This window comes from Salvelinus alpinus, chromosome 24 (assembly GCF_045679555.1).
Source record: "Salvelinus alpinus chromosome 24, SLU_Salpinus.1, whole genome shotgun sequence".
NCBI classification, from domain to species: Eukaryota; Metazoa; Chordata; class Actinopteri; order Salmoniformes; family Salmonidae; genus Salvelinus; species Salvelinus alpinus.
In genome coordinates this window covers 4,423,437-4,534,259 of record NC_092109.1, presented here as the reverse complement: position 1 = coordinate 4,534,259, position 110,823 = coordinate 4,423,437, and the positions used below count along the sequence as shown (strand labels likewise).

The 110,823-nt window shown below is 44.4% G+C and overlaps 3 protein-coding genes and 2 long non-coding RNA genes across 19 annotated transcripts; 2 read left to right on the top strand and 3 right to left on the bottom strand.

Moving 5' to 3' along the window:
- Window positions 1–3,852: 3,852 nt before the first annotated feature.
- Window positions 3,853–4,470, bottom strand: LOC139551746 (uncharacterized). The gene is made up of 2 exons (XR_011670314.1): window positions 4,342–4,470; window positions 3,853–3,997 (listed from the first exon to the last, which is right to left on the bottom strand). It is a non-coding gene; the product is annotated as an uncharacterized lncRNA (long non-coding RNA).
- On the top strand, window positions 4,371–22,951 carry LOC139551726 (zinc finger MIZ domain-containing protein 2-like). 14 transcript variants are annotated; one of them, XM_071363021.1, is made up of 20 exons: window positions 4,371–4,457; window positions 5,276–5,390; window positions 5,763–5,953; window positions 9,634–9,805; window positions 10,402–10,650; window positions 10,765–10,950; window positions 11,627–11,716; window positions 12,187–12,373; window positions 12,809–12,950; window positions 13,132–13,228; window positions 14,085–14,237; window positions 14,452–14,557; window positions 14,691–14,848; window positions 14,987–15,054; window positions 15,152–15,220; window positions 15,477–15,715; window positions 15,794–15,909; window positions 19,967–20,200; window positions 20,666–20,702; window positions 21,048–22,951. In XM_071363021.1, exons 1-20 carry the CDS (start codon window positions 4,408–4,410, stop codon window positions 21,056–21,058), a joined length of 2,670 nt encoding a protein of 889 aa, XP_071219122.1. In that variant the 5' UTR covers window positions 4,371–4,407; the 3' UTR covers window positions 21,059–22,951. The 14 variants fall into 14 exon arrangements, with proteins under 14 accessions (XP_071219122.1, XP_071219118.1, XP_071219114.1 ...); XM_071363017.1 differs by having other exon boundaries at window positions 20,666–20,735; XM_071363022.1 differs by having other exon boundaries at window positions 4,377–4,457; window positions 15,797–15,909; window positions 20,666–20,735.
- A 994-nt stretch (window positions 22,952–23,945) lies between these two features.
- LOC139551737 (peptidyl-prolyl cis-trans isomerase A-like) lies at window positions 23,946–31,069 on the top strand. Its single transcript, XM_071363045.1, has 5 exons — window positions 23,946–24,265; window positions 27,152–27,182; window positions 27,865–27,953; window positions 28,469–28,641; window positions 30,590–31,069. Exons 1-5 carry the CDS (start codon window positions 24,197–24,199, stop codon window positions 30,720–30,722), a joined length of 495 nt encoding a protein of 164 aa, XP_071219146.1. The 5' UTR covers window positions 23,946–24,196; the 3' UTR covers window positions 30,723–31,069.
- Window positions 31,070–36,265: 5,196 nt separating this feature from the next.
- Window positions 36,266–52,118, bottom strand: LOC139551738 (RING finger protein 122-like). Of its 2 annotated transcripts, none has more exons than XM_071363046.1 (6): window positions 51,776–52,118; window positions 50,365–50,550; window positions 42,161–42,206; window positions 41,708–41,749; window positions 41,496–41,578; window positions 36,266–41,344 (listed from the first exon to the last, which is right to left on the bottom strand). In XM_071363046.1, the coding sequence occupies exons 2-6, from the start codon at window positions 50,472–50,474 to the stop codon at window positions 41,230–41,232; spliced, it is 396 nt and encodes a 131-aa protein (XP_071219147.1). In that variant the 5' UTR covers window positions 50,475–50,550; window positions 51,776–52,118; the 3' UTR covers window positions 36,266–41,229. The 2 variants fall into 2 exon arrangements, with proteins under 2 accessions (XP_071219147.1, XP_071219148.1); XM_071363047.1 differs by having other exon boundaries at window positions 41,496–41,575.
- Window positions 52,119–93,422: 41,304 nt separating this feature from the next.
- LOC139551745 (uncharacterized) lies at window positions 93,423–96,243 on the bottom strand. The gene is made up of 3 exons (XR_011670313.1): window positions 96,113–96,243; window positions 95,650–95,705; window positions 93,423–93,732 (listed from the first exon to the last, which is right to left on the bottom strand). It is a non-coding gene; the product is annotated as an uncharacterized lncRNA (long non-coding RNA).
- Between the last annotated feature and the right edge of the window lie 14,580 nt (window positions 96,244–110,823).

Below are 110,823 nucleotides of genomic sequence, written 5' to 3'. Positions count from 1 at the left end.
GGGGGACAAAAATGCTAAATCAGAATGTGGTGGGGGGAGTTATTAGTCTTTTACAGTTCTCATTGTTGTAGTGGACACATTGTTTGCAGAGCGCACAACCTAGGCTACACTTGTGAGAAACAAGTTTTGGTTTATTTCATTCCATTTACAAGTTGTCAATTTATTCGTTGTGTTTTTGTTTTGAGCGCTCCTGTCGATGTTGAGTAAGGAGGACGCACATCTGATTACGCATAGAAGTAAGGCTACCTGGCCTGCGCGCAAATGTAGGCTTATAAATGTGCCCATTTGATGGGGATCTGATAGTATTGTATTTCTGATTTTCTTAACTCGCCACCGAAAATTAGCCGTGGAGTTTCTCAAGTCATTTTTTCTTCACCTCAAATAGCAAGTAAATTAACTCTGTTTTTACATCCATTGAATGACAATAGTTCCTCAATGTAGCCTATTGGAAATATATTTTAGAGCTCTCTCCCTTTCGATAACCACTCCCTTTGAAAGGGGAAAAAAATGTCATGCTCTGATCAGGTGGAAATGTCATAAAATAGGCCTACTTGAATACTTCTCATCCCTTGCTCAAATACAGCTGTGTCTGTCTGGAGCACTGTGGTGCAGAAAACTGAGGGTCCAGAATATTTTCTACAATGTTGCAAGTTTGTTAGCATAAGCTGGCTGGACCAAATTGATAGTTTCATGTTCTTTGCAGACAGGCCATGCGTAGCCAATGTGATTTGTTTTATCAGGATATTGTCTACCTGCAGGCTTCAATGTCTTTATTTGTTTGTAAGTCGCTCTGGATAAGAGCGTCTGCTAAATGACTTAAATGTAAATGTAAATGTAAATGTTTGCTTTGTAGGCTATTTGACATAGTTGGCAATAGCAATAGAAGTTACTTTTAGATTTGTATAATTTTAATTCCGATATATTTAGTATTAATTACATGACAATGATTTTGAGATACGAAGACTATTTTAAAATAAATGAATGTGCATATGAAAATCATAAATGGCACGCAGATTGGTAGATAAAGAAAATTGGCACTCCAAATGGAAAAGGTTGCCGACCCCAGGTGTAGTCTATTACCGTCAACTTCTGGAGCGTAAGAGACAATTTATGCTTGATCTGAAAATGTGGTCAGAGGCACCATATGGATGGTGTGACGAAATAGCGGAGCCTCTGACGGCAGGCAGAGGCCAAATTGAGCTCCGTACCGCATCATCATGTGCCTCTCAAATTTTGTAACAATGCAGAGGGCTCTGAATAGCTCCGCATTGACATGATTGGTGGGCGGGAGGTCTTGTATAAACACAAACTCACTTCCTTGACAACTTCCTTTACAACGGCTCTGTTTTTCTCTGCGAAATGTAAAAAGTATGTATACCCTGACTTCTGTAGAGGCCATATCACCATAAATGCTGCATGGCCAATGCAGACATTGGATGGACCACGCAGAACCTTTAATGTCAGTATCTGTGAAGACACATAGGGTGTGTCTATATATGGAAAAAATACGTTTTAAAATTTCGATTCGTCGATAGAACAGACTACTCTTGGTCGACCAATATTTTATTTTTTTGTCCGCGACAACCCTAGTATAGTTAAGTACATTCTGGTGTACTCAACTATACATTACTTTACTCTGTGCTGTACTGTACTAAACTATACTTTTCTTTACTGTCCAAACTTGTGAACTTAACTGTAGTTTTACTATGATTTCCAGTAGTAGCGATTTTTAAATTGCACAAATTCGGTTACCATGTCGTTCAGTTTAGGTCCGTAGGCAGCTTCCTCATTTGCTGTTCTCTTAAATTCTCTTAGCTTTCAATTTGTCACCAAATTTAACATGCTCCTATGAACTTCATGTTGGGTCCTTCACGGAAATGGCCAGGGAACTAATATCGATATAGAAGGTGTCTGTTTGGTAACTCACTCTACATAGGGCGGCAGGTAGCCTAGTGGTTAGAGCGTTGGGCCAGTAACCGAAAGATTGCTAGATCGAATTCCCGAGTTGACAAGGTAAAAATCTGTTGTTCTGCCCCTGAAAAATGCAGTCAACCCACTGTTCCTAGGCCGTCATTGTAAATAAGAATTTGTTCTTAACGGACTTGCTTAGTTCAATAAAGGTTAATTAAAAATAATACCCCCCCCCCCACACAATCAAATATGATTTGTCACATGCATCGTATACAACAGGTTTGGAATTTACAGTGAAATGCTTACTTACAAGCCCTTAACCAACAATGCAGTTTAAAGAAAATACCTAAAAAAACGTTACATAATTAAAGCGCAACAGTAAAATAACAATAGTGAGGCTAATATACACACACTGCTCCATCTGCGGGGTGTCTGACCCAATTCTGTGAGGAGAGTAACACTGACGTTGGCAACAAATTGGGGAAAGGGGATATCTAGTCTGCATAACTGAATGCATTCAACCGAAATGTGTCTTCCGCATTTAACCCAGCCCCGCTGAATCAGAGGTGCGGGGGTGCTGCCTTAATCCACATCCACGTTACTGTCCCAATGCTCTAACTGCTAGGCTACCTGCCGCCACTTTAGCCTGTCAATTAGCGGAGTGTCGTGGAAATTCACAACTATGGATTTTTCCCTCACAGGAGTTTACTCTGAGATTAAGCGTAATTTACTGCGGAAGAGAGAGATCGGGATGGAGAGGGTGATTAAGGGGAAATTGTATTGAAAGCCTGCTCTCTCGGCAGTTAACGAGCTTGTATGTGTTTCAGGGTTTCTATGAGTAAAATGTTGCGCATTTAACGAGTTCTGTTGCGCAATTTTAGAGATTAGAATATCTTTCCACGTTTACTTTTCCTCAGCCAACAAGAGTAAGGAACAGCAAAATCACTAGCCGATGTCAATGTAGGCCTACCATCCCCCATAGGTGAAACGTGGATATATTCTATTGGTTAGCTTGCTGTTCTGTGCGAGGAAGAAATGACCCATTCAAACAAACTGGACAGTTGTGGGACGATAGAGCCCATATTCATACAACCAGTGAGCTAAGTAAAACAAAAACAAACGTAAGAAGCAATGAGGCTCATGCAACAGATCAGAACATTTAGCTTAAAATGTTGATAAACTATTATTTATTCACATTATAAGCGCAGCAGTGTGCACAAGTGTTGGCACAAGGCAGTAAATTGGCTACGCATAAATGTTAGTTCCATAATGCAATTAGCCGGGAAACATTGTCAAAAGCGCACCGCACCATGCGAGCGGTTTCATGAGACTGAGATTAAAATATCTGTTTAGAAATTTGGATAAAGGGGAGCTCTAAAGGTGCGACAACTAGCATGGGTTTCTAATATTACTAGGATTGCGCCTTTGGCTACTGGACAATGGAAGTTTGATTTTGAAAACCAATAGAACATGAGCGAAATAGGCTTTACTGGTTCCAATGGCATTCTCCAGCCTATAAAATAATTGCCTGTACGTTTGGTTGTATTTTGTCTAGGCTACTTTGTGAAGCGAGGTAAGCCATGCCTCATAATATGTAGTAAAACGTTCAGGTTTCAAACAAGTATGCTTTGAAAATGCATACTTCCTCCAGTTCCTCCAGCTCATTGCAAAGTGTTGTGTGATGAGCTGAAGCCTGCCTGCCTACCTTTGCCTAAGTACTTGAATGGCAAATGGGAAGCGAGCTTCAATTACCAGTTGAGAAATAAAACTAGTAGCTCTTTTCAATCATGGCCATCAGTGTTTTTAACACGCGATTGGATTTAGAATTGTTGCGCAATGATGGGGCTAATAAAAGCACGTTTCACGACAGCAGCAACAAACTGTAGCAGTAGCTCTCGCGCTACATCGACTGGTATTTGAATCAATTAATAGGCAAAAATCTATTTTCGCAATGGGATTTATTTTCTTCTCCCTGGCAATTGGCGGTGGCAATTTTATTTATCAGCTCTTCATATATTTTTTTGGCCCAAAAGCCGGCTATTAGGGTGTGTAAGGCTGCCTCTTCATTTGCTGTTCTCTTGAATTCCTGTAGAAATCAAAGAGCTAAATTTAGACCCTGCTGCCTGCCCCTCCCTTCTATGAGAACCATTATGCCAGGCAGTAATAGGCTAACTCTTTCGCTCTCTCTCACACAGACCAACAGACAGACCGAGATACACACAGAGCAGAAGCTAAAGGGGAGAGGAAGGTAAGCGTGTGTGTGTGTGTGGCTATGAAAGGTGGTGAAGTTACTGCTTCAGTTCAATGCGATGAGTCGATTCGATCAGCTTTATTTACATGATATTGTTGATAACAAGAACACGATAATACATGGCATAATGAATAATTACACGATTGAAAAGAACAAGAACACAACAACACATAACATACCGTTTCAATACTTCTCTCTCTCTTAGGCTGCCTGTCAGGGTCTCATTGATCCCCCCCGTTCCTCCGATGAACCCCCTCAACTCCATGAAACCCGGTCTGCCTCCCACTCCGCACAGGTACACACACACACACACTCTGAATGTCTCAGAGAGGAAGTGCTGAGTGCATTGTCCTCAGACAAACCGTTAGTTGTCTTCTGGTTGGCTTTCACCGCTCCCGCTATTGGCTGGGCTCTGAGACTCATTGGCTGCTGCTGGCGCTGGAGCGCTGGTTTCCTGTACCAGCGAGATCACGTCCTGTGATTTCAGTTGAGGGAGTGGAGGGTAACCTCAGCCCCACACACACACACACACACACACACTCAGGGGCCTCTTGTCAGCATTGCTACCCTTACCAGTTTCTACGTGACTGCTTTGTTGTTGTTATGGAAATTTTGTTTAAGTGCCTCTTGAGTATGTGCTGTGGCACAAGTTATTCAACTCTTACAAAGACTCCCACTAGTTTTCCTCTTCAACAAACAAATAGTCTAATGCAGGGGTTCCTAAAGTTTTTCATAACTTTCAATCTGGAAATCTAAGTTCGTTCTATCTGCACTAATCTGAAAAGAACTGTATAGGTGAGAGTACTATGGTATGTATACTTCCACCTACCAGGTATTTGCTTCCCCCTGTCCAGTGTCTGTATGTATCGAGCATCTCAGAGTATGAGTGCCGATCTAGGATCAGTCCCCCCCCATCTTATTCATTTTGATTTAAAACACAAAACTGATCCTAAATCAGCACCCGGATTCTGACATGCTTGATGCACAAGGCCCAGGTCTTTCACGATCTCAGTGCAGATGGAGAGGAAGCCACATTCACTATTGAGATCCACCCTACTGCTGTACATGAATCCATCCCATAATGCCTTTGCTTCCTGGCTCTATCTTCCTTAGTGACGGTAACTTCCTGTATGACTCTGCCTCCTGGCAACAAGGCACCAATCAACAGCCAGGAGCACTCTCCGTGGTAACTACCGTCTGGGGCGTGACCAATCCCTCGCACAGCCAGGTAACAACCAGCCAATCATGGCTCTCCTTCCTTTCTCTCACCCATCCTTCTTAACTGTCTCTAATCCATCATTCTATCATCCCCTCCTTTCAACCAGTCAATCTATTTATTTAAACTTAATTTATCAAGGAGAGCAAATATATTTTGCCACGTTCCAGGTTGCCTACATAGCAGCTGTGCACCAAAACTCACAAGGCCTGAATGGAGTGTATAACTATCAGAATCCGCATCAATGGTATTGCAATATATGACATGACAGTCATTAATTGTTTAATATGTAAAGCAGACAGTCTGGGATGTCACATGGCCTTTTTCTTCTTCTCTAACACTTTACTGTTTCCACTACCTCACTTCCTGTGTTTCCCCGTCTAGGTGTTTGGAGCGCCCATGGGTCCGGGCGGGAACTCTGGAGGTCACATGATGCAGAGCAGCAGTGGAGGTGGGGGGATGAGTCCCGGTATGAGCCACCAGTACCAGAGCTATGGTGATAAGGGCTACGGACAACCAGGCCTTTACGGCCGCCCCAACACCGCCTATAACCAAGCACCGCCATATGGACAGAGGTAAACATCTTTTGACTTGTTTTTATGGTATATGTTCACCAGGGTCTTGTTTATTGGGCACCAAACAGAGTGAAATGTAGACGTACTACCTGGGAAGTGTTCACTAGGCATGAAATGGAAGTAAATAGACTGAAAGCGGGTATGACTACTTGAACATACAGTTGAAGTCGGAAGTTTACATACACCTTAGCCAAATACATTTAAACTCAGTTTTTCACAATTCCTGACATTTAATCAGAGTAACAATTCCCTGTCTTAGGTCATTTATGATCACCACTTTTATTTTAAGAATGTGAAATGTCAGAATAATAGTAGTGATTTATTTCAGCTTTTATTTCTTTCATCACATTCCCAGTGGGTCAGAAGTTACACTCAATTAGTGTTTGGTAGCATTGCCTTAAACAATTTAAACTTTGGTCAAATGTTACGGGTAGCCTTCCACAAGCTTCCCACAATAAGTTGGGTGAATTTTGGCCCATTCCTCCTGACCGAGCTGGTATAACTGAGTCAAGTTTGTAGGCCTCCTTGTTCGCAAACGCTTTTTCAGTTCTGCCCACAAATGTTCTATAGGATTGAGGTCAGGGCTTTGTGATGGCCACTCCAATATAGAGGTCGACCGATTTATGATTTTTCAATACCGATTATTGGAGGACTAAAAAAAGCCGATGCCGTTTATTTATTTTTATTTATTTATTACAATTTATTTGTAATAATGACAATTACAACAATACTGAATGAACACTTATTTTAACTTAATATAATACATAAATAAAATAAATTTAGCCTGAAATAAATAATGAAACATGTTCAATTTGGTTTTTAAATAATGCAAAAACAAAGTGTTGGAGAAGAAAGTAAAAGTGCAATATGTGCCATGTAAGAAAGCTAACGTTTAAGTTCCTTGCTCAGAACATGAGAACATATGAAAGCTGGTGGTTCCTTTTAACATGAGTCTTCAATATTCCCAGGTAAGAAGTTTTAGGTTGTAGTTATTATAGGAATTATAGGACTATTTCTCTCTATACCATTTGTATTTCATTAACCTTTGACTATTGGATGTTCTTACAGGACTTTAGTATTGCCAGTGTAACAGTATAGCTTCCATCCCTCTCCTCGCTCCTACCTGCGCTCGAACCAGGAACACAACAACAACAGCCACCCTCGAAGCAGCGTTACCCATGCAGAGCAAGGGGAATTTGACGTTTGAAACACTATTAGCGCGCATCCCGCTAACTAGCTAGCCATTTCACATCGGTTACACCAGCCTAATCTCGGGAGTTGATAGGCTTGAAGCACAGCGAAGAGCTTCTGGCAAAACGCAGGAAATTGCTGTTTGATTGAATGCTTACGAGCCTGCTGCTGCCTACCACCGCTCAGTCAGACTGCTCTATCAAATCATAGACTTAGTTGTAACATAATAACACACAGAAATACGAGCCTTAGGTTGTATCAGAAAGTATCATCTCGAAAACAAGACGTTTATTCTATCAGTGAAATACGGAACCGTTCCGTATTTTATCTAACGGGTGGCATCCATAAGTCTAAATATTCCTGTTACATTGCACAACCTTCAATGTTATGTCATAATTACGTAAAATTCTGGCAAATTAGGCGGCCCAAACTGTTGCATATACACTGACTCTGCGTGCAATGAACGCAAGAAGTGACACAATTTCACCTGGTTAATATTGCCTGCTAACCTGGATTTCTTTTAACTAAATATGCAGGTTTAAAAATATATACTTCTGTGTATTGATTTTAAGAAAGGCATTGATGTTTATGGTTAGGTACACATTGGTGCAACGATACGCACCGCATCGATTATATGCAACGCAGGACACGCTAGATAAACTAGTAATATCATCAATCATGTGTAGTTAACTAGTGATTTATGATTGATTGATAGTTTTTTATAAGATAAGTTTAATGCTAGCTAGCAACTTACCTTGGCTTCTACTGCATTCACGTAACAGGCAGGCTCCTAGGGGAGTGCAATGTAATCAGGTGGTTAGAGCGTTGGACTAGTTAACTGTAAGGTTGCAAGATTGAAGGCCGTCATTGAAAATAAGAATGTATTCTTAATTGACTTGCCTAGTTAAATAAATATTAAATAAAGGTGTAAAAAAATATCGGCCAAATCGGTCTCCAAAAATACCGATTTCCGATTGTTATGAAAACTTGAAATCGGCCCTAATTAATCGGCCATTCCGATTAATCGGTCGACCTCTACTCCAATACCTTGACTTTGTTGTCCTTAAGCCATTTTGCCACAACTTTGGAAGTATTCTTGGGGTCATTGTCCATTTGGAAGACCCATTTGCAAGCAAGCTTTAACTTCCTGACTGATGTCTTGAGATGTTGCTTCAATATATCCACATAAATTTCCTACCTCATGATGCCATTTATTTTGTGAAGTGTACCAGTCCCTCCTGCAGCAAAGCACCCCCACAACATGATGCTGCCACCCACGTGCTTTACGGTTGGGATGGTGTTCTTCGGCTTGCAAGCCTCCCCCCTTTTCCTCCAAACATAACGATGGTCGTTATGGCCAAACAGTTTTAAAAAAAAATTCATCAGACCAGCGGATATTTCTCCAAAAAGTACGATCTTTGTCCCCATGTGCAGTTGCAAACTGTAGTCTGGCTCTTTTTATGACAGTTTTGGAGCAGTGGCTTGCTCCTTGCTGAAAGGCCTTTCAGGTTATGTCGATATAGGACTCATTTTACTGTGGATATAGTGCACTTTTCGCACCAAAGTACGTTCATCTCTAGGAGACAGAACGCGTCTCCTTCCTGAGTGCTATGACATCTGCGTGGTCCCATGGTGTTTATACTTGCATACTATTGTTGGTACATATGAACGTGGTACCTTCAGGCATTTGGAGATTGCTCCCAAGGATGAACAAGACTTGTGGAGGTCTACAATTTTTTTTTCTGGGGACTTGGCTGTTTTCTTTTGTTTTTCCCATGATATCAAGCAAAGAGGCACTGAGTTTGAAGGTAGGCCTTGAACTACATCCACAGATACACCTCCAATTGACGCAAATTATGTCAATTAGCCTATCAGAAGCTTCTAAAGCCATGACATAATTTTCTGGAATTTTCCAAGCTGTTTAAAGGCACAGTCAACTTAGTGTATGTAAACTTCTGACCCACTGGAATTGTGATACAGTGAAATAATCTGTCTGTAAACAATTGTTGGAAAAATGACTTGTGTCATGCACAAAGTAGATGTCCTAATCGATTTGCCAAAACTATAGTTTGTTGACAAGAAATTTGTGGAGTGGTTGAAAAACGAGTTTTAATGACTCCAACCTAAGTGTATATACACTTCTGACTTCAACTGTATATAAGAAACACTCATTTTCGTTTGCAAACTATTTTGCGAAAGTTGTTAATTTTCATTGCCCGAATGAAAACAACCCAGGGCTCCATTCAGTCGGTCAAACACGTGGGGATAATGTCAATAGCGTTTCATTAAGTCCTTACGTTTTCTCAATTTGCCTCCTTTTCCAAAACCAGTCGTTGAGAAGCTCAGAGGTCTTTCCCCTCTGACCTTCTCATCCAATGGGTTTGGAGGAGGCGGCGAGGAGAGAGGAATCAAGGAAATGCCATTGTTTATAGTGCTTGACCTTGGGAGTGAGTTCCAAATAATTCTATCTCTCTGTCTGTGTTTCTTAGTTACTCTAATAATGGTGGTGGCGGAGCGGGTATGGGCCAACGCCCTCCCTCTGACTTCACCCAGGCTGCTGCCGCCGCGGTTGCCGCTGCTGCTGCCACGGCGACCGCCACTGCTACGGCTACTGTTGCTGCCATCCAGGAGAAGCAGAATCAGGAACTGAACTATGGCCAGGTATGCGGCTAAGCCTCCTCGTGTGTGCGCACGCGTGTTATAGTTGGGACGATAAACCCCAAATTATCGACACGACGACAACGTGGACATTTTGCTGATATCATTCACTAGCTCTGCCACACACACACACACACACACACACACACACACACACACACACTTACTCCAGACTCCAGAGACATGGCTTTGATTAGAGAGAGAACATAAGTCTTTTCTAGCAGACTGTTTACACGTCTACACTCTGTCTCTAGGGAGAAACCACACTGTAAATCCTACAGGGAGTCTTCCATCTTTTCCTCTCTGTCTTCTGCCACAGTATTGTGTATCAGGGTTGGTGTCAAATCGAATTGAAGTCACACATGATTTTCATTTAAAAATGCTAATACATTTCAAATAAATAGTTTCTCCTTTTCAGTTTGAGAATTCATTGAAAATATATGCCCTTTTTTCTATATTTTAATTGGAATGTCTGTTTACTTCCTGAATTAACTGACTTCAATTCGAACCCCAATTCTGCCACTAGGTGTGTGTGCTCTGCGTTTTTATAGCATCTAGCCTCCCTCCCCTCTTGTTCTCCTCCTCTTCTCTCTCTTTAGATGGGTGGAGGCCCCTCCTACAGTACCCAGTTCCTGTCCCACCAGGGCCCCCAGCAGGGTGGCCCCCGTGGCCCCCCGGGCATGAGCCCCAGTGGGATGGTCCAGTCCCGGCCCGGGCAGCACCCCTCCATGGGGGGCATGGTGTACTCCTCGCACCCCTCCCAGGGTCAGGGCCAGAGGATGCCCCAGCAACACCCAGGCTACCCAGGAGTCCAACAACAAGGGCTCAAACGCCCCTACCAATCAGAGGTACAAAGCTGGAAAACACATGGGTGCTTGCAGACACACTAACACACTTCACATAAATTGTTTACTAGTTGCCACACACTCATACCTTCCATCTCTCCTCCGCCCCTCCCCCAGGGTTTCCCAGGGCAGCAGCAGTATGGTTCAGGGGGGATGTCTCCGTACCACGGTGGCCAGCCCCTCCAGTATCCCCCTGGCCCCCAGCAGCACCAGCCCCAGTCCCCCTCCTACCACCCCAGCCAGCGTATGCCCCCAATGGGGCAGTACCAGCAAGGTCCACCCAATCCTGCACAGTACTACAAGGTAAGCAGTGAGACCACACACACAAACACTAGTTAAAGGAGCAATCAACAGTTGCTACATTTTTTTTTTTTTTTTAATTTTTTAATTTTTTTTTTTTTTATTTAACCTTTATTTAACCAGGTAGGCAAATTGAGAACACGTTCTCATTTACAATTGCGACCTGCTATTTACACATTTGATTCTTGGAAGAACATGACTTTTAAATGCCCCACGGTCTTAGTTCAACTGTTGTACCCCCTGAAAACTCAAAATATAAACTTGTTTTACTCCAATGTCTATAAACAAAGTAAATGTAAACAAACACTAATATAGCTTCAAAACTGGGTTAAAACTATAATTTTGATGTCATGGATGGTCAGTCCTTGCATCTATAGCGCTGTCTGTGAATTTGAGTGGTTACATTTCTCCAGCCCTCAGCTTTTAACAAAACGGGCAGGGAAAAGTGCTTTGTTATTTTGTTTCTACTGCTGATTGCCGCGTTAAGCTATGAATGTGTATTTCAAAGGATTCGAGCCTTTTTAACCTGGCCCCGAAGAGACTTTTCCTTGACATGTTTGTAGTGTAGAGACAGGATCTAGCATCAAATCTGACCAGGGCCTGCATTCACAAAGCGTCTCAGAATAGGAGAGCTGATCTAGAATCAGTTTTGCCTGTTAATGTGTGTGTGTGTTTTCAGCAGGAGCAGCAGTATAACGGGCAGCAGGGTAACATGCCACCAGGAGCATCAGGAGGCTACAATGCCTTCACACAGGCTGCTGTCACCGCGGTAAGCCAACCTTGGTGTGTGTGTGTGTGCCTTGGCAGTGTGGAGGAGATGGTGCTTTTTGTTTCCATGACATTGTCCAGGCTTCCGTATGACCTTTGTAATTTTTTGGGTCCTTTGCAAATGTAATGTGATTTGTGGACCCAAATTAAGTACATTTATTAATTATGCTATGGCCACACCGGGTTTTTGTGTCCGCAAATTACGGATTGATACAAATGTTTTTCAATGCGAGTCATCCGTTGACAAATAATGGACGGAGATGATTGTCCGTCAAACAAACAATATGTCTGCCCTCGTGCCGTATGTAACACGTCCGAAAATGGTTAACTGGAGTTTAACTTTTGACGGACAAAAACCGACAATTGATTAATTCGTGTCCAATTTGATGTGTCCGTACGTCTTTGTGGCTCTAGCCTTATATAGGATGATGTTTTTCTATGTTTCAAATTCTCTCTCCCTCCCTCTTTCAGCAGGGTAGCCGGGTGATGCCGGGGTACCCCAGTTCTCCTCTGGGTGGTAACCCCACCCCTCCCATGACTCCGGGCAGCATGCCCCCCTACCTCTCCCCCGGTGGGCCAGGACCAGACACCAAGCCCCCCTACCTCCCCCAAGGCCCCGACGTCAAGCCCAACATCAACTCCCTTCAGCCGCCCACTGGTGAGACCCACTTACTTCAACACTCCTTTATTAAGGGCTCTATTCAATCTGTATCGCTGAAGCGTTACAGGTTGCGCTGGAGAATTGTAAAGGTCATCCCCCCCCCCCCCCCCCCCGCTTGAGATGACATATGCAGCGTTTACCGTGAATGCGGTATCTACTAACGCTGGAACATTGTATTTAAATTTCAATGGCGCTGTAACGCTGAACTTCCGCAATACAGATTGAATAGAGCCCTAACTCATTGGATTGATGGAAATGTATATAGAGATCAGACCTGAGTCGTGTTCATTAGCCAGCAAATGGAAGAAAAAAGGACTGAAACGGGATGGGACTTGTCCAATAAGAAAAACATTTTGTTGTCGCATTCCCTAATGTAGAGGACCCTGGGCCGAATGCGTACTTTAAATACTCTAATCTCCCCTCCCCCTCCAGGTAACCCTAGCGACGACCTGCGGCTGACCTTCCCGGTGCGCGACGGCGTGGTGCTTGAGCCGTTCCGATTGGAGCACAACCTGGCGGTCAGCAACCACGCCTTCCAGCTGCGAGACTCCGTCTACAAGACCCTCATGATGAGGTCCGAGCCCACCGCCTCTCAGCAAATCAAAGCAGCAGTTACTGTGACGTGATCCAGTGTTTTAATACCATAGTTTGGATTTTTTCCCACATTTATTAATTGATGATTTTGGTGTGTTTGTGTGTGTGTGTGTTCATGTGTCTGCCTGTGTGGATCTGTTGACTGCATGTGTGTCCTCTAGGCCTGACCTGGAGCTGCAGTTTAAGTGTTATCACCATGAGGACAGACAGATGAACACTAACTGGCCCGCCTCCGTACAGGTACAATCACACTTACAGGTACCCACTCACACACACACACACACACACACACACACACACACACACACACACACACACACACACATGTAAATGCGACATCAAACAAAACACAATATTACAGACCTTTCCCAAGATAAGTGTTTTGTGTGTTTTAGATATTTTTTTGACATACAACCTGATCTTTGTGCATTAACACACACCCCTATCACAATGGGTTAGGCTGGGTTTACACTCCCCCAAGTGCTCCCACTGCTCTCTTGCGTAAAGTCACAAATTCTACCATGCACTGACATCTCTGTGTGGAGCCCTCCATACAGGTGGTGAAGTCATGAAGCCTTTACGGGAAAACTGGTGGAGTGGAGATCCAGCCTTATATCTGGGTTAGCAAGGTGATGACTATGAACTTGATTGGCTAGCCAGTTGAGTACTTCATTGGCTAGACAGGGTTGCGTTCAGGAGGGTGCAACATACTGAACGTTTTAGGTAGAAATCAAATTTAATCATACAGCCCTTCTTACATCAGCTGATATATCAAAGTGCTGTACAGAGGATCAATACCATCGATAGAACTGATGATTCCTTACTCTACATCTCTATTCTGCATGTCTTTTCTACACAACGTATTTCTACACAACGTATTGCTATCTGAACATTCCACAATATTGCACCCTATACTAAAGGTGGCCCAGGGCCTGTATTCATAAAGCGTCTCAAGTAGAAGTGCTGATCTAGGATTAATTGTGCCTTTTGAATCATAAATACGATTATATGGACGGGGGGGGCTGATCCTAGGTCAGAACTCCTACTCTGAGCCCAGTGTGACGACTGTGACTAGCGTGTTAGCCGATCCTCCATTCACCTGTCTGTCATGTAGGTGTCTGGTCCTTGCTTACAGGTGAGTGTGAACGCCACACCGCTCACCATCGAGAGGGGCGACAACAAGACGTCCCACAAGCCCCTCTACCTCAAGCAGGTGTGTCAGCCGGGACGCAACACCATCCAGATCACTGTCACCGCCTGCTGCTGCGTAAGTTGTACCGTACAGGCAAAAATGCTTTATGAAGTCCGGTTTCGTGCTGGTTGTATAAGGATGTTTTGTTAAGTCTTCATCTGGTTCTGATCTTTGATGGCAACCAAAATATGACCTCTTTCCCATATCTTTATCTTGTCATGAAAAGGACATATCTACTTGTTTGTAATCCAATTTCTCTCTCTCTCTCTCTCTCACTCTCTCTCTCTAGTCCCACCTGTTTGTGTTGCAGCTGGTCCACAGGCCGTCAGTACGCTCGGTTCTTCAGGGATTAATGAAGAAGAGACTACTGCCCGCAGAGCACTGTGTCACTAAGAGTGAGTGGAACACACACACACACACGCCTGACTGGCTGGTTGGTTCTCAGAAAGACATAGACTTCTTCTCACTGCAATTCTCACCTGTTCTCTTCCCTGTTCTCTTCCTCTCCCTCTCTCTTCTTCTCCTCAGTTAAGAGGAACTTCAGTAGTGGGACCATCCCCGGGACCCCAGGGCTGAACGGAGAGGACGGTGTGGAACAGACGGCAATCAAAGTCTCCCTGAAATGTCCTATCACCTTCAGGCGCATCCAGCTGCCTGCACGCGGACACGACTGTAGACACATACAGGTGAGCGACTAGGCACACGCACAAATACAGGTGAAAGCACGTACTCGCATACACACGCGCATATCATCACTCTTAACATATTGTGAGAGACAAACGTGCGCACACACCCTAAACCTCTTTCTGTCTCTCTCTCGGCAGTGTTTTGACCTGGAGTCGTACCTGCAGTTGAACTGTGAGAGAGGGACCTGGAGATGCCCTGTGTGCAAGTATGTGAACGCAACAATTTGCATGCCTTATCTTTCCCATAGACAAAGACCTGTTGTTTTTCTAGTCATCCGGACCATGTGTATCTCTCCACCACAGTAAGACGGCGCTACTGGAGGGCCTAGAAGTGGACCAGTACATGCTGGGCATTCTAATATACATACAGAAGTAAGTGTCTGTCTGCAAATCCCCTACTACATGGGTATTTAAATCTGAGCCTGGAGGTCCGGAGTACTGCTCGCTGGTTTTCTGTTCTACCTGATAATTCATTGAACCCACCTGCTGTCCATTTAGAGGGGAAGAATGAAAATCAACAGAATTTGCCTGCCCTACTACGTTCATATTTAGTTTTTCTTTAGCTTAACCATAATTAGGTCTACAGCTTGCCTTATCTTGCTCTTCCTTGTCTAACCTCTTCCCTCAGTTCGGACTATGAGGAGATCACCATTGACCCAGTGTGTGGCTGGAGGCCGGTGCCAGTCAAACCAGATATCCACATAAAGGAGGAAGCAGACGGGCCGGTGTTAAAACGCTGCCGGACGGTCAGCCCCAGTCACATGATGATGCCCAGCGTCATGGAGATGATCGCTGCCCTGGGACCAGCCTCACCCTACCAGGGTCAACCACCAGGGGGCAGGAACACACCTGACTACAACAGCCAAGGTAGGGAGGAGACGGACAGACGCACACACACACACACACGCACACAAAAGTGTCCTTATATTTGTGGTGTTCATCCAGCAGGCACAGGATACTCTAGCCAGTCAGGCTTCTCTGACTTCCCCAACACCCCTGGAACTCCCACCCTGAGAGACTTCACCTCCCCCGGACCCCCTAACATCTATCAACAGGACCAGGTAACACACCCACAGATGGGCACACACTAATGCACAGACACACAGGAAAACACTCACAGCGATAAACAGGCAGTAGTGCTGAGCGATTAGTACTTTTTGAGGTCGGTTCGATTATTTAAAAAACTTGCACTTTTTTTTCTCCCCCCTAATGTGGATTGAATGCTGTTACAACACAGAATAAAACAATGAATACAAGTCCCAAGATGGTAGTGACTGCCCATTACTGCTTATTAACCATCATTTATTCACATTACTTTAATAAAATATTTCAGTTACATTTGAGCTGACTCCTGACAATCACTTCAATGTAAGGCCCACGTTATGACTGCTGAATACCAACTATCAATCACTTAGATCGTGTATTTTCAGGTAGAGATGCCTCCCGAATCAACTGATCTCTATCTGCTGTATATCCAACAATCTTCTCTCTTTTACGTAGCAGGCGTAAAAGAAACACAGACGGGACAAGTAGGCGGGCAATGGATTATGGTCATTATATATACACTGAACAAAAATATAAATGCAACAATTTCAAAGATTTTACTGTAAATAAGAATTTGTTCTTAACTGACTTGCCTAGTTAAATAAAATAACAATAAATTACACAGGTGCACCTTGTGCTGGGGACAATAAACCAGTCAATTTAAATAAATTCATTAGGCCCTAATTGACTTCTTTATTTTGATTTTTTAGAAGGGGCGTGGATCAGAAAACCAGTCAGTATCTGGTGTGACCACCATTTGCCTCATGCAGCATGACATCTCCTTCGCATAGAATTGATCAGGCTTTTGATTGTTGCCTGTGGAATGTTGTCCCACTCCTCTTCAATGGCTGTGCGAAGTTGCAGGATATTGGCGGGAACTGGAACACGCTGTCGTACACATTGATCCAGAGCGTACCAAACATGCTTAATGGGTGACTTTGCAGGCCATGGAAGAATTGGGACATTTTCAGCTTCAGGAATTGTGTACAGATCCTTGTGACATGGGCCTATGCATTACTATGCTGAAACATGAGTTGATGGCGGTGGATGAATGGCATGACAATAGTCCTCAGGATCTCGTCACGGTATCTCTGGGCATTCAAATTGCCATCGATAAACTGCAATTGTGTTCGTTGTTCGTAGCTTATGCCTGCCCATACCCTAACCCCACCGCCACCATGTGGCACTCTGTTCACAACGTTGAAAACCGCATTTATCCATGAGCACACTTCTCTAGCGTGCCAGTGGCCATCAATGGTGAGCATTTGCCCACTGAAGTCAGTTATGACGCTGAACTGCAGGTCAAGACCCTGGTGAGGACTACGAGCATGTAGATGAGCTTCCCTGAGATGGTTTCTGACAGATGGTGCAGAGATTCTTCGGTTGTGCAAACCCACAGTTTAATCAGCTGTCCCGGTGGCTGGTCTCAGACGATCCCGCAGGTGAAGAAGCTGGTTGTGGAGGTCCTGGCCTGGCGTGGTTACACGTGGTCTGAGGTTGTGAAGCCGGTTGGATGTACTGTCAAATTCTCTATGTTGCTTATGGTAGAGAAATTAACATTCAATTCTCTGGCAACAACTCTGGTGGACCATCCTGCAGTCGACCTTGCCAATTTGAGCACTCCCTTAACTTGAGACATCTGTGGCATTGTGTTGTGACAACGTAATATTTTAGTGGCCTTTTACTGTCCCCAGTACAAGGTTCACCTGTGTAATTTATTTTATTTAACTAGCTATGTCAGTTAAGAACAAATTCTTATTTACAATGACGGCCTACCAAAAGGCAAAAGGCCTCCTGCGGGACGGGGGCTGGGATTAAAAATTTATTAAATATAAATTTAGGACAAAACACATATCACGACAAGAGACAATACTACATAAAGAGAGACCAAAGACGACAACATAGCATGGCAGCAAACATGACAACACAGCATGGTAGCAACAACATGGTAGCAGCACAAAACAGGGTACAAACATTAGTGGGCACAGACATCAGCACAAAGGGCAAGAAGGTAGAGACAACAATATGTCATGCAAAGCAGCCACAACTGTCAGGAAGAGTGTCCATGATTGTCTTTGAATGATCATGCTGCCTAATCAGCTTCTTGATATGCCACACCTGTCAGGTGGATAGATTATTTTGGCAAAGTAGAAATGCTCACTAACAAGGATGTGCACAAAATTTGAGAAATTCGCTTTTTGTGCGTATGGAACATTTCTGGTGTCTTTTTTTTATATTTCAGCTCATGAAACATGGAACCAAGACTTTACATGTTGCATTAATATGTTTGTTCAGTGTAGTTAATTACCACCCTTTCTGCGCTATGCTATGTAGAATACAACTCCCTATTACATTGCAAAGTTGGGGCTTGATCTGATTTATGACTAGAGAAACTGCAGTTTTAGCTCACATAAAAAAATCTAGATGGAATTCAAATAATTGAACAGACATTGGTCAATTAGTTGTTCAAAAAACAAGAAATAACTGAAATGTAGTTTATCAGCTCACCACTAACACATACAGGGATACAGTGACTAGGTTCGGGGGTCAATTCCATTTCTAGTCAGTCAGGGTCAGAGAAAGGGAGGGAAAGTACAGGGCCAAAGTACACACCTGGTGTTCTTACATCAGGCTTCTCTCGTCTCTATAAAGAGATCTATCACAGGCTCCACGTAGGTCACTTAATGGTGAACATGCATGTGCAAATGGACTCTGGAGTACTCGGAAAGCATTGGCTACATTTTCATCCTCTTATTTATTTTCCATCGTGATCTGCTCAGGTAATGGAATTAGTTAATTTTATTTGATACATTTCAAATGCAAATAAAGTTATTTCAGTACAGATAAGTAAAACATACACATTTGTTCCTGTGTTGGGACTGTGAACCACAATATTTTGGGTACCTCAGCTTAATTTTACGGTACTATTTTTATTCTTTACCTGGTATTTTAAATCATGTGCATAATAAACCCTAGTGATACATTCACTTAACCGAAGCATATAGATATACAGACGCATGAAAGAATATATTTGCATGGATACCGGCACACTACCGAAAACTTCATTGGAATGTTCCCTTATCAGATGCACACTTGTTAGGGCTTAGGAATCCTCTATACTTTATATTTGCATCGTACACCTTTTAAATATGAACATATTGGGCATCTTGAAGTTCCTAACAGTCAATGAGTAAAAGTGGCACTTCACATAGGGTAGACACACACTAGTATAGTAATGGAGTTACTCCTAGGAATGTGTCCCATATCAGATTACCGTCTCGTGCTTCCAATTACGCACATTGTTTATGTCCCAAATGGCACCCTATTCCCTATAGTACACTACTTTTGACCAGAGGTCTATGGCCCTGGTCAAAAGTAGTGCACTATATAGGGAAAAGGGTGCCATTTGGGATACAGATATTGACTGTCCTTGACACTGTAGAGTAGTCAGAGACATTTTGTCTTACTTTGGTTCAAGTGGCACAGTTGGTTAGAGCAACACCAGTTGGGTGGATTTCTGAGTAGGGCGAAGATTGTGTGTCTGTGTTCACCATAAGTGACTTTGAATGAAAGCATCAGCTGATTGACCATGTCATTACATTCGTTTTTCCTGAAGCCACTTACTGTGGTGTTTTATATAAAGTGCTGTATTCATCTATGTTAGTTATGTAAGAGTGACTGTCATGCCCTTGCTCGTATGTACAGTGAAGAGCCTTTTGACTGGGCCTGGAGGAGACAGGATTTACACTCATACACACACAGGCGCTCAGTTGTCCAAGAAAGATTTTTAGAGGAACACAAAATGTCCACCATTCCCTTTCTTCACTTCTCTCACACACACACACACACACACACACACACACACACACTGTGGAGTCGAACAGGATCGCACTTTGTTGGACCATTTTGAACGCGTTCACAACTGTTCAGCGATCGTGAACCTCTACCTCCATGTAGCGTCATACAATGTGAAACTCGATATCGTCTCTTTTTCTATCCTTTATTTTTCCCTCTTCCTATCACTCTCGTCTCTCTCCCTCTTTCTCTCTCATTCATTCTTTCTCTCACCATCAGATGTCCCATTCTGGCCGTATGGACCCTTCCCATAATGCCCTGCAGCAACAACAGCAGCACCAGCAGGGTCTCCACGGTAACCAGAGTCTCGGAAGCGGCGTTGGCGGACAGATGCAGCAGCGGAACTCCAATACCCAGAATGCCCGGCTACAGGCGGAGGGCTCGTTCGGCCAGGGGGGTCCAGGAGGAACGGGGGTAGCGGGAGGAGGAGAGGGAGCGGATCACGCCTTGGATGTAAGTCACCACCTCAGCCCTGTCTAGACAGACCCATATGGAAATGCGCTCCGATACTGATATGTTCTTGACCATGGTAGCTAATACAGATATGGCAAAACCACGTTTTTTCCCTTGTGATATTCGGGCAACAGCCGCGATAGCAAACAGTCACTTTTGCAAATTTACACAAACAGTTTGAAGATTCAACACCAATGACGAAGTGGTGATAATTCATGCAGGTGTGAGTTAAGAGTGTACATATGATGCATGCGATGCCATTATGATTTTTAGCCGTGGGCTCCGTTCCAATATCCACTCTAGCAATATCACTTAGACTGAAGTCCTATATTGGGCATGCTGCGCATGCATCCTAAGTGATATTACTAGTGTGGATATTGGACCGTGGCCCTGGGCCCATGTGGGTGGTCTTATACTAACCCCCACCCTCCCTCTTTTACTGGGGACGGGGCGAACCGGGTGCAGGGGAGGAACTTCCACAGATCAATCTACTACGACAACCGTAAGACAACCATAAGACAACCGTTAGACAACTGTAAGGCAACCACACAGAGCCAGCTAGCTGCTCGTTCAGCGATAATGTGGATTGAGTGATATTGGGCATGTGGAACTGAAGCTATCTGAAGCTACCTTCACTCTTGGAAAGAGCTTGTTTTTTGCCACATCCATGTGCCACAAACAAACCTTCCTCTCTTGTTTCCCCTCTCTACCCCTTTCTCTCTGCTTTTCTAAAATGAATTCATTTAAATTCTAGAGGCTTTATTGGCATGAAAAGCGAAGGAACATGTCAAAGCAAACAATGACAACAATAACACTTTCTCTCCCTCTTCTCTTTCCCCATTTCCAGCTTCTCCCTGAGCTGACCAATCCAGATGAGCTGTTGTCCTACCTAGGTCCTCCAGATCTACCTAGCAACAACAACGATGACCTGCTCTCTCTGTTCGAGAACAACTGAAGACTCCCTTCTCGTTAAGGGACAACTTCATCCTTCTAGAGGGGGAAGGGCAGAGGAGAGGGGGGCAAAAAGAAGAGAGCGGGTACAGACCGAGGGATCCATGTTTGTATACTCTCTGTGGACCAGACCAACAGGCTTTCCCAAGGGAAGGTGCAGAGGTTAGGTAGTGAGAGAGACATGACTGTTTCTGTCTGGGAACTCTGTCAAGACTATAGTGTTTTTAGACTTAATGTAAAGCGTCCCATTGCACTCTGGATCCATCAAGTACATTTAAAAAAAAATCTGAGAAAGAGAATGACTCTGTCCAAGACTGACTGACACTTGGGACTGCCTGCACAGGCCAGCCGCTATAATTGTAATTCAATGTTCTCAAAAAATCACAAGCCGAAGGATTTAACTTTTTTAAGGATATTTTTAAAATCGAGAAAAAGAAAGTGTTATGTTGACTTTCCATTGTGTATTTATGATTGTGGAACTTGTCAATACATGTGGAATAGGCATAGTGGATCTCTGTTGACATGACTTAGTGTCATAAAGAAAGTAAGAGTGGTGTTCATCCTAAAGGGGAGTTGTGAATGCTGAAATCAGGATATGCAGCCTCACACCTGGGCAATACATACAGTACTCACCTTACTGTATCTATACTTAGATCATACAAAACCAGCACACAAAAGGAGATGTGAGGGAATTTTCTCACGTACACTGATCTAGACTTGTAGAGCAAGAGAGAGAGGTGTTATTTTTGTACTGGGTAGGGCACAAAGAGAGGGTAAGGGGGGGTGGGAGGAGAAGAGGGTTAGTCGGATGAGTTCGAAGCCAGCTGGGGAACTCTCACCTCCATTCACACCCTGTCTCTGGTAATCCTCCCTTCTCTCTTGCTCTCCCTCCTTCAAGATAACAACTATACTGCTGAGACATTTAAACATGCACAATTGTACACACATACACTTTCAAGAAGGGATCCCCAGTAAAGTCCTGTGCATTGATGGAGAGGGGGAGAAGTTGTTTCCCTTATGTCAGGGAGTGAATGTGTGTTCTCTCTCTTCCTCCTCTCCAGCCCATCTCTTTCCAGCCCGTAACACACATTTAAAACAATACCAAGGTTTAAACAGCCTTTCTGCTTCCTCTCTCTTGGTCTTTAGCCTGAGGGGACTATCTACCTGTCCCCACTCCTTTCCGAGGTTGTCATTGGTTTGTAAAGTGTTTGTATGATAGGCCTTACTGTTCATGGCACCAGAAGTTGGATGTGCAATGTTTTTTTTGTTGAAAAAATCTGTATGATATAAATTGTTTTATAATCATGACCATATTGCTATTAGAGTAATTCCAGAGTTGGTGAAGCTGTGCACATCTGTCCTATATTTGTTTAAACTAGCAGAGGTCATGAGTTCAGAAATATGTCAAATTCATGATGTCAGTAGACTTACGGGGGCCTGCATTCACAAAATGTCTCAAGGTCCTGATCTAGTATCAGTTTTCCTTTTCAGACTATAATTAATACAATTATATGGGTGGGGGGGGCTAGGTCCTAGATCAGCACTCCTATTCTGATATGCTTTGTGAATATGGGCCCTGGTTACTATATATGAGTGACTGTACAAAGTATTTCAGAGACAACACCAGCATCTGCTAGGTAACCATTTTTCATGTTTTATTGTCTAGATGATGATGCTTAAGAGGCCCATGTCAGTGAATACAATTAATACACTGTTAAATTGTCCTATTAACTGCACACCAGTTTTTCTAAAAATGTTAAATATTTCCATTGTTTTATAAGTAAAAAATGTCACTTCTGATCATGTTTCCCTAGTTCTTTACTGTATTTGGTCCCCCTAGCTAGCAGGTGTAGGCTACAGGAAAGAACACCCTGACTTATCCCATGTGCCGCAGGAACCAGAGAGCAGAAACCAGGTTGTCTAGATAGGATGCAGCAGTGACAGTTCGTAGCAGGTTATGAGAATTAGGTTAGGAAAAGGTTTAGGGTTTGCTAAAATTGACTGACGCGACTCGAACCTTTGACATTAGCAGCATCCCTTTTTTTATATTACAATACAAAACATCACTACAAATATTTTCTTATGAAGCATAAAATAAATTAAACAAAAAAATACAAATTCCTACACATGAATTGCCAGCGACATCCGTTTCACAAAAGTAAAAAACAAACAAAAAACCTTCTAGGCAATATGACGGTCATGGCTAGAAAGGATCCAGCTTTTGTCATAATTTAATTTCCACTGCAGGTTTAGAATTTACGCGGCATATTAAGGTTAACTAAAATGCAAATACGTTTAAAAAAATCTACCTTGGACGTAAATGTGATAAACTGCATCCCATCTAGATATTACCAACCATAACCCAGGCTCGAGTTAGCAACACGCTACAACCGCAACATTTTAGGCGTGCACCCCGCCCCTCGCACCGTAGTTTACCCAGGCACACATACAACACTTGCTAATCCGGCATACATACAAGATAGCGGTGTATTTTATTAGGCCTACAATAATTCGTGATCATGCCGCATACATTCCACGAGCGCTTTGTCCAGTGGTGAAAGACAAGCACTTGCCAATTCGTATCCGTTGCGCCATACAATTGCCATTGGTAACTCAGTTTTATATTTGAGCCATAATGGCGATTTTATTCAGTGGGAGACGCCCTGTACAATCCAGCCAGCGACAGTACACGCCTAGACTTTCCCTGGCAGAACATTGGGCAGTATGTGTTATCGTCATTTGTATGCACCATAATGAGCCAATCACGAGTACGTCCCCCAAACCTCGCTGATCAAACCGGCGTGCAGGGTAGTGACCATTGTTCTAATGTATTCCCCCCAAGACATCTAATTGGTTTAAACTCGTGTCACTCAATGGTCCCAGTCTTCTAATTGGTTTGCATTGGCTCCATAGGCTTCCCTGGGGTGCGCATATATATTTTGTGTACACAGCAGTGTTTCTGTTCCGAGTCAGCTGCGGAACGATCCAGTAAACTTGGCCTGTACTCGTGTGTTTTCACGAAAATAAAAACCTTTAATCCCAATCATGCCTAACCCCAGAGTTTTCTTCGACATCACTATCGGTGATTCCGCCGCCGGCAGGATTGAAATTGAGGTAAGGAGCAGAGCAAATCGTTATGTTTGGGAATAAATGTGCTTTTTAACTTTAAAAGGATTGTTTTATTCTCGTTAGGGTCTGCTTTAACTAGCTGCCCGGTAGTTGCATGCAACCGGGATGCTGTCAGACTCGGGTCCACGTGCTTTCATCTTTGACATGTTGATTAACTAGTTAATGTTAGCTAGTTATTGTATTTCGTTTCATTGAAAGCTCCCCAATTTTGCTCCAACCTCAGTTGATCTGCATAATTTTTCCACAATGATTGAGATTGTTTTTTTTGCTGTTCTTACGTTTACTTTGGCATTGTTTTTCTTATCGGTATCTAAATCGTAATGTAAAACGGTCTTGTCCATAGTTTTTGTAGTAGCATTCAATAATTACTGCGATCTTGGAACTCCAAAATGGGCGCGTAAATGGTCAGTTGCGTTGTTTTAACATAGCTAGATAACGTTAGTTTCTGTTTCACTTACGTTTTACGGACATGCAATTTTTAACCAGTCGCCATTTTCAGCATATTTTTTTCATAGCGCCAGATGCCATTTTGAGAAAGAAGGGATGTGGGGTTGGAAGGCCGCGAACGCAATGTACCTAAAAGCACATTGCACCAAATCAAAGTATTGGCTGCGATCAATGAATTGATTAATCTGGTAATTTACCCATCCCCATTAGCATTCTAAGGCACCAAGGAGAATGTGGACCATGGTCCCTCTGCAATCCAATGTACTGCGGTGTAACGTTATGCTAACTGTTTATTGTTATGAAATATGCTGTAAAGGTCATAGATTTTCAGCTACCTGGCCTTTCTCTCTATGCGGTAAAATCTTGCTGCTGTTAGCTGCTGCAATCATGTTTTCCATTCAAACAGCACGTGGCACTAGAGAGCCTGGATGCCCATTCCCTCCTAAATAATGAGGATATTGTGATTAGTATTACTTTTCAGATTTTGTTGACTAGGTGCAGTGGTGCACACAAATTATTTAAGGCCAGAGATCCGCGCGAAATCCAGGAGGATAAGACGCTAACCTGCCTTTCCCCTTTTTAAGATTAAACATTACACAGTAGCTTCCAAATGGCAAAATGGACTAGTACTTGGTGATTATTGTAGCATATCCTTTTTGACAATTTGATCTTCAAACCTTTTGTCATCACGTGGGAGGGAGCACGTGACCGTGCAGTTGATTCCATTGTTTATGAACCATAGGTCATGATGCCAGTAGCTCTGGTGCTGCTTGCTAAGCTAAACATTGTAGCCTATCCAGCCTAGTGTAGTACAGAGGTTGGTCAAAATCACAGATCCAGGAGAAGTCTATGCTCCCTGAATCTTTACCTTCCACATTAGGGCACGTGCGACTCAAAACTGACCTCAGACCAGCCTCTACAGCGTTGGCCCAATGACAGCAGTGGTGACTTCCTTTTTCCTGAACTTGTTACTCATCTAAGGAGTGGAAAAGTACTGGGGTGTGTCTGGGGCTGGAGGAGGGAGGGAAGTGAGAGGAGTGGCTGGAACCCGGTGGAGGGAAAGGCATGTTGTAAAGGGCCTAAACATTCACATTTCACAGGTTGTTGACACTTGGCAGGAGTAGAATATAGCCCAATTGGCTCTAGACATTGATCTACCATAATCCCATCCCTCCTAATGCATTTAAAAGGATTTTGTGTGAACTGATCATTGCCTTAAGGGAAGAGTAATTTACTGTTATACCAGTGGTTAGCTGGTAGTGTAATGTGAGATTGTACACACTACAGTTGACATGTGTCATGCTGTGGAATTCAGTGAAGTCATTACCTGTCGCTAGTGTTCTAGGTGACTAGTTGGTTGCCCCTGACTGTCACGTGATGGGTTGGAAATGATGTCTGTAGAGATGCACCTCTGTCTCACACAATCAGTAGCTGTTTCCATTAACTTGTCCAGTGAGATTTTGCTCTTTTGGGGGGGGTTGACATTTAAATAGATCACATGAATTTTTGTAGATGAAACAATTGCCTGCTAGGTTATGTTTCCATTTAACTGTCTTGTGTCAATTTTAAAAACTTTTGTAAGTAATGGCATGACGCCAACAAAGCGTCTGCTAAAATGTAGTGGTTGAAGTGTTTCCTTTACCCATTTAGGCAAATTGTGCCATAATAAATTGGTGGTAGCCTGTATGCCCTGCCACCTATGTTTCATACCTCTGGTAGCCTGAGAAAGCCAGCATAGAATGCAATAATCTACTAATATTTGTGGCAACATATCAAGGTCTGTGCTATGGGTGAAACTTGTAGATCTGAAATAATTGGTTTAAACTTGCCAGCTTACCAGGAAAGTAAGCAATTCAGTCATTCGTGAAAGGCAGCGCAATCCTCGTCCTGCAAATAACTTTTTATAGTTGGATTTTTCAAATTTTACAAGCAGTAGGCATTTAGAATAAAATGTGGAGTAGAGCTTCTAGTTAGTTACGTGATGGCAATCATCGTTTATTGGAGCCACACTTTCATTTGTCAGAATTATGTTGGTCAAAAGATCCATCCCTTTTGAACAGATAGAAATTGTCGCTCTTTAGAATTTCTATCTGCTGTTTCCATTACACACGTCACAATTTGTTGTGTTTGTCTAATAAACCTTAGGCAATGGAAACCTGCCTACTGTCTCGTGTTTCTCACATGGGAGTTCTAGATTGGAACAGAACAAGTCTAGAAGCAACACCTAGAACCGAAGAGGCTTAGACGCCGTCTGCTTTGGGTCCTGTGGTCAATGCTTTAGCGGTAGTCTTTTATTACCCTGATTTATAATTATCACGTTATTCATTAGTGACAACTTGAGCTCTACCTCCATTGATCTGTGTGCTGTTTCCCCTTCATTGATTTGAGTATACTAATGAAAAGCCCTCTCTCCTCGTCTTACAGCTTTTTGCTGATGTGGTCCCCAAGACTGCAGGTAAGATGGCTTCAATGATTGACAATTCCTGAATTATTAACAAAAACACACTCTGCAAGTGATTCTCACGATAGTCTTCCAAGCCTTGTGGTTGGAATGACACCTAATGGCAACAACTGATGCTGTCCAACCTTCCCCACACTCCTCACCCCCTTCAATGGCACCTTTTCTGTCATCGGTGAGCCCTGGTCCCCAAAGGCCAGCAGCATGCATTTAGATCCATCTACGCTACATGACAAAAATGCGTCGCTGCATGATCAGATATCATATACAATGCAACAGCTGATGCAAGGCTGCTTCCTGTTTGTAATTAAGTAGCATTGAGCAGCCCTGGTCTACCTTGTCAGTCTTCATAGATTTCAGTGATCAGGAGCAGAACCACTATTTTGACTTCATGTAGCCTTTAAAGGGATACTTTGCCAAAATCTCAATGAGGCCCTTAAACTTACTTCCCCAGAGTCGGCTGAACTTGTGGATACCAGTTTTGTCTCTGTTCAGCATTAGTCATTGTGCTAATGCTAGTCATAGTGGACACTGAGATATACTTTTTTTAAATCCAATTTCATCTGACTCTGGGGAAGTTGCTAAAGGGCCTCAATGGCAACATTTGGAAATATCTCTTTAAGCAGCTAAGCACACATCGCTGATAATAACAGGATGCCTGTGTCCCCCCCCCCCCCAGAAAACTTCCGTGTCCTGTGCACCGGGGACAAGGGGTTCGGCTACAAGGGCTCCAGCTTCCATCGCATCATCCCCGGTTTCATGTGCCAGGTGAGTTGGGTGGTTGGCAGCAGAATCTGGGTTGCTGTTTCCAGACTAAACTCAATAGTCCCGAAGGCTGTTTCTCCTCCTCAATCTTCACTGATATTCATACGGTCTCAGACAAGGAGTGCTGATCTAGGATCAGTTGTTTCCTTTTAGATCATAATGAATTATATGGGGGGGGGACTTGAACCTAGATTGGTACTTATCCTCTGAGACTCTCTGAATATGGGCCCTGATCTGATTTACATCTGACTGGTGCAACCAGGCCCAATGCTGGGCCCCTACCAGCCATATTATTAATTTACACGCATTCACTACAAGTGACCTTTTTTCTCACAATGTTTTTCTGAGCCTTGTGGTTGTGATGACACTGCCTAATGGCAACCACACTGATGCAGTCCCCAACATGCCTCAAAGTTGGGGGTTCTTGTAGAATACAGGAGCCTTGTCAGTGGCCTTGTTAGAGAAAGGGGAAAGCGATACAAAATAAATGATGTCCCTTATGCTTTGCCTTCCCCTAGGGCGGTGACTTCACCAACCACAATGGAACCGGTGGCAAGTCCATCTACGGCAACAAGTTTCCCGACGAGAACTTTACCCTGAAGCACACAGGCATGGGCTGTATGTCCATGGCCAACGCTGGTCCCAACACCAATGGATCCCAGTTCTTCATCTGCACTGCTAACACCGACTGGTGAGGGGCGACCACACACACACACGCACACACATAGTTTACACTAATTGGTGAGACTGGTTCATTTGAAATGTAGTGAATAATTTACATGCATACTCTGCAAGTGATGTTTATCTCACGACGGTCTTCCTAACATGCTGACCAGACCGGACACGTCGCGGGCGTCGCAAAATAAATTTAGAAATCCAAGTTATTCAATTATTGCACCCAACACTGCTCGTGCGCGCCAACGAGCGTCTGCGATGCGAAGGGTTAAAATAGAACTCCTTTTTATTTCTGATGCAGATTGTGCTGAAAGTCCTGCCTCTCCCATCTCCTCATTGGTTATACCCACGTGGGTGATTGAAAGAAACTGTTTTGCCGGTTGTCATGGTAATACTATGAAAGTTTAGATGCCAATCACCATATAAGTTCAAAGATGGAAAAAGCCTGGAAGGAGGAGAGATGACTAGAAACGATTCGGTTGGCTGCTTTATGTGTGGATTACTTGTCGGAGTAGAGGAGCTTGTGCATTTCAGGTAAAATATCAACTCAATGTTTATATCCCTGGACAAATTATCTAGCAACAGCAAGCTAGCTAAATAGGACATATTAGCTAACTAGCTAATTTGCCATACATGTTTAATGCATTTCAACCTGTCCCCAAATTAATGTCATTGGTTCGCTATTTTAACCTCCGTGTCGTGATCGCGGACAAAAATACATCTATGCACGATGGCGCACGCGCAGCCGGTTTGGGTTCCGTGTAACCTTGTGGTTGTGACGACACTGCCTAATGGTAACAACTAATGCTGTCCACCTTTCCCAACACGCCTCAGACCCTTCAATGGTTCCTCTCTAATACATGCGCACACAAACTGCAGAAACTAAGACGCATCCTCACTAGTGATGTGGCCAACAACTGTAAAGTAGTGTCCTTCAGGGCAGTGCACCACTGGTCTGTGAATATGTTCTTACCAGTGGTGGGGCTGGTACAGTAATTGTGTAGCTGATCATGGATGAAGACCGTTAAGAAAATAAAATAACTATCATCTCTTTAAGTAGATATACACTGAACAAAAAAATATAAAAGCAACATGTAAAATGTTGGTTTCATGCGCTGAAATAAAATGTCCCAGAAATTCAATATGCACAAAAAGCTTCTCCAAATTTATCAAAATTACATCCTTGTTAGTGAGCATTTCTCCTTTGCAGGTTAATCCATCCACCTGACGGGTGTGGCATATCAAGAAGCGGATTTAAACAGTATGATCATTACACAGGTGCACCTTGTGCTGGGGGCAAAAGGCCACTATAAAATGTGAAGTTTTGTCAACACAATGCCTCAGAGGTCTCAAGTTGAGGGAGCATGTAATTTGCATGCTGACTGCAGTAATGTCCTCCAGAGCTGTTGCCAGATAATTGAATGCCCCGATCAAAGCCCCGATCAACTCGATGCGAAGGAGATGTCGTGCTGCATGAGGCAAATGGTCACACCGTCTACTGACTGCTTTTCTGATCCTCACCTACTTAACTATTCTTTTTTTTTTTTTTTATCTGTCCAACCGATGCAGCTCTGTATTCCTAGTCATGTGAAATAGATTAATTTAGGCCCTAATCTATGGATTTCAATTGAATGATTTCCTTATGAACTATAACTCAGTAATATCTTTGAAATGGTTGCATGCTGCTTTATAAAATATTTTTGTTCAGTATACTTTACCTAATGGCCCTGCTGCAGTGCCTACTGCTAGTGCCAGGCAGAAGGACAGGAGAAAGTGTATTTTGAACGGTTAAAGCGATGCCGGTCATTTGACTGACAAATAATCCTTACCCATAAATCCATGATTGTCACAGCCTGTGACTACAAACATATTTGTGTGTTCCTGGTTGCCATAAGCCTCAGGATTACTTCTCTCTGTTAGGAACTACTTCTTAGAGGCGCTGATCTTGCTCTCTCCCTTTGTAGGCTGAACGACAAGCACGTTGTGTTCGGCAAGGTGGTGGAGGGGCTCAGCATTGTGACTAACATGGAGAAGAAGGGTTCCAGCAGTGGCAAATGCTCCGCCAAGGTCGTCATCACTGACTGTGGAGAGCTCTGAGCACCCTGTCTCTCGCTCTTTCCGCTTTCATCCCTCCTTCCCACCCTGCCTCCTTTCACCCAGCGTTGAGCTTTTCATCCCTCGGTCCCTCCCTCCACACAGCTCTAAGCATCAACCTCTCCTCCCTTCTATCCCTCCCTTAAGCTCTCCCCTCCCCCATAATCGGAAACATTCCCTTTAAGTGAGATTTGTTTTTTGTTATTAACCATTCCTCTCCCTTACCGAAAGGTTTGTCCTGTCTGAACTAGTTTCATTTGGCTTGCTTTTTTTATTTAATTTTTTGGATTGTTCCATCAGGACCACATTTGTTTAGCAAATTCTGAATAAAGTGGCAAATGATTCCTTAACTGTGTGTGTCATTGAGTAAGAGTGGATGAAATGTGTATGTTTGTAAAAATAAATAAAGTTATTTTTCTCCAGTATAGACCAGTGAGCTGAGGTCACAAATGATGCACACACTTCAATGGGGCAGAAGGCTGTGTTGTGACTCTGGATGGCTCTCAACAATGAAGGTGCCATGTGGGGAATTTTAGGTGGCTAGTTTAATCTTCTTGATACCAGGTTTTGGTTGGAGTACATCCACGTTGACAGGGTAGCAGTGGAGTGGGTCGAGAGCTTTTAAGTTCCTGTGTCCAAATCACTGTGGACTCAATGGTCCACACGCAAACAGTCGTGAAGAAGGTGCAACAGTGCCTCTTCCCACTCAGAATGTTAAAGATTTGGCATGGGCCCTCAAATCCTCAGTTCTACAGCTGAACCATTGAGCGCTGCTTGACTGACTGCCTCACTGCTTGGTATGTCAACTGCACCACCCTCAATCGCTTGGCGCTACAGAGGGTGGTGCGGACAGCCTAGTACATCACTTGGGCTGGGCTCGCTGCCATCCAGGACCTCTTATCAGGCGGTGTGAATGGAAGGCCTGGAGTTGTTGGTCTCCAGCCACCCAAGCCGTAGACTGTTTTTCACATGGGAAACGCTACCGGAGCATGTTTGACACTAACAGGCTCCTGAACAGCTGCTATCCCTAACCCATAAGACTGCTAAATAGCTAACAAAATGGCTTCAGGCTATATTCCTTGACCTTGTCTTTTTGCACTTACTATGCACACTACACACACACTTAATTTGTGCATACATACTCATGCTGACTACACACACGCAGATGCCATCATATATGCTGTTGATACTCTTTATCATATACCCTGATGCCTAGTCACCATATCCCTATACATAACTACCATACCAGTATACCTCCACATTTGTAAAGATGGTATTGGCACTGACCCTGTATATATATTTTTGGGGGGTTTAGTACTACTGCTATTGATTACAGCATTGTTGGGAAAGGGCAAGCAAGAAAGGCATTTCACGGCACGTGAACTTAACTTAAACAACCCGTCTATATGGCACTGCATACAAATGGTCACTGCTGGGGCCGTGGGTTTTGTTCTGGTCATATGAACCAAGTTATTCAACAACCCAAATGAGGTCTAAACAAAATCATGTTACTGTTGCATGCTTCCCTGGTTGGAGTATATCACACAACTGGTGCTCTACCCAGTGAACTTTTCCTAAATATTTGTAAGTGGTTCCACCAAATAGAAAATGTGTATGGTATTATTGATTTGACCCTCCCATTTACCAAGAGGTTTGCCTCTAACCATAAATTCAAGAGCTTTATCTGATGGTACATTGGCTGACTATGGTAACCTCTGGGTTTTTTGGGTGATCAGATGTTAAAGATTTCACTTCTCAGTAACTGATGCACAGCAAGACTGCAATAAAGACTACTTCTTACTACCTCATGGTCTGCACATGTTTAGGTGACCTGCATCTACTGGACTGGGCCACAGCAATTAAAATCACTGCAATGCCTAACAAATAGATGCAGTCAGTTTTAGAATGGGTGGTAAGTAAGAAGCTATTTCTAAATATTTAAAAAATGAAACACATTTGTATTGGGGGCAAACCGTTTACTAACCTAAATCTTGTAATGTGGAACTTGAGCAAGTTGAGTCTAAACTGCTTGGTATAACCCTGGATTGTAAGCTGTCATGGTCAACATATTGCTATGATGGGGAGAGATTTGTCCCTAATAAAGCACTGCTCTGCTTTCTTGACATTGCTATCAACAAAACCAGTCCTTAGTTTTGTCGCACCTGGACTACTGTCCAGTCATTTCTTAGCGACAGAACCTAGGCCATCTTCATAGATGGAGTTAAATCAGAATTTCTTGAGATTCAAAAAGGTGTTCCTCAGGGTACGATTTTGGGTCCATTATTGTTCACTTTGTATATTAAGAACATAGGAAACACTGTTAAATCTTGTAGCATTCTTCTCTATGCAGATGACACAGTTTTGTATTCCTGTGCCACCTCAGTGTAGCAGGCCATTTGTGTACTTCAGCATGACTTTGATTCAATTCAGAAATCACATACAGATCTTAAATTAGTGTTAAATACAAGTAAAACCAAGCTCATGCTGTTCCCTAGGTCACAGAATGTTGACCCTGAGGACCTGCATATTTACACTACAAATGGAGCCCAAATTGAGCTTGTTTCTCAGTATAAGTACCTGGGTGTCTGGATTGATGACATGTTATCCTTCGTAACGCATATAAAAAAATCTGACTAAGATAAAAAAAAATTATAGCGAAATAAATTATGCCTTAGTATTAAAAATAGGAGAAAGATTGTTAGAGCAACGCTTCTCCCTGTATTGGATTTTGGTGATATTGTTTACATGCATGCGGCAACCTCCGTTTTCAAACCCTTGGACGCAGTCTACCATTCCGAAATACGTTTTATCACAGGGGACAATTTTAGGACTCATCGTAGTCTGTAAAAAATGTGGGAAGGATCTTTCTGTAAGAAGAGAGCTGCATTCTCTTATTTATTTACCAAGCAATCTTACAGGAACTCCCTCCGTATGAAACTTCATTAATTAAGATAAGAATAATAAGTTACCAAACCCGTTCACAGGAATGGATAACACTAGAGATCCCTTCAGTCTCCACAGATTTAGGAAAATCTGCGTTTAGTTTCTTTGCCCTAAATTTGTGGAACAATATGCAGAGTTCACTGCAGTTAGATGTACTGCTGCCACTCAGGCAGTTCAAATTATTGATTGAGGACCTCTATGTAGTTGAATGTGATTGCTTTTATTAAATGTTTATTTTTGTTAATTTTGTGCTGAATTATATTGTTTTATACATGTATATTTTCATATTCTGTTTTTATTGTAATGTGTACAGGGCTCTCTAATCTCATTGTGACTCAGTTTAAATAATGGTTAAATATAAAAAATATAGTGACTGGGCAGTAGTGCCACAAAGAGGGACATAGGCAAATTACAGGCCCTTAAATGTACACAAATAGCTAACATCAATGACATACATACATGTCAATCTCTCCTGGTTTAAGGTCGGGGAAAGATTGACTTCATCACGACTTAGTGAGAGGTATTGTCATGTTGAAAGCACTGAGCTGTCTGTGCACACAGCTCCGACACCCATGCATACCCCACAAGACATACCATCAGGGGTCTCTTCACTGTCCAAGTCCACAACACTCTGGGAAACGCACAGTACTACACAGAGCAATGACTACATGGAACTATTCCACATCAAGCAAGTCATTCAATCAGTAAAATCAGAAAGAAAACTAAACTAAACCTTATGGAACAAAGCGCACTGAAGAGACATGCTAGCACATGCCCTCTATACACACACACACTGTAATATTGTTGTATGGTGGTATGTAAGCAATGAGACACGAGGGGTGTGGTATATGGCCAATATGCCACGTCTAAGGGCTGTTCTTAAGCACGACGCATCGTGGAGTGCCTGGACGCAGCCCATAGCTGTGGTATATTGGCCATATAACACAACTCCCCCCCCCCCCTGAGGTGTTTTGTCATACCCGTGGTATATGGTCCGATATGCCACAGCTGTCAGCCAATCAGCATTCAGGGCTCGAACCACCCAGTTTATAATACATTTTGTTGTTGAAATGTTATATGATGTACAATATTTTACAAAAAATGTGTGCCTTAATGTGTTTGGACCCAAGGAAGAGTAGCTAATGGGGATCCCTAATAAACACAGTACAAATGTCACAACTCATTTCAATGCACTGCTATCAAGGCAGGCAAATCAAATGGTGTAGACTTTACTGTGAAATAGTTGCTTTACGAGCCCTTCCCAATGATGCAGAGATATGCAAATGTTTTTACTGACGGCTTTTCACATTTGAACTCTTCAACCCGTAGACTGTTATTTGGTGACGTACCATTGTCTAGATTAATACGTTACAAGAATCTGTAGGCTAAACTAGAAAAAGTAGATGAGATGAGCGTCATTGACATTGCTTTTTGTGTGCAACTTTGTAGCAATTCACACCTTTCACCACCAGAGGTCAGCATAGTCTTACTATTTATAGAGTTACTATTTAGTGTGAGTGCATTTAGTATCTAGGAATGGGTGTCCGTGCCTGTGCAAGTCTGGCAGCGGGTGGTGCTGGCGGCGAACAGTGTGATGCGGAGATCGAGGATTTGGAGTAGCAACAGCTGTGCTGGAATGCGATCAATATGGTTGATAGTGCTGATGATATGGGTGGGGAGGACCTGAATGGTCTGTAGTGGAAAGTAATAGGAAAATGAGATCACGATGCTACTGAAAGCAGTGGCGCTTCTAGTGCAGGGTGTGAAGGAAGGGAACGAATAATGATGTGTTGGAGTGGAAAGTTGTGAAGGTGTTTGATGTGACCACAGGGACGCAGCTACACCCTATCCGATTAACCAATGGCCTTTAACTTCACCTCTTTTTTCAAAAAACTAACCTGGTTCATTGGAAATGGTAGAATGCTAATATTCTGTGCTAGCCATGCTCTGCATGGGAAGAAGATCAAAAGCCGTGTCCCCAGAGCTTAGGGGAGCCATTTCTGGGGACACACTACGTCCATAGATGATATTAAAGAACGTGAAGGGAGGCAGAGTGATTGAGGCCAAAAGGTTGATCAGTAGGAAAGAGGGTCAAAGAAATGAAAGCTTATCAGTACTGCTGAGGTTGGAGAAGGTTTTGCTTGTAAAAGTACAGGATGTTAGTTTGACTGAGAATTGCAGTGTTTTAAATGACAAAGATTGGGACATGTATCTGTTCAGGGTAAAGAAAATAAAAGATGTGCCAAGTGTGGAGGGGAACATGATTATGGTTACTATAGGAACAATGTGAAGGCAAAGTGTTGTAATTGTGGGGGGGAACACAATGCAGCATTTGGTGGGATGCCAGGGGAGGAGGAGCGTTTGTTAGAGGTACAGAATTTAGGCAAACCGTAAATGATTGCACACACCTGCAGAGTAGATGGCGGCATGCACCTTAAACGTTTGTTTGCGGACCGCCATTGTACCCGAAGAAGTATCTAGACTGGTAGCCACATTCTCATGACGGACACCCCTGCTGCTTTTACACCGTACTGAGAAAGGATGAGGAGATATGAAAAGGTGAAGACGCTTCCTCGTTTACAAGCCACTGATAACAACCAAAGATTTGTCAATTTTCTGTTTAATAACCTTATTTGGTGAGGTGTTAACAAACACACAGGCATTTGCAAATGTTAGGCACTTTACATACAGGGATCGTCGTTCTGCGGCATGTCCATTGCACCAGACACTGAAGGGCGGCCTGTCCCTGTCTAGTCTGTATATTCTGTCATTGTTACGTGAGATGTGAAGCTCCTCTAGGCTACTGCTCACAATTGATCAACTTCATTAATACTTATAACAGTCGTTTCAGAGGATCATATCACCGTTTTGTTTATAGAGTTTTGATTGTTGCTAATGGGATATTTCCACAATGAAGACTGTTTCCTTGACGCTGTGCCACTTCATTTTCTCTACATTGCTCCCAGCGTTGGCCAATTTCAGTTCTAGCCAATGAGTTTCAGCCCTTCACATTTGAGCGACAGCTAGCAAGAGGCCTGCCCAGCGTTAGGTTGCAGGGCGGGCCCAACGGCTCAGAGAGAGAGAGAGAGAGCAATGACATGGTGCACATATCTGCACATACGGTATGTGACGTAGTACGCAATTTTCTGGGACCACTTTTCGCTCACGACTGCCACTTTCAGAACTACTGGCTTAAAAGTATACAAAAGTACCAGAGAATCTCTTTAAGAGTAAAGGTTTAGGCCAAATGGTTCAAATCATTGCATTTGAAAAGCGCTGTCCTCGCCAGCATGACCAGATAGTCACGTCCACCCCAGTCCCACATCTCTCGAGCTGCTGTCCTGTTGTAGCCGACCTCAAGACTGCGTCTGAAAGAGGGTACGTCTAAAATGTATTCTATTTCTTTGTGTACTATAGGGAATAGGGTGCCATTTCTGACGCATTTTCCACATTCATTGATTTTTGGTGCTCAGTGTTCTAATCTTAAAACCCCGAATGAATCAGATGACTCATACACACGTTACTAGGCTACTGTCTGTGCATCAATAGGCCTATCCTCTTGCGACACTTTCGCAAGCCACAGGAAAGTACAACTCACTATCTGGTTATGAAGTAAAGAGCTTACTGTAATTGTAACCCCTTACACTCTATAGAGCTAATTTAAAATGTTTCTTACGGAAGAAATATGTAAAGCGTATGCATAACCATGGTAGCAATTAAAAGGGAACAGTTTGGAGATTATCGGAAAATGATTAGACTAAAGGTGAGGACGCGACAGTTCACCTGACACAAGCCCGAATCCAAACATTACACTGTTGTTTTTATGTGCATTTTACATTTACTGTACTTTCGCTGCATTTGTTGACGATGAAACCTGAAAATCCGATGGATACATTCAGTAACATAGGAACTGTGCACACTTTCGAGAATATTCCTAAGTCATTTCAATTCACTTTTAAGACTCAAAGAAGTTACTGTTGTTGTTTTTGCAATTCAAAAAATGGTGCATTATAAATCCAAATCTGGTTCAGGTGGGCATAATTTGAAAGCTTGTTCTATTGCCAACATGACTAGCTAAATTATAAAATATGATCACACAGTGTTAGGCTTTCACAAGGCAATTCAAAGAAGCAGATCGTAATTTTGGTGCGCAAAGAATGGAATCAAGAGGTCATTCGGATGCAAGGTCCTCTGCAATCTTTCTTCATAATACAACAAACATAATCATCAAAGCGGTATTTACATAGAGTCCTCATAATTTACAGCATTTCCCTCACTCAGACAACAAAAAAATAACTAAATTGCCAAACGGTGGGAGGGATGGGGGCAACTCAAACAGGAAGTACCAGAACAAAAACTCAAACAGGACTGTTTCGCTAGCACAGACTGGAAGCCTATAGGGATGAGGTCAGAGATCTGGTAAGGGGTGCCAGGACAACAACCTCTCCCTCAACTTCAGCAAGACAAAGGACTTGATTGTGGACTACAGGAAACAAAGGGGTGAGTACGCCCCCATCCACATCAATGGCGCTGTAGTGGAGCGGATCGAGAGCTTCAAGTTCCTTGGTGTTTACATCACTAAGGAATAGCATGGTCCTCACAGTTGTGAAGAGGGCCCATCAGCGCCTCTTCCCCCCTCAGGAGGCAGAAAAGATTTGGCATGGGCCCTCAGATCCTCCTACTAACTCTCTTGCACTATGCACACACACTGGACTCTACTCACACACTACATACGCCCATACACACACATGAATACTGACACCACACACACATTTACACTCACCACATACGCTGCTGCTACTGTGTCTTATCTATCTTGTTGCCTAGTCACTTTACCCCTACCTACACTGAACGTTCCATACATTAGGAACACCTTCCTTATATTGAGTTGCACCCCCTTTTGCCCTCAGAATAGCCTCCAATGCTTCCCACAGTTCAATTTTTCTGGACCCCAGGAAGAGTATCTGCTGGGTTGGTTAATGGGGATCCATAATAAATACAGCTGTGTCAAGTCGGCTGGCTGTCCTTTGGGTGGTGGACCATTCTTGATACACATGGGGAAACTGTTGAGTGTGAAAGACCCAGCAGCGTTGCAGTTCTTGATACACTCAAACCGGTGTGCCTGGCGCCTACTACCATACCCTGTTCAAAGGCAAAATCATATATCTTGCCCATTCACCCTCTGAATGGCCCTTCTTCACAATCCATGTCTCAATTGTCTCAATGCTTAAAAATCCTTCTTTAACCTGTCACCTCCCCTTCATCTACACTGATTGAAGTGGATTTAACAAGTGACATCAAGAAGGGCTCATAGCGTTCACCTGGATTAACCTGGTCATTCTATGTCATGGAAAGAGCAGGTATTCCTAATGCTTTGTACACTCAGTGTATATGTACAAAGCTACCTCAATTACCTTGTACCCCTGCACATCGACCTGGTACTGGTACACCCTGCATAAATCCATGTTACTTTTACTCATTATTCGTTATTCAGTGTGTATTTATTCCTCATGTCACTGTTTCATTTTTTTTTTTAATGAATTTTTTATCTTTATCTTAACTTGTTGGAATCCATAATTAAGCGGGACCCATAAGTAACCATTTCACTGTTAGTCTACACCTGTTGTATGAAAAAAGTATGAAAATGTATGCACTCACTACTGCACGTCGCTCTGGATAAGGGCGTCTGCTAAAAGACTCAAATGTAAACGTTTACGAAGCACGTGACAAATACAATTTGATTTGGATTTGTACTTCTTGTCGAGCGTAGCGGGTCAAGTTCAGAACCGCTGTCAGTCAAAACCCATACAGCGCTGTGAAGTGGAGACCCAGAGCTCTGATGTCATGTATAGCAAGTTACTGTACAGCCTCTGCGTTCCAATTTAGGCACTTATCAGTGTCCAAATACTCACTTGTCAACCGGTATACGGGTACGAGTGTAAAGGGTTAACCCCTAACAGATGGCACACAAATTTGTTTGTCAGTTCTCATTAAATATTGTCACTTGTTCGCTCTGGCCTGGCCACTTAGTAGCTCGGGTGCCTGCTTCAGCCAACTCCTTTGTAATTGTCATGTCAAGTACGGTAAAAGCAGAGACCGACTGGCCCTCTAGTGACTATGGTCTAGTGACCCTTCCAGGTTTCGTGGTGTAACTGTTCGTATGAGGGCAGTCCATAATAACACTCTGTGATGAAGAGATGGACGGTGTTGAGAAATGACCGACCCCTGAAACATTCACAGGAGCACAAACATGGCAACTGAAACAGGACTGTGAAATCCATGGACCTGTTCCAATACTTACAAAATGCACCCTTTCAACCTCTTTTACTAAATATTCACAGATCCGACCTGACTGTTGATGGAAGCTATATGGTGGAACGTCTTCTACCCATCCAGTAAGGTCAGTGATTACTTTGCGGAAGGGAGGGTGGAAGGGGAATGGTTGAAGTATTGGGTCATGGCCCGTGTCGTATCATAGCAGACCCAGAGGTGAGAGGGGGTTTAAGGCAGGTGAGTTGTGTTTCTATTCCTCCTGCCTCTACATACACAGTAGAGGACTGTTCGTTCACACACCACAAACACGGTAGGACATAGAACAAATCAGGGCCCATGGACTTTTTCCTCATATTTACAAAAGCAGATATTGTCTTACGATTTCCATTTCAATAGAAAAATCTTTGCGGTGTACACGTAGGGAAGGTTGACTTAGCTATTGGGTCAGTGTTTCAGTTTCAGTTTACCATACATAAAGGAATGCGTCCCAATCTCTCTTCATTCTAAATACAATAAACTGCATAGGCTTGTTTGGCAAATCTATAGGAAATAATGGTCAGAATAAATACATTGTCGTCGTCGGTTCCTCCTACAGGTCAAAACAGGAGTGTGTCACACCCACTTAATATAAGCAGGATGCAGATCTGACAGACGCGCATGCACACACACACACACGGTGTAGTCGGCAGGAAACGTGTCACAATAATAATAAATGTATGTCATCATCCCCAGGGTGCAACATACTGGATGTTGCAGATAGAAATGCCACAACTAGAGCTGACATGATTCTTCACTCTACATTTCAGAGAGGCATGTCTGTTCGACATCATCTTTTTTTTTATCTGGGCGTTCTGCAATGTGGCTCATGAGTCACCTGAAGTTCTCCCTCAACAGGTAGCCCCTCGTCCAGACAGTGACTGCGGGTTGAGAGGGACATTTTAGTCCCAGAGTCTGGTTTGGGAATCCTGCACTCATTCCTGAAACTGGTTGAGTGAGCACTGTAGAGGTTTGGCCAGTCAGTCATTAAATGACTGACTCCACTTGATAAGGTGTGGTATGATATACTACAGTACCCATAATACTCTGTGTCCCGTCTCGTTATCAATACACGAGGGTCTGAAATCTGAATCTTTTTTTTCTCCATTGTTGTGGTTTTCTCCCTGGACCTTAAGAACAGTTTGTCCGGTAAATTCACTTTAACGACGTATAGTCTGTTAGACCAGTCTATTCCAACTGTGCTGTCATAGCAACATGTTACACCACTCCGTTCGAACTGTATCGCCATAGCAATGCGCTACACCAGTTCATCCAGTAGTGTGCCCAGGCTGTGGTGATGTTCAGGTGGTCCAGTGATGGGCTTGTTACACATGGGACACACACAGCGCACCTCCAGCCACTTCACCAGGCAACTGCAGGGGCAAACAACAATTCAGTGATAACATATATGCACGCATATATACACACACAAATATGCACGTACAGATACACACGCACACACAGACACACACACATCTGACACATAAACTCCATCTGCTTGGTGTGAGGTGAGGTGACACTTGCCTCCGGTGAAAGGCGTGTTGGCATGGCAACACTCCTAGCTCATCTTTCACTCTGAAGTCCTCCAAGCACACGGCGCATGTCTGCTGTGATGGAGAGAAGTAGAGGGAGAGCAATAGAGAGAGAAACCAGGGGAGAGAGAGAAGGTGGTTGGAGAGTGTAAAAAGAGTCTGCACTAAACAGAAGCATAATGGAAAGAAAAATAACAAACGTACCCCGTGTAGATTCAGTTTCTTTGTATCCCCTTTGAATACCACCTGTGAAAAAGCATCAGTGATTACCGCTAGAGTTGTGGGACAAACATGGAAATGAAACAGGTTTCCTATTCACAAGATGAAGGGGTGTTTAAAAAGATCATTGGAACGTTTTTGCTCTCAACACTAGGGGGCCGGAGACACTGTGAGGATTGATGTGGGGCGGTCTTCATTGCAGTTACAGTATATTTCTGTCACGTATTCCTGAGATTTTAAACAACTCTCCAGGCATTGTGCTTCTGATTATGTGGACAGCACGACTGCAAAAAAAGGTGACCTGGAAGGCACCCTGAGTTTGTATGCAAACGTGTCATGAAGCAATTGTGTTATATGTGCAGTGTGTTGAATATGACTGACTTATAGATGACTGACTTGAGGAACGTGACTTTTTTGTGGTGTTGTGACGCGACTTACCGCTTTGTATCCAAACCTCTCTCGCTGAGCCTGGTGCCTCAGTTTACTGGGAGGGAAGAGAGCAGAAAGAGAGGCGAGACTTTTAGTATCAATTGAGTAAGAAGACAGGCAGACAGAGGGACAGACAGTGGTTTCATCAATGAACCTGTCTGTAATCACCCTAGAGGTACATAAGATGAAACGATTGGCCCTAGTCAAAATTGTATTTTTACTTTTGAAATGCACTGATCGCCAAATAATAATTCTGTGTAAAAATGACCATATACGGTAGCATGTTTTCATCAAACAGATGTAGTAAAGGGACTCGTGCCCGCTGTGCCCACTCAGTTTCAATGGGCATAATGCCTCTCCTTTCCTCTCCTCTCTGCCACTTTGAAAGGACCACATTGTGGAGCAAAGAGGGTCATACCCTGGACACAGTGCGATGTTGTTCACACTGAACACAATCTCACTTCATTAAGGCTCAATAACTCTTCAGACCCAGAGCAGTCTCCAGTTACCACTGTGTTATATCCTCTTTGTCACAACACAGATGAAAACAATAGACATTCATCCTTCTATTCATGTCTTAAAATGTGCATGTGTGTGTGTTTTGTTTGTGTGAGTGTGTGTGAATGTGCATTTGTCTACTGTGTGTGTTTGTATACGTGTGTGTAGGTCCCTATAAAATCAGTTTTATTTTTTGCCTGATTCCGTTTAGTTTTTCCCCAAATTCTGTTTTCTCCATTTAGTTATTTCAGGTTTTCATTTTCCAGTTTTTCTTTGGTTTTCGCTCTCAAAATCGCACTTTTTAAAATAGACCATCCAATTTAGTTGTTTTGTGAGTCTACAACAATGCTTAAACCACATCAGGAGACCACTTTTTGAGGTCTGGGATAAATAGAGAAATTTAGATTTTTGTGTGTAGTTACCCTTTAATTGCAGTGTGCAACTAGCAAGAGGCTGTTGTCTATTTTTTTTGTATTGGTAGAGTTTGCAAAACAAATACCCACTGGATTGATGCAAATAATAATGTTATAATTCTGCCAGGTAAGCATAGGTTACTTTGTAGTTAACATTTGATTGAGAAGGTTTTTGGGAAAGGCACATTTCTATCGACCAGAAGACTTTTCATTAGCATCATTGCTAAAGGCTACACAATGTGGTAGACACGCGCACCGCACATTCACAGACCAGAGCAATTCTCGTTGACTCTTCAGAAAGTTGCAGGAAATACGAATCACTATTTATAGTCTTATGATAAACTTGGGCAAATTAATAAATGTTCAATACATTTGGTTGATTCCCTACTAAGTTCAATACATTTTTGAAAATTGTTGAATTCCGTTTTAATGTCTGGATTCCGTGATCCCGTCCGCGTTCTCTGCATCTCGGATTTTATAGGGCCCTATGTGTGGGAGATTCAGGATAGGAGGAGGACCCTACGTTTACTTCCAACTGTGGGGCTGCTGCCTGAGGCCTTAAATAGACTCAGGGACAAACCAGGCTGATAATCATCTGTTGCTGATTGTTTGAGTTGGGAAATACTTAAGGACAGAGGAAACAGAGGGACGGGTGAGGAGTCCCCCATGACAACAATAGCCTGGACCTGATTCTAAAGAGCTTTTTAGAGAAGCCTTAGTCACAGTAACAGTAATAACAGTCACACACACACACACACACACACTCATGCAAACACATTGCTGACGTTTCAATCTACACTGAACAAAAATATAAACGCAACATGTAACAATTTCTAAGACTTTACTGAGTTACAGTTCATTTAAGGAAATCTATGGATTTCACATGACTGGGAATACAGATTTTGTTGGTCACAGATACCTTTAAAAACAGGTAGTGGCATGGATCATAAAACCAGTCCGTATCTGGTGTGACCACCATTTGACTCATGCAGCGCGACACATCTCCTCTGCATAGCGTTGATCAGGCTGTTGATTGTGGCCTGTGGAATGTTGTCACACTCCTCTTCAATGGCTGTGCGAAGTTGCTGGATATTGGCTGGAACTGGAACATGCTGTCGTACATGTGGATCAAGAGCATCCCAAACATGCTCAATGGGTGACCTGTCTGATGAGTATACAGGCCATGGAAGAACTGGGACATTTTCAGCTTCCAGGAATTGTGTACAGATCCTTGCGACATGGGGCCGTGCATTATCATGCTGAAACATGAGGGGTTGGCGGTAGATGAATGGCACGACAATGGGCCTCAGGGTCTCGTCACGGTATCTCTGTGCATTCAAATTGTCATCGATACAATGCAATTGTGCTCGTTGTCCGTAGCTTATGCCTGCCCATACCATAACCCCACCACCACCATGGGGCACTCCGTTCACAACTTTGACATCAGCAAACCGCTCGCCCACACAACGCCATACACACTATCTGCCATCTGCCTGGTACAGTTGAAACCCGGATTCATCCACGAAGAGTACACTTCTCCAGTGTGCCAATGGCTATCGAAGGTGAGCATTTACCCACTGAAGTCGGTTACAACGCCGAACTGCAGTCAGGTCAAGACCCTGGTGAGGATGACGAGCATGCAAATGAGCTTCCCTGAGACGGTTTCTGACAGTTTGTGCAGAAATTATTTGATTGTGCAAACCTACAGTTTCATCAGCTGTCCGGGTGGCTGGTCTCAGACAATCCTGCAGTGAAGAAGCCTGATGTGGTCTGAGGTTGTGAAGCTGATTAGATGTACTGCCAAATTCTCTAAAACAACATTGGAAGTGGCTTATGGTAGAGAACTGAACAATAAATTATCTGGCAACAGCTCTGGGGGATATTCCTGCAGTCAGCATGCCAATTGCACGCTACCTCAATACTTGAGGCATCTGTGGCATTGTGATGTGTGACAAAACTGCACATTTTAGAGTGGACTATTATTGTCCCCAGCACAAGGTGCACCTGTGTAATGATCATGCTGTTTAATCAGTTTCTTGATATGCCACACCTGTCAGGTGGATGGATTTGATAACAAAATGATACCACGGCAAGAAAAGTAGGCATATTAGCCAAAGTCACAGAATGGCACTTGATCCAGAATGAGAAACTCAGCGACTGCTCTATTCAATCACTGGGGATCTTTTGAGGTCAATATCATCATGTTTGAAATGTTTTACGTCAGTATTTTTTGATCGTTAGTATGTATGCTTCAATGCATACTGCATGCTTTAATTAACCAATTATACAATCATGTTATCAATTTGAATTTGTCTTTACCAATCTAACTACATAACAACATAATGATTATAATGTATTTGAATGGTAAATCTCTATTGATAAACTGGTAAAATCAAGATGTACCCTAGGCCTAATTCCACCTCAAAAAGCACAAGAAAGAGTATTTTGACACCCACCGTCTATATTGTTCTGAAATAATTTCTGTAGTAAGAAACTGATAAGATTATCATTCCTGAAACATTATTTTGTTTAAATATAATTTGATCTCTTATAAATTAAGCTAATTGTTTGCACCCCAATTTGGCAATTTTAATTTATAAGATTCATATATCAAAAGTGTTGGAAAAACTTGTCAATAATCAACTGACTTGCTTTCTTGATGTCTATAGTATTCTCTCGGGTATGCAAACCAGTTTCCGCTCAGGATAAGGATGGGTCACTGCAACCTTAAAGATCCTCAATGATGTCACCATTGCCCTTGATTATAAGCAATATTGTGCTGCTATTTTTATTGACTTGGCCAAAGCTTTTGATACGGTAGACCATTCCATTCTTGTGGGCCGGGCTAAGGAGGATTGGTGTCTCTGAGGGGTCTTCGTGCTGGTTTGCTAATTACCTCTCTCAAAGAATGCAGTGTATAAAGTCAGAAAATCAGCTGTCTCAGCCATTGCCTGTCAGCAAGGGAGTAACCAAAGGCTCGATCCTAGGCCCCACGCTCTTCTCAATTTACATCAACAACATAGCTCAGGCAGTAGGTAGCTCTCTCACCATTTATATGCAGATGATACAGTCTTATACTCAGCTGGCCCCTCCTTGGATTTTGTGTTAAATGCTCTACAACAAAGCTTTCTTAGTGTTCAACAAGATTTCTCTAATCTTAACCTTGTTCTGAAAACCTCCAAAACAAAGGTCATATGGTTTGGTAAGAAGAATGCCCCTCTTCCCACAGGTGTTATTACTACCTCTGAGGGTTTAGAACTTGAGGTAGTCACCTCATACAAGTACTTGGGAGTATGGCTAGACGGTATCAAATTGCAGGCTAAAGTTAAATCTAGACTTGGTTTCCTCTATCATAATCGCTCCTCTTTCACTCCAGCTGCCAAACTAACCCTGATTCAGATGACCATCCTACCCATGCTAGATTACGGCGACATAATTTATAGATCGGCAGGTAAGGGTTCTCTCGAGCGGCTAGATGTTCTTTACCGCTCTTTACCATTCGGCCACCAATGCTCCTTATAGGACACATCCCTGCACTCTATACTGCTCTGTAAACTGGTAATCTCTGCATACCCGTCGCAAGACCCACTGGTTGATGCTTATTTTTAAAACCCTCTTAGGCCTCCTCCCCCCTATCTGAGATATCTACTGCAGCCCTCATCCTCCTTCTGCCAGTCACATAAAGGTTCCCAAAGTACACACATCCCTGGGTCGCTCCTCTTTTCAGTTCGCTGTAGCTAGTGACTGGAACGAGCTGCAACAAACACTCAAACTGGACAGTTTTATCTCAATCTCTTCATTCAGACTCAATCATGGACACTCTTACTGACAGTTGTGGCTGCTTTGCATGATGTATTGTTGTCTCTACCTTCTTGCCCTTTGTGCTGTTGTCTGTGCCCAATAATGTTTGTACCATGTTTTGTCCTGCTACCATGTTGTGTTGCTACCATGTTGTTGTTATGTTGTGTTGCTACCATGCTGTGTTGTCATGTGTTGCTGCCTTGCTATGTTGTTGTCTTTATGTAGTGTTGTGTTGTCTCTCTTGTTGTGATGTGTGTTTTGTCCTATATTTATATTGTACAGTCGTGGCCAAAAGTTTTGAGAATGACACAAATATGAATTTTTACAAAGTCTGCTGCCTCAGTTTGTATGATGGCAATTTGCATATACTCCAGAATGTTATGAAGAGTGATCAGATGAATTGCAATTAATTGCAAAGTCCCTCTTTGCCATGCAAATGAACTAAATCCCCCCCAAAAAATTCCACTGCATTTCAGCTCTGCCACAAAAGGACCAGCTGACAACATGTCAGTGATTCAATCATTAACACAGGTGGAGTGTTGACGAGGACAAGGCTGGAGATCACTCTGTCATGCTGATTGAGTTTGAGTAACAGAATCTTACTGGTGCTTGGAATCTTTGTTCTTCCTCTGTCAACGATGGTTACCTGCAAGGAAACACGTGCCATCATCATTGCTTTTCACAAAAAGGGCTTCACAGGCAAGGATATTGCTGCCAGTAAGATTGCACCTAAATCAACCATTTATCGAATCATCTTCAAGGAGAGCGGTTCAATTGTTGTGAAGAAGGCTTCAGGGCGCCCAAGAAAGTCCAGCAAGCGCCAGGACCGTCTCCTAAAGTTGATTCAGCTGCGGGATCGGGGCACCACCAGTACAGAGCTTGCTCAGGAATGGCAGCAGACAGGTGAGTGCATCTGCACGCACAGTGCGGCGAAGACTTTTGGAGGATGGCCTGGTGTCAAGAAGGGAAGCAAAGAAGCCACTTCTCTCCAGGATAAACATCAGGGACAGACTGATATTCTGCAAAAAGTACAGGGATTGGACTGCTGAGGACTGGGGTAAAGTCATTTTCTCTGATGAATCCCTTTTTCCGATTGTTTGGGGCATCCGGAAAAAAGCTTGTCCGAAGAAGACAAGGTGAGCGCTACCATCAAAGCATCCTGAGACCATTCATGTGTGGGGTTGCTTCTCAGCCAAGGGAGTGGGCTCACTCACAATTTTGCCTAAGAACACAGCCATGAATAAAGAATGGTACCAACACATCCCCCGAGAGCAACTTCTCCCAACCATCCAGGAACAGTTTGGTGACGAACAATGCCTTTTCCAGCATGATGGAGCACCTTGCCATAAGGCAAAAGTGATAACTAAGTGGCTCGGGGAACAAACCATGGCCAAGAAACTCACCAGACCTTAATCCCATTGAGAACTTGTGGTCAATCCTCAAGAGGCGGGTGGACAAACAAAAACCCACATATTCTGACAAACTCCAAGCATTGATTATGCAAGAATGGGCTGTCATCAGTCAGGATGTGGCCCAGACGTTAATTGACAGCATGCCAGGGCGGATTGCAGAGGTCTTGAAAAAGAAGGGTCAACACTGCAAATATTGACTCTTTGCATCAACTTCATGTTATTGTCAATAAAAGCCTTTGACACTTATGAAATGCTTGTAATTATACTTTAGTTTTCCATAGTAACATCTGACAAAAATATCTAAAGACACTGAAGAAGCAAACTTTGTGGAAATTAATATTTGTGTCATTCTCAAAACTTTTGGCCACGACTGTATTTCTTTTTTATATTTAATCCCAGGTCCCCGTCCCCGCAGGAGGCCTTTTGCTAGGCCATCATTGTAAATAAGAATTTGTTCCTAACTGACTTGCCTAGTTAAATAAAATTAATAAAAATATAGTGGTCCATAAATACAGTACCTAACATTCGATTTGGACCATCATTCCTCCTAACAATGAGTAAGACATGAGGAATCCAATAAAAGTATCAAAAGCCACCCACACCCAACGCCTATCCCACACCAACAACCAGTATACAGTATCAGTTCTCTATATCTGACAAGTATATGCAGCTGCTGCTTGGAGTATTGCTTCTTCATCCTTTGTACTGTAACGCATTCCATGTGAATCTGGTGTTGTTTTTTCCCCCTGTTCAGAGAAATTAGCCATTGAAGTCACTTGCGTTATTTACCATAAATGTGTATGCGCATGCATTGAGTTATTGTGCTTATTTTAACGGATTTCATGGGATTGATTTCCGTGTGGCATTTATTTCATTGCACTGATCAACAACATTTGCATAGAAGTGGCTTCTTTTATAAAAGTGTGCGCTGTCTCTTTAACCAGTAATGACTCATTCATGAGCCAAGATGCTGCCTGCCAGAGCCCTCAGCCTCAGTTCGCTGAGGGAGAGATGTGAAGGAGACCGATTAAGTGAATGAATAAAGTTTTTGGTGGCAATCAGCTTTGAAATCAACATATTTTGCGGTATGGTTTGCATATTATCACCAAAAAGTACTAGGGTAGTGAACTGATGTTAGTTTCAGATGTAAGCTTGCAAGGAAAGGGTCAGTGCAATCCTGGTTCCTTGGGACGTCCCTACCCTAAACCCTAACCTTAACGCTTACCCTAACTTAGCCCTTTTTAATTTAAACTTCAATGGGGTAGGTGACGTCCAAAGGACCGTGGATTTCACGGACTGCAAGGAAAGTTAGCCTACAAAGCTGGAAGTTATTGTCACGCCCTGACCTTAGAGATCCTTATTATTCTCTATGTTTGGTTAGGTCAGGGTGTGACTCGGGGGTGAAATTCTATGTTTTCTGTTTCTTTGTTTTTGGCCGAGTGTGATTCCCAATCAGAGGCAGCTGTCTATCGTTGTCTCTGATTGGGGATCATACTTAGGCAGCCCTTTTCCCACCATTAGGTTGTGGGATCTTGTTTTCTGTTTAGTTACTGTTGCCTGACAGAACTGTGCGTTTTCGATTTTGTTATTTTGTTTGAGTGTTTTTTAAATTAAAATCATGAACACTTTCCAAGCTGCGCCTTGGTCTACTTTTTTGACCACCAACGAGAGCCGCTACAGTTACCGGTGTCTTCTTGCATTGTAAAGTTATTCTAGCCTATATGGAAATTGTTTTGCGAACAGTAATTAACAGTTTCTACATTTCTACATGCCATGTCACATTATTCAAGTGTATTAACTTCTGTGCAGCACGAGTGGGGAGCTAAAAATGATGCAGCTCAGACTCCCAGTGCAGACTATCAATAAGTATGTAGAGTAGACACAGTGTGCTCCGTGGGGGACATCGGCTGACTCATAGACAGACTTGATCCGTGAGACACATTTGGCACAATTACTGAGAGTAACCACAATTCTAGTACCCAACCGTTTTTCACATTTTAGTATAAAAAAGGTATGGAAGTTTTGGTATACCGTGCAACACTAGCAGACAGACAGACAGACAGATAAATAGATGGAGGGATATGTTTACCTGATGAAGTAGCAGCAGAAGATGAGGCTGAGGACAAAGACGAAGACTCCGGTCCCGAAGATGACCATGTAGATGTTGAGAGGAAGGTCCTGGAACGCCACGGCAGACATGATCCCTAACCTCTAGCCCCCGACCTACTGTGACCTCTGATCTTTCCCCTCTGACAGTGAACCAGACACACACACCCTGGAGGGAGACACACACAAACATTCAATCATTTCAGAAAAGTGTGCATGTTAAGAATGTTGATTACAAAAAAAGAATGCAAGCATGCAAACAAACGCACGGCACTCACACCAGAATAACACAACACACACACACTAACACATTAACAGTAAGAAACTCAGCTCGTCTCTGTTGTGGGTGAGGGAGAAGAGAACAGGCGCTGACAAAGCAGGAAGTGATGCAGTCTGTGGCGAGACATACTGTAGCTCAGGTGCTATGAAGCTGGCAGGATATTGTAGACCCCAAATACTTGAAGTTACCAATAGACACTGATCTAATGGCAGTAATGTTAGGTGGGATTGGGGGAGGTGAGCTGATCCAAATCTGTGACTATGGTCTATATGGGCTTACTGATGCCCTAGTCTTCTGATTTACGACTGTACAGCATGAACGCCTGTACAGCATGAGTACAGAATAGCTGTATTTTCAGTACAACAACCTGCTCACATGCGTGAACACACGCATGCACACGGTACACACTGCCCTAGGTAATCCCTTGCCTACAGACGGTTTATATTCATAAACTCTATTGGTCAAGCAGCACGTGTTCAGTTTATTGGCTGAGAGAACAGAGATCACACTGCAGGTGTGTGTGTGCGCAGTGTGCGTGTGCTTGTGCGTGCACTCTGAAGGACAGATGTTGGTGTGGGTCACTGTTAGAAGAGCCACTGGATATGAGACTGTGATTTCCAAACACTTACTTCACTTTTTTCCCAAGATAATTTGAAGGCAAATGTACAAGTGTGTGTAATATAAAGGATAGAATCAATAAGTTTACTCTTGTCTGTTGTCTCAACTTACCATAAAACAGACTTGGATATCAAGAACTGTCTGCGCACAAAAGAGAAGTTGCGCACACTGCATACTTACAGTGACGTAAAGTCACCAAGGGACAATGACATACCATCACAGACGATCATATAATTTATTTTCAACGGAGGATATGTGTCGTCAAAATGTCCAATGTGTTAGTAATAGAAACGATTCTAAAAAGTGATGCGAGTAGACCTGGAGTTCTGAACGAAAATTGCGCATATCATACAGTAAAAAATAAAAAACTCACACAGCTCATAACTTGTTCTTGCAAAACCATCAAAACAATGCAATATCACACAGTGATGAAGTAAATCTATTGAAAAACAAGAAACGTGAACAGAAACAAATGTGTTATGCGTAAAATTCTTACCGTTATAACGAAGAAGGCTCACAGACTGCCCCTCGATGGTAGAACGTGTTTATTCTTCATAAACACCAGTGGTTCGTCGTGAATGGATGACGCTCACAGCTGGACTATACATTCTTCCTTCGGTAGGAATCTCTCTCTCTCAAATGTTGCCATGAGATATACTGTACATATGCGACTTAAAAAAAAAAGACAAAGAAAAAAGTTATGCAAAAGGAGTCGACCGTGGCTCGTACCTTACCACATCTGTAGGCAATTTTACTTCTGGAATCTACATCTGTTGTTATTTTCGTAACGCGAGAAGTCCTGCCTTGGTATTGTCATACACAACATTACCGTTACAGCTAATTCCGTGAGAGAGGCCTATTAATTTAAGGATCCGCCCCTTTCTTTTTCAATTTTCGCCTAAAATGACATACCCAAATATAGCTGCCTGTAGCTCAGGACCTGAAGCAAATATATGCATATTCTTGATACCATTTGAAAGGAAACACTTTGAAGTTTGTGGAAATGTGAAATGAATGTAGGAGAATATATCACATTCGATCTTGTAAAAGATAATACAAAGAAAAAAAACATGCGTTTTTTTTGTACCATCATCTTTGAAATGCAAAAGAAAGGCCAATATATGATTTAGGAATCCAGGTGCAATGTAGATTTTGGCCACTAAATGGCAGCAGTGTATGGCCAATGTTTTAGACTGATCCAATGAACCATTGCATTGCTGTTAAAAAAATTGTATCAAGACTGGCCAAATGTGCCTAATTGGTTTATGAATAACATTTCAAGTTCATAACTGTGCACTCTCCTCAAATAATACCATGGCATTATTTCACTGTAATAGCTATTGTAAATTGGACAGTGCAGTTAGATTAACAAGAATTTAAGCTTTCTGCTAATATCAGATATGTCTATGTCCTGGGAAATGTTCTTGTTACTTATGTAACGGATGTGAAATGGCTAGCTAGTTAGCGGTGGTGCGCGCTAATAGCCTTTCAATCGGTGACGTCACATGCTCTGAGACCTTGAAGTAGTGGTTCCCCTTGCTCTGCAAAGGCCGCGGCTTTTGGGGAGCGATGGGTAACGATGCTTCGTGGGTGACTGTTGTTGATGTGTGCAGAGGGTCCCTGGTTCGCGCCCGGGTCGGGGCGAGGGGACGGACTAAAGTTCTACTGTTACACTTACAACCTCATGCTAATCGCATTAACCTACATTAGCTCAAGCCACCAACCCTGTAGAGGTATAAAGTGGAAACAATTCATTTTTCCCCGCCTTCTCTTATCGAGCCAATTTGAGTTCAAAATAATTGTACCAAAATAAAAATAAATGTAAATGTATAAACATTATTTAAAGTGAAAGTGTAGTAATGCTAGTTAAAAAAAAAAGATAAACAAAATATATTGAATGTATGACAATATGAAGAATTCAAACCTATTAAAAATGGTTTTGAAATCATTCAGTTGAAATCATTCAGTTGATGTTTGCATATACACCTTACCTGTTGCAAATACACCTTATGGAACAGCAGGGACTGTAAAGAGACACACACACAGGTACAGGCACACATACAGTATACACATACAGGCACTAGCACACACACTCTACACATGTACATTGTAATATTGTTGCATAGTGGTATCATACATTTTGTGTTGTGGATATGTGGTGGTGTGACAGGGTTTGCTGTTTTATATTTTTTGTTTTGTGTGTAATATAAGTGTCTCAATGTGTTTGGACCCCAGGAAGAAGATAGCAGCTAATGGGGATCCCTACTAAAATATCAATTCAAATACAAATATGGTGTGTGGTCCTCCCACTACGACTCGGGAAACCATGCAGTTTATTAGGGTGCCGATGAAAGAAGTTATGATGTCCTTCACAGGGTGTGAAAGTGCCAGGTGTACGGTGTTTCCTCCGACACATTGGTGCGGCTGGCTTCCGGGTTAAGCGGGCATTGTGTCAAGAAGCACAATGCCCGCTCTCGACCTTCGCCTCTCCCGTCCTTACGGGAGTTGCAGCGATGAGACAAGACTGTAACTACCAATTGGATACCATGAAATTAGGGAGAAAAAGGGGTAAAAGTTAAAAATACAAAATCATTAAAACAAAATAACAAAAGAAAGTGCACGGTGATCAGCTTGATGCTGCTTTCCAATAAATATTGAGGGTCTCATGAGGATCGATGCTTGACTGCCGTTTGACAAATACAAATATTCTCGCTCTTATCCTTATCATGTAGATTAGTCAACTCGCACAACATACTCGCACAACTGTGTCTGTGAGCTGTTGGCTAGAACTCATGTGCGAAAACCAGACTAGGCACATTTGCTATTTAATGCAACCGTTTTTGTGACAAAACTATCGATAGAGGTGAAACTGTGATGGAAACATTGAACTTTAGATTTTTATTCGATACACGATACAAATATGGTGTGTGGTCCTCCCACTACTACTCGGGAAACTCTGCACGGCAAGCGGTACCGGTTCACCAAGTCTAGGTCCAAAAGGCTCCTTAACAGCTTCTACCCCCAAGCCATAAGACTGCTGAACAATTAATAAAATGACCACCCGGACTATTTACATTGACACCCCCCCCTCCCCCTTTGTTTTTACACTGCTCATACGCACTGTTTATTATCTATGCATAGTCACTTTACCTCTACCTACATGTACAAGTTACCTCGACTAACATGTACCCCCAAACATTGACTCGGTACTGGCACCCCATGCATAAAGCCTTGTTAATGTTATTTTATTGTGTTACTTTTTATGAAATTTTTTACTTTAGTTTATTTAGTAAATATTTACTTAAATCTATTTATTGAACTGCATTGTTGGTTAAGGGCTTGTAATTAAGCATTTACTAATCATTTGTTAAACCTGCACTGCATGACGTGTGTACACGGTTGTTGACCTGTGTACCGTGTACACATGACGTGTGTACACGGTACACAGGTTTAGAGACCTCTCTGGCAAGAATGGAGTATTTCTTCTAGAGTTGAATACGAGATCCCAAAAACCCCAGTTCTCATTCGTTGTCTCTCCCATAGGGCGGCTCACAATTGGCGCAAAGTCGTCCGGATTGGGGTTTTCCCGGGGTAGGTCGTCGTTGTAAATAAGAATTTGTTCTTAACTGATTTGCCATGTTAAATAAAAAAAATAAAAAAACGAATGGTGTCGCATCAACAAACGCTCTGAGACTTTGTAGCTGTGGTAATTAGTGACTACTCAACAAAGTTGGTACATTTGTGACTTTGGATTGAAGATAACTCAATCGCATTTGAGCAACAATAGCTAGGTTTCCATCCGATTGGCAACAGATTTTCATAAGAATATTTTTTCAAAAACGTGCATATTTTAGTTGTCGCTACTAACGTAGCATCTTCAGACGCTCTGAGATTTGTGGCTGTGTTATCTAGTGGAAACCCAGTGTACCAATTTTGATTTTGTAGCTGTGGATTTTCATGCACATTTTCCCACAAGTGGTGTTTCCTCCAAACTGACTTTTTGCAGAAAATAAATATGTGTGTGAAGACTGTATTGCACACGAAAGTTGTCATGTAAGTTGTCATGTACTGAAAACAAATCAAGTTCAATGTATTTCCATCGCAATTTCAACTCTACCGATAGTTTTGTCACAAAAACTGTTGAGTTAAATGAAAATGTGCCTACTCTGGTCTTGACACGTGCTCTAGCCAACAGTTGGCAGATAGAATGCGGGAATGCTGTGCGGGTAGGCTAGTCTACATAATCAGATTATTATGGATAAGAACGAGAATATTTTTAATCGTCAAACGGCAGTCAAGCATTGATCATCATGTCACCAGAATCAAACCCTCGATATTTATTGGAAAGGCGCAACAAGATCACCGTGCACTTTCACCACCCTGTGAACCTCATCATAAATGATTTCATCTGTAGTCTAATAAACTGCATGGTTTTTCCATTCGTAGTGGGGACGACAATCCCAGGTGAAGCAGTAGACAGATGCGCAGTGACGTCGGAGAAAACCCACTACAGGCTACCCCACCTCTGCACTCGAGTGTATCTTCTCTTGACGTAGATTCGGATTCTAGCTATGATTCCCAAGGGAGTGGATATTGTTTTAGGACTCAAGCGAGGGGGAAGAGGAAACCCTCAATGGACCAAGAGGGCTCAGCAGCACCGTGGACATGGACGAAGTGTAGTAGGGGAAAGAAGAACAGAGGAGCAGGGCCGCTATTGGACATGCAGTCAGAATGCTTCTTCATGTCCCATAAGCGCTTCATGTCAGCTGGCCTTGAGTGAAGGCTTGTCTTTCGAACCCCAATGCGTCATGTAATGACTTTGACTCAACAATACAGTTTCAAAATGTATTTCGTACGTTGAGACTTAGGGAGGTCTTCTGCTCCATTATTGATACGAGTCCAAATGTGGATGTGTCAAGTATGGGTGATAAGGGTGTTCAGGCTATGGGTGACACAATAGAGAATTGCATTTCCCACAGAATGAAAAACTCCTTTCAGGCCAAGTCCACCTTTTGTACGCCCAGACACAGATATCCGTCCCTCGAAGCATACTGCAGATTGCTGGAAAAAGAGGTCTCAGATTCTGAATAAGGGTACAGAGTCTACAATAATCTCCCTAGAGAACAGAGACAAGCATTGGATGCAAAAAAAAAAAGACTCCAGTTTGATAGCGCTTTATGCTGATAAGGGTGGAGCTGTAGTTTTGTTAAAACGATTATGTAAATGAGATCCGGGGACAATTTAACAACACCACTTTCTATCAGAATATGCAAGATCTGTAGCACACAGAATGACTAGGACGAACAAGCCGACGGGATCGTTACAAAAATATGACCCAGGATGACAGCCTTACGCCCAAACCACCCTGCCCCCCCTGACCAACGAGTGCCATGCTTCCTTCAATACTCCCCACTTACCAAACAGTTCAACCATATCATTAAAAAAACACTGCATTAAAAAAACACTGCCACCTCTTCCATACCCTCAAGAGCATCAGCCCAGTCTCAAACATACTAAAATTAGTATGATATCTTTCGTTTGGTATGGTTACATAAGACAGAAGGTTACTTAAGGCAAAAACAAAAGGAGGGTGGGTAGGCGTATAATGCGAACATCTAGCAACCCAATGGTTGCGTGTTCTAATCTCTTCACGGACAACTTTAGCATTTTAGCTAATTAGCAACTTTTCAACTACTTACTACTTTAACTAAAAGCACTGTATTTGTAACAAAACACTCACTAAACCCTAAACCTCAACTAAATCTTGTAATAAATAATGTGGAAATTGAGCAAGTTGAGATGACTAAACTGCTTGGAGCAACCCTAGATTGTAAACTGTCATGGTCAAAACATATTGATGCAGTAGTAGCTAAGATGGGGGGAAGTCTGTCTATAATAAAGCGATGCTCTGCCTTCTTAACAACACTATTAACAAGGCAGGTTCTACAGGCCCTAGTTTTGTCGCACATTGGCTACTGTTCAGTCGTGTGGTCAGGTGCCACAAAAGAGCTAATATTAGTAATATGCATGTCAATCTCTCCTGGCTGAAAGTGGAGGAGAGATTGACTTCATCACTACTTTTATTCATGAGAAGTATTGACATGTTGAATGCACCGTGCTGTCTGTCTAAACTACTGACACACATCTTGGACACCCATGCATACCCCACAAGACATGCCACAAGAGGTCTCTTCACAGTCCCAAAGTCCAGAACAGACTATGTGTCACGTTCGTTGATGGAATGAGGAGACCAAGGTGCAGCGTGGTAGGCGAACATCTTACTTTTATTAAAATGAACACCGAAAAACAACAAAATACAAAACGAACGTAAAGTTCTGCAGGCTACACAGCAACTATACAAAATCAAGATCCCACAAACTAAAGGTGGAAAAAAGGCTGCCTAAGTATGATCCCCAATCAGAGACAACGATAGACAGCTGCCTCTGACTGGGAATCATACCCGGCCAACAAAGAAATAGAAAAACTAGAATGCCCACACAAATCACACCCTAACCTAACCAAATAGAGAAATAAAAAGGTTCTCTAAGGTCAGGGCGTGACACTATGGGAGGCACACAGTACCACATAGAGCCATGACTACATGGAACTCTGTTCCACATCACGTAACAAGCAGTACAATTAGATGAAAAAAAACCAGATAAAAAAACACCTTATGGAACAGCGGACACTGTGAAACAACACAAAAATTGGCACAGTCACATGCATTCACACACACATACAATAACATACGCACTACACATACCTATGGATTTAGTACTGTAGATATGTGGTAGTGGTGGAGTAGGGGCCTTAGGGCACACAGTGTGTTGTGAAATCTGTGAATGTATTGTATTGTTTTAAAATTGTATAAACTGCCTTAATTTTGCTGGACCCCAGGAAGAGTAGCTAATGGGGATCCATAATAAATACAAATACAAAATATAGTTACTTTACCCTTCCCCTAACCCTTTAACGAACCCTTCCCCTAACCTTAACACTTTAACCTAACTCCTAACTTTAACCCCTAACCCCTAGCCTAGCTAACATTAACCAGGTAGCTAATGTTAGCGTTAGCCACCTAGCTAACATTAACAACAGCAAATTGAAATTTGTAACATATCATACATTTAGAAAATTCGTAACATATTGCACATTTTGAAAATTCAGAACTTATTTACTTTTGCAAATTTGTAACATATCATAATTATTATTTCTCACACAAGTTTATTGTTGCCGACACAAACTTCCCTTATTTGTATGATTTATATGATCGGTTGTAGGCCCACCTATTTCAACAGCAATTCTGAGTACTCTGTCCCATACAAAAAATATATCAGTTTTGAAACTGCAGTAAAAGTGCAGTAACTGCAGTCGACTGTGGTGTTTTGTACGCAGCGTAATTGCAGAATAACTGCAGTGTACTGCAGTTGAACTGCAGTTATACTGCACTCTAACTGCAGTTACACTGCAAAATTATTTTGGACGCAGTATTTGCAGCATACTGCAGTTATACTGCACTCTAACTGCAATCTTTTTTCATAAACGGTAGGTTTCACATTTCCCGGGAACCACCAAGTCTGACAAAAGGGAAAGCTTTGGTTGTTCCCGGCTTAAAGGAGTGATGACTGCACCCTGTGTTGCCTCACCCTCCTTGTAACAGCCCAGCCGTTGTTGCTGGTGGCACTTCAGGGATTCTTGGGTCATCTGATTAAACTGATTGCAATCTAAACTGAAGATCACGATTAAATGATTATTGGAGCCATGTGTTAGCTGGGGCTGGGGAAGAAGCATGTCATCAATCAAGCCCCCGAGGTCTGGAGTTGATCATCCCTGACCTAGATCAGAGATAAAACTAGCTATTTTTAGAATGTCTTGTACAACATCTGATTAAAGACGGGGCATTCAGATCAAGAACACAAGATGTGCAGTTGAGAACGTTTCCACGATAATGGTGCCGTGATGAAACTTTGAAACAAAGTTGACCCTTGTTGTAGCAAATGAGTGTCATGAAATACTTGCACCAGAAACAGGGTAGGGTACAGTTTTTGACTTGTAAGAAACGTCAACAAGCCAGGCTAGCTACAGTTGAAGTCGGAAGTTTACATACACCTACAGCTTTAACTTCCTGACTGATGTCTTGAGATGTTGCTTCAATATATCCACATCATTTTCCCTCCCCATGATGCCATCTATTTTGTGAAGTGCACCAGTCCCTCCTGCAGCAAAGCACCCCCACAAAATGATGCTGCCACCCCCGTGCTTCATGGTTGGGATGGTGTTCTTCGGCTTGCAAGCATACCCCTTTATCCTCTAAAAATAACGATGGTCATTACGGCCAAACAGTTTTACCTTTGTTTCATCAGACCAAAGGACATTTCTCCAAAAAGTACGATCTTTGTCCCCATGTGCAGTTGCAAACCGTAGTCTGGCTTTTTTATGGCGGTTATGGAGCAGTGGCTTCTTCCTTGCTGAACGGCCTTTCAGGTTATGTCGATATAGGACTTGTTTTACTGTAGATATACATACTTTTGTACCTGTTTCCTCCATCATCTTTACAAGGTCCTTTGCTGTTGTTCTGGGATTGATTTTCACTTTTCGCACCAAAGTACGTTTATCTCTAGGAGACAGAACACGTCTCCTTCCTGAGCGGTATGACGAATGCTTGGTCCCATGGTGTTTATTGTTGCATACTATTGTTCGTACAGATGAACGTGGTACCTTCAGGCATTTGGAAATTGCCCCCAAGGATGAACCAGACTTGTGGAGGTCTACAATGTTTTTTCTGAGGTCTTGGCTGATTTCTTTAGATTTTCCTAAGATGTCAAGCAAAGAGGTACTGAGTTTGAAGGTAGGCCTTGAAATACATCCACAGGTACACCTCCAATTGACTCAAATGATGTCAATTTGCCTATCAGAAGCTTCTAAAGCTATGACGTCCTTTTCTGGAATTTTCCAAGCTGTTTAAAGGCACAGTCAACTTAGTATATGTAAACTTCTGACCCACTGGATTTGTGATACGGTGAATTATAAGTGAAATAATCTGTCTGTAAACAATTGTTGGAAAAATTAATTGTGTCATAACCAACTTGCCAGAACTGTAGTTTGTTAACAAGAAATTTGTGGAGTTGTAACGCTCGTCGGAAGGAGACCAAGGTGCAGCGTCGTACGTGTTCATGATTCCTTATTAAAAACCGAACACCAAACAAAACAACAAAAGAACAACGAACGTAACGTCTTGAAGGCTCAACAGAGCTAACAAAAACAACAACCCACAACCTAAGTTGGCAAAACAGGCTGCCTAAGTATGATTCCCAATCAGAGACAACGATAGACAGCTGTCCCTGATTGAGAACCATACCCGGCCAAAACATAGAAACACAAATCATAGAAATAAAGAACATAGAATGCCCACCCAAATCACACTCTGACCAAAACAAATAGAGACATAAAAAAGGCTCTCTAAGGTCAGGGCGTGACAGTACCCCCCCCCCCCCAAAGGTGCGGACTCCGGCCGCAAAACCTGAACCTATAGGGGAGGGTCTGGGTGGGCATCTATCCGTGGTGGCATCTATCTGTGGTGGCTCTGGTGTGGCTCCACCTCTGGCTCACCCCACTTTGGTGACGCCTCTGGTGCGGGGACCCTCTCCGCAGGCCCCGGACTGGGGACCCTTGTCACGGGCCCCGGATTGGGGACCCTCGCTGCGGGCACCAGACTGGGGACCCTCTCTGCAGGCCCTGGACTGGGGACCGTCGCTGGAAGCTCCGGACTGGGGACCGTCGCTGGAGGCATCGGACTGGAGGCCGTCGCTGGAGGCTCCGGACTGGAGGCCGTCGTTGGAGGCTTCGTGCCATGGATCAGGCGAGGTTGAAAGGGAGTTCAAATCAAATTGTATTGGTCACATACATATGTTTAGCAGATGTTATTGCTGGTGTAGCGAAATGCTTGTAGAAGGACATCCTGCGGTCACGGCAACTGGGGAATGCTCGGAGCGAGGAGTCGGTAAGGAGAGGGCGTACGTGTGAACAGTTGGGCAGAAAGTGATAGAATATGGACTGAGGATAGGGCCGGCAATTGCATTAGGGAACGTTCCTCCATGGCTTTTTCCGAAAACCAAGTGTAGATGTGGAAATGATTGAGGGCAGGAGAGAATGGGGTGAGGACGTTAGACGGTGTGTGGAGAGATATAAAGATAATAAGTATGTAGGAGCATGTTAGCAGTTAACTGATTATGTGTCAGTGTATGCGGCCGAGTTGATGGCCATGATTCTAGGTTTGAGATGGGCGGAGGAGGTGAAACCACTCAGAGTGGTGATCTGCTCTGATTCGGTACAGTGTTGAGTGGTGTGGAGACGGGCACTTCGGATAGGGGAGACTTGTTTGTGGAGATGATGGTGCTGTTAATGGGATTGAAGAGGAAGGGAGTGGTGGTAAGCTTTTGCTGGGCTCTCGCCCATCTGGGTGTGGTGGTTAATGAGAAGGCTGATGTGGTCGCTAAGAGTACGGTGAGGAGAGAGGGTGTAGATATTCAGGTCCTGCTGGGCTGCAGGGAAGTCAAGTCCTTGATCCGAGCAAAAGGGCTCGATCTTTGGCAAAGGGAGTGGGATTCTAGTAGTAAGGGGAGGCAATTTTATCACGTGAACCAGTTAGTTGAGGAAGAGGTGGGGAGTATGGGAAGTATGTGCGAGGAAGTTGTGTGGAGTAGACTACGGTTTGGACACACAGGTTGGAATGCCACGTGTTGGATGATAGGGAGACATGAAACAGGTTTGTGTGATGAGTGTTTAGTGGAGGAAACAGTGGAGCATGTGTTGATATTTTGTTCATAGTATGATATAGATAGGGAGAGATTGTGTGAAAGGGTTAAGCAGAAATTCTTATTTACAATGACGGCCTACCACGGCCAAACCCGGATGACGCTGGGCGAATTGTGCACCGCCCTATGGGACTCCCAATCACAGCCGGATGTGATACAGCCTGGATCCGAACTAGGGACTGTAGTGACGCCTATTGCACTGAGATGCAGTACCTTAGACAGCTGCCCCACTCGGGAGCCCAAAAGTAGGTGGTGGTGTACGATTATATTGGCTAACTAGCTACTTCAGTTTACACAAGTGTACTGGCACGGAATAGCCATAAAGCCCAGTTCAGATACATCAGATGAGAAACGACGCAACGTTTTTTTTTATCTGAACGGTCTAGTTTTAGAACGTCTCATGTCATTGCCTGGGGTATTGAAGAAGTCAATTTTAGCCAAAAAGTTGAGACAAGACGGATCCATTAGACTTGTTGTCTTAGCTAGCTCTAACCAAACAATACCTGTTATTACTTTATGCCTCGCTGTATGTCTCTCTCGAATGTCAATATGCCTTGTATACTGTTGTTCAGGTTAGTTATCATTGTTTTAGTTTACAATGGAGCCCCCAGTTCCACTCTTCATACCTCTGACACCTCCTTTGTCCCACCACCCACTCATGCGGTGACCTCACCCATTATAACCAGCATGTCCAGAGATACAATCTCTCTTATCATCACCCGGTGCCTGGGCTTACCTCCGCTGTACCCGCACCCCACCATACCCCTGTCTGCACATTATGCCCTGAATCTATTCTACCACACCCAGAAATCTGCTCCTTTTATTCTTTGTCCCCAACGCTCTAGGCGACCAGTTTTGATAGCCTTTAGCCGTACCCTCATCCTACTCCTCCTCTGTTCCTCGGGTGATGTGGAGGTAAACCCAGGCCCTGCATGTCCCCAGGCACCCTCATTTGTTGACTTCTGTGATCGAAAAAGCCTTGGTTTCATGCATGTCAACATCAGAAGCCTCCTCCCTAAGTTTGTTTTACTCACTGCTTTAGCACACTCTGCCAACCCTGATGTCCTTGCCATGTCTGAATCCTGGCTTAGGAAGGCCACCAAAAATTCTGAGATTTCCATACCCAACTATAACATTTTCCGTCAAGATAGAATTGCCAAAGGGGGAGGAGTTGCAATCTACTGCAGAGATTCTTCCATTCTTCCATTCCCAAACAGTTGGAACTTCTAATTTTAAAAATGAATCTCTCCAGAAATAAGTCTCTCACTGTTGCCGCCTGCTACCGACCCCCCTCAGCTCCCAGCTGTGCCCTGGACACCATTTGTGAACTGATCGCCCCCCATCTAGCATCAGAGTTTGTTCTGCTAGGTGACCTAAACTGGGATATGCTCAATACCCCGGCAGTCCTACAATCTAAGCTAGATGCCCTCAATCTCACACAAATCATCAAGGAACGCACCAGGTACAACCCTAAATCCGTAAACATGGGCACCCTCATAGACATTATCCTGACCAACTTGCCCTCCAAATACACCTCTGCTGTCTTCAATCAAGATCTCAGCGATCACTGCCTCATTGCCTGTATCCGCTACGGGTCCGCGGTCAAACGACCACCCCTCATCACTGTCAAACGCTCCCTAAAACACTTCTGCGAGCAGGCCTTTCTAATTGACCTGGCCCGGGTATCCTGGAAGGATATTGACCTCATCCCGTCAGTTGAGGATGCCTGGTCATTCTTTAAAAGTAACTTTCTCACCATCTTAGATAAGCATGCCCCGTTCAAAAAACGCAGAACTAAGAACAGATATAGCCCTTGGTTCACTCCAGACCTGACTGCCCTCGACCAGCACAAAAACATCCTGTGGCGGACTGCAATAGCATCGAATAGTCCCCGCGATATGCAATTGTTCAGGGAAGTCAGGAACCAATACACACAGTCAGTCAGGAAAGCAAAGGCTAGCTTTTTCAAGCAGAAATTTGCATCCTGTAGCTCTAACTCCAAAAAGTTCTGGGACACTGTAAAGTCCATGGAGAACAAGAGCACTTCCTCCCAGCTGCCCACTGCATTGAGGCTAGGTAACACGGTCACCACCGATAAATCCATGATAATCGAAAACTTCAACAAGCATTTCTCAACGGCTGGCCATGCCTTCCACCTGGCTACTCCAACCTCGGCCAACAGCTCCGGCCCCCCCGCAGCTACTCGCCCAAGCATCCCCAGCTTCTCCTTTACCCAAATCCAGATAGCAGATGTCCTGAAAGAGCTGCAAAACCTGGACCCATACAAATCAGCTGGGCTTGACAATCTAGACCCTCTATTTCTGAAACTATCCGCCGCCATTGTCGCAACCCCTATTACCAGCCTGTTCAACCTGTCTTTCATATCGTCTGAGATCCCCAAGGATTGGAAAGCTGCCGCGGTCATCCCCCTCTTCAAAGGGGGAGACACCCTGGATCCAAACTGTTACAGACCTATATCCATCCTGCCCTGCCTATCTAAGGTCTTCGAAAGCCAAGTTAATAAAAAGATCACTGACCATCTCGAATCCCATCGTACCTTCTCCGCTGTGCAACCTCAGCCACGCTCAAGGTACTAAATGATATTATAACCGCCATTGATAAAAGACAGTACTGTGCAGCCGTCTTCATCGACCTGGCCAAGGCTTTCGACTCTGTCAATCACCATATTCTTATCGGCAGACTCAGTAGCCACGTTTTTTCTGATGACTGCCTTGCCTGGTTCACCAACTACTTTGCAGACAGAGTTCAGTGTGTCAAATCGGAGGGCATGTTGTCCGGTCCTCTGGCAGTCTCTATGGGGGTACCACAGGGTTCAATTCTCGGGCCGACTCTTTTCTCTGTATATATCAATGATGTTGCTCTTGCTGCGGGCGATTCCCTGATCCACCTCTACGCAGACGACACCATTCTGTATACTTCTGGCCCTTCCTTGGACACTGTGCTATCTAACCTCCAAACGAGCTTCAATGCCATACAGCACCTCTTCCGTGGCCTCCAAATGCTCTTAAATGCTAGTAAAACCAAATGCATGCTTTTCAACCGTTCGCTGCCTGCACCCGCCCGACTAGCATCACCACCCTGGACGGTTTCGACCTAGAATATGTGGACATCTATAAATACCTAGGTGTCTGGCTAGACTGTAAACTCTCCTTCCAGACTCATATTAAACATCTCCAATCCAAAATCAAATCAAGAATCGGCTTTCTATTTCGCAACAAAGCCTCCTTCACTCACGCCGCCAAACTCACCCTAGTAAAACTGACTATCCTACCGATCCTCGACTTCGGCGATGTCATCTACAAAATAGCTTCCAATACTCTACTCAGCAAACTAGATGCAGTTTATCATAGTGCCATCCGTTTTGTTACTAAAACACCTTATACCACCCACCACTGCGACCTGTGTGCTCTAGTCGGCTGGCCCTCGCTACATATTCGTCGCCAGACCCACTGGCTCCAGGTCATCTATAAGTCCATGCTAGGTAAAGCTCCCCCTTATCTCAGTTCACTGGTCACGATATCAACACCCACCCGTAGCACGCGCTCCAGCAGGTATATCTCACTGATCAGCCCAAAAGCCAACACCTCGTTTGGCCGCCTGTGCTTCCAGTTCTCTGCTGCCTGTGACTGGAACGAATTGCAAAAATCGCTGAAGTTGGAGACTTTTATTTCCCTCACCAACTTTAAACATCTGCTATCTGAGCAGCTAACCGATCGCTGCAGCTGTACATAGTCCATCTGTAAACAACCCACCCAATTTACCTACCTCATCCCCTTACTGTTTTTATTTATTTATTTTTCTGCTCTTTTGCACACCAGTATCTCTACTTGCTCATGATCATCTGATGATTTATCACTCCAGTGTTAATCTGCTAAATTATGGCCTATTTATTGCCTACCTCATGCCTTTTGCACACAATGTATATAGACTCATTTTGTTTTTGTTTTTTTCCTACTGTGTTATTGACTTGTTTATTGTTTACTCCATGTGTAACTCTGTGTTGTTGTCTGTTCACACTGCTATGCTTTATCTTGGCCAGGTCGCAGTTGTAAATGAGAACTTGTTCTCAACTAGCCTACCTAGTTAAATAAAGGTGAAATAAAAAATAAAAATAAATAAAAATAAAAATAAATTAGCCATTCAAAGAACAGTACGCTAACATTCTTTGTTCAGCTCAGCTAGCAAAGCAGAGAACTAGCTATTTTGCTGTACATACAGTTGAAGTCGGAAGTTTACATACACTTAGGTTGGAGTCATTAAAACTCGTTTTTCAACCACTCCTGTCACGCCCTGACCTTAGAGAGCCTTCTTTATGTCTCTATTTGGTTTGGTCAGGGTGTGATTTGGGTGGGCATTCTATGTTCTTTATTTCTATGATTTGTGTTTCTATGTTTTGGCCGGGTATGGTTCTCAATCAGGGACAGCTGTCTATCGTTGTCTCTGATTGGGAATCATACTTAGGCAGCCTGTTTTGCCACCTTAGGTTGTGGGATGTTCTTTTTGTTAGCTCTGGTGAGCCTTCAAGACGTTACATTTGTTGTTCTTTTGTTGTTTTGTTTGGTGTTCGGTTTTTAATAAAGTTCCAGAAAATGACGTCATGGCTTTAGAAGCTTCTGACAGGCAAATTGGCATCATTTGTGTCAATTGGAGGTGTACCTGTGGATGTATTTCAAGACCTACCTTCAAACTCAATGCCTCTTTGCTTGACATCTTAGGAAAATCTAAAGAAATCAGCCAAGACCTCAGAAAAAACATTGTAGACTTCCACAAGTCTGGTTCATCCTTGGGGGCAATTTCCAAATGCCTGAAGGTACCACGTTCATCTGTACAAACAATAGTACGCAAGAATAAACACCATGGGACCACGCAGCCGTCATACCGCTCAGGAAGGAGAAGTGTTCTGTCTCCTAGAGATAAACGTACTTTGGTGCGAAAAGTGCAAATCAATCCCAGAACAACAGCAAAGGACCTTGTGAAGATGCTGGAGGAAACAGGTACAAAAGTATGTATATCTACAGTAAAACAAGTCCTATATCGACATAACCTGAAAGGCCGTTCAGCAAGGAAGAAGCCACTGCCCCATAACCGCATATTTCACATTCCCATCTCTCTTCCATACAGCCCCATCATCAACATACAAGGCCACACCCACTCCCTGTCCCACCTCCTTTAATATGTCTTCTATCATCAAGGTGAACAACACTAGACTAACCACATTTCCCTGAGGAGTACAATTGTCCACTACAAACCACATGGACTGTTCTGACCCCACCCGCACCCACCCCCACCCGCACCCGTGTGACTTGATCGTAAAGGAAGTCCATGATCTGGTTATACAGATGTCCCCCAATGCACTCAACTTGATCAACCTTCCCTCCACATGGTATCGTAAGCTTTCTCAATGTCAAAATACACAACACACATCACCTCTTTTATTGTCAGGGCCTTGGCTATCTCTACCAATAGTGAAGCAAAATTCATGCAGTGTTTGCCATTGGCTCAGCTAGCTAGCTATCACGCCGCCTTCTCACTGTCTGAAAACACATCACTCATTGTACACGCCACAAAATCTGGCAGGAAATCTGACCTGACTGGGAAAATGAATACCAGTGAATACAGTGGTTCTCAGGCAGGCTAGGGGTGCCTTAGTGTCACTGTTGCATCACATTGGATAACCACAAGCAACTTATTGGATCATTTGAACATCAAAAAAATGCAAAAAGTAATATATTGCCAATTTAAGTCTTTTTGCGTGGCCTCATCTAAAGTGTTGGCTATTTATACTTTATAAATACTTTACAAATGTTTAGATTGACAAGTGAAATTTCTCACAAAAAAGCTTTGGCTGAGACTTTCCTTTTGCGAGGGTGGAGACTTTGCAAACCGTAACTTCCAATTTCTGACACGTGGACCCAGAATTGAATCCCGCAGCTGACCAAATTAGACAAGATTTTAGTTCTGGGTTAAATGAGATGGGACTACTCTAAGGAGTAGCCTGAGCGGGGTCGTCTATATCCGGATGTTCTGTTTTTCAGGGGAAATGGAAGAAAGCGGATGTGACTTCCGCTTTCAGACGTTAACAAGGCTACACTCCATCTTAGCTCCTCCTCCACATTTATTGGATTGGTTGAACAGTGCAGAAGAGAACATCCCCAGACAGTTTACAGTTTTTTTTGTCAAGACCAGAATGCGAGGCATCTAGTTTCATGTTTCTTTGACGCCTGCTACTAGGGAGTGACTTAGAAAAGTCACTGCCAAGAAACACTTACTTTAGCATTTTTGGACAAAATACATTTTACTCAGCATAGAGTGTGTCTGAAGCTACACATCACACTATTACAACAATGAGACTGTCTTGGAATAAAATTTTCAATATATTTTCTTAAACATCCTCTGTATTGTTTGCTTATTGTTTTTAGCATTGGTATCCAAGACAGTACAGTATGAAGATGGGCAGAATCTGCTTCTCCAATAAAAATCCCCGATCACACTTGTAGGCAATGTCATGGTGACCTTGGCTAGCCAAGCTCATGCGCAGAAACATGTCATCAGGTCTAACGGTCGTTTCACGCCAAACTGCGCATTTGCAACCCCTCAAATCAAAGGCACTGTTGCTGGATGTCTCTGTGCTGAAGGTAGAAGAGACCTACAGGGATTTCCACATGCTGGTTTGCTCTAGAATGCATAATGAGACGGAAGCAAAGATTTAAAATAGAAAAACCTAAGCCGGCCTTTATTCACAAATGGTAAATGTTAATCAAACTTTGGCACTGAATTTTAGCTCTGCTGAACATAGGTATTAGCCAGACTAGTAGGGTAACTCAAAGTCCTCCTGACTTCAGAGTCAGGAAAGTCTATTTTGACGTCGGCACGATGCGGCGATAAGGAAGGGGATGTGCTTTTTTAATCAAGGTTTAAAATAGCATGTCAATGTCAGTATCACAAATAATTAATCAGCATCAATATGAACGACAAATAGTCAGATTTCGTAAGAGTGAAGCAGCTTCAATCGTAAACTTGACCCGCACTTATAAATCAAAATCAAATATTACAGGCAGAGCGTATCACGTTATTAGCCTACCACAGAGATGAGAAGAATTTTGACAGCTCTAACGCAGTTTGACAGCTCTAATGCAGTTACACCTCCAACACCGCCAATACACCAGTAATGCGGGTGTTGGCTATTGCATGTTTATGCTTGATCTGATTGAAACCCAAAGGAGTCGTACATAACCGCTCAGAGGCTTTCCATAGCCCCCCTACACACACGTCGCACGCCATGTCCATTGTGCTGACACACAGTGTTTGGTTTTCGGGAGACATAATGGGACCCGACCCATCTGGTCCAAAAAGTTGACTCAAGTTTGCCAAAAAGCACCTGTATGATCATCAAGACTCTTGAAAGAATGTTCTATGGACAGATGAGTCAAAAGTATAACCTTTTGGACGACATGGGTACCATTGTGCCTGGCGAAAACCAAATACTGCATTCCACAGTAAAAACCTTATACCAACGTTCATGCATGGTGGTGGTAATGTGATGGTTTGGGGATGCTTTGCTGCCTCAGGACCTGGACAACTTCCTTAGAAGGAGCCATGAATTCTGCTCCGTTTCAGAGAATTCATCAGGAGAATGTCAGGCCATCCGTCTGTGAGCTGAAGCTGAAGCGCAGCTGAGTCATGCAGTAAGACGATCCAAAACACACAATTAAGTACACATGAAAATGTCTAAAAAGCAACAAATATGAAGTTTTGGAATGGCCAAGTTAAAGTCTTAAAGTCCAGACCTAATCCCAATTGAGATGTTGTGGCAAGACTTGAAATGAGTAGTTCATGCTTGAAAACCCACAAACATTGCTGAGTTAAACCAGTTCTACATGGAAGAGTGAGCCAAGAAAAACTGCTACGTAAAAGTAATTTACAGTCATAGCTGAATCGAAGTGTCATGAAAAGAGTGTTTCTCAATATAGGCAAACAACAGCTAAAAACAGGAAGTAGTTAGCTGGAAGCAGATCACCATGACCTTTATTACCAGGAATCTGTTTTATGACGTGCATAATCTATTGATTATGCAGTCCCACGTGGCTCAGTGGACACACCCATCCCCCTAACTCCACCTCCACGTCAATGGAGTACCCAAACTCGGTGGAGAGAAAAGATGACTTGAAGGAAGGTGGATAAAGGAGGGACAAGAAGGAACCACAAGAACCGAGAGTGAAAATAAGTTGTTTGACCAAATAAACTTTAAGATTGGATGCAAACATCAATTGAATGCATTCAAAACCATTTTCAATACGTTTCATACAATTCAATATTTATTTGATTTGTTTTTTATTATTATTTTCATTTTCAACTTGCATTACTTCGCTCTCACAATATATATATTTTTTCATTTATGTGCTTTTTCTTCTGGGCCAATTCTTTTGATCCCAAATTATCTTCATATCCTCTCTCCACCCTCACCCTTAAACGATAAGAGATGCGGGCATGTACCAATCTGAGCCAGCTTGAAGTTCAGACAGCGGATTCTATATATTCAGTGTGCAGCTGTTATAAATTAAGACAGACTTGTATCTTAGGCATATTAACCTGCTGTACATATAAAACAAACACACAGTGTAAATGACTGTAATTTACTAACCTCATGACACATCAAAGAACTTGAACCACCATGAAGACCAAACACTGCTGTCCAGTACCAACTATGTACCAATTATGAACAGGAAATTATCCTTAGCCTTATGAACAGGAAATGATCATTGGCCTTGTACTACTGTCTGCTACATGTCAGAAAGAGGAACACAAATATCATTGACAACAAAAACATGAATCAGGATGTTTGAGAGTTGCTTGTCTGGTTCCTGCATGGCTGAATGTTTTAACCCCCTGCCTTCCAGACTGTTTTTGTGCTGCTAAATGAATCCATTTACAACTTATTGACCTATAATGTCAACCAGACATCAGTATCTGTGTACAATCTATTCTTACAATGTAGCCAGTGACAAAGAGTGGTGTCCAATCTTATGCGCAAAGGACTGGTGTAGGTGCAGACTCTTGCTCCAGCCCAAGCAGTAGAATATGTCACGCCCTGGCCTTAGTTATCTTTGTTTTCTGTATTATTTTAGTTAGGTCAGGGTGTGACATGGGGGATGTTTGTGTGTAGTTGTCTCGTCTTGGGTGGTTGTATTGTATAGGGGGTTTTGTAGAGTGTATGGGGTTGTGTTCAGTGTAGGTATTTAGGAAAGTCTATGGTTGCCTGGTTTGGGTTCTCAATCAGAGACAGCTGTTTATTGTTGTCTCTGATTGGGAGCCATATTTAGGCAGCCATAGGCATTAGGCTGTGGTGGGTAATTGTCTATGTCTAAACGTTAGTAGCTTGTGTGTGCGCACTTTCGTTTTGTAGCTTCACGGTCGTTTGTTGTTTTGTTTAGTTTGAAAGTGTTTCGGTTCGTGTTCATCTTCTTCGTAAATAAAAAGAGGATGTATTTATATCACGCTTGGTCCACTCATTCACCAGAAGACGATCGTGACAGAATTACCCACCATAACGGGACCAAGCAGCGTGATAAGCGGCAGCAGGAGCAGTGCAAGGAGGAATGGCAATGGGAGCAAAATCTGGACTACACTAAGTGGGAGGAGATCGACAGGTGGGCGATCGACCCAGGGAGAATGCCGGAGCCCGCCTGGGATTCTCTGGCGCAGTGTGAGGAGGGATACCGGCGAATGGAGGCAGCACGACGACGCGGTAGGAAACCTGTGAGTCAGCCCAAAAAATATATTGGGGGGTGGCTACAACGGAGTGTGGCGAAGTCAGGTAGGAGACCTGCGCCAACTCTCCGTGCTTACCGTGGGAAGCGAGAGTACGGGCAGACACCGTGTTATGCGATAGAGCGCATGGTGTCTCCTGTACGTGTGCATAGCCCGGTGCGGGTTATTCCACCTCCCCGCACTGGCAGGGCTAGATTGAGCATAGAGCCAGGTGCCATGAAGCCGGCTCAACGCGTCTGGTCACCAGTGTGTCTCCTCGGGCCGGCTTACATGGCACCAGCCTTACGCATGGTGTCCCCGGTTCGCCAACACAGCCCAGTGCGAGTTATTCCACCTCCCTGCACTGGTCGGGCTACGGGGAGCATTCAACCAGGTAAGGTTGGGCAGGCTCAGTGCTCAAGGGAGCCAGTATGCCTGCACGGTCCGGTATATCCGGCGCCACCTCCCCGCCCCAGCCCAGTACCACCAGTGCCTACACCACGCACCAGGCTTCCAGTGCGTCTCCAGAGCCCTGTTCCTCCTCCACGCACTCGCCCTATGGTGCGTGTCTCCAGCCCGGTACCACCAGTTCCGGCACCACGCACCAAGCCTCCTGTGTGTCTCCAGAGTCCTGTGCGTCCTGTTGCTGCTCCCCGCACTAGCCTTGAGGTGCGTGTCCTTAGCCCGGTACCTCCAGTTCTGGCACCACGCACCAGGCCTACTGTGCGCCTCAGCCAGCCAGAGTCTGCCGTCTGCCCAGCGCCGTCTGCGCTGTCCGTCTGCCCAGCGTCGCCTGCACTGCCCGTCTGCCCAACGCCGTCTGAGCTGTCCGTCTGCCAAGCGCCGCCTGCGCTGCCCGTCTGCCCAGCACCGTCTGAGCCGCCCGTCTGTCCTGAGCCTTCAAAGCCGCCCGTCTGTCCTGAGCCTTCAGAGCCGCCCGTCTGTCCTGAGCCTTCAGAGCCGTCCGTCAGTCAGGAGCCGCTAGAGCCGTCCGTCAGTCAGGAGCCGCTAGAGCCGTCCGCCAGTCAGGAGCAGCCAGAGCCGCCCGCCAGTCAGGAGCAGCCAGAGCCGCCCGCCAGTCAGGAGCAGCCAGAGCCGCCCGCCAGTCAGGAGCAGCCAGAGCCGCCCGCCAGTCAGGAGCAGCCAGAGCCGCCCGCCAGTCAGGATCTGCCAGAGCCGCCAGTCAGCCAGGATCTGCCAGAGCCGCCAGTCAGCCAGGAGCAGCCAGAGCCGCCCGCCAGTCAGGAGGAGCCAGAGCCGCCCGCCAGTCAGAATCTGCCAGAGCCGCCAGTCAGCCAGGATCTGCCAGAGCCGCCAGTCAGCCAGGATCTGCCAGAGCCACCAGTCAGCCAGGATCTGCCAGAGCCACCCTTGACTATGGTGGAGTGGGGGCCACGTCCCGCACCCGAGCCGCCGCCGTAGGAAGGCCCACCCGGACCCTCCCCTTCTGTGTCAGGTTTTGCGGCCGGAGTCCGCACCTTTGGGGGGGGGGTACTGTCACGCCCTGGCCTTAGTTATCTTTGTTTTCTGTATTATTTTAGTTAGGTCAGGGTGTGACATGGGGGATGTTTGTGTGTAGTTGTCTCGTCTTGGGTGGTTGTATTGTATAGGGGGTTTTGTAGAGTGTATGGGGTTGTGTTCAGTGTAGGTATTTAGGAACGTCTATGGTTGCCTGGTTTGGGTTCTCAATCAGAGACAGCTGTTTATTGTTTTCTCTGATTGGGAGCCATATTTAGGCAGCCATAGGCATTAGGCTGTGGTGGGTAATTGTCTATGTCTAAACGTTAGTAGCTTGTGTGTGCGCACTTTTGTTTTGTAGCTTCACGGTCGTTTGTTGTTTTGTTTAGTTTGAAAGTGTTTCGGTTCGTGTTCATCTTCTTCGTAAATAAAAAGAGGATGTATTTATATCACGCTTGGTCCACTCATTCACCAGAAGACGATCGTGACAGAATTACCCACCATAACGGGACCAAGCAGCGTGATAAGCGGCAGCAGGAGCAGTGCAAGGAGGAATGGCAATGGGAGCAAAATCTGGACTACACTAAGTGGGAGGAGATCGACAGGTGGGCGATCGACCCAGGGAGAATGCCGGAGCCCGCCTGGGATTCTCTGGCGCAGTGTGAGGAGGGATACCGGCGAATGGAGGCAGCACGACGACGCGGTAGGAAACCTGTGAGTCAGCCCAAAAAATATATTGGGGGGTGGCTACAACGGAGTGTGGCGAAGTCAGGTAGGAGACCTGCGCCAACTCTCCGTGCTTACCGTGGGAAGCGAGAGTACGGGCAGACACCGTGTTATGCGGTAGAGCGCATGGTGTCTCCTGTACGTGTGCATAGCCCGGTGCGGGTTATTCCACCTCCCCGCACTGGCAGGGCTAGATTGAGCATAGAGCCAGGTGCCATGAAGCCGGCTCAACGCGTCTGGTCACCAGTGTGTCTCCTCGGGCCGGCTTACATGGCACCAGCCTTACGCATGGTGTCCCCGGTTCGCCAACACAGCCCAGTGCGAGTTATTCCACCTCCCTGCACTGGTCGGGCTACGGGGAGCATTCAACCAGGTAAGGTTGGGCAGGCTCAGTGCTCAAGGGAGCCAGTACGCCTGCACGGTCCGGTATATCCGGCGCCACCTCCCCGCCCCAGCCCAGTACCACCAGTGCCTACACCACGCACCAGGCTTCCAGTGCGTCTCCAGAGCCCTGTTCCTCCTCCACGCACTCGCCCTATGGTGCGTGTCTCCAGCCCGGTACCACCAGTTCCGGCACCACGCACCAAGCCTCCTGTGTGTCTCCAGAGTCCTGTGCGTCCTGTTGCTGCTCCCCGCACTAGCCTTGAGGTGCGTGTCCTTAGCCCGGTACCTCCAGTTCTGGCACCACGCACCAGGCCTACTGTGCGCCTCAGCCAGCCAGAGTCTGCCGTCTGCCCAGCGCCGTCTGCGCTGTCCGTCTGCCCAGCGTCGCCTGCACTGCCCGTCTGCCCAACGCCGTCTGAGCTGTCCGTCTGCCAAGCGCCGCCTGCGCTGCCCGTCTGCCCAGCACCATCTGAGCCGCCCGTCTGTCCTGAGCCTTCAAAGCCGCCCGTCTGTCCTGAGCCTTCAGAGCCGCCCGTCTGTCCTGAGCCTTCAGAGCCGTCCGTCAGTCAGGAGCCGCTAGAGCCGTCCGTCAGTCAGGAGCCGCTAGAGCCGTCCGCCAGTCAGGAGCAGCCAGAGCCGCCCGCCAGTCAGGAGCAGCCAGAGCCGCCCGCCAGTCAGGAGCAGCCAGAGCTGCCCGCCAGTCAGGAGCAGCCAGAGCCGCCCGCCAGTCAGGAGCAGCCAGAGCCGCCCGCCAGTCAGGATCTGCCAGAGCCGCCAGTCAGCCAGGATCTGCCAGAGCCGCCAGTCAGCCAGGAGCAGCCAGAGCCGCCCGCCAGTCAGGAGGAGCCAGAGCCGCCCGCCAGTCAGAATCTGCCAGAGCCGCCAGTCAGCCAGGATCTGCCAGAGCCGCCAGTCAGCCAGGATCTGCCAGAGCCACCAGTCAGCCAGGATCTGCCAGAGCCACCCTTGACTATGGTGGAGTGGGGGCCACGTCCCGCACCCGAGCCGCCGCCGTAGGAAGGCCCACCCGGACCCTCCCCTTCTGTGTCAGGTTTTGCGGCCGGAGTCCGCACCTTTGGGGGGGGGGTACTGTCACGCCCTGGCCTTAGTTATCTTTGTTTTCTGTATTATTTTAGTTAGGTCAGGGTGTGACATGGGGGATGTTTGTGTGTAGTTGTCTCGTCTTGGGTGGTTGTATTGTATAGGGGGTTTTGTAGAGTGTATGGGGTTGTGTTCAGTGTAGGTATTTAGGAACGTCTATGGTTGCCTGGTTTGGGTTCTCAATCAGAGACAGCTGTTTATTGTTGTCTCTGATTGGGAGCCATATTTAGGCAGCCATAGGCATTAGGCTGTGGTGGGTAATTGTCTATGTCTAAACGTTAGTAGCTTGTGTGTGCGCACTTTTGTTTTGTAGCTTCACGGTCGTTTGTTGTTTTGTTTAGTTTGAAAGTGTTTCGGTTCGTGTTCATCTTCTTCGTAAATAAAAAGAGGATGTATTTATATCACGCTTGGTCCACTCATTCACCAGAAGACGATCGTGACAGAATTACCCACCATAACGGGACCAAGCAGCGTGATAAGCGGCAGCAGGAGCAGTGCAAGGAGGAATGGCAATGGGAGCAAAATCTGGACTACACTAAGTGGGAGGAGATCGACAGGTGGGCGATCGACCCAGGGAGAATGCCGGAGCCCGCCTGGGATTCTCTGGCGCAGTGTGAGGAGGGATACCGGCGAATGGAGGCAGCACGACGACGCGGTAGGAAACCTGTGAGTCAGCCCAAAAAATATATTGGGGGGTGGCTACAACGGAGTGTGGCGAAGTCAGGTAGGAGACCTGCGCCAACTCTCCGTGCTTACCGTGGGAAGCGAGAGTACGGGCAGACACCGTGTTATGCGGTAGAGCGCATGGTGTCTCCTGTACGTGTGCATAGCCCGGTGCGGGTTATTCCACCTCCCCGCACTGGCAGGGCTAGATTGAGCATAGAGCCAGGTGCCATGAAGCCGGCTCAACGCGTCTGGTCACCAGTGCGTCTCCTCGGGCCGGCTTACATGGCACCAGCCTTACGCATGGTGTCCCCGGTTCGCCAACACAGCCCAGTGCGAGTTATTCCACCTCCCTGCACTGGTCGGGCTACGGGGAGCATTCAACCAGGTAAGGTTGGGCAGGCTCAGTGCTCAAGGGAGCCAGTACGCCTGCACGGTCCGGTATATCCGGCGCCACCTCCCCGCCCCAGCCCAGTACCACCAGTGCCTACACCACGCACCAGGCTTCCAGTGCGTCTCCAGAGCCCTGTTCCTCCTCCACGCACTCGCCCTATGGTGCGTGTCTCCAGCCCGGTACCACCAGTTCCGGCACCACGCACCAAGCCTCCTGTGTGTCTCCAGAGTCCTGTGCGTCCTGTTGCTGCTCCCCGCACTAGCCTTGAGGTGCGTGTCCTTAGCCCGGTACCTCCAGTTCTGGCACCACGCACCAGGCCTACTGTGCGCCTCAGCCAGCCAGAGTCTGCCGTCTGCCCAGCGCCGTCTGCGCTGTCCGTCTGCCCAGCGTCGCCTGCACTGCCCGTCTGCCCAACGCCGTCTGAGCTGTCCGTCTGCCAAGCGCCGCCTGCGCTGCCCGTCTGCCCAGCACCGTCTGAGCCGCCCGTCTGTCCTGAGCCTTCAAAGCCGCCCGTCTGTCCTGAGCCTTCAGAGCCGCCCGTCTGTCCTGAGCCTTCAGAGCCGTCCGTCAGTCAGGAGCCGCTAGAGCCTTCCGTCAGTCAGGAGCCGCTAGAGCCGTCCGCCAGTCAGGAGCAGCCAGAGCCGCCCGCCAGTCAGGAGCAGCCAGAGCCGCCCGCCAGTCAGGAGCACCCATAGCCGCCCGCCAGTCAGGAGCAGCCAGAGCCGCCCGCCAGTCAGGAGCAGCCAGAGCCGCCCGCCAGTCAGGAGCAGCCAGAGCCGCCCGCCAGTCAGGATCTGCCAGAGCCGCCAGTCAGCCAGGATCTGCCAGAGCCGCCAGTCAGCCAGGAGCAGCCAGAGCCGCCCGCCAGTCAGGAGGAGCCAGAGCCGCCCGCCAGTCAGAATCTGCCAGAGCCGCCAGTCAGCCAGGATCTGCCAGAGCCGCCAGTCAGCCAGGATCTGCCAGAGCCACCAGTCAGCCAGGATCTGCCAGAGCCACCCTTGACTATGGTGGAGTGGGGGCCACGTCCCGCACCCGAGCCGCCGCCGTAGGAAGGCCCACCCGGACCCTCCCCTTCTGTGTCAGGTTTTGCGGCCGGAGTCCGCACCTTTGGGGGGGGGGTACTGTCACGCCCTGGCCTTAGTTATCTTTGTTTTCTGTATTATTTTAGTTAGGTCAGGGTGTGACATGGGGGATGTTTGTGTGTAGTTGTCTCGTCTTGGGTGGTTGTATTGTATAGGGGGTTTTGTAGAGTGTATGGGGTTGTGTTCAGTGTAGGTATTTAGGAACGTCTATGGTTGCCTGGTTTGGGTTCTCAATCAGAGACAGCTGTTTATTGTTGTCTCTGATTGGGAGCCATATTTAGGCAGCCATAGGCATTAGGCTGTGGTGGGTAATTGTCTATGTCTAAACGTTAGTAGCTTGTGTGTGCGCACTTTTGTTTTGTAGCTTCACGGTCGTTTGTTGTTTTGTTTAGTTTGAAAGTGTTTCGGTTCGTGTTCATCTTCTTCGTAAATAAAAAGAGGATGTATTTATATCACGCTGCGCCTTGGTCCACTCATTCACCAGAAGACGATCGTGACAGAATACCTGTTTCAAAGTATCATATTCTTCAATCAAGATGTTCATCCGTTGAATCAAGTGTGTTACCGGCACTGTTTGGTCTGGAGCAAAAGCCTGCACCCACACAGGCCCTCACAGGGTACGATTATCCAGCCAGGATTATTAGACTTCATAAAATGGGTTGTTTGGATCCTGGATGCTGATTGGTTGATAGCAGGGAGTTACAGCACCATAATCCCCGCATTCCACAGGTAATGTCTGTTAACAATTCCACTGTCCCACAGCCCAGCCAGGCAATTTATACATGACCTTGGCACCAAAAATAAAAAATTATACACAACACAAACTGCAGGATAAAGCTGCAACCATCCATACAATACAATTTTAATCATGAACAATAGAGCCATACACACATTCTGTGTAGTGGTGATGTAAGCATAGTAAGCATACAGTATGTGCCATCCTGTGACAGGAAGTGTGAATTGTGGAAGGAAACACAAATCTGTCATGTCCTATTTTTCCTCTAACTGGGATACAAATAATGACAGCTGCATGTGGCTCAACCCTGCCACATCTGGATGTCACTGGGCAGGGTTGTCTTCAATGAGGTCAGGAAGAGAGAAGCAACTTGGAGAGAGCCATGAAATAGTATCACTTACCAACTCTGGCCTCGATCCGGCACTGTAATCCATCCCACGCCACACACACACACACACACACACACACACACACACACACACACACACACACACACACACACACACACACACACACACACACACACACACACACACACACACACACACACACACACACACACACACACACACACACACACACACACACACACACACACACAGGAAACAGGAATAGATTGGAATAGCTTTAAACACACATTCCTATTAGTTTTTCTTGTAGACATTGATCATTTTAACTTGGAAGAGCAGCCTGGTAGGTTATAACCAGAGCCAAATCATTCTCATGAAACCGGGTATTTGAGTAAATTGTATTATTCTAATATTGCTTTGACAAGGTTTCTGTGTGCAGTAGTCTTTTGACGAATCAGATCGGCTAGTTTGCCAAACATTGGCCAAAATATCAGAATTGGGCTGCCTGTGTAAATGCAGCCAAAGAGTATGAGAGGAGACCACACATTACAGAGCATGTGTCACACACATATAGGCTACTTGAGGTATTCGTTATCATATAACAGGAATATTTTCAGAATTGGTGTAAATATAAGCATTAAACAATCAATCATTCTTACTTGTCATCAATTCCATACAAAATTCCATACACTAGCCTTCTTATAATAATGGCGCCGGAGGAGATGGCTGCGGTTTTAAGGGCTCCAAACCAATTGTGCTATTTTGTGTGTTTTTTCATCTTATTTGTTACTTATTTTGTACATAATCTTTCTGCCACTGTCTCTTATGACCGTAAAGAGCTTCTGAATATCAGAACAGCGATTGCTCACCTCGTACTCGACGAAGATTTTTTATTTAACGAGTCGGACGCAAAGGATTTACTTCAGACACCGGACAAGGCCCAAATCCCAGTCATTCGCATGAAGAAGAGGTGGAGATATAGGGGTAGTAGGTCGGGGTGCCTTGTAAGAATCTGACGGCGAGTGGGTAACCCGCCTCTACCATCAGTCCTATTAGCCAGCATGCAGTCATTGGAGAATAAACTGGATGGCCTCCGATCTAGACTATCCTACCAACAGGACATTAACATTTTTGAATATCTTATGTTTCACCGAGTCGTGGCTGAAGGACGACATGGATAACATACAGCTGGCTGGGTTTAAGACGAGGGGTGGCGGTCTGTGTCTATTTGTCAAAATCTAATATTAATGAAGTCTTGAGGTTTTGCTCACCTGAGGTAGAGTATCTCATGATAAGCTGTAGACCACACTATTTACCAAGAAAGTTTTCATCTATATTTTTCATAGCTGTCTATTTACCACCACAAACCGATGCTGGTACTAAGACCACACTCAACGAGCTGTATAAGGCCATAAGCAAACAAGACTTTAATGCTGGGAAACTTACATCCGTTTTACCTCAAAAGGTTCTTCAGCTGCAACATCGAGAGCATCCTGACTGGTTGCATCACTGCCTGGCACAGCAACTGCTTGGCCCCCGACTGCAAGGCACTACAGAGGGTAGTGCGTACGGCCCAGTACATCACTGGGGCTAAGCTGCCTGCCATCAAGGACCTCTACACCAGGCGGTGTCAGAGGAAGGCCCTAAAAATTGTCAAAGACTCCAGCCACCCCAGTCATAAACTGTTTTCTCTACTACCGCATGGCAAGCGGTACCGGAGCGCCAAGTCTAGGACCAAAAGGCTTCTCAACAGTTTTTACCCCCAAGCCATAAGACTCCTGAACAGGTAATCAAATGGCTACCCGGACTATTTGCATTGTGTGCTCCCCCAACCCAACCCCTATTTTTACGTTGCTGCTCCTCTCTGTTTTTCATATATGCATAGTCACTTTAACAATACATTCATGTACATACTACCTCAATTAGCTCAACTTTTTTTATTTTTTTATTTTACCTTTATTTAACTAGGCAAGTCAGTTAAGAACAAATTCTTAATTTCAATGACGGCCTAGGAACAGTGGGTTAACTGCCTTGTTCAGGGGCAGAACGACATATTTTTACCTTGTCAGCTCAGGGATTCAATCTTGCAACCTTTCGGTTACTAGTCCAATGCTCTAACCACTAGGCTACCTGCCGCCCCAGACTAACCGGTGCCCCCGCACATTGGCTACCCGGACTATCTGCATTGTTTCCCACACCCGCCAACCCCTCTTTACGCTACTGCTACTCTCTGTTTATCATATATGCATAGTCACTTTAACCATACCTACATGTACATACTACCTCAATCAGCCCGACTAACCGGCGCCTGTATATAGCCTCACCACTGTTATGGCCTCGCTACTGTATATAGCCTCGCCACCGTATATAGCCTTGCTACTGTTATTTTTCACTGTCTTTTTTACTGTTGTTTTTATTTCTTTACTTATCCATTGTTCACCGAAGACATTTTTTTTTTACCAAAAAATTGCGCTGTTGGTTAGAGCCTGTAAGTAAGCATTTCACTGAAAGGTTTCACCTGTTGTATTCTACACCCCCTCGTGCCTTATTGCTTAATTATGGTAGTAGTACATTGTGGTGGGAGGATGGGGAAATGATCAGTCAATCTGGACCACATTTGACCACCAACAAGTTCACAGTAACAGTTTATTTGTCAGGCAACCTATTTTTTTTCAATAATGTAACAGAGCTATATTACTGTATTGTGTTTATTTGGCCTCTGTAAGGGTAGTCTATTATCTGAAACATTGTTTTGATAGCAGCTAATTTGATTATTGGATTGCGTTTCAGAAATGAGCTGACCTTTTCAATAATGTTACTGACCAATAAAACACTTTGTGAAGCCTAATAATATTACTCTAAAGGCTGCTCACACTGGGTGTATAGCGGATAGAAAACACGACAGTTAGACCAAAAAGGACCATGACAGCCACCATGTAAAGCATTTTTAAAGAAAAATCTCATATTTTCAATGACGGTTTTATCAGAGTGAAATAATTTAGTGTGTGTGAGTTGAACACAATTGCATTCTGTTTCTATTTCAGGATGAAATTATACTGTATGCCCATTGAAGGTCCATTTCTCCATCTTGTGTTTAGATAAGGTACTGCATTTACACAGACGACTGCAAAGTAGTTGCTAGTTCGTTAGTTTGTTATAGTAGTTAGTTAGTTAGAGGATAACGATGACAATGTCCCTGTTCAGAACAGGCCTACACTCCAGTATTACAAAACAAGCCTTGGATCAGAAGGTGACTAGATGTGATCTGACTTGCTATGTTATACCTATAAAATATGCAATTTTGGTCAGAGGTACAGCAATTTTATTACAATTCCGTCTTCATCTGTAAAAATCATGAACTGATTGCTGAGGAAAATATAATTGACATAACTAGCCATGATAGTGCTGTAGGCTACTGTACCTCAACACATTTAGCTTGTCACTTTAAAAACAAAAAATCCAGCTCTTCAGGACAGCCCTGACTTTGTCCTGTCAGACCCCAACATGCAGCTGTTGGATGGGGCTTACAACAGCCTTCACAACCCTCCACCTATGGTCCTTCTACAGCCAGCATGACAGGCAGGCGAGGCTGGTTAAGGTCAAATTGATAGGTTTACCAAACGTTTAAGTGATCATCAATTAAGAGCATGTTGAGGTACTTTGATATGAAACACTGATTAAGTCTGGTGAAAAAGTGACTATGATTTTGTGTGTTGTACTTTGTCAATTGTAAATGTGCTTAGAGTTTTGAAACAACTGCCTTTTTGATGATCTGTTTTGAGTTTTGTACAAAGAGGGGGGAAAAACAGTATGTTACACATAGATGTGCTTTGTAATGGGATAAAATAACAGAACGTCTGACGTTTTGAGGCCTCCTCTGTTCCCAGAGTGTACATTTATTGGAAAAAGAAATGAAATAAAATTTAAGTTAAAAAAATAAAGGAAATTGAGGTGACTGCGAGCCTTGGGTTTACAACTAGCCCATATAATGCATTACTTTCTGCCGATGAGGGAAGAAGGTGACGACAAACAGAAGCATGAAAAGAGTTACAGACAGTGATGTATAAGAAAAGTCATTGTCTTTGGTGCCTTGGTCCTTGACACACGCATTTGTGCACAGGTAATATATAGCACACAGACACAAACCGACACATGGCTCCTCATCTCTTCTCCCTCCTAATCCTCATCTTCTCAGGTAAGGGTAACATATTTCTCTGAAGTGATTGTGCTCCATGAAGTTAGGGACATGCTGATGTTGAAAAATGATTTAATGAGCCATTCGCAGTTTCACTGTACCGGCCGTGTGTACTTACACTTCCTCGGCTTAATCTTCGAGACAAGCAGGATCAACCAGGTAGCCACTCACAACATAGCAGGAGGTGGCTTCTCTTGGTTTCATACAAGGGAGTTGTATCTTGGGAGTTGTACACTGTGGCCCTTCCCAACGATACCCCCGGACAGGGCCAACCAGGCAGGATATAACCCCACCCACTTTGCCAAAGCACAGCCCCCACACCACCAAAGGGATATCAGCAGACCACCAACTTACTACCCTGAGACAAGGCTGAGTATAGCCCAGGAAGATTTCCTCCACGGCACAAGCCCGAGGGGGCGCAAGACCGGATGGGATGTTCACGTCAGTGACTCAACCCACTCATGTCGAGTATAGCGAAAAAAAAAGCCTGGCACAACATGATGCACCCCTCCTAGGGAGGGCATTGGAAAAGTACTCGTAAAGCCAGTGACTAAGCCCCCGTAATAGGGTCAGAGGCAAAGAATCCCAGTTGAAAAAAGGGAGCTAGCCAGGCAGAGACAGCAAGGGTTGTAACATCACTCTAGTGCCTTGCTGTTCACCTTTGCACCTCGGGCCGGACTACACTCAATCATAGGACCTACTGAAGCATCTCTTCAGATAAGACTTAAAGGTCGAGATCAACATGGATAGGCAGACCATTCCATAAAAAATAGAGCTCTGTCGTGACGCTGGTACCATTAATACGATGACGATTATTTTATCAAATCAATTAACTATGTTTAATTATTACGATGATTAAATTGCTCATGTAACAATTAACTCATTAGTAATCTTGGGGCACCATGGAAAAAGTTTGTTTAATGAGTTACCGTTTCCTGAATGAATGATTATTAACTCAGTCTCATTCTGAACGTTGTTGACTTCAAATCTGCTTGAACGCTAGTCTCCATGATGAAGTAGCCATACACAAATTGGTAAAATTATTTATTTACTAACTAAATAATCACACAGAATTACATAAACACACACACAGGATACATTGGTTACTAACATGATGCAATGGAAAGTCCCTATTGGACTAACCCAATATGACAGCTTGCTACACAATGAAAGGGGGGGGAGAAAGAGCGGCAGGAGGAGAGACAAAGGAATTCAACTATCGTACATACAGTTGAATAATACGTTCATCGTAAATATGGATATTTAGCATCCTAACAACGGCTCATTCGGATCGAGAAATGCAATATGCATATTTACGCTTGTATGTTTTTGTCATCTCGCTCTGTTGAAATCACTTGATTAGTCTGTGGAGAGTAGTTAATCAGAAAGTCTCTGGTTGTGTAAGTCTCTGGTTGTCCACCAGAGGTCGCCATGTTGCTGAATGGGCTGGTGTGCTGGCTCGACTGGTGGTAGAGTATCCTCCGCTAGTTGAAGGCAAAGCCTCTCAGGTGTGTTCGAGACGTTGAACTTCTTCCATAGCCGTCCCCAGTTGCGCCAGCTGGTCGCGGTGTTGACAAAGTAGGTATCCCTGCTCGTCCACCATCTGGGAGATGTTCTGATTTCCTGGTGCTTCCATTTGCTGAGGCAGTATTCTGTAACGTAGATGCCGGGAGCCGAGAAGCGGGTGGTACGTTTAACACAACAAAGAACATGGAACGATACAACATAGGAGTAGCGTCTTGACATGAAACACAGAAACAGTACTGCCTGGGGAAGGAACCTAAGAGAGTGCCAGATAAAGGGGAGGTAATGAGAGAGGTAATGGAGTCTAGGAGTGCCTCATGATGAAGCACAGGTACCTGTCTATGTTGATAGATTAGGTGAGAGCACCCCTCCAGCTAGGATGGAGTCCGTCACTCCTCAGCAGGCCAGGCTTGGTCCCGTTTGTGGGGGAGTCCAAAAGAGAGGGTCCGTTATTTCCGAATTCTATCTTTTGGGAGGGGCAGAAAACAGTTTTCAACCAGCGATTGAGTTGTGCGAGTCTGCTGTAGAGCTCATCACTCCCCCTAACTGAGATGGGGGCCTGAGACAATTACTCCGAAGCTTGCAACTCGGTTATCCTCACCATAAGGTGATAGTTCGCCTGTATATGAAGAGTACAGCGACTGAAAGGAGAAGGCATCATGTCACCTAGCTATTTTTTTTCGGCCAGAGGAGGTCCTGCAGGTCTGTGTCCAGATAAAGCGTCCGAGGTGAAAAAGTTACATTAAAAAAGTTGTGTGAGGACAGAACTAAGACCTTCTAATAGTTGAAAGGAATCCCACAGTCGTCGTCTTATTCTGTGTGTGTGTGTTGCCAACCTGGTGCTGCAGCAGACATTGGAGACGATCCATGCGTGGAAGCGGTATGGAGACATCGCCTGAGGAATCTACATCATCATGGGAGAAAACGTTGTCATCCTGTGGGAAATTGTAAGTATACCACACACACACACACACACACACACACACACACAGAGTTTTTAAACTAATATCCTTATATTTTCCTTTCAAAACTATCAATATGAGTACTGAGTGAGAGTGAGTAACACAATCAATGGGGGCCCCCTGTAGGCCTGGGCCCCTGGGCACATGCCCTTCATGTCTAGTTGATCATTCGACCATGAATAGTATGAATAGTAAAGTTATATTTGTGTAGCCTCAGGACTCTGACTCTCTATTGGTTACACAGACTTTTGGCCTCCATCAGCACCGGCCTGTACCCTACCTGCCCTAAGCTCACTCCTGGCCCCTTACACTAAGTCTGAATTTGTACGGCTAGGTGACTTAAACTGGGACATGCTTAAACCACCTGACCAAGTCGTAAAGCAATCGGACTCCCTAATTCTTTTGCCGATTATTACCAATCCCACAAGGTATGACTCCAAACACCCAGAAAAGGCTACTCTCCCGATGTTATCCTCACAAATAATCCTGATAGGTATCAGTCTGGTGTTTTCTTTAATTACCTTTAATTTAATTTTTTTTTTTATTTCACCTTTATTTAACCAGGTAGGCAAGTTGAGAACAAGTTATCATTTACAATTGCAACCTGGCCAAGATAAAGCAAAGCAGTTCGACACATACAACACAAAGTTACACATGGAGTAAAGTAGAAGAAATAATAGAAATAATAGAAATAATGGGGTGCAAAGGAGCAAAATAAATAAATAAAGTAGGGGAAGAGGTAGTTGTTTGGGCTAAATTATAGATGGGCTATGTACAGGTGCAGTAATATGTGAGCTGCTCTGACAGCTGGTGCTGTCAGATCACCTTAGTGATCACTGTTTTACAGCCTGTGTTCGTAACGGCTGCTCAGTGAAACGACCTGTCCTGATTTGTCATAGACGTTAAAAAATATTACAGTTTTTCCCAATTGCTAAAACACAATTTTGCAAACTAGGCTGGTTTTATCAAAATACTTAACACAATTCACAAAACCACACACCCAAACTGCAAAATACCTCATATATCCTGCAAAATGAAGCACTGCAACCAAAACTATATATAGCATTATCAAAATCAAACATTTGCTCGAAATGGCACACACTTCATTCATATTACCAGATTTTTGTCTAACCAACTACACACTGTTGGGCGTAATGAAAAGCACTCTCATCTTTAGTATGCTTTGCCATAATACTAAAATAGTTCAAATTGTAGAAAATTCTTCAGATGCACAGAAATATTTGCAGATACACACACATGCTGTTGAAACATGTAATTTTTTATTTTTCACCAAACAAGTCAGTGCAACATATGCACAGCAGATATATTTACATTGGACTGAACAAAAATATGCTCACAAAAAAACAGTAAACTGAAAAAGAAAATTGCAGAAAAAATATATAGAAAAAAAGAGGCAAGAAAAATAATTAGGCAGCATCTTGCCGCACAGTTGGGTCTGGCCACAACGCCTCGTCCACATCACAGGCAATATCTTCCCTTGCCAGACATCGAGGGAAGAAGCGCCTTGAATCCCTTATCCATCCCTGAATCGCACCCACATCAATCTCATCACATGCCTCTTCCATAGCCTGCACAAGAGGCATGCGCACAAAGGGCTGCGGGTCGTATACCTTCCACCGCCATGCCGAAAAGAACTCTTCTATGGGGTTCAGAAATGGTGAGTACGGTGGGAGGTATTGCACGAGAAATGGTGGGTGGTCAGCAAACCAGTTTTGGACTGGGGCTGCACGATGAAAGCTCACGTTGTCCCATACTACAACGTACCGGGTTCTTTGATGGTCTGCATCATTCATACGCTCTGGTGGTATGAGAATGTTGTGGAGTCTGACCAGAAATGTGAGAATATGGGCTGTGTTGTATGGTCCAAGGTTGGCATGACGGTGGAGGACACCATGCGTATTGGAGATGGCAGCGCACATTGTGATGTTCCCACCACGTTGGCCAGGAACATCTATAATGGCTCTGTGGCCAATGACGTTTCTCCCCCTTCCTCATCTATAAAGATGAACTCATGTGGGATTGCATGAGCATCCATTTCCAGTACTCCCTGAAAACAAAGAACAAAAGCAGTCAATATGGTGTTATCCAGTACACTGGGAATGTACTTAATAATGTACTTACATCCACATATGCTCGTCTGACCTCTTTGTTTCTTTGAGAGTTTCTCTCAAACGGCACCTTATAAAGTTGTTTCATTCTGATTTGGTTTCGCTTGAGAATGCGAGCCAATGTGGACAGACTGACTCGTTGAATGTTGTTGAATATGGTGTTGTCTTGGATGATGTGGCTTTGAATTTCTCGTAATCTGATTTCATTATTTTCCAAAACCAAGTTTACAATGGCAGCTTCCTGTACCCTGGGTGAACATTTGGCCCCTTCCTCCACCATGGTTGCGTCTCTCAGTCCTTTAGAAAAACAAAAAAACAAAAAAATAGGGCTTGGACAATGCAGCCTAAAGATATTTCCCCCACAGTAGAGTAAATTCTACAGAAATTTGTGCAGTTAGTGTATGACATCAGCCATTCATGAAGTAAACAGGTGTCACCCAACTGATACACTATGACATGGGGTGTACTACATAGTGTAAAATACATTTTGGTTACATACCTGTACTCAAGTCTAAATGTCCAGATGACACAGGCGACAGTAAAACGGCTCAAGTTGGGCTGCACTCTCTGTCCAGCCTCTCGCATTGTCAGCCAATGGTTGATGACATGATCAACTAAGGTTGCTCTGATTTCATTTGAAAGTTGTTGTCTTCTTTGGCCATGAACTCCTCTACCAGCTCTACCCCTACGTCTCACTCTTCCTCCCCCTCTCATTCTCACCCTCCCTCTTCCTCTTCCCCTTCCTCTCTCTGCAACGGCTTCCATTGTTGTTGTAAAACAAAAGGTGCTCACCTGTGGTCTTTTCATAGTGCTTACTTCCTGATTGAAGTGGTAACAATTAACCATTGAGGTGTTTGGCCAGGTGGCACATGTATTGGCCAATTAGCTCATGTAGTGTCATTTTGAATGGCAATGTTTTGAAATGGCAAACATGTGACTTTATGTCAGATTGTTGTGTCTTATGCAGAGAACCGTGTGCAGTGCATTTAAAAAGTGTCATTTTGAATTGCAAAATGTGTGTAAAGCAGAAAATGTGTTTAGACTTTTGGAGACTTGAGAAGAGGTTTTGCTCTCTGTGTGTCAGTTTAAATAATTGTGCTGTGCATGTCATTTTAGTGTGTTAGCAATTGGAAAAAACTGTAATGAGCAAGCCTTCCTTCATGAACTGGCCTCTGTAAAATGCTATAGAATCAGCTTGATCCCCTCTTTCGAAGACGCTTGGACCTTATTTTTTGATATTTTCAGTGGTATTGTTAACATGCCCCCATAAAGAAAATGAGAATTAAAAACAGGTTCAGCCCCTGGTTCGACTGTGATCTTGCAGAGTTATTCCACCTCAAGAATTGCATTTGGCGAAAGGCTCGGCACACGCATACTCAGGCTGACTGGCTCCGTTCAGGCAAATGAGAAATAAGTGCACAAAGGCTAAATGAAAGGCCAAAGTTACTTACTTTAAGGAGCAGTTCTCTCTCTATGGGTCTAACCCCAAGACGTTCTGTAAAACAGTTAAAGACCTGTTGAATAAACCCTCCTCCTCACAGCTGCCCGTGTCCCTTAATGTTGATGATGTGGTTGTTACTGACAAGAAGCACATGGCTGAGCTCTTTAATCACCACTTAATTAAGTCAGGATTCCTATTTGACTCAGCCATGTCTCCTTGCCCGTCCAACATTTACTTATCTCCCAGCCCTTCTAATGCTATTAGCCCCGACACTCCTCCCTCTTTTCCCCCTGCCCTGCTATAAAGTTTCTCTCTGCAGGCGGTCAGAGTCTGAGGTGCTAAAGGAGCTCCTTAAACTTCACCCCCAAAAAAACATCTGGGTCAGATTTCTTCTTTAAAATGAGGGAGGACAATATATATATATTTTTCATGAGCATGGCCTTATTTCTATTGCAGCATATTTGATGACTGTCATCCATATTCCTTCCACCCAGCTCAATGTAGATTTAGGGTAATATATGATACTCAAATGTTCCTATACCCATCATGAGGTTGCTACAACCTAGCTTATGAATGAAAGTTTACAACGTAGGTGCACGTCGAGATCATTTTTAGTAATGAAGGTGACAGACAGTGACACATTCAATACCACCTTGCTCACTCTTGCCTGCTTCTAGCTGAGCTAGGGTGTAATCATTAGTCCAACAGTTGCAAATGAGAGTTAGGCTAGGTTGTAGGGGAAATTCTAGTATCATGTAGTAGCCTAAACCTATCACTGTTACATTGAACTGGGCGAATGGAATATGAATGACAGTCATCCAATATGCAGTAAAAGAAATAAGGCCATGCTCATGAAAAAACTAATCGTCCTCATCTTAAATGGCACTGACCGCCACATGTGTGTGTGTGCATGTGTGTGATCAGGTCGGTCGGCCTAAGTGTGTGAGTTACGCAACTCCAAGTCAGTATGAATGCCTCTGCTTGGACTATTGCCCAAGGCTCTCATATCAAGAGACATCAAAGTCTCAAAAGACATCAAAAGATCATCAAGGACAACAACCACCCGAGCCACTGCCTGTTCACCGCGCTGTCATCCAGAAGGCGAGGTCAGTACAGGTGCATCAAAGCAGGGACCGAGAGACTGAAAAACAGCTTATATCTCAAGGCCATCAGACTGTTAAACAGCCATCACTTACATTGAGTGGCTGCTGCCAACATATTCACTCAAATCTCTAGCCACTTTAATAATAAAACAATGGATGTAATAAATGTATCACTAGCCACTTTAAACAATGCCACTTTATATATTGTTTACTTACCCTACATTACTCATCTCATATGTATATACTGTACTCTATACCATCTACCGCATCTTGCCTATGCCGTTCGGCCATCGCTCATCAATATATTTTTATGTACATATTCTTATTCATTCCTTTACACTTGTGTGTATAAGGTAGTTGTTGTGAAATTGTTAGATTACTTGTTAGAAGCACAAGCATTTCGCTACACTCGCATTGACATCTGCTAACCATGTGTGTGACCAATACAATTGGATGTGATTTGATTTGAAGTAATTGTCGGCCTGCATCTCACACTACTCTTCAAAACTATTCCAAACTCCTTACACAACCGCAGGACTCTCATAGCTTTTCATGTTCTTTGTCAGACACCTCCTGCAGCCTGTTTCTGTTTCGATTCACTAGCAGAACGCTGACAGCTAACGATAACACAACTAACAGCTCATGCTAACACCTAGAGCTAGCTAGAGCAGAGCTAGCTAGAGCTAGAGAGTAGTCGAGGACAAAAGAGCCTGGAACACAGTAGGGGCATTGGTGAGGTCAAAGGGCATGACCAGATAGTCGTAGTGGCCGATGGCCATGTTGAAGGAGGTCTTACACTTGTCCCCCTCTCGTGTCCGCACCAGGTGGTATGCGTTACGTAGTATGGTATGCGTTACGTAGTATGGTATGCGTTACACTAGGGTAACACTATGCGGTTCTTGACGTAATCGAAGTAGCTTTCGTGCCCCCTCTTTCCTGAACACCGGAGAATTGAATACCTTCCTCACCTCCGCCATGAATTCCTCCAAGCGAAGGCAAATGGCGGCCTGTTGCTCCCAAACCGCCGTAGCCCAGGAGAGCGCCCTACCAGACGTGAGCATTATAAGATACTCTATTCTCGAACGGTCCGAAAGGGAATGAAGAGGGCTGCAGCTCAAAGATAAGGGAGCACTGGGAAGGAAATGCCCGACAGGTTCCAGGGTCGCCAACATAGCACTCAGGAGGAGGGAAGCGGGGTTCCCGGGAATCTGGGGTAGGCTGTACAAAATCATCACTGGCAGGGGAATTACTAAGTGTCTGGGAGATCTCCGTTGTGGCATGCTGCCACAGAATTGCTCTAGTAATTTTCCAAACCCTGGTCATGGTGTCCCGACAGCGTATGGAGGGCTAGAAAAACAGCGACAAGGGAAACAGGAGCACGGAAAAACTGTAAGCTTAACAAGACAAGACAAACTGGCAACAGACAAACAGAGAACACAGATATAAATACACAGGGGATAATGAGGAAGATGGGCAAGACCTGGAGGGGGTGAAGACAAGCGCGGAGACAGGTGAAACAGATCAGGGTGTGACAATCACAGGGATGGGGACAAGGACAGATGGCTACTTTATTATGGGAATGACTGATGGTGGTTCATTCCTAAACCAGGGTCGTATGCATTATGTCACATCATAGCAAAACATTTCAACACATGTTTTTTTACATTTAGTCTAGGACTAGGTAGTTCCTCCCTGTTTCAGTCTGTTTTCTTTCATTCAGTACCTAATGAACACCACCCAGGAATCAGGGAATAGGAAATCCCAAGGAAATGTGAACCTGTGTCAGTGTTGGTTAGGTTATATAATTGTTATATCGACTCTTTGTCACGTTCCTGACCTTATTTCCTTTGTTTAGCCTTGTTTAGTTGGTCAGGACGTGAGCTGGGTGGGCATTCTATGTTATGTGTTTCTATGTTGGGTTCATTGTATTAGCCTGATATGGTTCTCAATCAGGGGCAGGTGTTTTACGTTTCCTCTGATTGAGAACCATAGGTAGGCTGTTCTCACTGTTTGTTGGTGGGTGATTGTTGCTGTGTCTGTGTTTGTTCGCCACACGGTACTGTTTCGTTTCGTTCGTTCGTTCGTTCGTTCATGTTTTATGTTCTCAAGTTCAGGTCTGTTCACGTCGTTTTGTTATTTTGTATTTTGTCAGTGTTCTGTTTAGTTGGATAAATCATTAAAATTCAACATCATGAACATTCACCACGCTGCGCCTTGGTCCTCCTCTCTTTCACCTGAAGACGAGCATTACACCCTTAAACAATGCATAAATGACACATCATTTGAATATGAAGACATATTCAAGATCTATGTAGTGTCAAAAGGTCTCTCTCGTAGGTCTCTCTCTTAAAATGCACACCGGTATCAACTTAAGGGAGCTGACAAAATAAAAGAAACACTTGAGTAATGAGGAACACAAAGCATCTTGAGAGCAGGTTCTTCCTCACAGGTGTGGTTCCTGCGTTAATGATTGCAGTTAATAACCCATCATTCTTAGGGTCATGTATACAAATGCCCAGTTGCCCATTATCTTAGCTACCATGACTAGAAGAAGAGATCTCAGTGACTTTGAAAGAGGCTTGTCAAAGGAACAAAGTGTGTGTGTGTGTGTGTGTGTGTGTGTGTGTCAGTCACCAGATCTCAACCCAATTGAACACTTATGGGAGATTCTGGAGCGGCGCCTGAGACAGCGTTTCCCACCACCATCAACAAAACACCAACTTATGAAATGTATTGTTGGAAGAGTGGTGTCGCATCCCTCCAATAAAGTTCCAGACACTTGTTGAATCTATGCCAAGGCACATTGAAGTTGTTCTGGCGGCTTTTGGTGGCCCAATGGCCTATGAAAGGCCCAGTGCAGTCAGAAAGGTGATGTTTTATGATATTTCCATGTTATGAGGTGTCTGATTTGCTTGTTCTGTCCTTTTCGATCTCTTTCTATTTTGTTCTCTCTCGCTCTCTCTCTCTCTCTCACACTCTTTCTTTCTTTCTTTCTGTAACATGAATGACAACCAAGTAATGTCCCACTGTGTAGATGTAATTCAATCTCCCTCTCCCCCTCTCTCTCCCTCCATCCCTTCTCTTCTCTCTCCCTCTCCCTGTCAGACCCAGGCCGTGCGTACAGTGGGCCAGGCATTCGAGGTGTGTCATACGCTCAGCCTGCAGCACACCCAGCAGGACATAGACGGACATGCAAACAAAGAGAGTGACAAGTCCCCAAAAGAGATCCCCGTTGAGGGAGAGATAAAGAGTGACACACACATGAAGACAGACACACACATTTCCGCACGCTAACACACAACGCCATAACCTCTTCTCTCACAGAGATTTTATTGTCCAATAATTTATCTGACAAAAAAACTGAAAATGAACACACTGTCTATGTGTGCATCAAGTATGACACCTAATATACAGTATGTGATGATGTAATCATATATCATGTCTGGGATTGATGATTTCATTGTTATGTGTGTGTGTTCCCCTCTTCCATCAGGTCATCAGCTGATGGGGGCAGAGCAGGAAAGGAGGAGGAGCCCCAGGAACAGTCCCAGCAAGTGGTCAGCGAGATCCTCCAGAGTCTGGCCGAACTTAATGTGGTCAAGCCTGGACACACCATCATGGTACTGTAAGGACACACACACACACACACACACACACACACACACACACACACACACACACACACACACACACACACACACACACACACACACACACACACACACACACACACACACACAGTCTTGTACAGCTAACCTTGTGGGGACATACAATTCAGTCCCATTCAAAATCCTATTTTCCCTAACCCCTAACCCTAAACCTAACCCTAATCCTAACCCGTACTCTTACCCTAACCCTAACCTTAACCCTAACCCTAACCCAAAAACCTAAACTTTATCCTAACCCTAAACCTAACCCTAGCTCCTAACCCTAACCCTACAACTAACCCTAGCTCCTAACCTTAATATTTAACTTAATTCTAACCCTAACACTAATTCTAACCTTAACCCTAAACCCCCTAGAAATAGCATTTGACCTTGTGGGGACTAACAAAATGTCCCCAGCTGGTCAACTTTTTGTTCGTTTACTATTCTTGTAGGGACTTCTGGTCCCCACAAGAATAGTTAAACACGTCCACACGTCCACACACACACACACACACACACACACACACACACACACACACACACACACACACACACACACACACACACACACACACACACACACACACACACACACACACACACACACACACACACACACACATATATATGATGGCGTGTTGCTCTGATAGAGGTAGAGAATGTTCCCCTACATTACAGGACTGTGTGAACACAAGCCTACGTTCATCCACTTACCCTAGTACCGAAGAGACTAACCAGACGAGTGGTGCTGTCCTGTCAGAACTATCTCTGTTTGCCATAGAAATAGAATAAGGTGGCCTGGAGTGGTCTAGACTAGAGTCAGTAGTGGTCTAAGCCGCATACCGTTGCAGCGTAGGTCCAAATCCGGCCCCACTGCTATTTTAGCACTCTCTCTCCTCTATCTTTCCTCTCTACCTCTGTCCTGTCCGATAAACAAAAAGTACTACACCCCTCCTTCAAAAGGAAAACAAGAGAGAAATAGAATGAGGAGTATTATATGGCACTCGAGTTAGAGTAGACCATTATTGAACTTTATGGCTTCTTCTCAGAAGAGAGGGAGATAGCGGGACGAAGGAGGTAGAATGAGTGAGAGACAGCAGAGGGAGAGAGAAAGGGAGTGCAGAGAACAACAGTAGGGAGTGTCTGACAACCTCAGCACTTGTGACACAGCAGCCAACTGGCGTAGCACAGAGAGAGAGAGATCGAGCGACTCAACTCGTGTCAACCCCATGCCCCTGTCAGCGCCAACCAACTCCCCGTGCCAACCTGATATCCGGCGTGACACAGCAACTAGACTGGCATTTAGAGAAGGAGTGGTCTAAGGGAAGGAATTGACCTTTTGGTGCCCTCTCCTCTCCTCTCCTCTCCTCTCCAGCTCTCCTGTCTTCCTTCTTTCTTCTCTCTTCTCTCTCCTTTCCTCTCTCTTTCTTTTGCCCTCTTTTTCCCCCTCTCTCTTTCACGGTCCTCTCTCCAGTCCCAGTCCGCCATCTTTCATCAACAATAACTACTTCTACTGCTCATTTTATGTCGGAAGAGCATTTCAAACACCCTCATAGCATGCAACTAACTGGCACAGGACTCTTAGGATTAAGGCTCAGTGCAGACACATTCACTATCTTTATTCCCATCTCTCTCGCTCTCTCTCTCTCCGGCTCTCTCTCTTCTTTGCAGCATGCACTGCATTCAAGCACTGTCTCTACCCTCCCTCTAGTGGTGAAATGTGACTGGTACACTTTCAAGGGCACTACAAAGCGTTAATTTTCAGTTGGGTATTTGGGTTTGTATTAGCCAGTTATTATTGTTAGTGTATTACAGCAATGTTTAAAGATCTGAAAATACATATTGGTATATATTTGAGCACGTCATCTAAATGTACTGTTTCTGTATGTTTACCTGTGTCTGTATAAGGAGTATTTTCCTTTCCCTTTTGAGGAAATTAGCATGATGCCCTGTAACGATCCACATAAATACATGTTAACACTGCCTTGGAGAATGCTGTATTTAGACCCACTCACACTGACACACACACACACACACACACACACACACACACACACACACACACACACACACACACACACACACACACACACAGTCCCAGCTGTTATCTATCTGTAGTCCTGATGTCTGGTCAGTGTGGCACAGCTATCCACCTCTGTATTTACAACATCACATTCACAAGGTCATACACTATACCAGTGGTCCTGTGTGGTTCAATTGGTAAGAGCATGGCGCTAGAAGCGCAAGGGTATTGGGTTTGATACCCACTAGGGTCACCAATATGAAAATGTGCGCACTCATTATTTTAAGTTGCTGTGGTTAAAAGCATCTGATAAATTAGATATATTATACTTACAAATGTAGAAAGGTTATTTCAGGTCATGCACTGTTCACATATAGTGCACACTGCACCAACCCAGTCCTAGTCAGTACTGAAGTAAAACTGAAGTGCCATGGCCGACTGACTGACTGGCTGGCTGGCTTAATGACTAAGTCATGTGCCTCATTTGGCGCCATTGTTGTCTGTCTGTCTGCTGCTGGACCACTAGGGGGCACTGCCATCAAAGCTATGTAAGGACACAAACACACACCTAGACATATGCATTTCTGTGCACATACACTTGCAGTGCATTCAGAAGTCCTCAGACCCCTTGAATTTTTCCACATGTTGTTGCGTTACAGCCTTATTCTAAAATTGATTAAATAACAATTTTCCCTCATCAATCTAAACACAATACCTCAGGAAAACAAAGTGAAAATAGGTTTTTAGAAATTTTGACAAATGTAGAAATACCTTATTTACATAAGTATTCAGACCCTTAGCTATGAGACTCGAAATTGAGCTCAGGTGCATCCTGTTTCCATTGATCATCCTTGAGCTGTTTCTACAACTTGATTGGAGTCCACCTGTGGTAAATTCAATTGATTGGACATGATTTGGAAAGGCACACACCGGTCTATATAAAAGGTCCCACGGTTGACAGTGCATGTCAGAGCAAAAACAAGCCATGAGGTGGAAGGAATTGTCTGTAGAGCTCCGAGACAGGATTGTGTCGAGGCACAGATCTGGGGAAAAGGGTTGCAAAACATTTCTGCAGCATTGAAGGTCCCCAAAAATAAAGTGGCCTCCATCATTCTTAAATGGAAGAAGTTTGGAATCACCAAGACTCTTCCTAGAGCTGGCCGCCTGGCCAAACTGAGCAATCAGGGGAGAAGGGCCTTGGTCAGGGAGGTGACCAAGATCCCTAAGGCCACTCTGACGGAGCTCCAGAGTTCCTCTGTGGAGATGGGAGAACCTTCCAGAAGGACAACAATCTCTGCAGCACTCCACCAATAAGACCTTTATGTTAGTGGCCAGAAGGAATCCATTCCTCAGTAAAAGGCACATGACAGCCCGCTTGGAGTTTGCCTCTCAGACCATGAGAAACAAGATTCTCTGGTCTGATGTAACCAAGATTGAGTTATTTGGCCTGAATGCCAAGAGTCACTTCTGGAGGAAACCTAGCAACATCCCTACTGTGAAGCATGTTGGTGGCAGCATCATGTTGTAGCGATGTTTTTCAGTGGCAGGGATTGGGAGACTAGTCAGGATTGAGGGAAAGATGAACAGAGCAAAGTACAGAGTGGTCCTTGATGAAAACCTGCTCCAGAGAGCTCAGGACATCAGACTGGGGCGATGGGTCACCTTCTAAAAGGACAACGAGCCGAAGCACAAAGCCAAGACAACACAGGAGTGGCTTTGGGGAAAGCCTCTGAATGTCCATGAGCCCAGCCAGAACCCAAACTTGAATCCGATTGAACATCTCTGGAGAGACCTGAAAATAGCTGTGCAGTTGCAAACCGTAGTCTGACTTTTTATGGAGGTTATGGAGCAGTGGCTTCTTCCTTGCTGAGCGGCCTTTCAGGTTATGTCGATATAGGACTCGTTTTTCTGTGGATATAGATACTTTTTTACCTGTTTCCTCCAGCTTCTTCACAAGGTCCTTTGCTGTTGTTCTGGGATTAATTTGCACTTTTCGCACCAAAGTACGTTCATCTCTAGGAGACAGAACGCGTCTCCTTCCTGAGCGGTATGACGGCTGCGTGGTCCCATGGTGTTAATACTTGCGTACTATTGTTTGTACAGATGAACGTGGTACCTTCAGGCGTTTGGAAATTGCTCCCAAGGATGAATCAGACTTGTGGAGGTCTACAATTTTTTTTCTGAAGTCTTGGCTGATTTCTTTTGATTTTCCCATGATGTCAAGCAAAGAGGCACTGAGTTTGAAGGTAGGCCTTGAAATACATCCACAGGTACACCTCCAATTGACTCAAATGATGTGAATTAGCCTATCAGAAGCTTCTAAAGCCATGACATCATTTTCTGGACTTTTCCAAGCTGTTTAAAGGCACAGTCAACTTAGTCTATGTAAACTTCTGACCCACTGGAATTGTGATACAGTGAATTATAAGTGAAATAATCTGCCTGTAAACAATTGTTGGAAAAATACTTGTGTCATGCACAAAGTAGATGTCCTAACCGACTTGCCAAAACTATAGTTTGTTAACAAGAAATTTGCTGAGCTGTTGAAAAAAAGAGTAAGTGTATGTAAACTTCCGACTTCAACTGTATATGTTTTATTTTATTTGCGAGTCTTTCGCCGACGTGCAGGCGCCGGACTCTAATGCGCTCATCATGAAATATGTAAAGAAATAATAGTGGCAACCGTTATTTTCAATTTCGGGGAATAGGAATTCCAATCATCTAATTAGATTTTCAACTGCAATCTCTTGGATGAGCACTCTGGGAGGGGAGTCTAAGGGTGAGACTGTAGCATAACATTTAAAATTGAATTCTTCAAACACACACACACACACACACACACACACACACACACACACACACACACACACACACACACACACACACACACACACACACACACACACACACACACACACACACACACACACACACACACACACACACACACACACACAACCATCCTCCTTCACCCCATCTCCCCGTCATCATCAGTCCCACTAGGCCCAGTTCTGATCCACCCCTCTTTCCTACTCCTCTCCCCCACTCAGGTACAGCTCCTGAAGGATCAGATGTCAGCGAAGACCTTAACTCGTATAGAGGCCCAGGCCCGAGCCCACCAGCTGCTACTACAGAACAGAGACCTGCTCCAGCACCTGGCCCCTCTGGTTACACAGCTCAAAGACCTGGAGAGCAGGGCACCTGGACTAGGACAGGGGGAGAGACACACCGGGAGAGGGGCACGGTAAGTCACCTGCACTACCTATGTGTATCCTGGCTAACCCGAACAATAGAGGTAGATCACGCAGTTACAACACTTACAACACAAGTCAATCTCCATTGAGCATACTTTTTAATCCAGGACTAAGCTTCATCTGTGTCCGGGAAACCAACCCTACATGTAAACACTTCATCAACTAGGACAGAAGACACTTGCATAACAAGAGAACATGGACATTGAACATTGAACATTGTCAACTTAGAGCAGAAGTCATAGACACACACACACACACACACACACACACACACACACACACACACACACACACACACACACACACACACACACACACACACACACAGACTGTATGTGTGTACTGAGAAAGCTTCTCTGCTTCTCTTTGCCATGAGATCTGCCAGCTCAGATAACACCATTGTTACTCATGGAAAGTTCCAGACACACTCATACACGCATGCACGCGCACGCACACACACACACACACACACACACACACACACACACACACACACACACACACACACACACACACACACACACACACACACACACACACACACACACACACACACACACACACACACACACACACACACACACACACACACACACACACACACAGGAGGAGCACTGTATGGGGTTGTATTCGTAACAACTGTTCGACGAGGAATGCTGAGTTCTGCCAAAATAATAATTGAACACAATAAAGAGTTGGCTTGAGGTGTGTGTGTGTGTATGTGCATGCCTGCATACTTCTTTGTGTGCCTGCATGTGTGTCTGTGTTTGTGTTTGTCGTGTTTCGTGCTAGCTTTAATCACGCTAGCCCAGTACTAGGGGATGCTAATCTAAGAGACAGTCCAAAACCTCTCTCTCTCTCTAGAAAGGCAGTACACATACAGGCCTGGGCGAAGGAAGGGAGAGAAACAACCTGATAATAAGATGATCGTTATATAATTAGAAAGAGAGAGAGAGGAGAGGCATTGATGGACAATCGGGCATGTGCATACATGTTTTTGGGGTTGTTTGTTGATTGAGGTTATTTTTGTCTGAGAGAAAGAGACAGAGAAAGTGGAGTGAGAGAAACTGACTGACAACTAGAGAAAGTGAGAGTGTGGGTCAAGGATAACCTGATTTGTTTGCTCCGTTGTGTCAATTTGAGACGTTTCTCTTCCTTCCCCTGTAGATGATCAGGAGTCGTCATGGACGACCAGGTCCCTGTCACTCAACCTGAAAAACCACTACAGTTTCCAACACGGATCAGCCCATCATCTCCACCCCCACAGGGCCGTTTCAAAACACCACCTTCTCCGTCGCCCAAGTGGACTGTGCCGAGTCCTACCTCAACCTGGAAAACAGGACCAAACCCCCAGGCTCTCAAAACGGGAATTCTACAAACCTGGATGAAAGGTATGATACGTTAGCTAAAAACAACTCTGAACACAGCTTACATCACACTGTACAAACCTTTCTTGAAGACCAACCAGCCGTATACCAGGGGTCCTACTCAATCATGCACACACCCACACACCAGACACACACGTTGGGCGGCAGGTGGCCGAGCAGTTAGAGAGGCGAGCCAGCAACCAAGTCAGTTCGAATCCCCGGCCCAACGGGAAAACATCTGGTGGGAAGTGAGTTGGCCACCAGAGGGTTGCTGGTATCAAATCATAGATGCCACTACTTGCCATTGGGCCCTTTATCAAGGCACTTAACCCCTCCACAGCTGTGACAACCCCCCCCCCCCCACACACACACACACACACACACCACTGCCTGGGCATGATAATACACAATGTGTTGGAGCTCCTATGTGGGCAGTCGCAGACAGTCCAGTCCCTCTCTTTCATCTAAAAGAGAAGGAACCAGGAGCTGCTAGCCCCCTCTCATCCTCACAGAACAGAACAAAGAGCCTAGTCAGCAGAAAGAGCCTGGCCTAATGGAAGTGCGACTCTAATCAAGAGATTACGTAAGACAGAAAAAGAGAGGGAAGAAGGGGGCGGTAGAAATGCAGGGGAGAAAGAGGGAGAGAGACCCTTTATACTGTATGTACTGTATATATTGTATTCTAGTCATGGTTCATCCTATACAACTACTACTATACACATATTCTATATTCATAGACTGTCCATACTGTCAGTATAGACAGTATGGACAGTCTATGAACAGAAAATGTGTGTCTAGCAGTATGTGTAGGATGAGCCATGGCTATATATGTATATATATACAGTGGGGAGAACAAGTATTTGATACACTGCCGATTTTGCCGATTGTCCTACTTACAAAGCATGTAGAGGTCTGTAATTTTTATCATAGGTACACTTCAACTGTGAGAGACGGAACCTAAAACAAAAATCCCGAAAATCACATTGTATGATTTTTAAGTAATTAATTAGCATTTTATTGCATGACATAAGTATTTGATACATCAGAAAAGCAGAACTTAATATTTGGTACAGAATCCTTTGTTTGCAATTACAGAGATCATACGTTTCCTGTAGTTCTTGACCAGGTTTGCACACACTGCAGCAGGGATTTTGGCCCACTCCTCCATACAGACCTTCTCCAAATCCTTCAGGTTTCGGGGCTGTCGCTGGGCAATACGGACTTTCAGCTCCCTCCAAAGATTTTCTATTGGGTTCAGGTCTGGAGACTGGCTAGGCCACTCCAGGACCTTGAGATACTTCTTACGGAGCCACTCCTTAGTTGCCCTGGCTGTGTGTTTCGGGTCGTTGTCATGCTGGAAGACCCAGCCACGACCCATCATCAATGCTCTTACTGAGGGAAGGAGGTTGTTGGCTAAGATCTCGCAATACATGGCCCCATCCATCCTCCCCTCAATACGGTGCAGTCGTCCTGTCCCCTTTGCAGAAAAGCATCCCCAAAGAATGATGTTTCCACCTCCATGCTTCACGGTTGGGATGGTGTTCTTGGGGTTGTACTCATCCTTCTTCTTCCTCCAAACACGGCGAGTGGAGTTTAGACCAAAAAGCTCTATTTTTGAATCATCAAACCACATGACCTTCTCCCATTCCTCCTCTGGATCATCCAGATGGTCATTGGCAAACTTCAGATGGGCCTGGACATGCGCCTGCTTGAGCAGGGGGACCTTGTGTGCGCTGCAGGATTTTAATCCATGACGGCGTAGTGTGTTACTAATGGTTTTCTTTGAGACTGTGGTCCCAGCTCTCTTCAGGTCATTGACCAGGTCCTGCCGTGTAGTTCTGGGCTGATCCCTCACCTTCCTCATGATCATTGATGCCCCACGAGGTGAGATCTTGCATGGAGCCCCAGACCGAGGGTGATTGACCATCATCTTGAACTTCTTCTATTTTCTTCTATTTTCTAATAATTGCGCCAACAGTTGTTGCCTTCTCACCAAGCTGCTTGCCTATTGTCCTGTAGCCCATCCCAGCCTTGTGCAGGTCTACAATTTTATCCCTGATGTCCTTACACAGCTCTCTGGTCTTGGCCATTGTGGAGAGGTTGGAGTCTGTTTGATTGAGTGTGTGGACAGGTGTCTTTTATATAGGTAACGAGTTCAAACAGGTGCAGTTAATACAGGTAATGAGTGGAGAACAGGAGGGCTTCTTAAAGAAAAACTAACAGGTCTGTGAGAGCCGGAATTCTTACTGGTTGGTAGGTGATCAAATACTTATGTCATGCAATAAAATGCAAATTAATTACTTAAAAATCATACAATGTGATTTTCTGGATTTTTGTTTTAGATTCCGTCTCTCACAGTTGAAGTGTACCTATGATAAAAATTACAGACCTCTACATGCTTTGTAAGTAGGAAAACCTGCAAAATCGGCAGTGTATCAAATACTTGTTCTCCCCACTGTATTTATGTTCTGGATTCTGACATTGCTCATTCTGATATTTCTTCATTTCTTTCTTTTAACTTTTTGAATTATGTGCGTATTGCTTTGTATTGCTAGGTATTATTACTGGCCTGTCGGAGCTAGAAACACACACCTTCTGCTGCACCTGCAGAAGGAAATCTGTGTACACGACCCATAAACTTTGATTTGATTTAGAAACAGAGAAAGAGAGCGGAGGAGGGAGAGAGAAAGCAGACTCATCATATTCTCGCTGCCGATCCATTAAACTCAATTTGAATGGGCATTCTGAAATTACTCAGTCCTTAGCCATTTCACATAGCTCCGGTCAGGGTTTGGAAGTAAAGGATTACATGTAAATCAGTTACATGTAACTGATTAGAAAGAAACTGTAGCTATAATCCGTTATGTTACCAGCAAATATATTGTAATCAGATTACAGATACTTTTGAAAAATGGGATGATTACTTCTAGTATTACATTTCATTCAGAAAGGATGTTTGCGAACAAAATTCTTGTTTGCACCTTTTTTGTTTTCTAAATTACATTAAAATCAGCATTGAATAAAGGCTCAAGTGTATGTTTGTTTCGCCTGAGAGAGTCTGACCAAAAGTCAGAGACCACTGTGATACGTTTGATGGACCAATGGTGGGACTGCTGTCGGCATCCAAAGAGGATCCAACTTGAATAAACGCTTGGAGGTAATTCTAAACTCCTCCTTGATGTTGTGCTCCTTGCCGTCAAAAACAAGTACAATTTTATCGCTCAATCTCATTTCTGCTGATAGAAAGAAAAATCCGTGCCTAACGGTAATATGCTCAAACTCGCACACTTATCAAAGTGTTCCCATCAAAACATAAACAATAGGCCTATAACAAATGCAGCATATGGCATACATTTTCCACATGCAAATAGCACTTTTCAGTAGTGCTCAAAGCATGCCATTCCATGAGAGTAGCATTTATTTTTCAACTCGACACAATGGGCCCAATCTGTCCTCCATGACAACAAAACTATAAACAACAGAGTAGGCTAATAAATCCTTTGTTTTGGGGTTTGTGCTCAGGTAAAACAATTTGACCAATTCATATTTCCATATTTATTTCCAAGTCCTATTCTTGAAGATCAAGGAGTATTAAATTAATTGGAATGACTGGAAATCTGACTTTGGCTTTTAATGTAAAGATATATCACAATCGTATTATTATCTGTATAGAAAATAATTTGTTAGAAGAAGCCTACGTAACCAACCCATAAATTAAAAAGCAACATCCATTTATGGCCAGCTATGTAAACTCTAACATTGATTTATCAGCCTGCAATAGATGTCATTCAATTGCTAATATTAATTTTTGTCTTCATCTAATGCCTCTTAAGGGGAAAGTAATCTAATTAATCAAAAAGTTACATTACTGATTACAATTTTGGACAGGTAACTAGTAACTGTAATGGATTACATTTAGAAATTAACCTAACCAGCCCTGGCCACAGTACTACATCATATAGAGTCAGAGACAGAGAGAGTAGCAAAGGAGAGAGTGGTAGCAGGCTCTCTGCTTTGGAAGCTATAGCAGAAACTCTGTTAGTTTCTGACATTACATTTTTCTGTGCCACCTTGAGTTATTCCTCCCTTAGCTCTGATGTAGTCACTCACACACGCACGCACGCGCACGCACGCACGCGCACGCACACACACACACACACACACACACACACACACACACACACACACACACACACACACACACACACACACACACACACACACACACACACACACACACACACACACACACACACACACACACACACACACACACACACACACACCCCCCATCATGCACGCGCACACATGCACGTGCACACACACGCACGAACACGGTCCCCTTCACACACACACCACCCCCACACACCTCTTACCCATACACTTCTAATGCTCTGTATAATTGCCCGTTAACGGGAGTGTAAATCTCTAGTGGTATCTCACTCTACCATCACTAAGAGCAGCATGGAACATTAACTCTTAAAACACCGGTCTAAAAGTTAAAAAACCTGGGCGCTTATCACAATGTACGATGAGAGGACCTACTGGGCACACACTGGATGAATCAATGTTGTTTCCGTGTCATTTCAATGAATTTGAATAGATGTTGATTTGACGTCTGTGCTCGGTTTTCTTCCCGCCTCTTTCTCTCTTTCTTTCTTTCTTTCGTCCTTCTCCTTTTTGTCTCTTTCTCTTATGTTTGCTTTGTATCTTGATTTCCAAGATAGCGTAGCAGTCAGGTGTCTTTAGTCTTCATCTTGTCGTGTCCTGTGTATATATCTGTTTGTGTTTTTTTATATATTTTTAACTAGCTGCTATCCGATTGGCTTCTCCTGGCTAACGTCTCTGTCCCGAAGCAAGCACCAATTAGCCTGGAGCTAACCTATGCTATGCCCATCTCCCGGCTAGCTGAAGAGCCACTCCTTGGGCTACAATACCAATTTTTGCCAATTGGCCTGGACCCCTTTTATTGCCGATACTTCACGACTGGACTACTGACGTAATCTGCCCGAGGGGCTTTTCAACTGTCTCCCCTGTCGCGACGTCCCCTGAATGCCCATCTGCTAGCCTGCTACCCGCGGCTCGCTAGGTGTCTAGAGCACACCGAACTGTTAGCTGAAGAAGTCCAACAGCGAAGTTTTTGGGGCTACTTTACCTATTTTGCCAATTGGCCTGGACCCTTCTACTACACGGAGCCCTGCTGATCCATCATGACTGATCTGCCGAAGTAACCGCACGAAGGGGTTGCAACTGACTTCTTCCATCGTGATGTCCCTCTAAGGCCCTCCTGCTAGCCTGCTAGCCCCGGCCCGCTAGCATGTCTGAATCGCCGTGTCTCCAGCTCGCCCCGCTACTCACTGGACCCAATGATCACTCGGCTACGCATGCCTCTCCCTAATGTCAATATGCCTTGTCCATTGCTGTTTTGGTTAGTTATTATTGCCTTATTTCATTGTAGAGCCTCTAGCCCTGCTCAATACGCCTTAGCAAACCCTTAAGTTCCACCTCCCACACATGCGGTGACCTCACCTGGTTTAAATGATGTTTCTAGAGTCGATATCTCTCTCATCGTCACTCAATGCATAGGTTTACCTCCACTGTATTCACATCCTACCATACCTTTGTCTGTACATTATGACTAGAATCTATTCTACCGTGCCCAGAAACCTGCTCCTTTTACTCTCTGTTCCGAATGTATTAGACGACCAGTTCTTATAGCCTTTAGCCGTACCCTTATCCTACTCCTCCTCTGTTCCTCTGGTGATGTAGAGGTTAACCCAGGCCCTGCAGTGCCTAGCTCCACTCCCATTCCCCAGGCGCTCTCATTTGTTGACTTATGTAACTGTAAAAGCCTTGGTTTCATGCATGTTAACATTAGAAGCCTCCACCCTAAGTTTGTTTTATTCACTGCTTTAGCACACTCTGCCAACCCGGATGTCCTAGCCGTGTCTGAATCCTGGCTTAGGAAGACCACCAAAAACCCTGAAATTTCCATCCCTAACTATAATATCTTCCGACAAGATAGAACTGCCAAAGGGGGCGGAGTTGCAATCTACTGCAGAGATAGCCTGCAGAGTTCTGTCTTACTTTCCAGGTCTGTGCCCAAACAATTTGAGCTGCTACTTTTATAAATCCACCTTTCCAGAAACAAGTCTATCACCATTGCCGCTTGCTATAGACCTCCTTCTGCCCCCAGCTGTGCCCTGGACACCATATGTGAATTGTTTGCCCCCCGTCTATCTTCAGAGCTCGTGCTGTTAGGTGACCTAAACTGGGACATGCTTAACACCCCGGCCATCCTATAATCTAAGCTTGATGCCCTCAGTCTCACACAAATTATCAATGAACCTACCAGGTACAACTCCAAATCCATAAACATGGGCACCCTCATAGATATCATCCTAACCAACCTGCCCTCCACATACACCTATGCTGTCTTCAACCAGGATCTCAGCGATCACTGCCTCATTGTGTTACAAACGATGAGGAAAATGGGTAAGGAGTCAGGCGCAGAGAGCAAAGGATACGGGGAAAAAACCACACTTTAATGTCCAACCAGAAAATACAACTGGTAACGTCAAAACATATGACGTAAAATCCACTTCACTACAGTACACACTGGCAATAATCCGGACAGTGGAAAAACCCCCATCAAAACACGAAACACCTCATACAAAACAGATGACAAGCCCGCACAAACAGAAGCGGGCTAAACGAACTTAAATAACACCCCCCTAACAACCAAACAATGAACAGGTGAAAACAATTAGACACAACCAAACGAAAAGGGAAAAAGGGATCGGTGGCAGCTAGTAGACCGGCGACGACGACCGCCGAGCGCTACCCGAACAGGAAGGGGAGCCACCTTCGGTAATGCTCAAACGACCATCCCTCATCACTGTCAAACGCTCACTAAAACACTTCAGCGAGCAGGTCTTTCTAATCGACCTGTCCTGGGTATCCTGGAAGGATATTGACTTCATTCCGACAGTAGAGAATGCCTGGTTATTCTTTAAAAGTGCTTTCCTCACCATCTTAAATAAGCATGCCTCATTCCAAAAATGTAGAACCAGGAACAGATATAGCCCTTGCTTCACTCCAGACCTGACTGCCCTTGACCAGCACAAAAACATCCTGTGGCGTACTGCATTAGCATCGAACAGCCCCGCGATATGCAACTTTTCAGGGAAGTTAGGAACCAATATACACAGGCAGTTTGAAAGCTAAGGCTAGCTTTTTTAAGCAGAAATTTGCATCCTGTAGCACAAACTCCCAAAAGTTCTGGGACACTGTAAAGTCCATGGAGATTAAGAGCACCTCCTCCCAGCTGCCCACTGCACTGAGGCTAGGAAACACTGTCACCAATGATTAATTAAAGATAATTGAATTTCAATAAGCATTTTTCTACGGCTGGCTATGCTTTCCACCTAGCTACCCCTACCCCGGTCAGCAGCCCTGTACCCCCCACAGCAACTTGCCCAAGCCTCCCTCATGTCTCTTTCACCCAAATCCAGATAGCTGATGTTCTGAAAGAGCTGCAAAATCTGGACCTGTACAAATCAGCCTGGCTAGACAATCTGGACCCTCTCTTTCTAAAATTATCCGCCGAAATTGTTGCAACCCCTATTACTAGCCTGTTCAACTTCTCTTTCGTATCGTCTGAGATCCCCAAAGATTGGAAAGCCTCTTCAAAGGGCCACAGGGTTCAATCCTTGGGCCAACTATTTTCTCTGTATACATCAATGATGTCGCTCTTGTTGCTGGTGATTCTCTGATTCACCTCTACACAGACAACACTATTCTGTATACTTCTGGCCCTTCTTTGGACACTGTGTTAACTACCCTCCAGACGAGCTTCAATGCCATACAACTCTCCTTCCGTGGCCTCCAACTGCTCTTAAATGCAAGTAAAACTTCAATCGATCGCTGCCCACACCTGCCCGCCTATCCAGCATCACTACTCTGGACGGTTCTGACTTAGAATATGTGGACAACTACAAATACCTTGGTGTCTGGTTAGACTGTAAATTCTCCTTCCAGACTCACATTAAGCATCTCCAATCCAAAATTAAATCTAGAATCAGCTTCCTATTTTGCAACAAAGCATCCTTCACTCATGCTGCCAAACATACCCTTGTAAAACTGACTATCCTACTGACTATCCTACCGATCCTTGAATTCGGCGATGTCATTTACAAAATAGCCTCCAAAATAGCCTCCAACACTCTAAATTTGATTCAGTCTATCACAGTGCCATCCGTTTTGTCACCAAAGCACCATATACTACCCACCACTTCGACCTGTATGCTCTCGTTGGCTGGCCCTCGCTTCATATTCGTCGCCAAACCCACTGGCTCCAGGTCATCTATAAGTCTTTGCTAGGTAAAGCCCCGCCTTATCTCAGCTCAACGGTCACCATAGCAGCACCCACCCATAGTACGTGCTCCAGCAGGTATATCTCACTGGTCACCCCCAAAGCCAATTCCTCCTTTGGCTGCCTTTCCTTCTAGTTCTCTGCTGCCAATGGCTGGAACGAACTGCAAAAATCACTGAAGCTCCCTCACTAACTTTAAGCATAAGCTGTCAGAGCAGCTCACAGATCACTGCAGCTGTACATAGCCCATCTGTAAATAGTCCATCCAACTACCTCATCCCCCATACTGTTCTTTATATTATTTGCACCCCAGTATCTCTACTTGCACACTCATCTTCTGCACATCTATCACTCCAGTGTTTAATTGCTATATTGTAATTATCTTGCCAGTATGGCCTATTTAGTGCCTTACCTCCCTTATCCTACCTCATTTGCACACACTGTATATAGACCTTTTCTATTGTATTATTGACTGCATGTTTGTTTATTCCATGTGTAACTCTGTGTTGTTGTTTGTGTCTGTGCTTTGCTTTATCTTGGCCAGGTCGCAGTTGTAAATGAGAACTTGTTCTCAAATAGCCTACCAGGTTAAATAAAGGTGAACATAAAAAAAGAAAGAAAGTTAAATAAAAAAATGTATTGCATTGTATGTATGTAATGTAGTTGTGTTAAGGTTTGGCAGTATGTGATGTGTTTTAAGGCAGGGGGACACAAAAAGGCTCTCACTCTCTCTTCCTCCAACCTCTTCCCACCTTGCTTTCTCCTTTCCTATCTTTCTCCTCTACTTTCTTTTTCTCTCTCTTTCTGCCTCATTCCCTCCCACATTTTCCCTTTCCTCTCTCATGTCCCCCATCCTCTCCAGCTCCCTCCCTGTCTCCTATCTCTCTCTATCTCCTCCTTTCTCTCTCTATCCCTTCATCTCTCTCGATCCTCCTCCTCCTCTCTCTCTCTCCCCTCTCTCTCTCCCCTCTCCTCATGGTACCGTTCATACACACCCTGGAAACACTTTCCAGGGTGTGTATGTTGAAGCTGAATAGCAGCAGGTGGAATAAAGAGTTGTGATTGGCTCTGCAGCGCGTATAGGTGGTCTGCGTGTATGTGTGTGTGCGCGTGTGTGTTTGTGTGTGTGTCTGCGTGCATGTGTAAGTATACAGAGTGTGTGTGTCAGTGCGTACATATATGTGTGTGTGTGTGTGTCTGCGTGCATGTGTAAGTATACAGAGTGTGTGTGTCAGTGCGTACATATATGTGTGTGTGTGTGTGAGCGCTTTTCTCGCTGTCTCTGTATGACAGGGTCAGGCTGAAACACAGCCCTCAGAGACTGTGTTTGAATATCTGCAGCCAAACCCCCAAACCAATCACACACACACACACACACACACACACACACACACACACACACACACACACACACACACACACACACACACACACACACACACACACACACACACACACACACACACACACACACACACACACACACACACACACACACACACACACAAACCTTGCTTGTTTTTTCCCAAGCAGCAGTGTTGTACTGTAACAGCCCAAGTTTACATTGAAGCCAGCTGGAGAGTGCTGTGCCTGAGAGAGAACAGTGGAGCTTTTTTAAACACTTTTCTTTTTAGTTTATAATCAGTGGTCTCTCTAGTCTAGAAGTACTCTATACCCAACCACCACATACCCCCCCCCCCTCCTCCTCCTCTTTCTCTCTCTCCTCTCACTCTCTCTGTTTTGATTCTCACTAGGTTTTCTTTGCTTCTCTGTGTCGGAGCAATTGTATTCTCTATCATTCCTTTCTCTCTCTTTTCCTCCCGCTCTTTCTCTCCGCCCCTCTCTCCCCCCGCTCTCCTTCCCTACTCCCCCCATCTCTCTCAACTATCTCTCCCTCTCTCTCTTTCCTCCCTCTCTCTCTCTCCTCCCTCATAGTGACTGCATGGTAATGTAAATGATAATCATCTGATTTAATACTTTGCCTCTCCTACAGTGGGAAAATAAAAGTAATGAAAGTGAGTGAGGAGGACCGCATCAGGTTATTGCTGC

Coding starts and splice junctions, on each gene's coding strand:
- LOC139551726 (XM_071363009.1), top strand. CDS start 4,408: ATGAACCCCCTCAACTCCATGAAACCCGGTCTGCCTCCCACTCCGCAC. Junction 11,717..12,186: donor CACAGGCTGCTGTCACCGCG/GTAAGCCAACCT, acceptor TCCCTCTTTCAG/CAGGGTAGCCGGGTGATGCC. Junction 13,229..14,084: donor AGGTACAATCACACTTACAG/GTACCCACTCAC, acceptor TCTGTCATGTAG/GTGTCTGGTCCTTGCTTACA.
- LOC139551737 (XM_071363045.1), top strand. CDS start 24,197: ATGCCTAACCCCAGAGTTTTCTTCGACATCACTATCGGTGATTCCGCC. Junction 24,266..27,151: donor CCGGCAGGATTGAAATTGAG/GTAAGGAGCAGA, acceptor CTCGTCTTACAG/CTTTTTGCTGATGTGGTCCC. Junction 27,954..28,468: donor TCCCCGGTTTCATGTGCCAG/GTGAGTTGGGTG, acceptor GCCTTCCCCTAG/GGCGGTGACTTCACCAACCA.
- LOC139551738 (XM_071363046.1), bottom strand. CDS start 50,474: ATGTCTGCCGTGGCGTTCCAGGACCTTCCTCTCAACATCTACATGGTC. Junction 42,207..50,364: donor TTCTGCTGCTACTTCATCAG/GTAAACATATCC, acceptor CTTCCCTCCCAG/TAAACTGAGGCACCAGGCTC. Junction 41,750..42,160: donor AGAGGTTTGGATACAAAGCG/GTAAGTCGCGTC, acceptor GCTTTTTCACAG/GTGGTATTCAAAGGGGATAC.